Consider the following 130,110-nt stretch of genomic DNA (forward strand, 5'->3'; position numbering starts at 1 on the left):
ATTAATAGATATTAGATGAGTTATTAATGATTTATGTGCATATATTTTATGTTTTACTTATGTATAGATATGTTAGTGACACAGATTTACACCAGGGATAGTGGTGTAACACCCAATTAAAGGCTTATTCTTTATTTAATCTGAAACATGAACACAATAAGGGGACAATACCTTTTAATTTTCTCACTGAAACTAGAATTACACCCAATATAGTCTAAAAATTATTTTGTACAATGCCCCCCATCATTATGTTTGCTAGCTGAAAAGTCTTAAGGAATAATTAACTAAGTGACTAACTAATGCAACTTGACGCCTACAGAATGATGGCACAGATTAGCAGAATGCTCCTTGCACTGATGTTGAGTTTGTTTGTTGGAGCTTCAACTTTCATCTTATCTCCTGCAGGTAAGAGAACTGTATGATTATTGTAGGAAGCTTATATTGATCTAAGATGTTATTGGAAATATTGTGAAAAAGGCGGAGGATTCTCTCATTCTTATATTAAAAATGCTGATAACATATATTTATATGTGTGCAAGGCTTTTATAAAGGAAATGTATAATAATAGAAAACAAACAAACAAAAATATAGAATTAATGGTTGTGTTCCAGTTGTGTTGTTCCAGTTTTGTACATAAAAACAAATTTAAAAGCTACATGACATCCTGTATTACCACAAACATCACAAACACCAAAATCTGTAACAAGTTTTAGGCTTTTATTTTTGGAACCAAATAAAAACTTATTCCACCATCAGCGGCCTTCCAGCTGCCGCCCTGTCAGCTCATCAACCAGACAGTGTCTCTGGAGAAGGAGGGCTGTCCCAGCTGTCATCCAGTGGAGACAACCATCTGCAGTGGACACTGCATCACCAAGGTAATGTGGTTCATGAGTGTAAAGGAGAGAAATATAAACCAAAAAGAATTCCAAAGCTGCAAAAATCAGGAGATAAAAACAAATCATTTGGAGGCCCAAAACCAAAAAATAATACAATCAGGGCTTATTTGATTCTTTACAAAAACATATGAGGTAACACTTTATACCCCGACCTGCAAATAAGGCACAAGTGTTCTGTACTTATGTGCATCTTGAAGGCAACAAGTCAGGTTTTTGCAAGAAACAATGAAACATGTACACTGTAAGTACCCCGCACTTGCCTACAAATTGCAAGTGTAGGGTACTTGCACCGTAGTCACTCCATAACATAACGTGCACCCCAGAAAGTACAGGGTACTTACAAGTGTTACCACATATTAATATCAGACTCTTTTCTTTTTTCTACATTTTCAGCTGCTGGTTACAGACACCACCTATACTGACTGGTGTTACAGTCCACATGCTATGCACTGATACACATTATGCAAAACTTCCACTTCATGCGTATACAAATTGGGAAAATATTCTGAGCAAGTCAGTCATGGTGCCTCTAAAGCTTATCAGTCAGCAAAAACTAATACCTGTATAACTGCATAATCTGTGGTTTAAAAAAATACGTGCTATTAAGAATGTGTTAGCTGCCGCTTCAAGCTATTTTCAATTTCAATTGATGTGTCTGTGGATTTTATTGTGGTGAAATCAGGAAGGTTAAGTTTAAGTACTCCTGAAGTCACAAACATGCTGCCAGCTTCTGTTTGCAGTAAAGTCAAGCTGTGTGTCTAGTATATTTGCCATGTGACTCCAGACCTTTATTATAAATATGTAAGTGACTAAACTGGGAAGAAAGTCAGTGCATTTCACCTGTATCTGTGTCACAGATACTAAAAACTTTCTGGTTTCTCAGCAAAAGTAAAGGAATATATTAAATTTCAATTCTATTTAATTTATATAGCAACAAATCACAAGAAACAGTCACCCCAAGGTGCTTTATATAATAAGGCAAAAACCCCAATAATAATACAGACAAAATTCCACCAATTAGATGACCCCCCCTTAGAGCAAGCACTTAGTGACAGTGGGGAGAAAGAACTCCCTTTTAACAGGAATAAAACTCCAGGAGTTCCAGGCTCAGGGAGGGACAGCGATCTGCTGTGACTGGTTTGGGGTGAGGGGAGGAAGACAGGAAAAAAGACACACTGTGGAAAAGAGCCAAAGATTAATAATAAATAATGATTAAAAGCAGAGTGGAGCATAAGAAAATAAATCCAATAAAACCACATCATGGGAAGCCTCTCTGGCAGGCTAGACCTATTGTAGTGTAACTAAGGAAGGATTCAGTCACCTGATCCAGCCCAACTATATGCTTTATGAAAAGAAAAAACCCAAAAGGTTTAAGCCTTAAAAGTAGAGAGTGTGTCTGACTCTGGTTGCACAGAAGAGGGCCCCGAAAGCTGAAGGCTCTGCCTCCCTTTCTACTTTTAAAAATCCCTCAGAACCAAAAGTAAATTTTACGACTTTATGGTGTACATTTGTGAGTTATACCAGGGAGTCCATTGGTTCTAAATTTGAGGAGCACATGCAGACTTGAACGCACCGAAGATGTAACACTATTAACAAGATAATCAACCTCTGTGGGAGTAGCGTTTAGGTAGCTCCCCTGCACTGTGTTGGCACATGGTTCATTGAAAGCATCAACTTTCCCTCACTGTGATGCACAACAGTTTAACAGTAAGACTTTATGCCTAAAACCAGGACTTTGAAACTTCATTTAACATTTTAGGTGAATTTCTTGTTTAAAAACAGTTGTCTGTGAAGGTTCTCAGTCATCCAGGTCATCGTAGTCAAAGGAGCTTGCAAAAGAAAAGCTTTAACTTTAACTTCTTTAACTTAAAGAAGTCCAGACGCTTTTCTTTTGCAAGCTCCTTTAAAAACAGTTGCTTCTGTAGTGTTATAACAACATTTTTGTAAGGACACTGTTTTCATTTCCCCTCCCTTTAGGACCCTGTCATCAAGATACCATTCAGCAATGTGTACCAGCATGTGTGCACATACCGGGACCTGTACTATAAAACATTTGAGCTTCCTGACTGCCCACCTGGTGTAGACCCGATCGTCACCTACCCTGTGGCTTTGAATTGCCACTGCGGTCGCTGTGCCATGGACACATCTGACTGCACCTTTGAGAGCCTGCAACCTGACTTCTGCATGAATGACATCCCTTTCTACTATTAAAAGAAGCTCAATCATATTTAAACACATTATACAGAGTATACGGAAGCTGCCCTGTTGTTTAGAATCAACCAGTAAAATATGTTTCTGCTATCGAAATAAACACATGATGAATATTTCTCTCAAACAGTGTCTTAAAAAAAGATAAAAGGTAACTGACGCCTGACATCTGAAAATTGACTCCACAGCTGGAGTAACTTTAACGTTCCTCATATCTTAAGGCCAGCAGACATTCAAAATGACATCTGTGTAAAATTTACATGGAAAAAAGTTCTTTCTGTAAAGTGATATATAACCCAATTCAACAGTTTATGAAGAATTTATGTCCCATTGCTAGTTTCAAGTCTTACTGATGTGACATGATGCATTCACTTCATAAACTGTGGATCCGATTACAGTCAGCCTTAGTAACTCTAATTTGTGACTCTAATTGAATTTTATCTACTTTAATTGGACATTAAAGTAGGCGAGAAAACTACATTGAAGACGGTTGAGCTGGCTCACAGTAAATGATGTGATGTGCACATTTAAACACAAGATCCAGAAGTCCATTCCAAAAGGTTTGTCTGTGTCAATTAATCAGGATTTGGTGTTCTTAATGGATGGATGATTAAGTGGATGGGTGGTGCACCATGTACATCTACTTGTATGGTCTTTGCCTGTAAGAGCTCCGTTGCCTGCTTATATTGCTTTGAGTAATCACACTTTCATATCTGAAGATAAGGGTATCAACTTGACAAAAATGTTCAATGTGTATTTTTCTTCCTGCGGGTTGTTTTGTGATTACAGTGAATAGAAGTGGCTCAGGTGACTCACCAAGAGACGTTATAATGCCCATCCCAGTGTTGTCCTTACTGTGGCAGTAAGGACAACGCTGTGCTCTCTTAGTTCCATGCTGAAGCTTTTCTCTAGGTCTGAGAAGGACCTAGAGTCAGATCCAATGCAGATGTGTGGTTTTACTTTGGAGAAGCACTTTAGTTAGGGGACTGTGCAAATGGGGGTAGCATTACTTAAATTTATCCAGATAACTCTGTGCAGCAACATTAATTAAGTCAGAGGTGAATGTACTGTCAATTGAAACCCCAGAGTCTTTTTTTTAACTTAGTTCTTTGTCCTCTCTCTGCTGGTAAAGATGTCGAAAGGCCACAGAATGCTAGATAAAGCTAGATAAAATGCATCATCCTTCATCAAAGATGAATTGGTCCAAATGCTCATTTTGTGGTTTCAGAAATGGGATTTCACAAACCAGTGGACAACATCATGCTGACTATGTCCATGTTTTATAAACAGCCTATGACCATGTCATGGAAAAAGGTGAGTAGTGTTAAAGAACAGAAGCAATAATAAGACAAAAGAATTAACAAACACTTTTTTGTACCAAAGCTATAATATGTTGTTAAACTTCTAGTTTTATTACAAGCATTTATCTCAAGCTAAACAGTGGTGTCTAAAGAGAAAATGTATATTCCTTGACTGGTTGGTGAGTGGTTGCTAGCTGTTGATAAAAATGGTCGCTAAGAGGATTTTGGACAAAAAACCTTGTTATTGCTTGGCTTGCCAGCAGATTGCCACTGATTGTCTCTTGTAATTTAGATAAAAGTATCCAACTTTTCTGCAAACACTCTCCAACAAGTCACAAAGTGGCAGTGAAAGTTGAAAAAGTTTATGTAAACTGGAAATGAAGACCGTTCACTGGTACTGCAGTGATTTCCAGGTTACATTACATTTTTCATATTTTTATCAGTTTTTTTGGTAATTGGCAAGTATTTGCAAAGAAGTTACTTTTTTCCATGCTTCCACTTTTTCCCCTATGGGCAACAATCTGCCTGCAATTACAGCAATCACAAGGAGGCTTTAAATGAAGCATATCCTTTTGTGCCCTACAGTATTTCACGTAGCAACCTCCAGGAACCACTCACCAACTGATTTGGGAATACACATTTTTCTTCATGAGCTGGGGCTGCCAGAGGATCGCTGACTGATGTCTGGGCATGTGATCAAGGCCTTAGTGAGATGTTGAGCCCTCTCATGCTGCCATAACGACTTCAAACAAAATAAAGGGCATTTCATTTACAGGTTCCTATTGTAAATTCCTGTGTTTCAAAATAATTTCAAACGCTATAAATTTAAATGCCAGAATATATTCTACAGACTGGGTTTCAGAAAACACATCAGCTTTATTTTAATAAGGAGAGATCAATCAAAGGAACTGAACATGATTTATTAATGTGCAGAATTCAATTTGAGGTATTTGCCAGTTAGACTCTGATAGTCCATCCTGGCAGAATGGAATCGGAGCAGTGATAGGGATTAGGGCAGGACCCCCCGGAGTCTAGACGCTGGTGGTAGAGATGAAGATGGCGGCTTGAATGGATCACCTATTAGTGAAGAAACGATTTGACTTTTACCAATGGGATCTTAATATCATAGCTGTTAACCTCCCTTGTGGCCATAAAACGTGGAAGCTGCAATGCCCATCATGTTGAAAAGAAAGTTCAAGTTCTCTGTTCAGCTAAAAGAGACTTTTTCACTGGGATGTCAGACCTCAGGATCTTAAGCAGAAAAACAGCCAGTTTTTTATTGATGAAAAATGTATTTCTTTATTTCTTTATGTGAAATAATTATGAAAGATAAGCAGTCAGATCAGGGTGTCGCTTCAGAACGCAACAACTGACAGCACCTTGGGTCATCCCTTTGTCGCTGACAATGTACCACCTGTTGGTCTTTTCATCATAGCACTCCACATTGCAGAATGAGCCGCCATTGTGGAAACCTCCAACCACATACAGCTGGTCCTCCAGCACTGCAATGCCGAAGTTTTTGCGAGGGTGTAACATGGGAGCAACGTTGCGCCAGTGTCTTGTTCTTGGGTCATATGCGATGACACTACGCAACTGAGTGATACCGTTAAAGCCACCAACCTGTGCAGACAAAGGACTTGTTACAGTCTGTAACGTAAAAATGTTCTGTTGTAAAAAAAAGTAAATAGGTCTCCAGATTCCAAAATATCTGATTCTAGGGTAATTATAGAAATCACATTCCAATAATCCAGTACATGGTACTTGGAAAATAATACAGACTCCCAAATACAGGTACAGTAAACATTCCATGTTTGAATTTCTGTCCGTAGTAAGAGTATGTTTTAAGCTCTTCTTACTACATAGATTTCGTCATTGTAGGCGACCACGGCTCCCCCAGTCCTCCCGGTTTCCATGGGTGTGATCAGTGTCCACTGGTTGGTGTCAGGGTTGTAGGACTCAGCACATGACAGAGGTTCATCTCCAGTAAGACCACCACAAATGTACACCTAGAAATTAAAATCATGTTTAAGTCAAAATTAATAGAATTAAATGTTTCAGCTTCCAGAAAATACTTAAAAACACTAAAAATGTCTGAAGGTTCTCAGTCATCCATGTCATCGTATTCTAAGGAGCTTGGAAAGAAAAGCATCTGGATTTCTTTAAGTTGCTTGAAGACGTTTCACCTCTCATCCGAGAAGCTTCTTCAGTTCTAAGAGTCAAATGGTGGAGAGTCCCAGATTTAAGCCCTGTGGGAGTGTCCCCCCAAAAGAGACAAAGGACCCCCTGATGATCCTCTACCTAATTACATGAGCCAAGGTGTGAAAGAGGGTGTGGGTCACAATCAGCCAGGGTTTCAGGTGAGCTCATTGTGAAACCTGGCCCCACCCTATCATGTGATTTCCTGAGGTCAGATGGCCCAGGGTGTGAGTGGGCATTAAGGCGTCTGGGAAGCGAACTCAAAACTGGATTATAGATGGCAGACAGTTGGTGTCGTAAACCACCGCCTCTGTTAAAAGATGGTCGCTCACAGTGGTCATAAATGGCTTCTTTCACTCCTCTTTCAAACCATCTGTCCTCTCTGTCCAAAATGTGAACATTGGCATCCTCGAAAGAGTGTCCTTTATCCTTAAGATGCAGATGGACTGCTGAGTCTTGTCCCGTGGAGGTGGCTCTTCTATGTTGTGCCATGCGCTTGTGAAAAACTAAAAATGTTTTCATCAGATTTCTGTGTAGCTACTTTGCATAATAGTAGTAAAAATCTAAAAATGATGGTGTTATCCTAAAACATTTAGTTTTAGCAGAGGTTTGCTGCATTTATTTTCTGTATTTTGCAGACTTGGAAAATATGGATGCAGAAATTGTAAAATTACTATTTTTCACGATCTGAGGGTGAAGTAACCTTAACCTTCTCCCTGAGCTGTTGGATTAATGGTAATAGACATATTTAGTTTTAAAAAATATTATAAAACTGATACAATTCATAAACTATTCATATTTTCCACAGAAAGGTCCAGTGATGATTAAGCCCTCAAGCCGAAAAGTACATTTGCAAATCAGTGCCATGTTAAGCAAAACAAATAAAACAGGAATAAAGAAATTGCCGAGCCATAATATTCTTTTTAAAAAACATATATTTACTGAGATTAAATTAACAAAAAGATCCCAACCAAACCAAGAAAACCAAAACAATCCTTTGCAGGATTGTTATAAGTTTGCAAGAAAAAAAGTACCAACCAAGGAAAGAATGTCTTTCTCAATACTCCTGACATTATTCTAAAAAAAAAAAAAAATCATTTTTTAAAAATTACTCCCATTGGCCAGATTTATAAGACTATTAAAAAATGTTTTTTTGCACAGAAGCTCACAGAAAAGCAATATTTTACTGTGCTCTCATGTTCCAGTGCATAAATTCGTTGGTTGGCTGGCTCCAAAAGATAATAAATCCCCATATGTTGTAAATCCAACTACATAGCCTTAAAAATCATTTTTACAGCCAGACACAAAAGACAAAAAAAAAACAAAACTAATCCATATGGATAGCGTCCTAGCTAAAATTTGGGTTTGTGACTGCTTTGGGAAGTGTACTGACAGATTAAGGCATTGGCATCTTTTGGTGCATTTCTAATGGAATTATTTGACTGTACATTTTATTGACGCAGCTTGTTAACCAAGGTTGTTAGCATTACCAGTTAACTTTGTCCATCACTTTCTCCACAAAACCAACATGGCAGAGATCTTCCACTACCTCAATTCCACTTACCTTACCGTGTAGTGTTGCAGCACCAGCTTCTGTCCTGGGCTTGTGCATCGATGCAATCATAGTCCACTGGTTGGTGTCAGGCTCATATCGTTCTGCAGTTTTCAGTTTCTTTTGTTTTTGGCACCCTCCCATAGCATATATGCAGCCATTCAGTGTGGCCACACTGAGAAAGCCCCGCTCTTCATGCATCGAGCCCACCTCTGTCCAGGTTTGGCTGGTGAGGCTGAACCTTCTCACATGACTTGAATAGCTTATGAAATCAAAACCTCCGATGCAATAAATACATCCATTGAGGTAAGCACAACCGTAGAATCCCAGAGAAGCATTGTGTCTCCAGCTCAGCGGCACCCAGTGGTCAGCTCGGACATTGTACAACTCAATCTTGTCACTTGGGAAATGACTCACCCATCCACCAACGGCCAATAAGACTTCAGACGGCAGGCGTGTTTGGGTCAGAGGTCTCTCCATATTGGACTCATTTAGCATCTGTATGGCAGTGGTTACCATATTCATGCATGCCGGACTACTACTCACCAGATCATTTCTGCTCACAGTGTCAACCAAGTACTCAGTGGGCATTAATAGTAAGCGGACCTGGATGAAAACAAGAATCATAAGGGAAAAAGGCAAGAAATACAACATTAGACTGTATATAAGAGTTGGACGTAGCCACCATGCCACCACACATTAGTGAAGTATAGCACTATCTCTATAATCAAAATGTCATGGAATCACCCAGATAGCTATGGTAGCTCCTGGCATCGCCTCCAATCAGCTGTGGCATTGCCCTTAAAGACCCTAACATTACCTGTAAAGAGCCACAGCATCACCTGCCAAACAGCAATGGCAGGTCATGGCATTAGCTCCAAACAAGCAGGGGTGCCACAGTCAAGTGTCAATGCCATTATCTAAGCACTGAGTAACCTCCTGCTGTGGAAACAGGTCCCACAATGAGGGTGTGTCCTGTTGTAAATGCCTAAGGACCAGTCAGTAAGTTCTGGCAGAACACTATGGGCATAGTCAACTTTTCTGTCAGAAAAGCTAAAGTGCAGTTCAGACAGATTATCAATAATGCACTTCTGAAACTACAAAACAACGGCCAGTTTTATCTGGACGCAAGTGTAAATAATACTTTGACAATTTATTAAGGACTAAATGATGAGCACCTTCTGATGCACACTCCCAAGTGAATTAGAAATAGCCCCCCCCCCCCCCCCCCCCCCCCCCAATGTGATTAAGAATGAAGAAGAATGATTTTCCTACATTAACTCTATTACCAAGCCTTAAGTTTGAGTAATTTTGCCATTGCAATTTTAGCTTTTTACACGTCAGCCGTAAAAGGCTGATGGGTGAGCAGGTGGGCGGCCTGGACACCCAACTCTGTAAACACAATAGTGTACAATCAAACTTCTTTTTTTGCATCAGGCATCAAGCTTATGCTTTATTTTTTATTCCTAATTCAAAGTGCTACAGCGGAAGTTACTTTCTATACTTTCAAACTTTACCATTCATTCAACAGCCCCTCACTGAGTAATAAACAAAATAAATGCACTTAGAGGAGGAATTAAATTGATATCCCATTTTCAGTTACCTGCTTGAGCAGTGCGGGCATGTCACACCCACGTTCCACAGGGGAATAGTTGATCCATCTGAGAATGGCCTCAAACACAGTGCTCTCCTGCTTCACATTGAGCTCATCCTTCTCGATAAGATCTGATAGTTGCTGCACAGAGAGCTGCAGGAACTCCAAGGAGAGTGCACCAACCTCTTCAAAGTGATGGAGGATATAGAGATAGGCCTTTCCCCTGAGGTCAGGACAGTTGTGTAAGTGTGCCAGATTGCAGATACTGACGCAGTTATTTACACAAAGCTTCCTCTCCAGGAAGTCGCAGCAGGCTTGAATGACGCCAGTCACGATAAAGTTGTCTGCTTCCACCAACAGCTCCAGTACATTGTCCTCCGTCACCACAACAGATTGGGTATAGGCATATTCCAAAATGAGGCTCATTACTTTTGGAGACACAGTGGGGAAGTTGTAGACCTTGTTTGATGGTAGTGGTTTGTAGCAGAAGAGATCCCTGTGCAGATTCAGATCAACATTTTCACATTGTCTCTCTGTCATGGAACTTAAAAAGTACCTGATGTCATGCAGCTCATAGTTAAATAGCATTTGTAGAATTTTTCAGCTGCATGCTTACTTGAGCAAGCTGTGATCAAAGAGATATGAAATTAAAGTAACAAAAATCTAAAATGACTTGATTTCAAATGGGCAGTCTCCTATTTAAGGTCATCTATTCAGACATGTCCAGAAAAACATTCAGCATTGCTGCTATGTTTAGACAGACAGAAGGATATAGAGTTGTCTAGGCATTGTAGCAAATATTCCTATACAGTAACAGGGTTAGGGCGACAGGGGACAGCAGGCATTAAATAGCTGCAAATATAATAACTGAATTTCACATTATCAAATTTACTGACTAGACAGAATTGGAAAGAGCGGAAATGTCCCACTGCAACAGAAATGGCATATCATTGGCCACCTCTCAGTCTGGCCCTAAATTGATTACCTGCCTATTTAGACATACAATTTCAGCTAAACTGGTGAAGGCACAGCTAATATCACCACTGATGTGGTCCTTTTGGTGCAGGCCAGTTTGTGCACAACTTTATTAGAACTGCTGCTGCTGTTGTCGTGCTGATGAAATATCATGAGAAAGCCAGTTTATAGTGTCTGTAATCTTTCAAACTACCTCTTACAGGCTCATTGTGGAGTCAAACACAAACCTATACTATATGTGTATCCCAACAAACCTCCCAAAATAAATAACTAAATAAAAATACAGGACTGATTTTTTCCCCCTAAAAATTGCTCCAGAACATTTCTAGTGATCAAAAAGTACAGTGTAACATTGAAACCTCCCAATACCTGCTGCACTGTGTTACATGAAAGCTTTGAAGTAGGATAAATGCAGAACCAAACCACAGCCAAACAACACAGGCCTGCTCACCTGAAGTATGCACTGCAGTTGCAGAGGATGATCCTGTGAATTTTAAACTCAACATCTCCAGCTCGGATCACAGAGTCACACAACTGTCCCTCCAGAAAAAGCTCACTAAAGACAGTACTACAGGTGCTGTTCATTATTCAGATGTTACTCAAGATGTTTAAACTTCTCAAAAATCTCCTGTTTAGTGTTTTCCTTTAGAGATCTGCCTACACTTTGTAAGGTACTTTGTCTAAATTACCGATTACGTTAACTTATGCTGCCTGGAAAGTAAATGGCCTGCATTTGTATAGCGCTTTTCTAGTCCATAGGACCCCAAAGCGCTTTACACTACATTCAGTCATTCACCCATTCACACACTGGCGATGGCAAGCTACATTGTAGCCACAGCTGCCCTGGGGCGCACTGACAGAGGCGAGGCTGCCGGACACAGGCGCCACCGGGCCCTCTGACCACCACCAGTAGGCAAACATGGGGTTAGTATCTTGCCCAAGGATATTTGACATGCAGCCAGGAGGCAGCCTGGGATCGAACCACCGACCTTCAGATTAGTGGCTGACCTGCTCTGCCACCTGAGCTACAGCCACTAGTCACTAGTCTGTTTATATTTGAAAATCATAGTGCTTCATTCTGTTCTTCCGTTAATTAATCGGGGAAAGGATTACAAATAAACCAAATTGTATTACAAAATCACAATTTCTACCTTAGTAAATTCAATTGTATGTATGACATTTTGCAAGCCTTGCATTTTTTAGGAACGTACATAAATATATTTTGCCAAATAAAATATTTATAAAAAAATATCAGCGACAAAAACAGATATTAAATAAATGTAGAAGAAAAAATTATATATTTTAACTGAAACGACCATAAAATTGAAAAAAATAAATATTTGCGTAAATTCAAAGCAAATTTCCTTTTTGTATTTTTGCGTTCATGTGGAATGGCTGCTCCGGGACTCCGTAGAGAAGCTGGTGGTTTGTTGACATTTTTCTCCATCAGCTGAGTGGCCAGAAGTTAGCCGTCGAGTTTCCGAGCAGCTCAGAACAAATCAACACCTCAGCTTTATTTTTACCCGCTGACGCTGTCATTCAGCTGTCACAAACCACAAACGCTTCATTCATGTTTTACATAACCAGCGGTGCTACACAGAAAACCAAGGGTTACTGCGACCGTTAGCTACATATAGCTAGTGTTCGGCTGCAGCTAGCCTGGCTACGGAAAAGGCTAGCGACGTTAGCCGATGTGAAACGAAGACATGGAGGGGATACTTTACAAATGGACGAACTACATGACAGGTGAGTCTTTCTAAAAACTGATTTGAACTAGCCGTGTTAGTATTGAATAATGTCAGCCAATTTTATATATGTTACAAGTTTCTAAATTAGCAGGTTAGCTAACAAGCTAATATTAAATTAAAACTGTACATGTTACTGTGCGGCTGCTGTTTTTGGTTGTAAATTAATGTAATGTTGGATTTATTTTGTCAGAATTATGTTGCTAATCAGCGTCATGCCAATGCCAAGGTACTGCTGCAAAAACTTAGTTAAAGCATTAAAAGTCATGATATACCTTGTCGACATGGTGAAATGTAAGACATCACTAGATTGTAAATGCTGAGCTATCAAAGTATTCCAAGTAATTAGACGTGGAGAAACAGTAAATACAAGTTTCGGCATTTATTATGTTCACCGTTTTACCTACACATGGGTCTTTAGCGCTTAATTAAATTAAAGCATTGAAGAATTTAAAAGTCAGTTTGTCATGATCTTTAGAGACAGTTGGAAGCAGAGTTATTCAATCTCCACTGCATGCCAGGTTTACTGGCAAAAGTCATAATAATTCAGCAATTTACAATAGCCACATTACACAAATTACAAGTATGTTTTGAATATCTTCATTAAACTAAAGTTGTTGTTGGTGGTAGTGGTGGTGTATGTTTGCAAATCAAACACAACAAGGTCATTTTGGTGAATGCTGCTGTCTTAAAATTATTCACCTTCTTCTTGGAAAGTGCATTTAGTTCTTTGCGGTGCACCAACGTGCTTTTAAGGCATCTCAGCCGTTCCTCAGATCCAAAGGCCTCAAGTTAGATTATATGAAACTCAGCTTTGGTAGATTTCATATTTGCTGGAGCCAGTAGTTTTCCCTGTTGTCATGGTTGCACAAACTGGGCTGTGCAGGCTTGACAGAAAGGTAGATGCATACAAATACCAATAAAAAGCATTATATTTGTCAAATCAAATGACAAAGTAGGTAGGTGAGCTAATTGCTGTGTATAGCTGTTATGGTCAGTGGTGTAAGTGAATCGATGACTAAAGTGCTTGTGTATGGAATCTTGTTTAGTGCAAGAAACCAAAATCCAAAGGATGTTTCTCAGGGAAGAGAACTACACATCAACTAAGCTCTAAGAGCTTTAATAGCGGACCTGCACAGAAGGCCGAGATGTTGCCGGTGTTGCTCAATGGAAATAAACACACACATAGACTGAAAAGAAGGTGGGGTCGAGTGGGTCTTCACAGAGTAAATAAAATTAAATACATTTGTGTGTCTAAACCTAAGAAGGAAATATTAGTGGATATATCACACCAAGGATGCCAGAAATGGAGCTCCCAGTTTAGAGCAAAGGAACTATAAATGTAGTAAATGTTTATCACTGTAAACTCTAAAATGTAATAGAGTAGAGTTTAAAGTAGCAAATGAGCTACTTAAATACAGGACTTGAGTGAATGTATTTATAGCCATCCATCCATCCATCCATCCATCCATCTTCATCCGCTTTATCCGGAGCCGGGTCGCGGGAGCAGCAGCCTAAGCAAAGAGGCCCAGACCTCCCTCTCCCCAGCCACCTCCTCCAGCTCATCCGGGGGAACACCAAGGCGTTCCCAGGCCAGCCGAGAGATATAATCTCTCCAGCGTGTCCTGGGTCTGCCCCGGGGCCTCCTCCCGGTGGGACATGCCTGGAACACCTCACCCAGGAGGCGCCCAGGGGGCATCCTTGTCAGATGCCCGAACCACCTCAGCTGGCTCCTTTCGATGTGGAGCAGCAGCTGCTCTACTCTGAGCCCCTCCCGGATGGCCGAACTTCTCACCCTATCTCTAAGGGAGAGGCCAGCCACCCTTCGGAGGAAGCTCATTTCCGCCGCTTGTATCCGCGATCTCGTTCTTTCGGTCACTACCCACAGCTCGTGGCCATAGGTGAGGGTAGGGACGTAGATCGACCGGTAAATTGAGAGCTTCGCTTTTACACTCAGCTCCCTCTTCACCACGACGGACCGGTGCAGCGTCCGCATTACTGCAGCCGCAGCCCCAATCCATCTGTCGATCTCCGGCTCCCTTCTCCCATCACTCGCGAACAAGACCCCGAGATACTTGAATTCCTCCACTTGGGGCAGGAACTCATCCCCGACCCGGAGTGGGCACTCCACCCTTTTCCGGCTGAGAACCATGGCCTCAGATTTGGAGGTGCTGATCCTCATTCCCGCTGCTTCACACTCGGCTGCGAACCGTTCCAGTGCGAGCTGGAGGCCCTCACCCGATGAAGCCAACAGAACCACATCATCTGCAAAAATCAGAGATGAGATTCTGAGGCCACCGAAGCGAAAGCCCTCCGCCACTTGGCTGCGCCTAGAAATCCTGTCCATAAAAATTATGAACAGAACCGGAGACAAAGGGCAGCCCTGGCGGAGCCCATCACCCACCAGGAACGAGTCCGACTTATTGCCGGCAATGCGAACCAAGCTCTTGCAACGGTTGTATAGGGATCGAATGGCCCGTAGCAATGGGCCAGACACCCCATACTCCCGCAACACCTCCCACAGGACACCCCGAGGGACACGGTCGAATGCCTTCTCCAAGTCCACAAAACACATGTCATACTGGTTGGGCAAACTCCCATGCACCCTCAAGTATCCTGGAGAGGATAAAGAGCTGGTCCAGTGTTCCGCGACCAGGACGAAAACCGCATTGTTCCTCCTGTATCCGAGGTTCGACTAGCGGACGAACTCTCCATTCCAGCACCCTGGCATAGACTTTCCCAGGGAGGCTGAGGAGTGTGATCCCCCTGTAGTTGGAACACACCCTCCGGTCCCCCTTCTTAAAGATGGGGACCACCACCCCGGTCTGCCAGTCCACAGGTACTGCCCCTGATCTCCACGCAACATTGCAGAGGCGTGTCAACCAGGACAGCCCTACAACGTCCAGAGCCTTCAGGAACTCGGGGCGGACCTCATCAACACCAGGGGCTCTGCCACCAAGGAGTTGTTTAACTGCCTCAGTGACCTCGCCCCCGGAAATTGGCGGGTCATTCCCCTCATCCCCAGACTGCTTCCTCCTCCTCGGAAGACGTGTCAGTAGGATTAAGGAGGTCCTCGAAGTATTCCTTCCACCGCCTGACAATTTTCTCAGTCGACGTCAGTAGCGCTCCGCCAGCACTATACACAGTGCAGGTAGAGCACCGCTTTCCCCTCCTGAGACGCCTGACGGTTTGCCAGAATCTCTTCGAGGCAGTCCGAAAGTCTTTTTCCATGGCCTCTCCGAACTCCTCCCACACCCGAGTTTTTGCTTCAGCCACTGCCCGAGCCGCATTCCGCTTGGCCTGTCGATACCTGTCCGCTGCCTCCGGAGTCCCACAGGCTAACCAAGCCCGATAGGACTCCTTCTTCAGCCTGGTGGCTCCCTTCACCTCTGGTGTCCACCATTTGGTTCGGGGATTACCACCGCGGCAGGCACCAACCACCTTGCGGCCGCAGCTCAATGCAGCAGCTTCGGCAATGGAGACGCTGAACATGGTCCATTCGGACTCAATGTCCCCGGTCTCCCTCGGAATGCTGTTGAAGCTCTGCCGGAGGTGTGCGTTGAAGATCTCGCGGACTGTGGCCTCTGCTAGACGTTCCCAGCACACCCTCACTACGCGTTTAGGTGCACCAGGTCTGTCCAGCGTCCTCCCCCGCCACCTGATCCAACTCACCACCAGGTGGTGATCAGTTGACAGCTCAGCCCCTCTCTTTACCCGAGTGTCCAGAACATATGGTCGCAGGTCTGCTGATACGATTACAAAATCGATCATCGACCTACGGCCTAGAGCGTCCTGGTGCCACGTGCACTTATGGACACTCTTATGTTCGAACAGGGTGTTCGTTATGGCCAAACTGTGATTAGCACAGAAGTCCAATAACAAAGCACCGCTCGGGTTCAGATCAGGGAGGCCGTTCCTCCCAATCACGCCCCTCCAGGTCTCGCTGTCGTTACCCACGTGAGCATTGAGGTCTCCCAGCAGGACAACAGAGTCTCCAGGTGGAGCACCCTCCAGCACCCCCCCCAGGGACTCTAAGAAGGCTGGGTACTCTGAACTGCCACTCGGCGCATAAGCGCAGATGACAGTCAGGACCCGTTCCCCGACCCTAAGGCGCAGGGAACAAACCCTCTCGTCCACCGGGAAAAACCCCAACGTACCGGCAGCAAGCCGAGGGGATATTAGAATACCCACCCCAGCCCGCCGCCTCTCACCAGGGGCAACTCCAGACTGAGACAGAGTCCAGCCCCTCTCCAGGAGACTGATTCCAGAGCCCAAGCCATGTGTGGAGGTGAGCCCGACTATATCTAGCCGGTACCTCTCAACCTCACGCACTAACTCAGGCTCCTTCCCCAGCAGAGAGGTGACATTCCATGTCCCTATTGCCAGTCTTGGCAGCCGGGGGTCAGTCCGCCAGGGCCTCCGCTCCTGGCCGCCACCCGGCACACAATGCACCCGACCCCTATGGCACCTCCTGCGGGTGGTGGGCCTGCGGGAGGATGGGCCCATGTCTCCTCTTCGGGCTGTGCCCGGCCGGGCCCCATGGACTAAGGCCCGGCCACCAGACGCTCGCCCTCGGGCACCCTCCCCGGGCCTGGCTCCAGGGCGGAGCCAGGTATTTATAGCATTAACTTAAATGTTGCTCAGAGGAGAACTGACAGCCACACACAACCACTGAGGGACGTATCTTCTGATGTAAACCAGCTGCATGGTAACAGGACCTGAAGTGGTGTTTGACCTTAATGATGCCAGCATAACATGTCTATTAATAATAGTGGCGGAGGACAAACTATACACTGCTTGTGACCTCAAACACTCCCACTGTCATCTGCTTTTTGTCAGTTGGAAACTGAATGTCATCAGAACAATCTCCTCTGAAGGGACATTTCTAAAGAGACTTAAATTTCCCTTTTCACTTCATTGTATGATCCCTTGCCAAAAACGGTTATAGTCAGAGTTAGAGTTCAGACACTTGAAGCAGGAAATGGTCAAGATTTTTGGCTTCAAAATGCACTGATTCAACCTCTAAGTATGGGCCCCTGTCTTTGTCATATTTAATGGTAAACTGAATATCTGTGGATGTTAAACAATCGGGTTAAGGCGATAAGATAGAGTATATTCAGCAACGTCCTCTGCCTTGTAGAGTTGGAAAATTCAGAAAGTGGCTTTCATGAGTTTGATCACTATCTTCTCTTGTTGTTGACCAGTCAAATCAAGAAAACCTACTGGGCAATAATAAATAGGGATGTACCACTTACTAAATTACAATGTTTAAAATAGGAATGTGGCTGATAGCATATGCAAATATCAAGGTCAGTCTTTTTATGTTCTTTTTTTTTTTTTTTTCATTTTTTGAGCCATCATAACTTCATGTTTACAACAGATGATTATTGGCCATTATATCCTTATCAGCACTGATAACAGCCAAAAAATGAAAGTTTAAAAAGGAAGGAAGGAAGTGACGGGAGAAATATTGATGTTGATGGTGCATAGTTTGCCCACTAGTGGGAAAATGTCTAAAAAGGGGAAAAATATCAGCATATATAGCAGATTTTTAGATCACCAGATATCAATATTGGCCTTGAAAATTCTGACTGTCCAGGCTGTACATGAAATTTCCAGGTTTGCGAAAGACACATTTTACTTGTTTAAAACTGCAACTAAATTAATTTTACTCTGTGTCACAATCTAGTGCCAGAATCTTTAAAAAAAATTTGTTTAGGTTTTTGTTTTGTTTTTTGTTATGCATGTTTTTGTTCCATAACCAACCTTTTTTTGCTACATCATGTTTTTTAATTAAAATAAAAAAAAACAAAAAACAAATGTTAAACTGTAAAATTGAAACTAAATATAATTTTAAAATAAACAAAACTCGGGTGCAATTTTGAGAATATATAAAACCTAAAAAATCATGGAATTATAAAGTCAGTGTTGTCATTGATTTTTTTTGTATTAAACATGTAAGTTTTTTTATCTTCAGGATGGCAGCCTCGCTGGTTCGTCTTAGAGAACGGAGTCATCTCTTATTACGACAGCGAGGACGATGTTGGCAAAGGAAGCAAAGGATCCATCAAGATGTCCGTATGTGACATTAAAGGTTAGCTCCTCTATATCTCACCCATTCTCTCTCATGGTGCCACAAAAGCAAACATATCCATCACACTAACGCTCCTCATATTTTATGTCTCAGTTCATCCGACAGATACGACCCGTCTAGAGTTGATAATCCCTGGTGAACAGCATTTCTACGTACGAGCTGTGAACGCTGCAGAGAGGCAGAGGTGGCTCGTGGCTTTGGGGTCATCCAAAGCTGGGACACTGGACAGTAACAAACACAAAGGTAAGTCTGCAATGTCTGCTCTTTTTTCTCAGGATTGATCCGTGGGAAAATTACCTAACAAAAACTGGAAACCATTTCAGTCAGCAACAATTTAGAATAAATTACAAAGTAAAAGAACAAGCAGCCCAGTCTGCTAGTTCAATGTTATTCTGTGCGTACTTCACCACATGTCAGCCACGGGACAGCTGATGTGGCATAGAGAGACTTAAGAGGAAATGGTTAGCAGTTCAGAGATATTTAACAGCTGCTACACCAGCAGTTTTATCTGCGTGTTTACAAAGACTGCAAGCTGAGGTCAGGTGAGCCGACACCATTGAAAGACTCAGACCACCGTAATTCTTTGGCTTATCTCTCGCGCTCGGTCATTGTGTTTGGTCAGAGAGACAATATATAAAGTGAGAGTTTTATTACACTTTTTGTTACATTTACAGTAACAGCACCTTATAAACAGCTTGATTAAATATTTCACTTCTGCTATCTATTGGCAGCTCTGTATATGATTTGTTTGCTAAATGAGGAGGTTTATAAAAAGGAGAAACAGCAACTGCAGATGACAGCAGTATGCAGCATGTTAATGAGATTGTTTTATATAACCTGGTCCTGGTGTTATTTTTTTATCTTACAAACTAGATTAGTAATGTTTGTATTGCATGTATTGTCTTGTTTTATATTTAGTTTTATTTTATTTTTTAAAGTTAGGAAAGCAATATTTAGGTCAAGCCTGATGTTGCCTTAAACCAGGATGGACAATTATTTTCCCCAAGAAACTGGTTTTGTTGTGAAGGGCTACACCAATGAGTTAAATTTAGTTGTGCTCAATATTAATTTTATCTCTTTATAAACTGCTGCTGGTAGCAGTAGCAGTGGCTTTTACAATTAGGCAATAAAAACATGATATAGACATAATAAAAACTCCAGCCTTTCATAACTGTTTAATCAACATTCCCAAAACAAACCGAACAAATTGTATTGTTTTTGAAAAAATTTAAAGACCTTTAACTTTATACAAAATGCTTTACTATTTTACTCAGTCAGGATCAAAGTATGAGGTGGAAAAATGAAGGACAGTTGCATCAACAGCAAATCAAAGAGCTGTCTTTTTGCATCTGAGAGCTCTGGAATGTCCTCACATTTCTTCTCATAAAATCTCATAAATTTCTGCCCTCAGGCCCCAGACGCTTTTTAACGCTTTGCCCAGGTTGAGCTATTTGACAGCTGTGTGGTAAAGGCCACATGAGGCCAGGGCCATACAATGCTCAGGTCTACCTTAAACACTGTAAGGAATGATTCCCAGGTTCCTTGGTGCATCCTCAGCTATGACTTATCATTTTAGCCATTTAGCTGTCCACCTGTGGTCATTAATTACAGACTTAACCATTCATTATTGTATGTGAACATGATTCTCCTGTTGATATTACTTTATTTCATTCTGGAATTGCAAAATAAGCTGCTCAGTGTCTTTCATCCTGTGAGAGACTACTGTTGTGTTTTTTGATTTTATTTTGACACAATATGCATTACGGAGTGTGGATAGTGATATTGACTATTGGTTAGGGCTGCCACGATTTGTCGACTAGTCACGATTACGTCGACTATCAAAATCGTCGACGACTGATTTAATAGTCGACGTGTCGTTTGAAGCTTTGTAAGATCGCAAAAGACGCAGGAATAATAGCAGGATTTAAGAGTGTAATAACGGACTGAAACAGAAGATGGCAGCACAGCATGTACAAGGATGCCAGCTGCCGTTAAACCCCGAAGAAGAAGAAGCAGCTGTGTCCCAGAATTCATAGCGCGGCCCAGCTTAGTTTCCAACAATGGCGGTAGCTAGTTAGTTTTAATATTACTCTTATTATTCTTTCTGGGTCACAAAATAAACGTTTAACATATTTTCAGGCGAGAATGTAGCTGTGTAAACCTCAAATATCGGCTCAGTTTATCAGGACACCACATATTTTCAAAAGCGCTCCGACGTTTTCGGAGACGTCTGTTACCCACTAGCTCGATAGCTAGCCGGGGGCTAGGTCACTAGCGCCGTGAGAACACCGGACTCCCGGCAAATTGTTTTCAAACCCACCGCCGTCTTTCGCGACTCAGGTTAAATATATATGAGTCACTTAGATAAATTAAAAATGTTGTTGTTTGGCTTTTTTTTTTTTTTTTTTTGTATTTTATTTGTTCCTGAGTAAATCGGTTTGGCTGAGATTAAAGTTATAGTTTTTACACAGCTGAATAAATGTCAAGCAGACAGCTGATTATCAGAAGTGTGAGATGCTGGAGAATATACTCCGGTGTCCTGTTATATTTTAGATAGCAAGGAGTTTATTAAACTTTACCGAAACAATCTGCAAATTTCATTAAAATTGAATAAACTATCATCTTGTCTTTATTTTTAGTTAGCACCTTAAAAGCTTAAAGCTGTAAGCTAATGATAGTTATATAAGAGCAGATGCTGCTGGTGCAATAAGCTGTAGTTTTACGTCCAGTGGATGATGATCTGATTAGTCGACTAATCGCATAAATAATCGGTGACTAGTCGACTATCAAAATAATCGTTTGTGGCAGCCCTACTATTGGTCATCTCAAAATCGAATAAGACATGGAGAAGGGTCGTCCAACTCTGCAACCCTTCCATGTACATTATCATGGAAATCTAGTTGTTTAAATATTTTAACATAAAACAGAAGTGAACAGTGGCATCATTTAGTTGATTCAGGTACACATTTATTAGTTTCCTGAACCCAACACTTCTGTCTGTCAGGTCCAGACTGTCTGAAGACAAAAATGTCTGAACTCCGCCTGTACTGTGACCTCCTCGTCCAGCAGGTCCAAACAATCCAATCACAGTACAGCGCTGACTCAGAGACCGCGCCGACTTCTGAGGTAAGAAACGGGGGTTCTTTTTACCTCAAACTTATCTTTACAATATTTCAAAGTTAGACTCAAATTATAAGAGTTTCTTTTTTCAGTACTTAAATGATATTATTTTGCTTTATTGTGTATATGTGAAAGAAATTATTTAAAAAGGAGGCATTTTACCATTTAAAAAAAAAAAAAAAAAAAAAGGAACCTTTAGTGCACACAAAAGACCCATCAGGCAGAAAGATGTCTAAAATTAAATCAAAATTATTTCTCAGTTTGAAGCTTGAAGGTATGTGAGTAAAAAAAAAAAAAAAAGATGATTGGTTATTCGTCTGTGTGTCTTCAGGCCTCGCTCCTCAGTGCCACATGTGCCACTTTCATCAGGACTCTGGAGGAGTGTATGACCTTGGCCAATCACAGTTTGACTCCTGACCTCCGACCTCCTGAAAGGGTAATTTCACCTTCTCTAGCTAATCAAAAGCCTGTAATTTAGGTTTAGATTAATAAAAAAAAAAGGTCAATAATATCTATTTTCTCTAACTCAAAAGTTGTTTAATTATTCAGTTACAGTAGATAAAAGATGTTTAATACAACATGAGTAATAATATTCAAGAAGAAACATCCTCCGTAAAATAAAATACAATTTTGTATCTTTGTTGACACGACCGATTTTTTTCATTTATATTCCTATGGTTTGTTCGAGTTTCACAATGTGCCCGTGATGTTCAGCAGTACAGAGTGCTCTGGTGCACAAAACCAGAGTCATTAGGCGTTCTGTAATTGGATAGAAATATTGTGTAGTTGTAGACTTGGCAAATAACAGTGTGGCATAATTGTTTTATTGTAGATTTTATTTTGTACTCATACACTCAGGGTAAAACATTGAAGCAGACGTGACAGGAGAGGTTAAGAAAACACTTGACCTCGAGCAAAATGTTATCTTCACTGATTAGTTTACTATATTTTTACAGTAAGAAAGAAATCGAACAGAATTCAATAAAAATGTTACTTTGATCTTTTACTTGTTTCATTTATAAACAGACCAATACTTTTTTTTATAAGGTGATGACTCTGTTTTGTATTTTGAAAGGTGCACCAGTCACTCAGGTTACCCTCACACAATGCACAAAAATGATCAAACTGTTCAGTCAATTTCCATTTTTAGTCTCAGACACTTTTCATTTCCTTTTACTTATTTTGTATTCTTTTCACTGTACTTTGAACATTGTAATACCAATACCTACAGGCATAATAAAAAAAAATCTTAATCTGCAACAGAATAATTCCAATAATGCTCAAGACGCAGGTCTTTATTTAGACGTGCCAGATGGAAATAAAAAGTTAACAAAATGGCTTAAAGTCTAAATGTTTTCTCATTTTACAGCTCATCGAGGGATCAGAGATATTTAGAACAAAAACAAAAGTGAAGGTCTTGAAATTGTTATCAGGTTTTAATTGAACTTAAAAAAAATCTAAATGACCAAATGTGTCACTTTCTGTACAGATGAAGCGGTCAATCAGTCACCCTGGAACATACAGCTTTGACAGGTGAGTGAAACACGTACACAAACCATCATGAATTTAAAGTTGTAACAAAAAAGAGGTGACTTAAATTCATTCAAAGTCACATTTAAAGTTTCTTGTAGACTATACTCAAGTTTGTTTATGAAGCATATTTATTACAAACATGTTGTTCAAAGATCTTTACGTGGGAAAAAAAACCCTTGGATGCACCAGGGGCGATTCTAGCTTCAAACTTTTATGCAGGCTCAGCCTCCAATCATAATGTCATGCACACAATGCCTTGCAGTTACAGCATTGTGTTACAACTTGCCTTTAAAAGCAATTCAATTCAATGTGTTTTCACAGATTTAAAAGTAATAAGCTGGTTTTAGGGTGGATCGTTTAGTCTGAGGCAAAGACTCGATCAGAGTTTTCAAACTAGAATTTTTAGGAGGAAGTTAAAGAACAATAAAGTAGATACAAACATGCACAGCATTGTTTCAGTATTACTACTTAAAGTAAAATTATTCAGTACAGACACTGAAAAATCATCCTGGACAGGAAGCAGACTTTTACGTGAAAGTTTTTGAATTTGTACAAGCTTTCAATCTGACCCTGTTCTCCAAATAAGAAAGGAATTACTGGAATGCTGATTTTGGCCTCCAGGAGGCAGAAATGTAGTATTTTAAATATGTCAATCTGAACTGGCACAACTCAGTGTAGACTTTACTACAGCAGGTACTGAAGAGTACTGGAGGATGGACACGTCACACACTAATTATTATTGTCACATATTGGCATTTTATAGTCCGTGTGCAGTGCTTTGCACACACGTCACCTTCTGACAGCAGAGTCACCATCTACCTGAGAGCTAATTCAACAAAGTGACTTGTTTTGTGTGTAGCATGATTGCCTTTTTAAAAAAAAAAAAAAATCATGTTTTGTTGATGGATTCTGTAAAAAGTCTCGTTCCAATGGTTGGACTGAGATGCATGGCAGGACACTTTTTAAAGTAATGGTGTTACATACATCTGTTACTGGGAGATGTTAAAATTATAAAGTAAGTGCTTTTTCAATTGCTGATGACTGCTGCATCACATAAGAATGAAATAGATGTTAGGATATTTATCGGACTCAACTTCATTTGTTCACTTTAGTGATTTAAAATCTGCTGACATTAATGCCTAGCATAGACAGCAGGTATTATTAAAGCAAATAAAACCTGTTAAACCCTCAAGTGACTGCTATTTTAGCCACTGAAATGACTGAGTGGGTTCATTTATGACTCCATTAGATTTTGTACAGGAAACCTTTTTCCTTTTTCCTTACAGCTTTATGTGTTAATGATGCCTATACTATTTACTTTTCCCATGACAATATTCAGTTATTGTTTATCAGTAATATGTTTTGGGCACAAAAGCGTCAACCTCACAAAATGTCAGTTTAGTTGTTTTCATCGTGAGTTTGGGTCTCAGGTGTCTGCTAGTTCTCGTGAGCACCACTTCACTGCGAAACATCACTTTGCACATAGAAAATTACACCAAAAATTTGTCCACAGTGTTAAAACAAAAAATAAATGACCCACCTAACTACCCATTAACCCTGTCACACCTGTGAAAAGTTGTAACACCTCACTTGGTTACTTCAAGGTTAAGTGTTCATACGTCACTCCGCTTTACAACAGTTTCTACTCCTTCTGTACTTGTGTCTTGGATCTTTTGGGGGGAAGCTGTTCACACACCATGCAAAAAATAAACTGAATATTTTAATTTTTGTTGTTGTTGACCTTTACAAATCAAATGTAACGGCTCTTCACCAGTTTCTCAGAAACCAAACTAGTTCTTTAGGTTTTCTCAAATCTGTTGAATGAAAATGACTGTGAGGATTTAAAGGTCCCTTCATTTTTGTTGCTGGTTCATTTAACTTTCAGAGGATGTCATTCTCTGTAAAGAGGACAAAAAGCAAAGCAAGCGATAAAATTTAAACTCATGATTGTGGAAAAAAAAAAGGTTTTATGTGAGATTTGATGTGCAATTGAACACATGAGACATCAGGATGAAACTAAATATTTACAGCACAACCTGTAAAGTCCAGTGTGATAGTGCTGAGTCACAAGACTGACAGATTAATATGAGTGCAGTTAGAGCTGGGCGATAGAACGATAACGATATGTATCGCGATATAACTTTTACTCGATAGAGAAATTAAGCTATCGCGATAGACCTCGCCGCTCTTGTCCTCTTTAAAAAAATAAAAATAAAAAAAAAAAAGGTCAGCCAATCCAAATTAAGTAACGCAGAGCCGAACCAATCACAGCCGCAGCGTCACGTCGCGTGGCTTGTTACGTACAGCACAAGTGCCAAGCCACACGTGTGTTTGTTTGGGAAGCAGCCAGCGGGTAATGGAGGAAATGAGTGTGCCGACTAGAAAAATCAACCGAGCGTGACCGAAGAGAAAACAGATGATGGTTGCAATGCCGGAGAGATTGTCGAACGGAAGAGCCATAGAAGTTCCGTAGTGTGAAGGTATTTCGGCTATTTCAAGTCTGACAAAAAACAGAGTAGCGTGCACTGTAAATTGTGCCGAAAGCAAGTCTGGAAATACAATAAACTGGTGCATGTGTCACACTGTGCGCCACGTTATTGTTTCGGTGAAATGAATTTCTACAATACTGTTACTTCTACTCTCTGCAGTGTTTAAATGCTTACATACACACACAGTTACTGTCCCTCCACACATACGACTCGGTTCTGCTTCTATGCCCCAGCTTTGTTTACTTTTTCCCACCGAGGCTTCTAGACTTCTGATTGGCCAACATTTCTGCACGGTTAGGAATCTAGCTCCACCTGCTGCTTTGGCATGTTCATAGCAGCGTTTTCCTTCATTTCTCCCTTTATGTGTGGACGGGATTATTTTTAAAACGAAAACGGAAAATCTCCGTTTTCAAAAATACCCGTGTACGTGTGGACGTAGCCTCAGTCTCTGACTGGAAGCGCTAATTCGTCATTCGGCTTTTGTCAGACTAAAGTAACTGTTAAAACTGTTTGAAAAGCTAAGCTATACAACAAGGAGAGATTGAGAATTTCCTTTTAGTGCTCAGTTTATTTGATATTGACAAAAGTTAGTCAGTTTTGTCTGTTCTTCTGTAAAACAAACTAAGATTTATTTTTAGAATTAATATTTTGTTTCTAAGTGGAATTGACAATTTAGTCTGTTTCGTTTGTTCTATTTTGAAACTTAAACACTTTAGCGGCTGCCTTTTGTGTAGTTTGCAATATTTGCCTTTATCTATCTGAAAAAGTCTCATGTTCCTTAAGTACATCTACCCTGTTGAACTTATTATGGGAAATAAATATTTAAATAAAAACAAGCTGCTGATTATTTCACATTTTACTTGTGAGCAACGGCACATTTAAATCTTACAAATATAGTTATTTGGCTTATATCGTGATAGATATCGTTATCGCCTGAAATGAAAAAAACATATCGTGATATGAAAAAATCTCATATCGCCCAGCTCTAAGTGCAGTAATAATGTTTACGACAGTGAGTGGCTATGAAGCAGCCCAGTGGTCTGAGTGGAAATTGTACAGTATTATGAAGATTATATATTGCATTTATTTAATGAGTAACGACAGCTTGTTTATGTTCTTGTGTTTTGGAGTCTGATTGTGTGATGAGCAAATGCTCCTGCATCGTCTCAGATGGAAGCGGGGCTTTGCTCCAGAAGCAGGTTTAATGGAAAACTGGAGGCAACTCTTGGTTTTCTGTTGTAGTTGGACTGCAGAAATCCCAGGTCACATAACTCACTCACTGGCTGCTTTTCTTCAACAAACCCTGAATATAGTAATGATATTATTTATTGATAATAATAATAATAAGAAGAAAAAACACAATAATAATTAATAATAACTGAACTAACTCTGATCAGCTGATAACTAACTCAGTTATCAGTTTAATAAACTTGCTTTCTGTAAAGGAGCAGTTGACAGTCTAGATAGTTCATTTATTTTTACAGATTTTGTTATTGTTTCAACAACTGATAATTAAGCTGGAATCAGTTGGAAGCTTCGTATAAATATGTAAGAGTTCTTCTCACATGTTCAGGACTTCTTTAGCATTAGAAATGTTTATTTATATAATTTAGCACGATTCTGATTGCAGTTTGATCTCTAACTGGACAGGACTGTCGAGTCCGATGTCACTTTTGCTTGTTATATCAAATGTGATTGGTAATTGCTGAAATAAGGCAGTCTTAGTATTATGGAAAAGCACCTAATAAGCTGCCTTTCCATAATTCTAATGACCATGGCACCTAGTGTCTGCCTTATTTCCAATCTAGACATAAACATTTGCCACACAAAGGCTCATTTGACTGCAGTGCAGATGCGTGACAGGCTGTGCTGCATCAGCAGTGTAGTTCTATAATTTCAAAACATAATGATTTGGGGAAAAAAGAAGTTTCTGTATAAATGTCCATTTCTTAGATTTGGAAATAAAGCAGACACTAGATGCCATGACTGAAATTAAACAATACTGAAGCAAATGCTGTATGCGGTGGCTAACCGCCTAACCATGTTTCTGTCAAGGTTGGCGGGGACCACAGTATTGGGAAGTCAGACAAACACACAATAGTTGAAAATATTTCAAGTTTGGAGAAGAATTTGTTTGACACTGTGTTGCTAAATCCTATCAGCTGAGATTCTCCGTTGTTGTTGTTTGAGGGCAGCTAAAGCTTGCATTGTTGCTTGTCAGGGTCAGGGTCCTGTGGGCAGCAGTCTGAGCAGAGATGTCCAAACATCTCTTCCTTTTACTTCTTGGTAGTTTTGTTCTCCTTCTGGCTAATAGGGGTAAATATTTGTGGATGACTTTTTTTTTTTTACTGTTCACAAAACCTCCCCATTAAATTACAGCTGTAAGACACACTTGTTAAATAACACTACTGCGGTGAGAAAGTTTTCAGTTTCTCTCAATCTTTTTCATTACTCCTCCTCCTCAGGTCAGGTGTACTGAAGGAGTACGTGAGTGGAGGTCAAAGGTCAACTCAGCGGAGAAACCGTACCAACTCTGACAGCTCGGTTTATGATACTGAACGTAAGACATAACATCTTTTTATAGTCTGCATAAGTGACACTTCAGAACTAAATAAAGAGAAAATAGTAGAGAGACTTAAACACATTAAGTTTTTAAGTGATATTATATGAGCTAATTAGTATAAGTAGGTATAGTTACATTCAATATGAATTCTTACAACTGAGCTGAAAACATGTTTTGTATTCAGTACTGAGAGTTAAAGCCTGTATGACCCTTGGTTGAGTTTACCAATGGCTGTTTCAGTGAGTGGTTTAACTACGTTCTTTGTAGCTTTCTGCACTTTCCGCTGTGTAACTCGATTTTGAGAATCCTGAATGAAAGCGACCCACCTGTTAATATATTTGTTTTGTTTTCCAGGTTTGCTGCCTGCTCTCAACGGTGACTCGTCCTCCATTCCCGAGGAGAGGGCAGGCAGTGTGAGCCCAAAGACCACGCCCACTGACACAGACACTGACCTTTCCATCTGAAGACCCCAAGATGCCCATCCAAACCCTGATAAACTCTAGAAGATGTCACAAACGCCACCAGATCATTATTTGCTGAGATACTGACACCATTACACCAAGGATGAACATTTTCGTTGTAGGAACGTCCTTCACAAGCTGTTTCTCAGCTAATTGCCAAACAAAAGCACTTTGGATTCATTAGCTTTCATTTCATGAAGTCTTTCAGTTGCACAGTATACACTAGACTGACGGAAATTCAGTCCCAAGCTGAAGTTCGAGAAATTGAGAGTATGAATTATATGAAGCTTTAACCTGATGAGGTGAGAGGACTCCACACTGTTAACCTTTCAGATTTAACCATGGATACTTTTGTAGTCATGTAGTTGTACTTGAAGTCCACATCCTGGATTCAAGGAAAATTGTAAGTATCCCCAGTCGATCCAGCGAATTTCCTCAGCTGGAACCAGATGATTGTATCAGGCAGCTCCATGACGCAGTGTGGACACGATGAACTATGAATTCCTGGTTTCTGGAACAATTAGATGCCAGGGCTGCTTTAATCAGAATGTACTGAAGGTTTGTTGTGTTCTGAGGTTTGTTTGTGCATCCAAAAACTGACCGCAGAGCCAAAAGTTTTGTTCAGTGGCACTTAGACAGGATGTTGAAATCCAGCAACTGTGACGCAAAAGCATCTATTTTTCTGGCTTTTCCTAAAGAGCCCCAAATTACTTCTTTCCTCCCGTCTTCTGTGTTCTTCTTCCAGGCCTCCAGCTGAGCTCATTGCCGAAAGCAAAGGCAAAAAAAAAAAAACGTTCTCCATCACTCTCCGTCCCTGCTTTAACGAGTCTGCTTGTGTCTTCAGATGTTTGCCAAAACATAATCACCTGCATTAAAGCTGCCACCTTTCTTTTTCCAGGCGGTCATGCTCAGCCTGGACCGTGTTACGCTCTTTGCAGCTTGTCCTCGTTTTGAGCCGAGTTTCACCTAAACTCTTAAGACAAGTGAACAGAAATACTAAATTTCAGATAATCTAGCTGGGAATGTGAGAAAATCTTTGAATTTCTTAATTATTTCCTTGAAGATGTGACCCTGACACCACTCATTTTAGGGTGAATATGAAAACTGAGCTTTTTAGCAATCGGTCACTGACATGACTGAAGCATTAATGCTAGCTCAGATCATATTATATTTGTGTGTGTGGTCACTGTGTCAGATTAGGAGATGTTTTAGAAGATGGATTCAGTTTTGGGATTTAATTGAGGCGGAAGTGCCTTCAAGCTGCATTCCTTTTGATTGCCAGCAGGGGGCGACTCTTTGTGCTGCCTAGTCTTTGTGGAACTGTGAAGGTCGTTTTGTAATTTACTAAAGTCAGAAAGGAGAATCATCCAGGTGCACTCGTAGACTTATGACTTTTCAGTTATTTGTCCTCTGTTTCTTGGTCACATTCATCACTTGTTCATCAAAATTCTCTTCAAAACAACCGAATGGTGGCGGATAAAAACTTTGCCTTTTGAGAATGAGAGTCACCACAGATGCCACATCCCAGTCAGTCACACTTGTTATCCAGCCTTTTCAAATGAGAGAACCAAAGTGTTGTGTATAAACTGACATATAGTCTGTTTTACAGTCCTGCGTTTCCAACACTGGCAACATCGTTTCTCTTTTGTTTTTGTCATTTTCAGCTTCACGGAAAACTGGAGAAGGTTCCGGAAACTGAAGCGTAAAAATCAAAAACCTTATCTGAACCTTACTGTGATCTGATCTCCTCTTTAAGGTCATTTTCAGCATGTCTTTTTCTTTCCTCCATTCTGACCACTCTCACTGTGTGACTTCACCATGGACCTCACATTAGTGCAAAGAACGAACATCAACTTTTACTTTAAACTGATCCAGAGTTTGTGGATGATCATCGTTGGTGATGAGAGCTGAATCTTTAGCTATGACCAAGCAGTTTCCAGTCAAAGACCAGAGTTTCCAAGTCCAAAGGCAGCACATCAGGTTGAGGAAACTTAGAAGAACGCTCTGCATTTTTTTCAACATTTATCTGGTTGTGGATCATGGATTCGTTCCCCAGCACAAGGCTGTGGATACAGAGTTCTGCTGTAACATCCTGAGGTGTCTGAGGGAGGAGATTCAGATGCAACGATCTGAACTGTGGGGATTTTCAGCCACAGACATTCAGGCTTCGCTCACCACCTGTCTAACTCCCCAGATTTGCCTCCCTGTGACTGTGTTCACTTCCTGAAAGTATAAAATCATGAGAAGTATAACTGTTCAGACACACGAGAGGCGATCAAGCGGCGTCGCAGAGGAGCGAGTGCAAGGAGACAGCAGCAGTCATCTAAAAACTGCAGCCACACTGGTGATCAAACGTTTACAGTGTTTGATTTTCACATGTTGATTCCCAAAACCTTATCAAACTTTAAAAATATGTAAAGCTTAACGTTTCAGACGATGATGTATTGTTTGCAAAGTGTTGTCTTTGTAAATTTCTTTCTGAGGAGCTGCAAGGAGGAAAAAACGTGTTTGTGCCATTTGAAAAACTGCCTTCAGATAGTATCCACAGCAGGATAAACAGTGTTCACCACCAGAAAATAAAAAAAAACACAAGATATATAATTTTCTGTGGCTCAGACACTCTAAAGGTCAAAGTGACACATTGAGTGGAAGAAGACATTTAGATTTGTGTGCGTGTGTGAGAGACGAGGAAGGCTGTCCCAAATCTTAACACATCACCTTTGAAGTCTGCACAGTGTCGTGTCACGCCACGCCACGCTTGCGTTGTTGTTCAAACACAGAAAAAGTAGTCATGTGAAAACAAAGCAAACACAGTGATGCTCACCAACGTTCCCGGCAGAATACTGAACTGAAAAAACCCCCCAAATATTTGATGCCGTAGTGCGTTTGTGTTTACCTTAACGTCACTCGTGCCAATTTAGATGGACCACGTCTGTTGTATCCTAAGCTTTGTGAATTTTGTGGGTGTTTTGAAACAGACAGTTTTCCTGGTAACTTTACAGTACTTTCCCTTAACATCCATTTTTCTTTCATGTGGTGACTTTTGCACTCCAGAGTCTTTTTTTAAAAAAATATTTGAGAACTAAATAAGTGGATTATAGTGACAATGGTACTGCGTGTTGGAAACAGTGATGGCTGTGAAACTTTGAAAGCTGCAGCCTTAAATATATGAAAACTTCTTGAAACTTTTCTTCTGTGTATTATTCTACTCGAATGTCTGTTCACTCTCTGTGATGAAGACCCAGAGGTGCATTTCCTGTGTATAATCAGAGCTGCACACAGTTTAAACTTTGGATGTTAGCTTCATGTCCTGTCACTGACCTGTGATGTTACTCTCATCTGCAGAGAGCTGGTAGATCTGTATTTGATCATTGTGTGGGCCCATATAAAATAAAGTCTACATTTTGCCAAATTTTCAGACTTGATAGCACGACAACAACGCTTAATGAGCTTTTGCTTCTCTGACTACTGACGTGGTCCACCGGCTGGTTCGGGACATATTTGGGCCTCATATATGATCCATTTTCTGTCCAATAACACAGATGATAGATTAAATCGATCAAAAACTGGACTTTTTTTTTATTTTTTTATTATTGAATCACTTATTAATACAGTGAATTTTTAAAAAAGTTTTAGATTTACCTTTACCTATGGTCGTGAGCTTCAGTTAATGACCGACAGAATACAGTTGACACCGCTTCTCTGAATTGAAAGAGCCAGCTGACATAGTTCGGACTTCCAGGGGCAGATCCAGCACACTCAGGAGAGATTGTGGCTCTCGGCTGGTTTGGGAATTTCTCAAAGAGCAGGAGGTGGGAGCATCCATGCCCCTGTGCCCAGAGAAGCCGTAGACCATGCATAAACAATGAGCTGATGAATGCAGGGGAGAGAACTCATCAGAATATATTTGCTGAGCTATGTAAGAAGAATATTACAAACTCTAGATATATGAATTTTAAAATAAATATAAAGATGTTTTTCTTGCTGTTCTTTTGCATCCAGATATTGAGATCCCGCCCATATCTTAATGAGTCATCTTTGCAAGTACGGGGAGGCTGACTGTGTTACGTGTAAGCCGCCCTTTCCACATTTCCATGCTAAGCAAACTGTTTAGCTGTAGATTCATGTGTTCAGGATTCTTTGGAACCCCCCCCCAAATAAATAAATAAATAAATATCCTGCCCTTAAACACCTCAGTCAACAAGCTCTGATGTGAGAGAGAGAGAAGCTTAAATATTACACTCCTGAGTTACTCCCAAATCTCTTTTTTTCTTCTTGCGGATTATTTTGTATTTGTTGTGGCCAAACCAGCAGAGATTTTCATGCCTTAACTGTCTCTGAGTGACGTAAGTGGTTGTATCAGATCAGATTTTCATTGTCTGAATAAAGAAATGTTTGAAACTGAAGGTGGTTTTTTTTTTTCCTTTCATATTTAAGGGTTTATATAGACCTTTAACACGCATGCATATACTACCTGCCCATAAATCAACAGCAGTTTAAGACTTTTAATAGGAGCTTTGTGTTTATTCAGCTGGTGGGAGGTTGTGGAGGGGCCTGGACGATGATCCTGTTGCGTGTTTACAAAAGGTGTGTGTATGCATATGTGCTTGTGTGTGTCGATCTGTGGTTGGAAGTCGGCTCTTTATTTTATTTATTTTCTGACAGCGATGAGCTCAGTGTGTCTCTTCCTCAAACAGCACATATCAAAACGCCCTCACCTGACACTCATTTGCACAAAGACACGCAGGTGTGTGAAGCAGAAGTATCCCGGACCTGAGGCAGAGAACGGGGAAGCATGGGTGAGTGCGCTTTGTGATAAATGAATAACTTGTTATCTTAAGAAGTAGCAAGTACAAACTTTACTATGCCACACATTACGCAGGGTTAACAGCTGAAATTGGTTAGGACTGTTTTTCTCACCAATTAATCTGCTCAGTCTGTACTGCTGCAAACTGAGTGAGGACATATTTTGTTCTTTGACAGAAAAAATCCTGAGCCTGAAATCATTCATTAGTTATCAAAACGACTTTAAATCAAAATGAACATGACCTCATATGTTCTCAAATAGCAAATGTGAATTCCTGTTAATCTCAAAGTACTTGAGCCCAGACTCAGTCACTTAAATGTGATTTGTAACATTTTGCTCAAACACTAGTAAATAAGTGTAATTTCTCTGGTTTGTTTTCCAACTGGGTTCAGTTTTAATACGGATTATTAATGGGTTGGTAGTATTTTTTTTTTTATTGTCAGCTAAGAAAATGTAACCATTCAACTTCTTGCTAGTGTGTTGAAGTAGGACAGGTGTTTTCAAATGTTGTGTAATGAGAGGCCACAGGTGATTGTGCGTTTGTATATTCATGTAGAATCTAGAATTCAACAAACTGTAGCTTCAAAAAAACCCTAACACAAATAACCACCTGTCTTTCTTTTTTGTTATGCGTGTAGTTGTGCATCTTATTTCCTTCACGTTTTCTTCTCCATCTGATTTCTAGACGAGTCTGGAGGACTTCACTCAGATTCTGAACAAAACACTGAGGACAATCAAGCACATCGTCAAAAACAATCAAAGGTATTAACCTATGTTTTTAAATGATGTGAGAAATTGCCGCTTGAAAGAGATCTGTTGGTTTTTAAATTCTTAGACTGTATCCGGGTAGAGTTTGTGTGACTCACAGCTCAAAATATTCTGCATCTGTCAGACAAAGGTTTGTTTCAGCCCTCAATTCCCTTAAGTCAGTGTCCTCTGATTGGCTGCTCCTGTAAACAACAGGTTTGAAAATGAAGGGGTGGGGCTTAACCATAATAGGAATTTTCCTTCTGTATCTATGAAGCCTGAGTTCATTTCATCAGCGACTTTTCCATGCTCTTACAAACCATATTATCGTATGCGAGCTCAAGTTCAGTAACACAGGTAAGCAGAGTTTATCAATCCAGAAAAGGTGGGCCTTGTATTTTCTGTTGGGATTGACTCACTTTTAGGGCCAAATTCGGCTTCATTTTTAAGTCCTGGATGTTTCCAACTAGTCAAAATATGGTCGCTTCTGGATCCTAACAAACATGGCAGCAGTCAAAATGTTAATACTGAGGCTATAAGTCCAGTTTAACAGGTTTAATGTTTTTTCTTTTCTACAATATTTGTGTAAATCTGGGGAATTGCCAGCATTGTTTCAGTGTTGTAGGAGGAGGACCTGCATGCATGTCCTTATCTCCTGCTGATTCTACTCCGAAGTGAGCTGATACAACCAAATTTCCCCTTGTGGGACAATTAAAGGATTATTCTATTCTATTCTAACTCCAGAGTCTATCTCGCTGCCCTGACTGCTACAACCACAAGGCACACTTCAGGTCTCGGTGGGGGGGCAGGAGTGAGTCCAGCTCATCTGACGAAGACTTTGGATCAGAGGTTAAGTCCGACTCAGAAGCAGAGTCCAGTTCCAGCAGCAGTTGCTTTACTGGGAACGTCGTAGAAGAGACACCAGTGAGGCCTGTGTGTGAAGACACTGCTGAACCTGATTCTGGAGGGCAGGATGGTGACAGGCGAGCGGAGACATCTGAGACTCCAGAGGATAAGGGAAGGATGAAGGGGATGCTCAAAAGACCTCGGCTAACCAAGTCTGTCAGTCTCCTGCCCCACCCTCGCCAAGTCACCTCCACCCTTCACCTCCAGGTGCTGCCCCAAAAACACAAGAATGACACCACCTACACCATCTGCCGACCAGAGAGAGGGGGAACCTTAGGAAGAGACAATATCCCTCCCTCTGTACCATTCCCATGCCCGCGGCAGCCACCACATCTTCAGCCTGACTATATTCCTCCTCTCGTACGTCAGGGTCAATATATACCTCCACCTCTGCACACGTTTCCTATGTTATATGCACCTCTTCAGGCTCCAAATGCATCCTGCACACATCTGCAAACACTTACTGCACAACCATGCCAGTGTTATTACTGTATGTACTTTCCTCACACACACTGGAGTCATTACAGCAGTACACAGCTGCCCTGGTAATACAGTGCCCTGCAGTGTTGTATACAGCCCTTAAGCATGTGAAAAAACCAATAAAGAAATGTGAATATAAGGCATTAAATTAATGTTTTGTCATTGTAAACAATAATGCAATAATCCTGTCTGGGAGAGTGGACCTCCCCTGCATACATCACATGCATGCAATCGTAAAGGACAGTTTTGTTTGAATCCTGCGTGGAAACCTCATCTAGTAGGAGGGGCTTATAAACAAGAGAGAGTCACATAAGGACTGCTCGATCATCAAATTTGTATTTTTTTTTTATATTACAGTTTTAGTTAAATGTCATTTTGGGAAGTCTGTCCTTGAGTAAAGTATCCGTCAAAACGGCGACGAAATGAGTTACTTTTTATCAGTTGTAGGTGGGAGGCCTTTTCAAACACCAGGGTTCAGAAAGTACCAGCTTGTAATAAATTGTTCTGTCTTGAGGTGAAAGTGTTCGTGATGAAGCTGTAAATCTGAATTCTGATGACCTGCATGAAGAATTCTGCTACTTTCAGCTGCATTCACAAGATTTCACCAAAGCCAGTGCCTCTGTATCTGGCAGATTTTAATGCTGGACTCTCGCTCTGAAGCAACCCCTGAAGAATTCGTGTCATCTCCTGGAATGCTGTATAGATTTTTATTAAAGACATTTACACCGAGCATTAATGATATGCCTGGATCCAGTAATATTTTCTCGCTGTGTCTCCTTCTGGTCTAAAGTTTCTAGATACACCACAACACATTCTTACGAAATTTCTTTCATCGGCATCAGTCAACATTTGTTTTATCCTTTATTCTGATTTTTATGTTGGGTTTATTATGGTAGTCTTGATAAATAACATCTCAGGTGGGAGTGATTATATCTCTCTCCCCCCAACCTGTGTTGTACCTTGTCCAGTCGTGAGAGCAGTCCCTTCTTACAAATGTCAGAAGAAGACTATTGCTAATAGTTTTTGTCATTAATGCGGCTGTTGGGTATGAAAGATGCCTATAGACAACATTTGCAACCCATTTCAAGAGCACCCTATTTTCATCTCTTGCCTACCAATGCCTTCTTGTTTCTGCCCCTTACTGGATATACTGGGACTCGAACTTAAGACTCTGGCTCTAAAGGCATGTAGTCCTACCGCTATTCTATATCTATCTATATATACATTATTTGGGTTGGTGTGGTTACCAAAGGTTTTGTAATGTGTATGGTGTTTTGTGGGTGAGAGTGAGACTGAGGGTTTTTAGCATATTTGATTATTTTATTCTACATCTATCTTGGATATTTATTATTATTATTTTTACAGTGGATAATATCATCTAAAATTTTGTTTTTTTTACTTTGGACCAAAACGAGTTGACTGATGGATACTGCATTGCTTAAATGGCTAAAAAGACCAAGATAAGATCGGCTCTTAGCGATCTGTCAGATGTTCTCATTTCTTTCCTTTTTCCTTAATGTATTCCATTATCCTCTCAAGTACTCACAGCAATTCTGGTAGAACATGTTACCCGTGATCTCACGTCATGCCCCGCACAGAGGAACTCGACTGTTACGAGGGTAAAATGCAGGTGCTTGTACGCTGCAGATAACACAACAGTCTTTTCTGTCTCACCTTCACAGAACAGCATTGGACGGTTTCCAAGTGCATGAAAAAACTAACAAGAGGCTCTTTGTATGATGCGTGTGTGGTTTGTTCCACCTACAGTAGCCACCAAGTTTCCAGATGTCTCCACTGCGACACACTGTTTCCACTATGGCTGCCAGCACACGCACAAACATGCACTGATGTCATTGATGGTAAAGGATGGCGTTTTTTCAGAGTTGGGGGTAGAACATGTAAATGCTGCAGATCTGCAGAGAACCAAAGGGGAGGATGACTTTTCTTCATTCCCGTTCTTCCTTTTTTTTTTTACTCTTAACTTCCCTCAGTACATACAAAATGATTTTATACGTGCTTCTATAATCAAACACCAAAACTATAACTTCACCACACATTAAATGTATTATTTAAACTCGTGCATTTTCCTCTTATATTTCACCATTTAAAAATTACACAAACTAATGAAATCTTTCATTGGTGGCAAAACTCTGTATGCAGCAAAACGTTAGCATCTCATTAAGATTTTCTTTTCTTGGTTTCTAAATGAAAAGATGCAGACAGGTGACAAAATAAACGGAATAACTATTGTAGCAGCTTTATAAAATAAACATGTAACACCAGAACAGCTTCAGTGCAGCTTGGCATCAATTCTGTGGAGGCATAAAGCACAGCTTGTCGTTTTGTGTTTCGGTGATGGTTTAAAATAAAATTGGTCCAAAATCTCCCACGGGTGTTCTGCTGGGCTGAGATCTGGTGATTGTGAAGGTCACGGCAGATGATTCACACCGTTTTCATCCTCATCCTCGTTTCCCATGGATGTCATCCTGAAAGAGACGACTCCCATCAGGGCAAAAATATTTCATTATGGAATAAATGTGATCCCTCAGAGCAGCTTTGCATCGATTTACAGCAAACCTTCACTCTAGAGCACCCAAACCAAATGTAGCATAACAGATTCACCAGATATCCTCCCTGCAGGGGTCAAGGGTTTCAGGCTTTCCCTTTAAGTTGTCATCTACCTGTATACAAGCATTCTAAACTAATAAGGTGGCCATGATATACCTGCAAAACCTCAGTGCTAGTATTTTCCTCCACCATGCCTAAGCAGAGCACGGCTGCAGATTCCTACTCATGTTGCTAAATTGAGAAAAAGTTACGATGGAGGCCTGTTGTTGCCATCTTTGGTCACATGGTCTTTTTCCATCATAAAATCAATGCCATACTCTTATAACTTTCAAGCGTAACAGACCTCAAATAGCATTGATCTGGGGCTAAATGTGGCTTCTAGTGGTGAAGTGAAAGCTGTAAATTGAAGCAGCTCAAGTGAACATGTGAGATCAGGCCAGGCACATCTGCACTCTATGAACAGAATAATATCATGAGATAGTAAATTTACTCAATTATTTCCAATTTCAGTAAATATCAGATGTTGTTTCGGAAAACACTGCACTGTCTTGGCTGCTCCCCCCTCATTTTCTCTCTAGCTCTTCACATCTGTCAATTAGTGATAATGGACCACATCGGCCAAGAGGAGACCACTCCCACACTCCCTCTCTATTCCCTCCCTCCTTGACACACAAACACACACACACACACACACACACATCCACTCTCTCTCTCTCTCCTCTGTCTTTCTTTCTATCTCTCAGTCAGTAATAATGGAGCCCAGCAGTCCAAAGAAGATCCAGTTCGCTGTGCCTCCGCTGCAGGGACAGCTTGACCCACAGGCTGCCGAACATGTGAGTGTATCCGAGCATGTGTGGGCCAAAGAGTTTGGCTCATGCATGTGAGAGCTGAATGGGGCTTTTATGTCCTGCGTGTGTTATCAGGAATTTTCGGTGTGTGGGTGCAGAGCATGTGCGCAAGTCGGCATTATGAAAACGGCCGTTTGTGTATCTGGCTGACAGCATGTGTATTTAATGGGTACGCTGTGTTTGAGCTGCAGTGCATGTGACACTTTTAAGTGCTTTGTTTTCACATCTGTTGGTCAGGCGTTTAAGTGCAGGAGATTTATGTGACTTTGAATAAATGATATGAAGAATTACAGAAAAAAATACACACTGAAATACCATTTAAATAATTTAACAGTGACTTATTTACTGTAACTTCCATAAACTTTTACATAGTGTATTTACTCCCATCTCTTCCAGGAATCAGAAATGCTTTTCCTTGTTTGTTTTACAAGTAGCTGATGACGGAAATCCCAAGAAATCTTGCTCACCTTTTCTTCTAGGTTACTTTGGTTCAAAGGCATTCATGGTAAAATGGGATAATTCTTACTAACTGACCGTTTCCTCAAACGTGGAGAAGCCTGGCAGAGGCACATTTTTTCTTTAGCTGATCCTGAGTGGCTCTAAGAGGAAGAAGCATAAGCTGCTTTTACAAACAAGCTTAACCGTCATATATCAGGGAGTTGCTGCTCTTTGCTTTTTCCTGACATCTTTATGGACTGTTTGAGGAAGTTGGTGATGAACAGTGACTGATTAGGGCCCCCTGCATCTAATGTTGGGGGAGTGACTGCCTCAGAAAGTGTCAGCATTCCCACAAATCACAGATAAATTTCACAGATGGTTTTAAGAGATACCATCGCACCAACCTCTCCCTGTCAAATAAACAATGAACGACAGTGTGCATTTTTTACTACTGGCTATCATTTTTTTTTCCTGAAAAGCCACCTTCCAGTAAGGGTCAAGTGATCTTTTTAGTCATATATGATTATAGACTGAATGCCCTTACTGTATAGTGTTTACTTCAATGTGCAGTTGTACACCCACAGGCTGGTTCTGAGCCAGGAAAACCCAGAAAACATGCACTGCAAGGGTTAGGGACTGTTGCCAAAGTGTCTGCGCATTAAATCTTTGGGAATATAGACTACGAGTTGCATTTAAAAATTAGAAATTTGGATTTGAAATGTCCTCAATATTACACTCTTCCAAAGAATGAGGTAGAAAAATAAATATTAAGTCAGGCAGTTGTTAGTTTACTTTAGTTAGTTACTTTATCACAGCGTGGTTTGTGGGAAAGATGTGCTTTTAAACCTTGAATCAAGTAATAAAAGTTTAAGTAGCAGACTGTAATTTTAATATGCACTGGGGATCATAAACCCATAAACCTCACCCTGCTAATAAGAGTACACTGTTACATTTACACAGATGCACAGCGTTGTGTTTCTTTACACTGTGATAGTCGGGACAGTTTGTTCCAGCTGGTATTTTTCATAAAGGTTTATTTGGACAATGGACTGAAGTTAGTGTTCCCAAAGCCAACGAATGATTTCAAGGGTTAATGATGAAAATGTGTGTGTGTTTACCTCAGATCCGCCGCAGAAGACCAACTCCTGCCACTCTGCAGATCTACAGACAACCTGGCACAGGTGAGACAGGGAAAGAGGAAATGAGAAAGGGTGAGAGGTAGAGTGGGAGACGGGCTGCTGAAAAGCAGCAGCTGTAATGGAACCTTTATTAGATTACTTTTGGTAAGTGATCTGAGTGTTTAGAGCGGGCTGATGGATGCCTGCAGAGTGTGTGTTTGTGCTCTAAGCTGTTATAAATCCCTCTACACGGGAACCGACTGATTGAATAATCACGCTGATTCCATTCTGTGAGCTCAGCTCTGAGGCTGGTCCCATTACAACTGCACTGAGCTCTGCAGGCGCCCGATTTGGTTTTAAGCTGCCATTTTGTCCATTTCTAAAGAAAGAAAAATCCCAAAAATGTTGCTTAAAAGGGAAAAAAAAAGCCAGAGAGCGAGACAGACAGAAACAACTTCAGTATCTTCAACACACAGAGAGAAATATTCTCAGCAGAGGGCAGCCACAAATCATCTCGATCTTTCTGTGCATGATTGGCTATGCTATGCACAAAAAGAATCTAAAGCTCATGATTTTCAAGTCTTAGTTAAAGAAAGGACTGTTTTCATTTTTAAACCTTGGTTATTTTTCACTCCTTCCTCTTTATCTAGCAAATGACACTCAAAACACAACAGTGAGAGTCTTGAGAGAGGCTGCACATAAATCTAAATGTTTTATCGTCTGTGGTATAAACATGAATATTCTTTTTAATCTCACCATTTCCATTAACCAATTATGACCTAAAACCACTTTAAATTTGTAGTTCTTCCTAATTTTCAGTCAGTTCACCCGACGGTCTGTAGGAGGAGAAGCAGCTGGCAGCTGTGAAAGCAAGAAGCAACCACATGCTTTCAAATAAGGTCACTGGGACAGGAACTGCAGACCCAATGTTCTAAATTTGCTAATTAGTTTCAATATTTTTCCACTCTTTGAAATGATGGCAGATATGTTTCACATTAAGTTAAAAAAAAAAAACCCCAAAACATTACTGTGGCTGCGGTCTGTAAGCCAAAGTGTTCTTACGCAAGGCACCCGACCCTGAGTTACTCCTGATGCATTCAGAGTGTTATTATTTTACAGTGAATTATTTAACCCACAAGTTTCAGAAGAGTCACTAATATTTTATAAAAATTTAGGAACTTTAGGAGTGGCGATTGCAGCTCTACTGTGTTTTCTCACAAACTTTTATACAGCCAGTCTTGTTTTTGCAAACAGAGAAATCGCCCCCTACTGGTCATTAATAGGGATGCAGGTTAAAAGCGCTGCAATCCAGAAGCTACTTTTGCACTTTCTGTGTTTATACCAAATCTGTCACAGTGGCCATCGTAACAGTCACGCCATAATTTAAGATCTGGATACTACATCCATCTTTTGTATACAGTCTGTGGTTTCAATGAGCACGAGGACGAGTAAGCAGTGGTGGCCACCCGGAGAAATAAAATGTTATTTTCTAAATTGCACAGACCTGCAGCCCTGACACAGACTGAGGACAGAGATGGAGTCAGCTGAGATGTAACACACATGTAGAAAGAGTCATTACTATTTTAGCCGAATAAACCTTTTCAGGCTTTACGAGTGCAGTGGAAACACAGGCAAACAGCAGAATAGGAACCCTTTAGCTTCTTGTAACAGGTTCCTGGCACTAAAAGCTTTTGGTGCTTTGAGTGGGATTAAGGCTGTTAAATCAAAGCAGACACAGAAATACAAAAAGCAGAAAAGTTGGAAGAATAACATGAAAAACTGCCAAGAGATGCAAATCAAGCAAAACAAGATGCACAACAGAAACAGATGTAAAGCAATAAAAAAAATACAGATCCCGTTATTGACAAATAAAAATTATGCTTAAAAATGTATTTATACTATATTGATATTTCAACTCATCAATAATATCATAACGGTAACTGTTCTTTTTGTTAATTTGTGATTTAGGTTTTATGTGTTTGCCAAAAATAAAGAATGAAATAAAATAACTAATTCATTTCTCTACAGACAAAATCTTCTATAGATAGCAATGACATGTTTTGACCACAGTAAAAATCTGACAGCCAAAAGTAGGTGCAGAAATAATAGAAAAAGATCCGAGCAGATGGTGAAGAAACAACCACAGAGACTCAAAACTGAATTGTTTTGCACCTCCTCCCGTGTGGGTGTATTGTTACTGCATGCATACTGGTGAGGGGCTTTTTACATGACCAGGGGCCTGTTCTCTCATAATCCCTCCATGCCTGTATGGGCGATCAATACTGATTAACACGACCAGCACCAGTACATGTTGCACTGGGAAGCGTACAAACTGCAGCTGTGCTGTTTTTGAAGTGGATCACAGCATGGCTTCAGGCCACAGAGGAAGCCAAATTACTAAAAACCCGCTACCCATTACCCATGTGGTGTGAACTAGCTGGCAGACCCCGCCCCCCATGAGAACTCTTAATGCCAGCATTCACACTACTGAGCTGGAAACCTGATAATAAGAAAGCAAAGAATCAAAAGAAAGAGGTGAGGTTATGGCAAATGGATTTAAGGATAAAGCTCAATTTCTGTTGTTTTATCTCTCCTGCAGATGTTGGAGATCAGAACAATGCCAGTGGAGACTCACAGGTTTGTATATATAGTTGTAAATGCACACAGATACAGGGAAAAGAGAAACTCAGCAACAGGTAAACATTTGTCAGATGAAAATAATAATCTTCTCTGTATAAGCAAATTAAAAAAAGAAAAAAAAAAGACCTCCACGATGTTAGCGACTGATAAAGTACTGCAAAACAACCTTTTAGTTACATTTCTTTTTCACATGACTGTAATCAGTCTCATCTATGACAGAAATGCAAAATATCTTTAAGGTTTTCAGTCATTTTATGAAAAAAGGAATTTAAAAATACTAACTATAAAAATTAGACAATCTTTAATAAATCTAGAAAAAAAATCAAATTTTGATTTTGTATTACTGTATCCAACTATCACTTTAACATCATAGTGTAGATGAACTGGAGGCAACCACCCATTATAATGAAGTGTTTTTTTCATCCTTTTAAAAACATATTCATGTTTCAAACCATTTGACTGTTAGCCATGGTTCACTGCAAAAAATAATGTATTGATTATTGAATGAAAAACAATTATTGGAAGATTTTTATGATTAAAGATTCACAACAGCAGATAAATAGATATGTTTGGACTCCACTCAGTCATTTGACGGTTAGAGGAGAATTTTCATTTTGAACTTTTGTCACAAAGATGATTTTCTTTTCTTTTGCTCTGCAGGCTTCAGAGTCCTCTCAGAGGAAGCAGAGCACCTATGCCCCACCCTCCATGAAAGGTAAATGCACAGCTGGTTCCAGCCTCGTCTCCATTTAATTAAAAACAACAACAACAACAAAAAAAAAAACCCCAAATGTGTACAATGTCTATAAAAAGCATAAAAGCTCAGTTTTCCCTCGAGGAGAGGATTATGAAGATTTATGTGGTGCATCACAAGCCCAAATGTTATCTATTGTTTTAAAAGCCACATTTTTCCTATAATTAAAACACCAACGAGATGCACCAGAAACAACAAAGACACCAAAATGTGCATTAAAACAATAATGAAAGACATGTAGCATCACTGATAGAAAAGCAAAGATTCTACATGTTTAAGGAGCTGCGACAGCGTTTGTCTTTGTAGTCTATGAAAAGGCACAGAAACAGAAATAAAAGCATCTACTGTTGATGTTTTTTTTTATAAATCAATTACACATCTTTGACTCAGACGAGCTTAAAGTTTTGGATAATTAGCAACAGACTCTTTATTGTATCTCTTTGGCATCATCAAAATCAGTCTGATTTGAGGGAGACCGAGCCGACAATCCGCATGTTGTTAGAAAATGTTATCCAACCAGCAATATTCAATAACTAACACATGATTTATAGTCAGAATAAAAGCTACAAACTTGTCCTTATGCGTGTATTTTCGTTCAGTCTATTGATTTTTTTTTCTACAAAATTTTGATACGATACCCTCTAATGTCTGCAGTGTCATTGCTTGCAGCTGTGTACACACTAGTCTCTTCCCTCCTCTCTTAAGTTTTGTGGTATCTGTATGTTCTGCCTTTAGGATGGAAGCTCTGCTTGTTTTGCTTCACATATTTGTTGTTCTTAAGATTTCCTTTCTTTAGTCTGAGTTTTAGCCTTGTTTGTTCTTTAGCCTCTGGCCCTGTTTTTCCCAGCCTGTGATCTGATTTCCAGCTGGCAGCGTGACAGAGAGAAGATAGTCAGGGTTACTTCTAATGGCTCGTCTTTTTTCCTTTATTATCGCTCACATATATATCCTACCACAGCGGTGGGTGTTTATATTAAAGGGAATCAGGCAAATGTTTTTTAAAAAAGAAGAATCCTCTGTAGGCTCATTTTCAGACAGCTTTTTCTAGTCTTGGTTCGGGATGAGAGCACATGTCCTCAGGAAGATGGACACGGCTCTGGGCGTTCAAACTTCTACTTATGAGGAGAAGCCAATGACAAAATCTAGAGGAAGGGTGGCTTTAAAAGCAAAGAAAGGCAAAAGAACCTGGTTCAGACAGAAGACGATGAAGTAAGGGCCCCAGCATAACATGAATAAAAATGATTCTGAACTGTTAATCATGGAATTCTAGAGTCCAAGATTACAAAATTATGAAGGTGGAACTGAGCAGAAGAGGTCCTCTTTAAAGTATGGCTGGATTAATAACCACTTATGTCAAATATAGTTCATAGAAATGCTGTACTCTAGGCCTAATAATAATCCCTCCATCAGCTCCTCACTCTGCTCTCTCCTCACTCATGAACAGGACTCAGAGATACGACCTAAACTCGTCTACTTAGGGCAGCAACTTGTCCCACTCTGGGCGATCGTGGCTCAAGAGTTGGGAGTTCGCCTTGTAATCGGAAGGTTGCCAGTTCAAGCCCCGGCTTGGACAGTCTCGGTCGTTGTCTCCTTGGGCAAGACACTTCACCCGTTGCCTACTGGTGATGGTCAGAGGGCCTGGTGGCGCCAGTGTCCGGCAGCCTCGGCTCTGTCAGTGCGCCCCAGGGTGGCTGTGGCTACAATGTAGCTGCCATCACCAGTGTGTGTGTGTGTGTGTGGATGACTGGATCTGTAAAGCGTTATACAAATACAGGCCATTTACCATTTCACTCCACCCTTTTCCAACTGAGAACCATGGCCTCAGATTGTGAGGTGCCCATTCATTCCTGCCGCTTCATAATCGGCAGTGAATAATGGTCTGATGAATACTTTGATCAGAAACACAGATTTGCAGGGACTTAATTGTTTGAACAGATTCATTTGTCAACTCAGGCAGCGTCTCAGCTGTCGCCAGCAAAACAATGCAAAAAGCACCCGTCTGATGTCTTTTAGCATGACTTTCCTGTAGCAGTTTTTGTCATTTTGTTATCGTCGCTGGAGCTGAATAATTGATGAAACTATTATAGAGATTCCACATGGAAAGCAGGAATCAGAGGAAGTGATGCAGAACAGGAGAGGCTGATTGAGAAAAAAGAGGGGGAAAAAAACACACTGGTGATTTTTTTATATCCGGGGAGCACGGACAACTCTGCTTTAGGAGTACGCAGAAAAAGGTGTGTGTTTTAGGGGGGAAATTATAAAGAGGAAAGAAAAAGAACGCAGCACATATAAGTCTGGGCAGAGAGTGCAGCACTGACTTGATTCCGGGAAGTGGAGACTGTAAAAGCTTTTCTTTTATTGATCCCATGCAGCTGAGTGAGTGTGTATGTAAGACTAAGTGAAAGAGGGAGTGTGTGTGTGTGTGTGTGTGTGTGTGTGTGTGTGTGTGTGTGTGTGTGTGTGTGTGTGTGTGTGTGTGTGTGTGTGTGTGTGTGTGTGTGTGGCTAATAGTCTCTTGAGTAACTGCCTATGCCCTAAATCCATAGCAAGCATTTACATTTTGTTGGATAAGGAAAATTTTTTTATTTATAAATCTACTGTCCCAGCGCGGTGTTTAATATGTTTTCTCTCACTGTCGTACTTTTTTTAAAAAAATATTATATTTCATTAAAGCCTCATCAGGCACACACTGTTGACAAAACAAAAACCTTTAATTCAAACAATAAACAATTATTATTAATACACTTTTAAGTTTTTAAGTTTAGTTCCAACTATATTAACCTTGATCTGTGTGTGATTCAGTATTATATTTGACAAACTTATAAAATACAAAAGTTCTTCCTTAACAGCCTAAACTTTTACAGTAAATCAGCAACTGCAAAAAATCTACAAGTGATAGTTTAAGGAGCTTGAAAAGAAAAAGCGTATGGATTTTTTTAGGTTTCTTGAAGACTTTTTACCTCTCACCCGAGAAGCTTCTTCAAATCTGAGAGCAATTGGTGGAGAGTCCCAGATTTGAAGACCTATGTGAATGTTCCCAGGAGGGTCATGGACCCCCTATTGATCCTCTACCTAATCACATGAGCCAAGGTGTGAAAATGGGTGTGGGTCACAATCAGTCCTTTAGAGATGTCTCTCTACCAATTGCTTTTAGAACTAAAGAAGCTTCTCGGATGATCTTCAAGAAACCTAAAAAGGTCCAGATGCTTTTGTTTCCAAGCTCCTTAGACTACATTCAACTGGATGACTGAGAACCTTCACAGACTTCTTCTACAAGTGATACATATTCCTCTGGTTTAACTCTGATGTTACTAGAAGCCCAATCTGTTTTGCTCTCCTTCAGTTTAACTTTTTGGTCTTCTAATTTGGTCCCTTTCATTTTCATTCTACAAATTCCTTTTTACGTTTGCTATCTTGAGCCGTTCCTGCGCTAAAGTGATGTGCCTGTAGTTGAAGTGTATCTCCACTAGAGGTGCTCTTCTCTCCTCAGAGCTTCAGCTGGGGGTGGAGCAACACCTTCTGGGGGCAGGGCTCTGTGAGACAGACAGCGAGCTCAGCCCAGTCACAGCAGAGCTCTATGTTACCGCTGCAATGTGGGGTAATCACAATGGGCCAGAGGAAGCCAATGGGAATGAGGCGAGTCTGCTGTTAGCCAATCAAGAGAGAGGAATGGCAGAGAGCAACAGTTCAGGGGGTAAAATATTTTTAGCTGGGCATACATAACACCAACTGGTCAGCAGTGTACTCCAAAAAACCCCAAACCAATCACTTTTGTCTAGTTGTTACACAATAATGACTTACTTTGACTTCAAGGTCAGCTAGTTTAGTGACTTCCATGCCAACTAAATGTTGGCAGAGGAAAATTGAAACCCAAAACACAGTTCTCATACCATAATCTGACTTTTTGGAGTAAACAGTTGGCCTTACACACACACACACACACACACACACACACACACACACACACACACACACACACACACACACACACACACACACACACACACACACACACACACGTTCATTTCAAGACTAAATTATGATATTGTGAAGTTGCCAGCAGCAAAAGCCAGATTAAGTTGCATGCAAGTACTGCAGATAAAGTGTCATAAAATAAAATAACAAGAAACAAAATTATATTTGCATTGATGCACGGTATTACCTTTTGGACTATATGGAAACAGCCAGTGCAGACATGCTTGTGCAGTCCTCTAAAAGACCTAACATTAAATAGCCCATCAGTGATGATGCTATTTAAATTGCTAACCTGAACACTTTCCACTGTTTTTAACGCTCACTTCACTACAAAGTAATTGTTTGTTATGACTTTTGTACCTTCAGGTGTAGGGATATTAAACAGCACAAACATTTGGCCAACACCGGTGAAGAAAGTTGTGTCACTTGAACCCGTGCAGATCTAGCTATGCTTGCATACGCAGAAACTATATCAGTGTCATTTATAGTACTGCATTGAATATAATAATAGGTATGGGCCTACAGGCCAGCAGATCCATGTTATTTTCCTTTCTAAATTAGGACCCATGTATTCAGGCCTGGTCAGACACTTGTGAGCAAGCTCCTCTCCAAGGTCAGGCTGAAGGGGGTAATTATCTTCTGAGCAAGCATGACCCATTATCCTCAGGAGATCCTCCAGGGGCCACAGACAGCATAGTTAGAAAAGGGGGGGATTCATGCTGAAAGCAGACTGTTGAAGTGCCTTTTTTTAATAAGACTGGCGCCTCCTGCCTTGGAGAGAAGACTCAGGTATATCTGGAGAGATTACGTGTCCCAACAGAAAGGCCACAGGATCCACTATGAGGAATATTACAGTGTTGGAGAAAGACATTTACAGTACTGTGCACTAAAGTACACTGAAACTGAACCTTGGATAGACGATAATGAGTGCATAGATGCAGTGCAAACAGTTTACTGATTAGCCCAAGGACAATATTTCCATGAAACAAACTGTAATGGGATGTAGTTGCATCGAGTTTGCTCATTAAAATAATAAACAAGCTCGCATTTTGCCAGTGCAAAAACATTTCAAAGTTGTGTTTGCACTCAGCTTTAAGTCTTCTCTCCTTCCTGTATAGCCATGAAATTAACTGTTGTTCAGGATTTATTAGCGGAGTTTTGCTTCTGACAGCAGAGTTATGCAGACACACCAGTGTATAAATTCAAACGACATCGATCACTACAGCAAAGATTCAATGCAGTACTATAAATTAAGCTCTAGTCTCTCAGCTGCCTGCTCTTATCAGCCACCGCAGCCTAGTCCTGAGAAAACCACCTCCCAGTAACGCACAGCAAACAGAAAGTCAGATACGAGCAGGTGAGGAAAGCTGAACATCGAGCAGCTAAAGAAGCAGATATTTTTCTTAGCTAGTCTATTAGAAAGGAAGAACTGCGACTGTAAACAGCTGCTGCTTTTACTCAAATCCTGAGTGTCCAAAATCTGCTATTTCTCTAAAATAATCACTGATGCACATCCTCTAACCTTCACTGTATGCTCACATTTCCATACTAACAGTCTGTGATTTGAAATTTGTTGAGAAGAGACTACTAACAGCACAACTCCTGTGTCTCCCTCTCTTATCTTCCTGTGGCTTTGCATGATATTCCACTCTTGTGCCTTCTTCCATCCTTCCTCTTCTCTTCCCATTTCTCAGATTTGTCATGTGACCACAAAAAGGAAGTGTCCAGTCCGGACTCTGTCTCCCGATAGCCGCCTTTCATCTCCTCGTCTCTCAGTAACAGACTTTCCCCTTCATCTTTCTCACTGGTGTTCATCACATCCTATTAACACTCTGCTTCACTCTTATGCTACACCTATATGCAGTATGATTTGATTTGGTAGCAGCTCTCACGCGCTTTCATGCGCACACACATGCACATAAAAGATTTTAGCTGGATGTACCAACTTTAAAAACTTTGGCTGTAAAAATAAAGATTATATTCAAGCACGTCTTTGTCCTACTTTCTCAAGACCGTTTAAAGAAACATACGTTTAGGCTGAAACATTTTTGCATTTGGGGTTTGGCTTCATGTTGAGTGTGGTTTTAAGCAACAGCACATTTTTTTCCTTCCTCAACAAAAAAACAAAAAACAAAATGTCTGACGATGTCTTATTGTCTCTCCTTTAAATATGAAGCCATGTGGGATAGAGCAGAGCAGACTGAGACAACCATTAAGAGATTAAAGCATTTATATCTGCAGCGACGTGACTATCTGGAGATCAGCATCTGCACATCACTGCATTAACATGTGGAGTTGTAAAGGAGTGCTTGGTTTATGCAGCACGAGTCCTGGTGTTTTTAAATCCCAAGGCCGTGAGAGGGGGGAAATAAAAACAATCCACAGACAGGATGTGCTGTGAGAAGAAGTGGCTTTACTATCACAAGTGGTTAAATGCATCGTTATCTGGTTTATCTTTGAATCCTGCTTAAAACTGCATCCTGTCAAAAGTGGCAAAAGTTCAGGTTAGGCAGCTTAAAACTGCCTTCATAATGCAAAACTGAGTTAGGAGTTTTAGTTCGAAAGTCAAAATTTCCAGAAAACCTGACATTTTGACTCATGGATGGAAAAAAGAACAAGAGAAATAAAGGACTTTTTATATATAAATACTTAGCATCTTATAATAATGTCACACTATTAAGAATTATGCAGTATTATAAGTACAGATATATCATTATGACAATGGTTATGATTATTATTAGTAGTGATGCCTTTACACGGTGTAACAGTAACAGATGGATAAACAAATCTGTATTTGGAATACTAAGGAGGACTATGATAACTGTACGGTATCAGCAAGCGCTACCAAATACTTTTGTGTGTTCATTATTTTTATTTTTTGTCCTCCAGTTAATGAGAATTAGGAGGTCTTCATCAATTACTGTGATCTCACCAGGTTAACTCTTTCCTTGCACTTCTTATTCATGGACATAATGGCAAAATTCATATTTTCCACTTTTAAAAATCTAAGAATTCCCATTTGGTGTTTGGAAAGGTTGATGGTGGAACAAATCACTTCACTCTCACAAAAGCAGCCCAATGTGGCACACACATCTCAGATTTTCACACATTTGTGTTATTAATACACAGTCCATCGTTAGGTGGTTGCTAGGCGGATTGTGAAGTAGTCAAATAGTTAACGTCACGATATACTGTGTATATAAAAGGCTTGTTGATATAAGTGCATGTTACAGTCATGCAATTAAAATCATAATATGCTTTTACAAGGTGTTATAGGAGCACGAGCTACAAATGTGTAATTTTGGGAAGCATGATGATGTCATCATATGGGGTGGAAGATGTACCTGTGCGCCAGATCATGTAGGAGGAGTTTACAAGCAGATTTTTGTATCATTGTAAGACCTTTTTTTTTTTTTTTTTTAATGTACTGACTTTTTTGGAGGCACTGACCACAGTGTCTGTCACGTTTTTAAAACCTGGTTTCTTGGTTACTGTTGCAAAGCTTTATCTAGAAAAAGTATGTGTCACAGATGTTTCTGATTACTACTGAAACCCAACACATTATCTACAAATTTGTGTTGACAATTCATGTCCATGAACACAAATAACTATTTCAGATTCTGCGTGGACAGCAGGGTGTTTCATTATAAGCCATAATTGCAGTGTCATTACCTTTCCTGCTCTCACCTGTAGTTTGGGTTTGGTCATCTCGCCGTGCTTCTCTTTTCAGCTCCGTCTCCACACCCTCCAGCTGCAGCTGACAGCTGCCCCTCCTGATTCTGCCAGAGGTCTCTTCCTGTTCTGGGCAAACATTTCAACTCTGAATAACCATCAGCTTTTCTCAAAGTTTATCTTGGTTGATTTACAGTTCAAAATAAAAGTTGAGCTGATGTCAGACATGTGACCTTACAGCTGGCTCAGTGTCATTTAAACCACTGCCTTGATAAGACTCAAACAAGAATTAATTTATGTTATTATTCTATTGATTTGAGAAAAAAATATTTTAAAATGAGAGAAGAGTAAAAATGCTAAGAAATAAACATAAAAGTCTGACTGAGCTCTAACTCTGATTTCAGTTTCTAATCTCACAATTAAAGGCTCGCTTCACACGTCCATGATGCTGACACTGTTGACAATGAGTAAAGATTGTAAAGAAGCTACACGTATGAGCACACATCAAACAGAATTATCCTTATAGGGGGGAAGAAAACAACACTAAAAGTTCTTGCTGCATTTACCGTCTGATACGATAAGGCTGTAGTTGTGTTTGGATGTTTACCTCTCATTTTCCAGTGTAGTACAGTGTTCTCCTTTAATAACTTCTAACTGCTAGAAAACTAAAAGTTGGATGCTGCCCATCAAACCTAAACTCTTGTACTCGTGCAGCTCATGGAGGAGTCGGGTGGGAGCTTACAGGGCTGAGGAATAACTGCATAACAGGCATGAAAAAATAGTTTAAACAGAAAATACTTGGACATCTTTGCCTTTTTGATCCACTAAGGGAGATCGTGGCTCAAGAGTTGGGAGTTCGCCTTGTAATCGGAAGGTTGCCGGTTCGAGCCCCGGGTTGGACAGTCTCGGTCGTTGTCTCCTTGGGCAAGACACTTCACCCGTTGCCTACTGGTGGTGGTCAGAGTGCCTGGTGGCGCCAGTGTCCGGCAGCCTCGCCTCTGTCAGTGTGCCCCAGGGTGGCTGTGGCTACAATGTAGCTGTCATCACCAGTGTGTGTGAATGGGTGGATGACTGGATGTGTAAAGCGCTTTGGGGTCCTTAGGGACTAGTAAAGTGCTATACAAATATAGGCCATTTACCATTTCTAAATATGTTTCTGAGTCGTTTGTGCTACTGAACATGAATGTATTTCAGTAGTCAGAAGCCAAAGACATCGACTTTATAACAATAACATTGTAAAGCTGTCGTTCATTAAGTATTTAATATATAAAGCTTCTCTTGTTTTGTCAAAACACGAGCTTCTCTAGTGTTTTGACAACACGACAGAAAGCTTTTCAAAAGATTGAAGTGCTACACTCAAGTTAATTATATGACAATATTATGATCATGTAATGGTTTCTTTTCATTGCATAGGTAATCAAATGCATACACCTTCAAGGTGTATGAGAATCATTCGAATACAGTAGAAACTGAAATTCACTCAGCAGACTTTGGTACATTTGTCGCGTGTGTCTGTGCAGGTAAGCTGGAAAGCTCTGTGCCAGAGGAAGAGGAGGAAGGCAGCGCTCAGGACGACTAGTCCAGCAGAGAAACCTCAGCACTGAACAGGCGGCCAAATTTATTTGTGGATATTCTGGACAAACCCCAAGACGGATTCAAACATCCATCTCCATCCAAGTCAAGCACCTACTGTGCATGTCCGGGCTTGTTGGGAAAGCTGACCTGTGTGGAGGTTATAGAAAGCTCAGTTAAGGTTTTAATCACAGTAGGTAAAGAAACGTGTTCAACCAGCATCTCCTTCACTTTAAACAAAAGGGGAACAGCCCAGCTGACAGTCACCTGACCACAACTAACACCCAAGTACATAACAATTAAAATGAGCTCAGATTTAGTTCATAAATAAGGGCAGAAATATGTTTTTTCCTTAAACAGAAGTGATTAAAAAAAGAACCTTAAACTGCCCCAGATTTTTAAATGCTTCTGGTGGGAAACGAAACATTATCATCTCAAGCTTGTCTTAATATATGAAGGAAAATTGTTTATACAATTGTTTGTTTATACATTTTATATCATTTTAAAGTTTTTAAATATCAAGGAGGAAATTAATCTAGGTACATTTAATTCTACCTAGATTACATTAACTACAATGGATAGCAACTAGATATAACATGGGATCTGTGGAGCAGGGAAATTATTTTACTGCTATTGTTAAATAATAAATATAATCTGGAGTTTATATTGCATTCAGGGGTTGAACAGTGTGTGTCTTTCAGAAAGGCTAAAAGTAACAGGACAGGAAACAGGCTTGCAGAGAGTTTGCAGAAGCAGGAAGTTATTTTGAGCAGCAGGCTAAGACGAGGCTTTAACAATGTAACAGATAGCTTTAAGAAGGCCTTAAGATGTTATGCATACAGTTATTATGTTGACCTTGTATTTCAGGTGCAGTTATGACTATTTTATACACAATGCATATCTGTGCTTATTAAAGAGTTGGAGCTCGGTCAATTAATTGGGGGTCGGAAGCTTTGTTCGGCGCGATGTCCGGACAATCTATTGTGCAAGTGACTTGGAGCCATAGAAGGAATTGCAATACATGCTTACAAAACACTTATATATCAGGTCATTTCATATTAAGGTTTAAGTAGAGGTTCTTGGTTAAAACATTTATTTAGTAGAAAACATACATATAGTCTCAGTGAGCCTCTGGTCTGGTAAAAGGTCAGAAGTGCAACAGGTGAATTGAAAAAGAGCATGTGGGGTCAACACACACACACACGAGTTAGATTTATTTAGAGGAGAAATTAGTCATGTCTCGGCAAGAAAGAGGAACAATTCACTTTAAGACAAGAACGGAAAGTACCAGCCATGAAAATAGAAGATGATCTTCTGGGTTAAAAGTCATTGTGGTGTTGATCTGATCTATGTATAAAATGTATCTGTGACGCATGAAGGGGCGTCAGTAAATCAAACCCTGATGCTATAAAATATCTGTTTATGCTTTGATTAAGTCGGAGATCACTTGCTGTCGGCGTACAGAGTATCTTCCCACACGTGTGTTCATTAAAATCATTGTTTGACCAAGACCTTCTGGACCAAGGGTGGTTTGTACTCTCCTTCCTCAATTTTGAACCTTAACAGATCTAATACACAGTTGGCAAATTTCAAAAATATAGGATAAATGAAAATATAGCAAAAATGTTATCATCCAACTTCTCTTCTACGTGATTAGGATTTTCAAATATGTATTTATACATGTATTATTTTTAATTTGCATACATTTCCCACCAGAAGTTTTCAAAATGTCCACCGTGAGATTGCAGCTTGTAGGCAAAGCATATCTTAAACACACAAAATACTGCAATAAATATTGCAGTATTTTGATCGAAGGTTGCATTGATTGTCGGGTTGACCCTAAAGGTTTATAAGACATTCCTCAAACATTCTGCCATCTAACTGGAAAAGCACAAATATTACTGGCTACACTCAGGTGCAAAGGTCATTGTCCCTCCCCGTTCTTTTTGTGTCTTATTGAACTGCACACCATGTAAAAGTTCTGTGTTGCATTTAATTTTAAAAGTGTTCTTGAGATTTGATTCCTGCAGTTTGTTGCTGCAGGAATCAAATCACTTATTATAGCTTTTCATCATTTTACTCACTGAATGGTTTCAAAAATCTGCATCCAAGCACTGGAAACTGCCACTTTAATTTGCTGCAATTCTGCATCATGATACATTTGTCTACATCTACTTTTGTTTTTCTTCAAATAAACTGGATTTGATGAGGAATTACTAAATGTACCACGTATTATTATAATGGATTACTTTGAAGATGAGTTATGTTTTTTCATTACCATATGCTTTTCTTCTTCTGCGTACGTGATCGGCATCACCGGCACTTATAAATAACTGCAATAACTTGTCAAATTTGACGACATATATGCTACACCCTCAGCCACCAGGAATTTACTGTATACTTTTTGTCTTCATCTTGGATGCCTCCTGGTGGCTTTTCTATGACACAGCAAGGCTACCAAAGTAGTTTTGTTAGGAATGCCATAAAATCTTGAATAATTGAATAAAATAACATGAAGTAACAAAAAGCAACATCTTATTATTGATTTTTTTGAACAGTTGTTTACTTGTAGATCATTGCAGGAGTCCTGAGTAGATTGGTTACCTGCTGCGTAAAGTCTAACTTGTCACCTGACTGTGAATTACCCTTGTGTGTTCATACTTACTGGTTTTTACCTCATTCATCGCAGGTAGTGGCACACACTCAGAGTTCAGGTCTGACACAGCCCTAAAGTTTATTTTATTCATGTCATTTTAAGTTACAAGTTGGAATCAGAAACACAAAAAAAAAAGAGAAGAAAAAAAAAAAGAAGTTATAAAGTAAAACAGCAACCATTCCACATCAAATGGCAGAATGTGTCCACGGAGCTGTCCTTACAAGCTCATAATGCAAACTACTGACTCGCCACAGAAGAAACACCTTTTTTTTCTGTGTTCCTGCTACGTTCTGTAAATATGACTTCACTTTGCAGCCACCTGCAGAATAACTCCAGCAGTGGTTAAAAGTCATGAGTAGTATGCAGAATGAACCTTCAGACAGAGCCCTGGGGTTAGTATTACACTAGCAAAGGGCTAACTTAAGGAGAGTAAGGTTTGTGTCTCATTACGTAGCCCCTGCTGTGCTCTGATTGAGGAAGAAAATAAAAATCAGACTGCACTTTGTAAAAGTTGTCCATCTGTCCTTTAAGGTCCCACACAACCGTCGCAAATATGTAAGAGTCATTGGTGGATGCCCCTTCGACCAGAATTTGCAAATCCAGTGAAAGCGGCACTGAGGGTGAATAATAATTGTTTTTTATTCTTATTGCAGCTCCAGTTCATCTTGTTTTTTTATTAGTGTTAGGTGGTTAAAATGACCTTAGTATTAAAGTTAAACAGTTATATAACTGGACTATAGATGGTCAGCTATCATCAGCTGCTGCTAAGGTGCCTTTGAGTAAGGCGTGCTTCCCCCAGCTGCTTCAGTAGGGCTTCAAAAGAACAACGAAGCTCCTTTCCAGGAGCCACGAGTGGACTCGTTCTGATTAGGGGTTATTTTGTAGTTTTACTCTACCGCAGACAACATGTAGCACCTACTGCAGCGTCAGTCAGGGGAGCTGAGGGGAATACTTGCAAGTGTTTTCTTTTGCTTGATCCCACTGTAAGAGTTTAACAGAGCTGCCGCAGAGCTGGCGTCAAACACTGAAAACGCCCAAAAAAACGGCATTTCTCACCACTTGTCAACACTCCAATCCTTCCAAGCCCTGATACACACTTTTCTTTTTTTTAGTGTCAACACATTTGGCAAATCGTCATTGTCGTCGTCATAAAAATAACAAAACATAAACATTAAAAACAGACAGCTTCACATCAAAGTAGAATACAGATATTATATCTTTACCCACAAAATGTTCATGTTACGACTAGCTAGAAAAAAAAGAAAGAAAACATCACCATGTTATACAAGTGTGTGTCCGTCTGAATATGTGTGTGTGTGTGTGTGTGTGTGTTTGCTAGGAAATGGTCGAAGATTAGTGTTTGGAACCGTAGATCTGCTCAGGATTGTGTATCTGTACGCGTGTGTAAACTCAGATTAACGAGCAACATGTCTTTCAGTATCAACACAGGAATCCTCACCCCGCATCCATAAAAGAAATATAATAAGAATAATAATAAACCCCACAAAAACATCAGAATCATTTGCATTCTCAAAGTAAGCATCCAAAAATCCATCACCACATAGTAGTTATCAGCTGGCCACTAAAGTTCTCAAAACTTTCATTGCAAAATTAAAAAAACAAAAAAAAACAAAGGAGAAAAAAAATATTTTAGTGTCAACTATATATATATACTATATATTTATACTTTTGTTCTTTATACCAACCAAACATTATGTATTTTTTGTGTTGCTATGGTCGTGGTCCCTGGCAACATCATGGAAACGGTACGATTAAAATAAAGACACTGATCCCCCAACTTCATCCAGCTCGTGTTTCTGTTCATATGTTGTGTTTTTTCCCTCCTCTTTTTAATTTGAGCACTTGTGTTTCATACGCTCTTCTTATATTTTGAGTGGATTTGTTTTCAATGCTACGCGTTTAGTGTTAAATGCCGACAGTGTTGCTTTTTTGTCCGAACACGCTGAGGCTTTGTAGGCATAGATTAGTGTGTTTAGTTTGGATTTAGTGTACTCTGGTAGTGTGTATTTGTTTTGTCTGTACCCCCATTCAATAGCAGACTATAAGGTATGCCTTTGTGTGGTTAGTGTCTGTGTGTGTCTATGCATTAGCGCTGATGCTCTGTTTGTAGACGGCGTGGTAGGCGTTTCGCAACAGGACGTAAGGGAAACAGGACTCCAGCAGGTCCATGGTGAGGAAGGGAGACTCCTGCACAATCTGAAGCAGAAACGAAATGCAGAACAACTCTTAGACGATTGGAAATATACGGTAATACTCAGAAGTAAACTTGAATGTTAAAAATAGTTCTGCACTTCAACTTGAATCCATTTTTTTTTCACATCCTGATATAGCTTTGATAGTTGCTTTTTAGGATGTTTTACTTTTAAAAGAGGAACAAGTGTCGACAGATAAAGTCTCCTGTATGTAGTTTTCTTACCATGTCCAGCAGCAGGTAGACAGATTCTCTGTTACGTGTCGTCATCTTGTCCGTTTCCTGACCGATCTTCAGCAGGCTGGATGAGGCCAGCTACACAGAAACATGTTACAGACTGATGTTAAGAGTCTCTCAAGTCAAGCTTCGGTTTTGTTTTCGTATCAGTTTTAACTAAACTTTAGAATTTCTTGACAAAAATTGGGAAATTACACACCATTTCCAAATTTATCAAAGAAAATCTGACTTAACTGCATAATTACTGGAGCTTCAAAGACATGTAAGCACTTCATGACTGCTTGTCTACTCTGTACTTCTTATAACACAGACTGTTGGTAATAATGAGCCACAATACAAAGTCTTCTAGGGATAACAGTTTCCTTCCATAAGCCCTTCAGTTCTCCTTGAAATAGATTCTGTAAGCTGCTGTAACTCGAGGGATGAAACTCATTTGTCTGAAAGATACCTGGTATTTTGATAAGGGTGACGACCAAAAAGCTCACATAGATGTTCAGCTGGACTCAGATCTAAAGACTATGAAGGTCATTGCTTACATCACATGATTTTCATACACATCAAACCATTCAGCGAGTCCATGACCCAAGGTTTGGGACACTGTCATCCTCCACCATTCCCTTTAGGATAAAAAGGTTTCATCAAAGGACAGAGCTGATCAGGATAACTTCGAAAGGGGACCCGAATAACGGCTCCAAGCCATATAATAGTCACCGGATACCTCAGTTGTAGGTTTTTCCTTTAATTTGTTACATTGCGTGTTTGATGTTGACATTATGATGAGAGATTGTATATCCCCCTATAAGTTTAAATGAATCTAATTATTCTGCGTATCTTCTACGTCAGAATGCAGACATGATGCCCTAAAGAGCTGCCATCACAGCGCAGTGCTACACTAGAGAAACCCCAGTTATAATGTAAAGTTCTCGAAGAGTAACAGAAATGCAGTGTCTTACAGCCAGGAACTCTTTGAGGCGGTCCTCTATGCTTCCCTTGTGGATGGTGAAGAGAGCAGCAGCGATCTGGTTGATTGCTTTGGCCAGGCAGTGGATGTTGTTACAGTGGCCTGTAGGAGGCAGCAAACACACACGATTAGCTGAAGAAGGAGAGATTATTGACTCGGTTTAATTTCTCACATGTGACTTTCACAGCAGAGGAAATTTCAGGCTTATAAAACATGGATCTGTCAATCCTGGGCTTCATTTCTGTATCGCATGTGACATGGATGACAAGCACATGAATATAAAACGCGCGTGTAATCGTAAGGTTAGAGAACGGTTAGTGTGGCTGGACCGGTGCGACGTGTTAAGACCTGCTCCCGGCAAAACCAATCACTCGTCGGGACACAGTCTGCATACTAACAATGGTGGAGCCCATTACAACTCATTATCCTTTTCAAATGTCCCTTATTAACAATGGCGCCTTTCATTTCAAGGTTGTTAAGTGGCACTGTCTTGATAATTCGCGACCTTGAGTTATAACTCTCTTCGATACCTCATCAAAAGGCCTCATGTATCTGCAGCGATGCCCCTCCGTGGATCTAAATATCAAGTCTGTATAACTGAATGAATCTTTCAGGCAAATAAATAAAAACAAACACGGGTCACATGGGCTAAACAGACATTTAAAACTGATTAATTATTTAAAAAGTACACATAATGAAGATGATAATATGGCTCTAATGAACACACATAAATCAATCTTGGGGCACAAGGTCGACGTCATTTGCATGCAGAAACTGTCTCGCGCGTTGAACATGGTAAATTTTGTTTCTTACAAAGTGGAATTTCTTTCCCCCAGCAGTGAGTCACAAGACGGGCTTATTATCCCCTTTATTAATGAATATTAGAGCAGGAAATGGAGGGCAAAATGATGGAGAGGAATCAATTCGTATCACAAATATACTTAAGTGCATCATGTATTATAATTTCTGTTCCGTAATCATTTGAGTCACAACAATTACTCCAGAATCTTTCCTCCCATAGAGTCTCAGCCGGCCTCAAACCAAAGTCAAGTCATTAAGCCAAACACTTTTTTAAAAGAACACACCTGGAGTGCAGCAGAATGCATGCATGGCATCTGTAATTTCCAGAAGGTAACTGCTGCTTGTTAGGCTAACAGCAAAAGTGAACATAACAAAGATTTGTAATGTGGGTTAAACAAACAAAGAAACCTAAAGCGGAGATGTCAAACTAATTTTACATCGTGGATCACAAATGCCCCACTCTGACCTTAAGTGGGCTGAACCAGTGAAACTCCCCTTTCTGTTGGTGGAAACGCATTCAACTAAACATTTAATCCCTGACTTATCCTAATATAAGAAAACTGAGTGTTCAGCATTAGAAATGTGGAGATACTGGAAAAACAGAAACTTTTCTCTCACTTAATTATTAATCTATTACATAAGTATTTCATGTAGTGTGAATGGCAGTGGGGAAGATCAATATTTACCAACAGAAAAAGCTGGAAAACTTTTGAAAATACAGATCCAGTGGACCCAACTGGCTTCTGGCCTCCGGGACTCATTATTCCACACCCCTGACCTGAAGGCATCACCGTCATGTTACTGTTTTTAACCCAGTAATCAGATGTACATGTTTTTCCTCTCGACTCTAGTGTCTAGCATGCTTTTCTGTCTCGCCAACCACTACGTCCATGAATCTTCTCAGCGGTCTTTTCTTCTCCTTCCTGTCTGGCAGCTCCATATTCAACTCCACTATTCAAACCATCTCATCCTACCTCTCTAACTTTGTCCTCAAACAGCTCCACTTGTGCCGTCTCTCCGATACACTCATTTCTAGTCATGTCCCTTCTGGTCACTCCCAACCAAACAAATCTGAGCATCTTGAGGGAGGCTGCCAACTCCACCCTGCCCACACTCTTCACCTCTGGCCTGTAGTGTTTTAAAAATCAGTCTACTAGGTGGCACTTCCTTTGTGGTTCTCAAACAACAACAAGAAAAAAAAAAAAGGAAAAGGAAAACATTTTTAAACAATACCAGCCTTTTACACGTTTTCTTTCCACTGCCTACATCCTCCATATAAATGAAGCAAGCAGCGAGCTATCATTACCGCTCAGCTTGAGGGGGGGATGCCATTAATTTTACATCCTGTCTCGCTATCACTGGCGCACGACAGACTTCTTTCTGCACACAGATACGACTGGCAGATATAGTTTGCAAGGCAGAAAGTAGTCCCTGCATGAAAATGCTCGCTGCAAGGTTGGTGTGTTTATTCCGAGTAACTGGGTCACAATTTGTGGAAAGAGACATTAATGCTGAGTTTTTCCAAATGAACTTTTTGGCACCTTAAATACCAAAATGGGAGAAGCGTTTCTTTCTATTAGAATCAAGAGAAAGCAGACATCTCTGCTAATAATATCTACAGAGCTGGCTGACTCACACCAAAACAGTCTAGATGGAGACACAGCACTGCAGGCCACAGGAAAAATATAGAAATGTGATTTTAGGATGAACCGCCACTTTGAGTCTTTGAAGTTTCGTGCCTTCTCTTTATTGCACTTCATACTGCAAACATAAAATCTGTGTGAGAGAGAGTCACTTTAACTAGATCTTCTTAACAAATCTACAGAGCATGGTGTCCTACCTTCGATGGCTGGGCTGTACTGCGACATCACGTTGCTGGCAAGTGTTGGCAACGAAACTGCCACAAAGACCATCAGCAGACAGGCGATCTTATACTCCTCCTCTGGGCTGATGTTCTCTGCAGACAAACATCGTGATGGTCATACAGATGAATTGCGTGGCTCCTGGATGGTGGTTGTGTGTGACCGTGTTTGCGACTCACCGCTCTTTTGAGAGGACAGAGCCACCACCAGAGCTGGGTCGATCTCACAGGGTAAACCTGCTGCTGAGGACAGCTCGTAAACGTTCATGGCCACCTGGAAACAGACAAAACATCCACATGAACGCAAAGAGCGGGACATCCGGAAGCGCATCTACCTCGACAAGCCCGTCAGTGTGTTTTACCTTCATGTCCGTTTCTCGGGGAATGTGGTCCTTGAAATCCTCCACTGAGCTGACCAGGAAAGGAATGTGACAGGACAAAACCTGGAAAAAGCAAAACCGACACAGACCACTAAGACGGAGAAAGATGGAAGAGGAAATACTCTAAAATATTTATAAGTGTGCTTTTCAGCAGCCACTATCAGGAAATCTCAGACTGAATGAGCAAGGGCCAATAAACGTGTACCTCAACACTTACACTGAATGTCTTAATTTAATGTGTGATTTCAGAGTGCTGCCTGATATTTTTATCCTTTCACTTTTAATAAGCAGCGTTTCCGGAAACCAGCTAAATGTCAGTCTTAGAAGGCTTAGGTCAGTTAATCCAGTTCTGGAACTTGGTCCAACTCCAACTTCTAAATTGCTAAATCCAGAGGACCAAAGAACATGAAAGCTTGTAAGTATAAACCATGATATTTATCATTAAAAAGACAAGAGGGGAGTAGCTGGAATCAGAGCCACGTTTAATTCATATTTGATGTAACTCAGCTTATAACTCAGCTTTAACCTGACAGGGACATAATGCAAGCTATTGTGATTGTCGATGAGACAGTCTAGTAAGACTGATTTTGGCCATTTACAGTATAAAAGATGATGAGGTTCAATATTAAAATGCCTACAACATCTACTGTACCTTTCTAAATGAAAACATTTTTAAATGACTGTATTTTAATGCCATGAATATGCCCCAAAGCTGAACAAAGAAATGCACATTATTATAGTTTTGTATTTTCTAGTTTTAGTTTTGACTTTTTGTTTTAAATGAAGTTTAGCTTCAGTTAGTTTCCAGAGTGGATTTTCTTATTTCGGTTTAGTTCTTGTTAGTTTCCGTGTTCATCTTAGTCTTTTTAATTATTACTGCATGCTACTACTCTGAATGTCTCAGAGAAAATTAATACAATAAAAACTAATTTTTCAAAAGCAGCTGACCCACGGTGTGTCACAGTATCGTAAATAGTCAAACTTTCCTTTACATTTTCATTTTATTCTATTCAAGTTCACAAAATTGTTTGAGTTAATTTTTTTTCAGTATTTTTTTCCACATCCAGCTTTAGTTTTAGTTAATTATAATAACCTTGATTGACACAAGTTGCCAGTATCTATCACCTCAAAGTGGTATATGATTATGTGTGCCTTACGTCTCTCAGAGCCTCCTGAGCGAGCGAGCGGAAGGACAAAATGACCCCAATGATGGTCATTCTCTTCAAAACACTGTCCACAGCTACAAAAACAGAAAACACAGCGAGTGAGTGGAATTACAGCAGCTGTCACAGTGATCAGTGTTAATTCAGGAGTTCACCAGTCACAAAAATAAACTTGCAAGGAGGTGTATCAATTTGTACTTCAAGTGTACTAACTTGAAGTCATTTCTAACCAACCACTTTCAATACGATGGCAAGTTTAACACAGATGTAATCGAATCTCAAACAAGAGACTGACACTGAGACACTGACATGAAACAAGCCAAGGCTGCTGATTGTAAACAGCTAAATATCACACACACAAAAAGTGGCATAAGTACTCCCATCGTGTTTGGATAATCACTTATTGTTTGGCACCATGATGAAACTGCAGCTGCAAAGATCTGTGCCAAGTAAGTGTAAGCACAAGTATTAGCGTTAGTGTTAGTAATTACAGGTGAGTTTCTTGAAGAGCGCAGCCATGTGGTCTGGTTTGTCAAAGCTCGTCCTCATCTGGGTCAACACCTCCATGTTTTCTACCACCAGTTTCTACAGAGAAACGCAAATAAACAAAACATAAATATATGTAAGAACATTTTGTCAAAATTTTTAAAAAAGAAAAAAAAAAGCCTGGTTATGAATGAAACCATGGAAGGCGTCAGACTACACTAAACACTCAACATCAACCAATTTGTTTCCCTATTTTTGGCTCTCTCTGATGTAAGGAAGAAGGGATATCCCCAATTAGGCCAGGCACACTGCTCGGACTTCTCACAAAAGATTACAAATATATGAATCAGTTTTCTGAATATTATATTTTAAAAAAAGAAAGAATCAGAGACGCATCAGGTAAGGAAAAAGAAATCACTCATCTGAATAAAACTCACTGACTAATAATATCACCTGTACAACTTGGTATAACAGTTTATATTATTATTATTCAATATGTGAGTATATCTTTATGATTGTGGACATGTTTATACCTTCAGCTCAGCAACCTGAGATGAGATGTGCCACATCAGGCTCTCACTTAGAAACTTCATACCATACGGGCCCAAGAGCTCTGACAGGGAACGCATCTCTGTGGAAAAAGCAAAAAAATAAACACTTTCAATAAACTTTCAGCAGAAAAAAAAAAAGACGAGGAACAGAAAAAAAACAAGATGGCTAAACTCTAAACTTATATTAATACACAAAACCCCACATTAAAGTTTCTCTTCTATAGCTGATTTATTGTTTGTCGTCATAAATACCAAGTTACTAACATTTTCATGCACAAAGTGTGTTTGTATGAGTAAACAATCTTTTGAGTGATTGTACCCGAGATATCAGAGTATTCTTCAGCATTGAAAGTTAGTTCGTTCTCAGTGGGCAGGTTGACGAAAGCCTTCATGGCGGGGAAGTAGGCGATGTGTCCGTTACTGACCTGGCGGAGCAACGTTTCCAAGTACCTACAAACACACACAGGATGCTGTCTCAGTATAGGTTACATGCTTGGTCCTCAAAAGAAAAACAAGCTGGGCTCCATTAAGGTCTGTCGGGTATAATAAATAAGTAAAACTGTAGCCACTGAGCTTGCAAACTATTAAATTTTTTATTTGGTTTTCTGCTTGTTTTGGGTTCAGGATTTACCCCTCACTGGTGTGGATGTGCTTATTTGGTCCTCTAGTTAAATAGTGCATCTTCCTAAATGTTATAATAAATTAAATGTTAAACTAACTAAACTAACTTTTCAGAAGAAAGTTAAGGTAGGGTGCACTCAAAACTGTTCGTTTCAGACAGAAGGTAAACAGAGAGGCTGAATTAAGGCCCCGAAAAAAGCTACTGTAGTAGAGCCCAAGAATAAAGACATGGAGCTGGATGTGAGGAGAATAGAAATTGCTCTGATTAAAAAAAACAATCATCTAAAACTACTGAGAAAAGTCTAGTGAGTTATTTGCGTTGTTTGTTGTTTATTTCCTCCTCAAATTACACTTCTGCTTCCTTTGCTGTGTCATTTTTTGGTATTTTATTAACAATGTTTTTGGAGAATTGCAGAAGTGCTAAAAATCAACACACCAGTTTGTGTATAAACTGGTGATGGTGGGCTCTCCGTGGCTGTCCAGGTGCTGCGTCTGCTGCAGGAGGACGTTGTTGAAAACTCGTGTGATGTCGATGGTGACGTAGTTCTCTATGGACTGCAGCACGGTCATGTATGCTCGGACGCTCGTCAGCAGCTCGCTGGGCTTGGCTATCTCCTGAGTAGCCTGGTTGTACATGGTCATCCCCACTATGGACCTGGACACGATCAGAGGTCAATAAGACATGCCTAAGTTAAAGTACATTTAGTAAGAGCACTTTTAAACCTCAAAGTTGCACAACTTACTTTAATTACCTTAATTTTAACGATCATAAAGCTGCAATCCCTTAACTTTTCATTCTGAAACACCAAAGCGGTTTACACCTAAACTGCTCAATTAATCTGCTTTTAAATAACTGCTTAAAGCACAACCTCTGGACTGTGCACTGCTTAATAATTACTGTCATGTCATGATGAGGTAGTAATTTGTACTTTTTCCTATTCACTGAAAGCTGTACATGTAGTATTTAATTAACACAGAGGTGGTGAAGAGCAGCGTTAGCTGGGCTGCGAGGTCCACAGATGCAACTCTAAATTGGACAAATGTATCTGTAATTATACACCTTCACTATGAAAGCATGCGTGCGTGCTTATTTACTTGGTAAATCGGATCTCCAGGTGCGAGGTGAGGTACTCCCTCGGTGTGAAAGTGTGCTCCCACACAATCAGGTTGGGAACGTAGTTGATGGAGAAGCAGAGTTCAGATAAGGCGGTGTGGAGTTTATCCAGACTGGGGGGCGGGAGGAGACACATAAACAACAGATATGATTAAAACCTGATCTGTGCAGAGAAAACAAGCAACAATACCAATAAAACCAATAAAAGAGAGCAAAACTATGAGACTTAAAATGAAGGAAGTATAGATATATGTAGGTGAAAATATAAAAACTTAATTGGAAAGCGCTGACACGTCTGGGAAACGGTGATAACAACACGGTGGAGGGTTCAAAACAATACCAGCCAGATTTGATGTGTTAAAAAAATAATATTTCAACTATTTATAGGAGAAAGAAACAGCTAAATATTACCATTTTCATTTTTACTGCATGAGCAAAGATGAATACTTATTAATCTATAAACAATTACAGATCACTATAATTAAAACACACTCAACAGTAATGAGTTTTTAAAAGAAGCATAAAGAATAAGCTGAGCCTGAGAACAGACAGAGGCAGACTGTGGCTCTGCAGATCCTTCAAAAACATTCAGATCTTCACGTTCCCTCTTTTTGTACTAACTTGGTGACCAGCAGTCTGTTCTTCCTCATGCTCTCCACGCCTGGTTTCTCCCTCTCCGGCTCGCCTTTCTTCCCCGTCGCCTTCTTGCTCTTCTTGTTCACAGCTTGGCTGATGGTTTTTGCGCAGTGCTTGGGAAGCAGCTAAGGTAAAAATAAAAAGGTACAACATTTCACTACAATTATTAAGCCACTGATATTTTGTTTTAAAGTGCTCTTCAGATTTACATGAGACCTTTTTACTTGTTTAAAGAATCATTATTGTTTTATATTATGATTTTTACAATTTATTAAAAATTTTACTTATTAAGCTCCTTTTTTCCTCATTTAACTGAAATCTTTTCTGTTGATTATTTTTTTAACTTATTGATTGATTTTGTTTTGCCTTGCTCTCATTTTTTTTTAGCTATTGTATTTTATTTAAGTAAGGTTGTGGATTTTTTGAACGTTTGGGATAAATGAGGTATATTTCATCTCATGTTGAAGACAAAAGAAAAGCAGTAGTAATCTTTCTTAGGCAGTTAAACCAGGAGACTGACAGACATATTTAAGGAGCTTTTAACAACAACAAGCTTCAACAAATGACTAAATATTTATATGGACAAACATCATTTTATGCTCTGGGTATTGATGGCAAAGTGTTGGTCGATCTGAGAATCTATTTCAGTACTGGGTCAAACTTGCATAATAGCAAAATTATCAATACCATGTATTATTGTTTCTACATTAATAAGCCAGCAATTAATTTCTTAATGCCCAAAAAAGGGATAATTTACAACTGAATCGACATGTAGCAATTACATGTGGCAAAATATTTTACAAAGCCTGATTCTACCTTGAAATAAAGTATTTTTTTCATACTGGAAGAAGGAAATAAACTCCCGGATGTATTTCTCCTCTTGTGTGGAAGTCTGCACAACTGTAGCCCTGCTGTTTTGTTCCTAGTGGAAACCCTGACAGTAGTTTAAGTATAGATTAAACCAGATGAACTGGTCAGTTTATCTTTGGATTGATTTTATTCTCAATAAAGTCTGTCAGCGTCTAACCAGCGTTCAAACAGAGGGTGTTGGAGGGGTTGGCTGACGCAGATTGTTAACCTGTATCACTGTCAGTCTGATCAGTAATTTGTAGCATTTGTATTCAAGCTAGAAATGTCAAACTGTCCCTGTAAACAGTTGGCTTTGTGTTCCTACCTGGTCACTAAGTGTACACTGCTCGGTGCAGATGTCAGTGATCAGGTTTCTGGCCTGTTTGGCCATTTCGTCCAAAAACATGTTGCACAACGACAGGCTTCGATCCCCTATGTGGTGACGCTGAGGAGGAGAGTAGGAAGAGACAAAAAGAAATCATTATCAAAACAGCATAATCATCACACATATCACGCCTGATGCCCAGGCTCAGAGGGGAAAGCGGCTGTCAGTCAATGATAAAAATTGTATTGAATTTTGTAGAATCTGTTTCAAAAAGACCAAAACAGTTACTGCGGGGTGCCTGTTTAGATGCATTTTAGATGGGTATAAAAAAAGAAAGCCCAACTGTCTGCTGGTTCCAATAACAAGTGTGTTTATCAGTGTCCTTCAGTTTATGCCTATACTGAGTCAATTTTTGCTTTTCACTTCCAACCAGCATTGATTAAAGCCACACTCGACTGGCTGAACATCCCTGAACTGTAATGTGAGTTTTTTCACATGGAAAGTTTCTTCTTCTTCTTCCATTTTTTTCCTTTTTCCCCCTTTAATTTTTAAACATTTAAATCATCGGAGTGTGAAATTGGATTAAAACTGGGAAGTCAAAGACTCCACATTTTTATATTTGGAAAATTCACTAAAAGTTGACCAAATGGGCACATTTTTGTAACATTTGCTGCTGACATTTTGACCAACTGATACCATCAAACATACACAGAATTGGCCATTAGGAGATCCTATTTGAAGTGCAGCAACACGTGCTGATAACGTCCTCGATTACGTTTAAAAAGAAGAAAATGTGTCTCGGTTGATTTACTGACCTCTACGCATTTCCCTTCATTATATCCACCCCCCTTTCATTACATCTCCCCATCTATCCTCCTTCCTCTGTACCTTCCGTTCAACCCACAGATATCTATTCTTGGGAAACTTTCAAATGTCCTCATCTCCCCATCTACAGGCGCCATTATGTAAAATTAAAAAGAATATCACACAAACTGGGTTTTTGTATGCATGTGTGTATTTACCTCCTCGGGACAGAGCTCATGTGTACAGGACATGAAGTGTGTACAAAGCAGAGGGAAACAGACTGAGTGGCGGCTCTGGGAGGGAAGCTCCAAGCACTGCTGAAACATCTTCTCAAATGCACGGCTGTAGAAGCTACACACAAGAACAGAGAAAAAAGGAAAATATACATATTTAAACTTATGTCTGAATTATGCACAGGACTTACCAGAGTTTCACATGAGTGTCTCACCAGAAAATAGACAGGTCTGATGTCTCCACAAGCATCTCCACCAGAGAGTCCACCATCTTTGTGTGGAAGATGATGGTGTTCATCATTTTACCGAGCTCTTTGTGATCGGCTAAACCGAGACTGGCTTTAGAGACACTTGTGTAGGCCTAGAGAGAGGAATAACAGCACAAGCAGGGCATAAAAGACAAATCCAAGTTCTTTATTGTTACATATTGCACTACCCCGACTTACTGAACAGGATCGTTAATATCACATTAAATATTTTATTATGTTTTAGTTTTCAAGGATAACATAGTTTCCTTGAAAGACTTATTTCAAAAGAATTTAAGCATGAAAGTTGTGTATATACCTGCAGTCTGAACCAATCCAGTCTCATGCCTCTGAAGTCAAACACTTCTCCATCCTCCACTGAAACACACAAATCACACTCAGTATTTTAGTAACTTTAATTATTAATAACTGTACTACGATCAATACTGCCAGTGCAAATGCAAAAATAACGACTCGTCCTGGTATTTCTCTGATCTTCCATTTAACAGTCTTACCTTGTTTAACACTGAGAGAAGTCATGGTGTTGACAAATGAAGACATGATTATAGATTCATCCTCTGGACACACAGACAGGTTCTGTAAAATAAAACGGAAATGAGGCTGATTAGACAGGACTGTATTCACTGTAGATTCATCTTTTAAATATGACAAAAATGTTAATAAATAATACAGTACATTAAAAGTTTGAAGAGCATTATAGAAACAAAAAAGTTGAATTTTTATATTAATATTAAAAACAAAACATGCTTTTAAAATTGCGTTACAGTAAATGTAAGACCTGTAATCTGACACCTGACATAAGCAGCCTCACAGCCGTGCTGGATGGTGACACCAGCTCAATAACACCATGTTTTAGGAGGAAAGCAATATCAGATTAAATGTGACTGAATGCAGTAAGAGTGCTTAGTCTCAGGAGTTTGTATTTTTTTTTTTAAATGTTCCCACCTGAACCAGTTCATTCAGCACCACAGCATCAAACCCAGACAGGTACTGGACGTAGTATCGCTGCATCACAGGCCCATACTTCCTGACATGAGCTCTGAGCTCCTCCATGTAGAAGATCAGCTCAGCTATGTGTCTGCAAAACACACATACACACATCAGCAGGTGTGAAGACGCAAGTGTGTTTATACAGGCATGACGCGTGTACACAAACACACTTGTCCACGCTTACTTGTCTATGAAATCATCTGTGCTTTTCTTCTGGATGTTGTCTGCGTGTCGAAGCAGCCAGATGATCTCATCACGGGCGAATGACAGCGCCATGAACACAAACAGCGCCTAGCAGACCAGAAATTTGGAGGGAAGTGGTGAGAGAGAAGCTCGCAGCATCTGCGTTCTCAGAATCTCTAAATGCAATCTGAGACTTTATGAATGGCTTTGCAGCTATTGGTGCCGTATATCAAGTTCCACTAGAAGAATTGGGCTGGTAAAGACTCTAAATGATGCATAATTTAAAAGACATGTTATTGTGGTAGTTTACTGCATATTTTATATAATCTGTTGCACTCTTTTACCTATTCCGTTTATCCTGACTGAATTTCAGCTATAATGAAAACAAAAGGTTATTTCAATCCATGTTAGTTTTATATTTACTGGGACCTGTTCTGGGATCTGTGTGCTCTCCCACGCACATACATGAAAAGCTGAAGAAAGGTAAAGCAACAGGAAAACCACCCTGTACAGAACTATAAACATCAATGGCAGCAGGAATGATACCACTAAAGTCTAAGAGCATGGAAAGGATGATGGCAAAGCAACTTGTAGAATTGCATTGATCTCTGTAAACGCCAACCTGCTCTGTAGAGAACATTATGAATGAGGGTGGCTTTGTAGCTTGCCTGAGCTCCCTCTCAGGCTCTGTACACAAGATCTGGTTAAATTAATTAATTAAAATAAATGAATTTGAAATTAGTTTAGGTCTATCTAATGGGTTTTGGTCAATTTAAACAATAGCAAACATCCCGAGCAACAAAAAGCAACTAAACAGGTGATACTGTAGTATTTAAGGCAGCTTTTTATAATTCATCAGGTTGCAGCCGCTTTCATTTGACATGTTGTTTTCAAGTTATGTGAGCCACTGTGAAATGAACCATTGTTTTGCAAAGACCACTTTTTGAAGTTTTGAGCTGAATGTGTTCGGCAGCTTAGTGTTTTTGAAGCCTCACTGGAAACTGGGCAGATCTGATTGTGAAACTGAAGTTCAACACAAATCATAAGGCAGGCCTGGCCTTAATCATGTGCTGCCTTATAATCAGTCATGACAGTAATATGGACCATGATTTAAAATATAAAGATCATGTTGTATTCCACACAACTTGAAAATAGAGATTGAGACGATAAACACCAGCGATAAGGTCATAGATCAAATGAATTAGAGGATATTTCCCCCTGGACTTGCATAAAACCCAACTTGTTTTTGTAACAAAAACAAAGTTATGTCCTGCTGAAAGAAAGAAGGTTTAAACCTGAAACAGGAAGAAACAGAAAGTCTATGATTACAACTGAACAGAGTGTTATTTGCAGTGTTTTTTTATATTACCTTTGGACCAAGCAGTCCAGGTTGGTCAGCTAAAACAGTGGCCAGCTCTTTCAGAGCTGATCTGAGGAACTTGCGCCTCTCTCTGTGCATGGAGCCTCTGTAGGCAGCCAAAGAGACCGAGGAAGTCAGAGCAGTGCATCAAAACATACAAGGCAATGTGATTAAATGGTATTCTGACACTTTTAGGACAATCCCGCAGGAGGACAAAAAGTAAGTAGATGACAGTGACAGCAGAAGAATAAAGATGAAAGGGGAAGACGGAATAAGTAATGAGGATAAAAGCAGAGATGAGGCATGGGGGGAAGACGACGAATAGAGGATAAAACGGGAGGAAAACATGAAAAAGGATACAGAGAAAAGGGTGATGTTTCACAGTGAAGCTTCCCGAGAGAGGGTAGACGCATATGCTAAAATGACAGTTAAAATCTTTAAATAAAAGACCAGGAATATAAATTAATAATATAGAAAATGGGGGCATTAGAAAAAAATAAAAAATAAAATGTGAGTGTATTTTATGTTTGCATGAGATAGTATGAAACAAGGTTATACATACGCATGAGACAGGGCCTGTTCTTTGCACTCCCTGATGTCATTGATGCGTTTGTTGTACCTGCAAAACACACAAGAGGAAAGGATGCTTTAAAAAGAGCAAAATGGGAAAACTGGGACAGAAAATGACAATCAAATCTTCAAATTCCTCAATAAAAATTCAAACCACAAAGATATTCAACAATCATATCAAAGTAAAAAAAAGGAGACATGATCACAGTTTGTGTGATTGTGCACCAGTTAAAGAGCGCCTGCCTGTGTCCACATAGACACATTCTCATACCCTCTGATGTTCACAAAAAGGTCCTCAGCAGCCTTGTGGATGTGGAAAACTTCATCCCTGAACAGACAGAGACAGGTGGAGCTCTGCAGAGCCAACTTCCACAAAGACAGCGCTGCTGCGTCGCTATTCAGCGCCACATGACACAGGATGAAACCAACTGCAGAGAGAACGGAGAGAAATACAGAGCTAACTGCAGACTGAAGCCTTTTGATCATCTGGCACCCAATTCACATGATCAGAGCACTAGATTCGACTCTGCTTCTACACTACTTACAAACAATCCACTTTTCCATTGTGTCCAGTGACAGGTATTCACAGGGCATCTAAAGACAAAGACACAGTTGAATTCAGTTTTTCCAGTTGTATCACTTGGCACAAAGAAGCTCTGACATCAAAAGCCTGCACAGAACAGGTTAATAGATTATTGAGAAGCTTTAAATGATCATTCAGATCATACAGATTATTTTAAGACAGTCAATCGGGATACTAACAGTGTCAGACTGAGCAGGATTGAGCATTGTGGAGGGAGCAGAGATGAGAGAAAGCAGCTGGGCGTTCCTCCACTGGTCAGCTGACAGATTCCTCCTGGGATAGACCATCTGAAGGCTGACCAACGCATCTGACAGGGACTGTAGGAGGAGAGACAGGACTAAATTCTTCCGGTATAAAACTGACTTTTGAAACTAAATAAGCAGCAATTTCAGAGCCACTGTACGCAAACTTGGAAAAAACAAACAAACCCCAAAACCCTTTATAGTGTTGTTAAAGTCATGAAAGTTGTTAAACCATCCTCTTTGTTTTCAATTAAGTTTATTTGAAGTATCAAGCCTGATTTAGACTTCTGCAGGAAATAAATGTCCTCATTTTTTATCGTAACCGGAAACTCTCCCCAACCCTATGCTGTAACCTTCTACACCATTCGAGTCGCTGCGAGCTGTGTCGACCCAACATGAGGCGCATGTCAGGTTACGGAAAATGTTACAGAGTAGGGCAAAAACCGAGTTTCCAGTTATGACGGAAGTCACAACGTAGATTTCCCACGCAAGCATAAGTCATGCATGATTTGAAAAGTAGAAGTCTGTGTGTTTGTGGACAATATGCCACATAAGCTCAGTGAGGCATTTGAAATGCTATGACAACTGAACCTCATTCAAAAACAACACTAACCAATAAAAGCAGAAGTATCTGTAAACACTGTAGATCATGGTGCATATACCAGGGCTATTGATCAAGGAAAATCAAACCAGTGATTATTTTGATCAGTACTGACATCACATTTTTATTCAGTACAGCTACAGGTGTATACACAAGTGATCTACATGGATGAACAGAACAGACGGGTTCCTTTACAGAAACCTTTTTCCTAGTTTTAGTATAGATGTTGCAAACCAAAAGCTCTCTGCATCAACTATCTTGCATTTGTACAATGTTAAAAACCTACATTTCACAATGCACAAACAATTCTCCCACCTTTCCATGTGGAACAAACTCCTCCATCATCTTCTTCAAAGGGTTCTCATAATCCACAATCATTTGGCCCAACCTGGGGTACTCCCGGTCACTGCAGCAACACACAGAGGTAGTGACGTAGTGTCTAAGTAACTGTTTCTACTAACAGTTTATGCTGCTATGATGTCTGTAATAGTGTGCAAACTTCTCACATCAATCTAACTCTCAGTTACCTGGCTCCATGCGTCATCTCATGGGCATAGTTGTAAAGCCCTATGATGGCTTTCCTCTCCTCTATGCGAGAAAGTATTATCATCAGAGTAGTGTATGTTACCACCAGATCCAGGTAGTTCTTAGTCAGGTCAAAATTCACCGTCTGATGGGGGAACACAGGTGTGTCATTACATGAAGCAAACAACAAGAAAGGCAGTGATTACACAGAAACAAGAGACTATATACCTCCATCAAGGCTGAACACTTCCTCTAAAGGAGGGGCAGGCAATTAATGTTCCCAAGAGGCCATATGAGATACTGGGACTGTTGTGGAGAACACCACCAATAAGTTTTTAAAGAGATAAAATTGAGCAGAATTGAGTTCAGCTTACTGGAGTAGCCCCACAACAGCCCCAACAGGCCCTGGGGAATTTTAATTACCCACTCCTGCTCTGAAATATGTATAAATTGAGTTTATACATGCGGAGGTGATCTGGATCCAGTTTAGTCTGTAATATTTTCAAGGACATCAAGATGATACCTTCCAAATTCTATCACTTTGGCGTATCTTTTAAAGTATGACACAAAATGTGCAATTATGCTCTAATTCACAAAGGTAAAGAATCCTTTTCAAAGATCCTAAACTTCAGTGCAGGTTAACTCCCAGGATTTGTCCCAGACTAAACCCACCCTGTGGTAACATTTTCATGCAAACAGAAAAACTGAACCAACCATTTAACTTCCTTGCTGGAGGTAAAACATATTCATAAATACTTCTGTGGCTCTGGAATGCTCAGGGAATGAGGAAGAATGAAAAAAAAAATAGAGGAAAGAAAGGGGAGGAGAGAATCTCTTTAGGATTCTTCGGTTCTGAAACATGATGAGGTAAGCACAGGAGAAAGATCTCACTTAATGGTTCTAATAAAAGAAAGGATTAAGTCTAGAAGTCGTCAGGGGAAAAAAAAATCTTCAATAACTTTACAGCTTATTGTAGTTCAAGACTTCTGAGTGGGATCTAGACTCTTGCTCCTCCTTTGGGCCTCGTTTTCAGTCTCTAGGAAAAGGGAGTCTTTGACCCACAACAGAACTTTGCAGGTTCTGGTGGGTAATTCTTCCTTTTTAGGCTTCTTTCTATGTTTTCTGAAGCGTTAAAACATTGTCCTGTTACATGTGATACACATTCTTTAAAAAAGATAAATAAAATATATTTGCTTACAATGTCAAAGAAGACCTGGCAGGCATCGATGGTGTTCAGCAGCTCACACACATGATCCTATTAATAGAGCGAAGAGAAATGTTTTCATTAGAACCACCAAAGTAAAAGAAACACGTCCTCGTGTGCTTCACCTGAGTGCCACTGTGTGTTTTTCCCCACCTTGAATTCCATGACATCGACGAAGGTAAAATAATAGAGAGCCAGGTTCTTCAGAATCTCCGACTTCTCCTTCTGCAGCTGGGCCAGCTGTTGCTATAAAACCACATGGCAAAGAACACAAAGTTGTGAATTTTAGAAGTGCTGCGTGAACCTGAGGCTTAGGTTTTCCAGTAACTAAGTACTGCTTTCACTGTGTTCCCTTCAGAGTAGTCACAGAGAAACGTCATACAGCAACTCAGGACCGTTTACTCTTTTACAGCTGGTATGATTAAAAGATGGGACTGACTTTGGACATTTCTTAAATGAATCATCAAAATCATCTTTTAAATAAAAAAGAAACTCTGGTTAAGTTCTATTTAACTCTGGAAATATGTTTCTTTGACAATTTGATTTTTATTAACTCTGAAGAGAAATATCTGCATATTCCTATCCCACCCAGCTAAAAAGATGTAATTATCAAGTTTCCCTTCAGGGATCCGTAGAGATCATCAGGTCTTGAGTTTCTTCATTTTGAAGTTAATTAATTGAAACTTAATCAACAGCAAAGCGGCAGAAACCACACACAGCTGCTAAATAATTCAGTTATTGGAGCTAAACTATTCTTAAGACAATTTTAAAAAATGACTTTCTATTCCATGTAGATACATGAAAGTTATTTTACTTTGGTGAAGAACTTATTTCATTTAATGATTTTCTGGAACACTTTGCATACAGGAGAACTTATCAACTTTTCAATTTTCTTCTTTTGCACCTTGTTGTATGTTAAATAAAGTTTTGAATAACTCGTTTTCCGTGTGGCGGTTTTCCAGAAGCTGTAATGAAATGTTTCACCAAAGTAAAATCTGCCTATATAAGCAAAGCAGAAACCATTAACCCAACAGCACCTCAAAAAATAAAACACTGTCAATACGAGTCTTTAGCTGTGGATACAAAGTGTTTTCAAATCCCAGTTTACCTTTAAAAGATTACTGCATCAATCTTTTAAAGTCTAAAAATCAACATGAAGTATCTGACTTCAGCACCTGAGAAGCAGTGTATTAACATGCTAGAAATGACTGAAGCATACTGTATGTAAATTGAACCCAGCTCCAGAGCAATCTGAGGTCAGAACCGCACCCTAAACCAGAACTGGCCTAATAGGCAAAGGTGGAAAAAGGTCAAAACATGACAAGTCTAGGAAGCGTGAAACACTGCTGCTGCAACAAGGAGTTCAAACATCTGGTATTTGGCTCAAGTCAACTAAAAGTGGAACAATCACTGTTTATTTTTTAATTCCTAAAAAAACAAAACAAATAACAAAACAGTTTTTCTTGCACAATTTCGATTACCTGCTGAGTGACACTCCTTATTGCATGCAGTCAGCAAGTCATTCAAACACCAGCTGATCAGTCATCAAGCAAACCTAACCAACTAGCCAGGTGGGTAACTAGCCACGCAGTCATTCACAGGATGAAGAAGAGAAAATAAAAATGCTGCCAGAGAAAGCTGAGCAAAGCAAAACACACTCCAAAAGAGCTTTAAAAAAACCAAAAAGAAACAAAACCAAAATAAATAAATAAATCCCCCCCCTGCAAAAACAAACACAGGTACAAATAAAAATACATAATATTACAAAACTTAAGTGCTTAAATTAAACTCAAAAAGTTACAGAAACTTAGATACAAAAACTTACCAAAAAGCACAAGTCCGGATTAAGCCAAGTTTAGCATGCAGAACACAAACAAACACAGAAACAAAGCAGAAAAACAACATAAGAGACACATTTTTAAGCACAGTTATACTGAATAAAGCAGTTAGCTACACACACGGTATAAACACACATACGCGCACGCACACACACACACACACACACACACACACACACACACACGCAAACAGCTTTTTGCTAAATGGTGCTCTGACACAAACGCCATATGCTAACAAGTAAAGCTAAAAAGAAAAATCTGATGAGCAATGACTTTAGTTCACTTGACACACATGCGCACACACACACACACACACACACACACGCACACCTGACAAAGGTGTAAGAGATGCTGGATACCCAACGCCATCACACCAGTGTAGTCTTTACCTGGCCAGCCTATTTCCAGCCACCACTGGAAATGAACAGATCCTCATGCATATTCTGTCTCATTTTTATTTCAATTTTTTTTTAACTTGTCTGAAAGAACAAAGTCCTCGGTAATCAGCAGTTATTCCCCTTGCTCTTATTTTGAAAGTTTAGTCACTGCCCTACTCTACTCATTATTTTGATTCCCTGGCTGGGCCGCCGTCTTTAATTTAACTTGGCTGCCTCTGTAGAAAGGTTAGAGTCTCGCCATCGGACAAACTGAACTTGCTGTTTGAGCTGGAACCAATGATGGAAGTCTTTTCTATGCTCTGGAGAAAGCTGTGATAATTGTGAGGTAGCTGATTATATTTCTCAGTTTCTTTGTCACCAAATAAGTCTTTTAAGAAAATGTGCACACACAAGCACACACACAAAACTAAACCTGTGGGAAACCATCTTCTCAGCTATGTTGACCCATTTCTTTTTAGAATTAAACCCAACTCAAATTGCATTACATGGTCACATGACTATGGAAGAGGATTAGGGCCACCCGAGGAAAAGTGGGGATGTCTTTTGTAAAATTTTGTAATATTGTAAAATTATCAGGCACCCTCTAATAGAGAAAAACTTAAATAAATAAATAAATCCTCAGATCTTCAACAAAAGATCAAAGCTTCCAAAAGCAAGGAAACAAACAGGCAGCCAACCAAACAACCAGATCAACCAGCCACATGGAAACCCTACTCGATTCACGGGCAGTCAACAATACTCCAGCAGTTTTTTGGGGCTAGCTGAGCAATCCAATGCAAGATTAAAGTGCACGCGGGCTTAATTAATAAATGGAAAAGTAATTTGCCTGACACATGGTGTCAGGGAGGACAATGGTTTGTTACCTTACAGGAATCTCCCACACTGACTGCTAGGCACCTAAAAATGGTCTTAACATTTACTGAAGCACCAAATCAGAGTGATGTAGCTTCCTGAGTGGGAAGTAAGCTTAATGAAAAAACAAATAAACAAGTCCAATAAAAAAAAAGAAAAAAAGAAAAGTATAAATCACATTCAGAAACAACATCATTTGGCAATTGCCAGACAGAGTTTATATAAACAAGTTAGTAATGCAAGTGAATATCTCGCTAAACATTATATAGAATTAAATTAGCAAAAATACGTGTCATGTTTCAAAGTATTTCGTTTGTAAACTAATACTTCTAATACAAATTTTACTTTATTTTTTTTATATCTCAACTGATTAGCAGCTGCTTTTACATGTTGTTCAGTGTCTGGGTCTATTTCTGCCCTATATTTGTAGTGCAGGAGCTTTTTTATTTATTTATTTTCAATAAGATAGCAAATTATAAATGCAACAATCAGAAGATATGGAGAGCATAAAAATAGAGCTGCATCCTTGATTCAAAGTGTGTAGTAACGAAGACAAATCAAATCATCTATCCTGCTAAAAAGACACTTTTTCCTTCCACTTCTCTTTGCATAATAGACGTATACGTAGGAATACTCACGTTGTTATTCCGCGTCTCCACTGCAGGAAACTTCCTGACAATAAATTTAACCGCAGACTCCAAGTTCTTATCGACGAGATAGGAGGGCTTAGCCTTGGGATCGCCACATGCCTGTGGAGGAAAAGAGAAGAGGACGTGAGGAGAGAGGAAAAAAAATATGATAAGTACAGTGCTGCTACTGAAACATCTGGCTTTTTTACCCTTTTCTCACTTTCTCATAGTATGGCATGTTAAATTTGTTGTATTTACTGGGGTTGGATTTAGTGCTCATAGTGAAACCTGGTTTATCCCAGGACTGATATCAGAAGAGGCGTTTGAGTGAATGAAATATCAGCACTGCATATATTCAGTGGTGTTTCCAAACCAGAGGCATATTTAAGACATGAAAACGAACACACACACAAACTTGATGCAGTGGCATGTGCAGTCTTATTTTCCATTAAGATGCACATGCCAAAAAAAGGATTGACAGGGTAGATTTCCACCAGGCTGAACAAAGTTTGGAAGTCTGCGGTTTTCATGTTTGGATAAACCAGGTTCAACTGAGCAAGAGCCTGAACTTATCAGTGGTTCTCAGCTGCTGAGCTGTAGAGATTAGAGATTTTAAATAGAATAAATACTTAAAATTGCTCATTTCTACTGATTAGACAGTTGCTTTTTGTGAATAATAACCCTATAACCAATAACTGACAGAATTTTAATTGAAATTTAGTTCTTGGTTATTTTAGTTCTGGTATTAAAACTGATAATATGTACCAACTGGTAATATTTTAATATCTGTTTTAGTACATATGAAATTACATATAACTCGGCAGTCAGGGTGGTGGTAGCATAATTCACCAGGCTTTATGAACCTCATGTCATGTTTTTCCTCACTGATAACTAAATGACAACCAGACTTAAGTCTAGAAAAATAATTCTGTCTTGAGTTAAATATGACAACTTATGACTGAAGATATTAGGGTCCATTCTATGACATCATATGAAAGGTATGAAGTGGGAATTTTGACTTACAGATTACTTTTACACATTATGACCTAATTATTTACGCATTTTCATGAAAAAAATGTTTTTAAAAGGGTAAATTATAATAATAAATACCATGGTTGGTTACAGTTAAAATCTGCATTATTGTGTTATTATGATCAGTAACGAGATTATTATTATTCCACACGATTACTCAAGACGTTTACCTAAACAGACGTTTTAAACTTCCTCTGAGTGAACTTCCTTGAAATTTAATTCTAATTCCAATGAAAATAAATAAGAAGGAAAGAGCTGAACGCCTGGCAGGGAGTCAATTTGAGCTTGTTGGAGTGACAAAAGTAAATTTGGTGGGCTGAAACACAAAACAAAAGCATTGATGCAAAACAGAATGCGGCATAATAATCATCTATCTTGTTTTAATAGTTTTTGAAGCTAAAACTTTAACTGAAATGAATATTTGATGAATTAAACAGCCCTCTAAAGCCTCCTTCAAGACAAACCACAGTATTTTAATAAATGATTAACTATTTCAGAAAGCAATTGGTGGCGGTTCCTTAGGAAATTACAATTTGGTTAAATTACTAGTTTTTAAGACTTTTGTTAAATATTGTTTAGTGATGGTTTACAAACAATTAATCCTGAAAGTTTAGCTTTGTTGTCAACAACACAAATGAGGCTGAGAACCACTGAGAGTCCCAGGTTACAATGGTTTCAGTGTCAAACTGTGTCTCTGAGTGGTTAGTAACACCACTACATGACGGGAAGAGCAATGAGCAGGTAGAGGGAATGAAACAGAAGAGAGAAAGAAAAATAGGTAGAAAATGGGAAGGAGGGAGAAATTAAAGGCACATGGAGGCTTCAAGTGAGAAATGGCAAAGTAGGGCACAGAACGAGAGAGAGATAGAGATAAGTGTTCAGAGAGAAAGCCTTTTCTTAGTTGAGTGTTTTCTATCCTACATGAGCAGAATTAATTCACTGCACCTGCACATTTCTGCTTATTCATATTCTAATCTTTTACTCTGCAGGTGTTGAATTGTCTGCCCTGACTGCCTGGCAGGAAGCAACAGCTCTCATGCATTATGGGTAGTGTAGTAGCAAATGGTGAGGAAGATGTGGTCCATGCATGTGCCATAAACAGAGTGAATGTGTAAAGTTTATTGGCTGCCAACACCGAGGAACAATCCTAGAAGAGGTCAGACCCTTTGTTCTGAGGATTCACTTCCTCGTGGTTAATGTTCAAGTTTAGAAAGTGGAAGTACACATTTAGAAAGGCCAGAAAAAGTAACATGAAGTTACCATAATGAGAACTGCAACACTTAGCTGTACTATAAATGAACTGTTTTCTACACTGCAGGAACAAATCATAGCTAGTGGCCCATCAGGCCTGCAAACAGCAACACAAGCATAAAACCTGGATTTCAGTTTGCATGGCGCTGAAAGGTTTCCAGCATCAGCCAGTACAAAATGAACCCGCAACACAACAACACATGCTAATTCACACTGACAACCTCGGTATCAAAACATGATGAAATGCAGGCTGGAGATTCAGGTTTTGTTGACACTCCCACAAGACAGCGAGCAGTAGCTCCATTTAAAGCTGTGTTGTAATATACCGCATCACTGACAATGGGTTTGGCCTTAAGACTCTGAAGCCTTTAAACAATGGCAATTAGTGCCCTCTCTTTTAGGATTTAAAGTTTAATCACGCTTTAAATTAAAAAAAATGGCAATAGCTACTATAGAATCATGTCAAAGCTTGTGGCTGGTTTAACCCCGGTTAAAGAGGAAACAGTGATAAGCAGCTGCTACCATTATGTATCTGCTAAAATTCAACTTGGAATGCAGAATGGTGCAGACACAATTTTAATTCCCTAAAACTATGACATGAAAAAGAAAATCCAGTCTACCTAGCGAGCATAATCAACTACAGTATATGCATTTTGCTAGAGACAAAGCCAAAACCCAGTTCTGCTCTGCATGCTTAGCTCTTACAGTTCTATAGCTGAAACGCACTCACTACTGCTGGATCTGAAACACATAACACATGTGGACACTATGAAGGGATTGGACACAAACACACAACACCAACAAGGTTTCAAGACCCATCAATGACAGAATGGACCTAGAGTCTCAGCTTGTTTCCTTATGCCCACCTCTCTCACACCAGGTCAGACAGCAGCCAGACAATGTTCAAAGGCTTAGTGAAAATCTGCTCAAGTGTACGAGAGGCAGGCTGAATTTTAACTAGGTTAAGAACAAGGAACCAAGATGTGACTGTTAAATCCATGCAACTGCAAAAAGCACAAGCCTGGCTTTGCTAACACAGCACTCATCTGGTGACAGCACCACTAGGTTCACCCAACAACAGACTAGTCACTATGTCTGCAACTGTAATGTAGTTACCCTCTGACTCACACCGGGGAACTGCAGAAAAGACATTGTTCAGTTACTACATCACATTGATATGCTAAACGCAGTGTTTTATCATGTTTTAGCCCAAATTCAAAGCATAAGACAATTCATTTATAGTTGTTGTAAATTACATTAACAACTCTACATAGTCAGCAACTTCAACAGTTTTAAACTGAGTGTAACAGTTATTAGAAGAATTATGTGTGTAATTATGTATTATTTATGCATTTAGTGATAGCCTGTGTATTTTTAAAGTCACAATTTTGAATGTTTAGCACACAAAAGTAATTTGACACAACAGACAAACATCAGTCCCCAGTGTGTTTAAATGCCACTTTATCAATCAACAGGACCAATGCTGCCTGATATGGATATTCAGCCAGTCTGTTAGCGACATACTGCTAAGTTTTTAAACACACAATAAAAAAAATATACTTAATTTAATTATGTGCTTCCGGTTTGACTTTTCACCTTCAGAGCTCATACATGTGATTCTATATAGCATTTCTACTGATTCTCTAAAGTTAAATATTAATCAAAAAAACAAAAAACATTTCCACAACCCTTCGAAAGCTCTAAAATAGGGAGGAAACACACACTGAAAAATTTCATACAAACTCCTATTACTTGAATGATAGTTTGCCACTAATATCAAGTCGAGTGAGTTGCAATTAATGGGCTAAAACATGCAAAACCCCAATTCTGATTATTTTTCAAATTGTATAATAGTATATTAAAGAGATTTCTTTAATTTTCTTGAATTTTTTCTTATTTGGGTTCAGTTAGGATAACTCTTTGGGTATTATTGACCATTTTATTTTCAGAAGAACAGACCATAATTGGATAACTAACATCTTAGCATCACAGATCAAAGACATGAATACTAGTTAAAATTTGACAGAGTTCATATGGCATGGGACTGTCTGTTAGTGCTGGTGGTGGCTAGTGCAATAAGCTGGTTGGCTGGGTTTGGGTGGGGTGGGGTGGGGGCTGATGGCGATATGGATGGAAGGAGGGGCGCAGTGAATGAAGGGACAGGGCATGGGAATAAGCTGAGAATCAGTAGTGGTCAGGAAGGAGTAAGGGAGCTGTTGCCTGGATACCAGAACAGACCTCAGTCTCGCCTCCACCATCGTTTCTCCACTCCGGGCAGCAATTAAACAGCTGAGCTTCTCAAAGGGTCCCCACACTGACCGACATATGGCAGGGGACCATGGGATACTTAGCAGCGGGCCAAGGAAGCACACATCTGAGGACTAATTACAGTTGCTAATTACTGGATGCAATATTTGAACGCTGCTTGGCACCTACTGAGTGACCCTTCAGAATCTGTGAAAACTACCTCCTCCCTGAGATGATTTCATTTTTGTCTGTCATTGCTCTCAGTGTGAGCGCCTTCATTTTCACAAGGAGGGATTAACTGCTGGGAAAAAAAAAGAAACAGAAAGTTCCCCAAAGAATGGATGGATGGTCTCATGTGATATGAAACCACTAAAGCACTACTCCAACCTGCTATGACTGGTGTATTTCTTGACTGGTTGGCAAGTGAAATCAATCGTGAAGATGGTGCTGCATAAAAATCCTCCTTATGATTGCTCTGGTTACTGGCAGACTGTCGCGGTTGTATATAAGATGCAGACTTGTCTGAGAAAACTTGGAGAACATTCACCTTCAAAGTAACTGCTTTAACCAACATGTTTCAAATGAAGCAACTTTTACTTTGAAGGTAAATGGTGGCCCATTCCAGTTTGTATTGCACTTTTTCCAATTTTCACTACCGCTTAACCAGTAGTTAGTGAATGTTTTAGTGCAGCATCTTTACAACCGCCAGCAACCATTTGCCAACAGGTTGGGGAATAATTTTTCCTTAGCGACCAGTGGTTGCCATGATATCCTTCTATCAAACTGATATAACGATGCTGTACTAAGTGCACTGCACAAACGGGGCTCCAGAGGGCACTTCTGCTGGTAAGCAGTCTTTATGAACTGTGGAAGATGGCAATAGCTAATTGTTTACCATTCAAAGATTTAAAAATTATTATATTTATATTTTATTGTTTTTTATTTTATATATACATCTTATTTTTATTTTATATTATATATTATCTAAATAGTCATTTAGTTAGAAAGAAAGAAAAACAATAATAGAAGAGGGTTTTTTGGTCCTAAACAGTATATTTCACCTAACCCTTTTTAGGTGGTACTTTCAAGATATTGCCATCTACAATTATACCAAATAAACAGAAGAAGGCACGCCTACCTACTGGCATGAATCTCAATTTGTTGCTATTAATAAACAGAAAAAAAAACATATAGCTACTATTACTGACACATTATATACACAACTATTATTGCATATGAAACACATCCATAACCCATCATAATGTATATTTTTAAACCTTTTTAAAGAAATGTTTTCACTGTGTGTATTATTAAATTTAATACAGGACTATGTTGTTATTTTATCATGTATACTGGACTTTTACACACCATAGGTGAAGATTTAAACACCTGTTAACTATTTTTCCAGCGACAAAAATCTAGTTTGGGGACTGCTTCAAAGACTGTCTATGTGAACTAAAATTAAAAGGCTTTATTTTATGGGGAAAAAATGTAGTTGATGTCTGAATGCTTTATCATAAGCAAATGAATAACACAATGAATTAACATTGTGGGTTGGTAAAATTGACAGGGAATGGAGCCCAGCCTTACTTTCAGCACTACAGATGAAGAGGAGTGAGGCACAAAGGAGAGGACCAACAGATCAGTACAGGTAGCCAGGAGGAGGACGGGGAACAGGGGAGAGGAGGGAGAGGAAGGAGTTGAGGAAGGGTGACAAGGGGAGGGGTTTCATCAGTGGAAGGTGATAAATTTTGCAAACCTTCCAAACTTGTCCTTGCTGCATAGGAGAGGGGGGAAGCATTGGAACGGAGAGAAGAAGAGAAGAAATCAAAACAAAGAGCCCACCCAGGCAAACTGCTGGATCACTCATCCATACACTCACTCACGCTCTCTCCATGTCAGACACACACACACACACACACACACACACACGTTTTAAAAACAACAGCTGAGGTGTTTCCTGCGTGCTGGAGAGTTTGTTAAGGATAGCCCTTCTGGCATTTCGTTTCAATACAGCACATAAAAACACAAAAATCATGCTGCGCCAACATGTTATCACATTAACACTTATTTTAACGCACGCTGTCTTGAAAGTAACACAATGTGTAGTAATTCTACCTACGCTCTTCAGCACATTGAAAATAACATCCATTTTAAGAGCATGGAAAGCCTTTTTGTCTTGCACAGAAAAGTGTGAAGTTGAAGTTGGGCCTTGCAGTTTTATAATGTTGCTCCACATTCGTGTTCTGGCTGTTGCTTAGTAACTGACGATGCAGTGTTTCCTGACTGCATCCGTGGTGCTCTGATACGTGTGAGACAATCCACTTATTTCTGGACACCAATGGCTCTGGTGCTGTTTTAGCTACAAAAAATTGAAACACCTGAAACTGTGAGTTTGTTCAAACTGGTTTAGATATATTAATATAAGGAAAACATATTTGTTAGTTGTAACAAACAAGTTCCAACAACTACTAAGCAGTTCTGGGGCTGGATTTGACAAATACACATTAAATGCAGTGTATCCTTTTTTTTTTTTTTTCCCTCTCCACCAGCATTTCCAAGCAATCTGTGACAACTGATGTGCTAACTTAACATTCAAAGGCACAAATATCTGTTACAGTATTTCCACATGAAACACATTTAAATAATACAAATTACAGCTAAAGGAATTGATTCTGTTAAATAAGATAACAACACAAAGGCCAAATCTGAGCCAGGAAAAGCTGTGTAATGCCTGTTTTGTCCTTGTCTGAAAGATACTGGTGCACAATAAATTAAGACGTGAAATCTGTATCATGTCAGTTCATCCTTTGATCATGTTATCTGGGTAATAGGGAAAGTATGGGTGTAACTTAGCCTATATGCAATCTTTGGTTCTGTACGAAGTTTCCAAATTTGAGTACACGCTCTGTAAATATTTCCATGATAGCACCAGCTCCAAACCTTCTTCCAACACTTTTTAAACACATTACATTATATACATGTCATTTGTTTAATACATGCACTATGTTAACTAATGCTACTCACTAACTTTGACTTTTTATTGGCTTTCCTGCAGCTATAATCTATGGCATCTCTACCAACCACCATACAAAGCCCATGCCAAGATCCCGGGTCTCATTTTTCAATTACAATTTTAATAAAGCGTTTATAAACAAGTTTGTTGTTTTCTTAGTGTTAACAAGAAAACAACAAGACAAGACACTCGGAATTAATCTTTGCACATGTTTAAAGCTTAGAGTAAATACACTGCTCAATTAGTATTTAATTCTATTCATGATGAATATGTTGCCAAATATGGCATTTCTTTTAAATCTATATATATTATGAGTCTTTTCTTACACACACACCATGCAGTATATTCAACTGCATGGTGTCAATCAATTGATCAGTTAGCCAGTCAATTAAAAATGTTAAGGATTTATGATTTGTTTGTTTTTGTCTTTATGTATCAAAGCTTGGCTACAAAGCCATGGCCCTATAAGCAAACTTAAAATGAATACTGGGCTCTGTTTTCACAAGTTCAGATTTTATTTCCGGTAGCATCTATTACATAAAGGAAATGGGGAATCCCTCAGGAAACATTTTAGTGACACCAGGCATTTGAGGTCTGTGGTGACAGACGTGAAGGTGATGCCATGAAGGGATGAAAGTCAGCAGGTTTTCATCCAAATCAAACAGCTAATTTCACTTATTGAGCACATGTCAGCAAAAAGAAGCACCTGAAAAACTGCCGGCTCTTCCCTTAATGGCGAACTCACCCTAGTCGATTTTATATCTTCAAATCAAACAGAATTAATTTAAAAAAATATTAAAGCCAGCACTCTGATGAAATTCACTTTGCACTGCATTTTCTTTGGGGCAACATGCCACTGAAACCATGTAAAATTTATGGAGGTCTTGGGCCTTATCCATCTCATAAAGTAGCCTTGAAATTAAAAATGAGGAGTAAAAATGCCCCTGGTAATCAGGTGTGCCCTTTAATAAATGTCAACCTGCAAATTTTCACCCCAGCAGTTATTCATTAATGTGTTAATGTCCCCTCTGCGCCACCATACAATAGGTAAGCTAATGGCCAGGCGATACTTTTCAGTATTTTCTCCGCAACAAAAGGAAAGCAACCACATTTTGTGGATCAGAATGCAGAGTGATGCCGAAAAAAGGTTTTGAAGCTCAGGGGAAGAAAAAAAGGCTGGTGGTAAAAGACAGAAGAAGGGGCATTAAGTTTCTGGAAGGTAAAAGTGATAACACTTTCAATAAATTTACAAATATTTGATATTTTACCAATATACAATTTAAAAAAAAAAAAAAAAGAAAAGAAAATTTTATATATATATATATCCATATCCCCAAATGAACCTGAATCATAAAGGAACAATTATTTCAGATTATCTTCCCAAAAACTGCTTCATTTCATCAAACTTTGGTATATCTTCTGTTTTGACTATGTTATTGTACAGAACTTTGGTCAACAATTGTTGTTTTTAAAAGTGCTATATAAATGAATAAACTTGAAACTTGAACTTGAAAGCAAAAGTACTGCAAGAATCACCAAATTAGTAACGTTTCAGAGATGCTGTTTAATTGTGATGGTGTCACAGATGTGTAGGTATAACTTAAGAGACCTTTGAAGAACTTTAAACTAGGGATGCACCAATCCAGCTTTTTCCACTTCCAACATGATGAGGAATCCTTGGCTTTAAAGGTTTTCCAATACAGAGTACCAATCTGATATCAGAGTTAATGTCTCACTGTGAGAAAATGACTGAAAACCATCATTTTATGAGCAAAGTTTAATGAAACAACTTTCATTCTAACTTGACTAAAAATAACAAATACATCAAAGGACAAATTCACTATACTACATGCCAAAGATGAATACAACAGAATTAAAAAAATAAATAAATACATTAGCATTATCTGTTTAATTTATTTGTACTAGTCTGATTTCAGCCCACAGTGAAACCAACATCCCTCCAGCTCCTAGCTTACCTGATGTCTCTGACAGAACATAATCAAAGGAAAGTAAATAAGAGTACCTGAATAAAAGTAAATATGAGAGAGAAGCCAACGCATCGATCCTGTCCAAGCGCTTAGATGTTAGCTTCTTCCGTGCACAAAGAACTGCACAGGATCCAGATATCTGATTGGTGCATCCTGAATTTAAACATGACATCTGAAAAGCAGTTTAAAGACTTTTCTATACATTTCAGCAACACAACTGCATTCTTACATATTGGCCAGTTTTGATTTTAGTCACAATAAACTAAAGGCCTTTGACTCAAGTTCCTCAGACATGGATTAAGTTGTAGTCTTGGACTAAATGTGTTTTTTCAATGCTTCAGTGAATGTTTCTCTTATTTTAGGACTAAGCTTAATTCATTTGTGGGAAACTGACTGAATATTCTTAACACTAGCTTTGGGGTGAGGGGCACGAGGGGTTAGCTGAGTGTGAGTGGGGTTAAGAAGAACAGATACCCCGAAGAAGTAAAATGATGTTAGAAGGTCTACTGGCTGAAAGATAAGCACAGCAAAGAAAAACTTTAATGCCAGCTCAGCCAAGATTAATTAAGGAAGAGATTTTAGGGTTTCTGCAGATAGTCGATGGTGTGATGAGTGAATATGCTTAAAATGGATAGGAACATTGCTGTGATCTTAGATGAATTACTATCTCCCAAAGGTAGAAACCAAACAACAAAGCAAACACAATTATCTCCACTGATTAAATATTATAGGAAACTTTGATAGGGTTTGCAAGATTAAAGAACCAAATCAAAAGATTGAGCCCATGGATTTTGGTACAAATTTCTGCCCCAGTTCTTTCATTCCTAGCTTTGGGATGCAGCTAATACTTGATGCTAGGACGTTTTCTAATATTACAAGGTAAAATGAAGCATTAAAATAACATATGAACAGGTCAGAGTGGATATGTTCAGAGGATTTATGGTGGGGCAGGTTTGAATATAGATAGATATGAAGATGATGGGACAGACAGAAAGAAAAAAGGAAGGAAGGAAGAAGGGAGGGAGGAAAGGAAGGGCGTATTAAGAAGAGTAATCAGCAGCAAAATCTTAGTGTCTGACTGCTCATACTGTGTTATAACTTTAACAGACATGCTCAAAGCAAATTTATTACTACAGTGGCATTTTAGCTGAGTGTTTTACACAATGAGGGTGCCTTCAGACCAAAACAAAATAATGCTTTGAAAATTAAATGCTGTAGAAAGACACCTCCAAACTACACATGGGAAACAGTATGGGCTTTCAGACAGTTTAACACTCTACTCTTCACTTGTTAAAACTGGCTAAGATATGACTGGCCTCTTTCACTCACTCCCTCTTTTTCTATTCATCATACATACTCAAGCAACAAAGGCTCATCCCACACAAACAGACCCACTACTCTTTTTTTCCCTCCCACACACACAAAGCATTAGTGTAAAACTTGAGCAAGAGTCAGTTAACATTAGTAAATGTGTCTTATATAACTGAGCCTATTGCAATAAGAAGCAGATGTAGTATCAATGTGGGCACTGAATTTATTTTCCCACCACGTCACTTTAGCTTCCGCATGAGTTTACTAGTTTTATTGTATCTATTTTTATTTTACTGAATTATTATGTGTGCTGATGTTTATTCATCAGCACACTAATGGCTCATAATTCGACAGACATCCCAGTCTAAAGCATCCTCATAATTTCTGCCTTGGAAAATTTAAAACAATCAAAGAATGATTTCTAGTTTTTTATATTAGTTAACTAAAATGCAGTTTGTTTGTTTTTTACTTCTGATCTAGTCTTGGTTTTTAAGTGTGTTTGTAGTCAACTGTAATAGCCTTAGGGCACTTACCACAAACATGCAAGTAGGGTGTGTTTTTGATGCTTTTGGGTGTGTTCTGCTATGAAACTTTAAGGCTATGGTCAAAAAATGTCAGTTTTGCTTAGTTTAATTTGTAACTGCACAAAGTGAGCAGGAGGCACCTGCATGACAGCCATAAAAAGAGCTGGTGAGATTCTGATCCTCTAAATATGAAGGAAAGGAGATCAGCATGTCCCTTGTCACCTCCTTTTAGCAGAGGATAAAGCATCCTGTATCAAAGGAAAAGAGATAATACCATGCCATAACTCATAGAAATGCACTATCCAGCAATCAATCATTATGATTGTGAAACAAAGCTGATGGGGTAAACATTAATTAAGTTTGTTTTTCTTTTAATTTGATAACCGCCTGATATGTTATCAGTCGTGTTATACCAACAAGGAAAATGATCAAAAGCAGGCTGTTGTGATAAAATCTGCTTCAAGGAGCTCTATGCATTTTTAGCATGTTCAAATCTTTACAGTTAACTGAAGGGTTGCCATAATTCATTTTTGCATCATTTCTGTCCAATACTGCATTTTCAGCCTTAAGGTTCTTAAGGTTCAGGCTCAGAAAGCTTTAATAAAGGCAGGAGTTACACTGGGCCATCTCTCCAGCAGTGTCAACTCAATGAGACACTTCATTTCACTCTATAAGCCATTTATTCCTATGTATTGAACACTGAAAAGCAAAGGGGTAGGGATGGGTATCGAAAACCGGTTCTTGTTGAGAACCGGTTCCCACTGTTTCAATTCCTTGGAATTGTTTGCCATTTTTGCAAACGATTCCCTTATCGATTCCAGTCGCCCGAATGACGTCACCACGTTGCGGAGCGTCATTTACCTGGCAGGAAACACGGCGCGTAAGCGGCTCAAACGCTCAAAAGTTTACGAGAACGGATGACAACAGGGCAACTTGCAATACTTGCAAAGTAGATACTTCATTTAAGGGAGGAAACACTACGAATATGCAAAAGCATTTGCTCACAAAACACGTGATAACCTTAAATGAATGTCATGTTTTTAATTCCGCTCCGGACTCGTGAATCTCAACCCAGCAGCAGCGGTAACGTTTGCACGTCCTCTCCCGTTAATGCGGCAGGTAAATAATCAACTAACAGTGCATATTATGTTAGCGCGATCTGCCTTATTACAAAACCTGCTATTACTGTGCATTTAGGTGACCATGATGAGAGAGACAGAGTCTGGCTCAGATGCTGGCAGTTCTCGCTGCAGTCTACCGGTAGCGTCTCCTTTCAGGCCAGGATAGACGAACGTCACCGAGCAGTGACTAAGTTTGTGGTAAAAGGCTTGAACCAGTGTTGCCAACTCCTCAGTAAGGAAAATCGCTATTGGCTGTCCTAAAAGTCGCTAGAAGTCGCTAAATGATGTCATCGCCTGATTTGCATAATTGGTCATGCTAATCTAATTGTAACCCATGTTGTTGGAGAGAGAAATAACATCGTGGAAGAGACATTAAGTGAGTAAAAAACTTCCTAAATGCATTTAGAGTTTATTTAGAACTACAAATTAAATTTATTTTAGCAATTATTGTTTTTTTTAATGTCACAATTCCAACCCTGCTCCTTTACCCGGGCTTGGACCGGCAAAAGTGACCTGAAATAGGCACTCTGGTGGAGTTACTTTGTGTGTGTGTTTATAAGTAGTTTTAAACCTTGTGATCCACAAAACAGCATACGAGTAAAAGAAGAACTGACTGCGTTACAGCACCCACTGCTTGTTGAGAGTAAAATCGATACGCGCTTTCACGTCCTTTTTTTAGCGACCTTTTTTCTAAAAAAAAGTCGCTAAGGGGTCTGAAAACTCGCTAAATATAGCGACAAAGTCGCTAAGTTGGAAACACTGGCTTGAACCCATTTGCCACAGCAGATGCCCCCAATTTTAGGTAAGTGAATGTGTTTAATTGTAGGCAGGGACATTACTGGATATTCTTGTGTAATTGCTACTGAATAATTTATGTTATGCTTTGTTATTGCTACAGAAGAATATTTATTTTATTATTTTACATTTACAATTTTTTTTCCTGGGGACCCTGTGACACCCATTGAAGAGCCGTAGGCTGGATCTCTTAAGATCTCACTGTTGGGTTTGTAAGGCCATGTTACTCCTAAATTTCTATCTTGTTCAAAGAGAAGATATAAAACAAAGTTCTAAGCTAATCGAACTTAGTGTTCTCCTTTTTTAAAAAGAATCGATAAGAGAATCGATAAAGAATCGAATCGTTAAACAGAATCGAAAATGGAATCGGAATCGTGAAAATCTTATCAATACCCATCCCTACAAAGGGGGGCAAAGTATCTCAGATAAGGTTCTTGTAATTCATCTTTGGGATATTATACTGTAACCACACCAGCCCACATCAAGTTATTAAGGACATTTTATAAGCGCAGCCAGATTCTCTTCTCTTTCCCTAACTCCTTATAAATTATCTTTCAGGAGAGGGCTAAAGCCCTTTTCTCAAGGTGATCAGGAAAATGCAGCCCTGAAATTTCTCTATACAGACCCCAATTTCCTCAAGAGGCTTTACTTTTTCCAAGCTGCCATTTAACCAGATGAATAAGAAAAAAATTTAATAACTTGCCTGGTTAAATAAATGCCAGGTAAAAACTGATATTATGTGAAAGTAAGGCTTTACCCTAGCTTAGTTTCAGCTGATACCTCTCTATCACAACACACAGCCGTTTTTGACATGAAGTCATGCTGATGGTTTCTAAATGATCTCTTGATAGCTTTATTTACCTTTGTGTTTTTTAGCTCATTTTAAATACATAATTTTGCATTACGTGCCTTTAAAGATTAACATTAACCCATGAAAAGCTTATTGGACAGATGTCAAACTGCATAGCATTTATGCAGTCAAGCAAAACGCCTGCTGGATACAGCTAGGGTGCAAATGAAACCATTCGTTTATCATTGGCCAGCATATATATAAAAAATTAGATTCTGGTTGTATCGTAAATATTTGTTCGGTAATCAGTTGAAAATAACAATCGAACGTCCAATTAACCGACTTTACTCGTTACTTTCGCTTCATTTTTTTCCACAATTAGTGTACCCAGCTAAACTAGGTACCTGCCAGCTAGGTCTGAAAAAAGCATCGAGTTCGGTTATGTATATGTCAGTGACTGGGGTGAACTAACAGGCTGCCTGCAGCTGGAGTTTGGCGTTTTAGCTCTTGGTGGAGGGGAGACGACGCCCGACTCCTAGCTTCATTAGCAGTTAGCTTAACTAGCAGCCGCCGCCATTATAGCGGCCAACGACGGCAGCTAGCTTCCACCACTAACGCAGGCCCAGGGATTTAAGGGGCTTGTTTGGCTGTTTCGGTTCTTTTTGTTTATCGCGCTACCCATTACAATCAACTCCCATTTTGATTAATCTAACCGAAAATCAGTTCACGTCGTAAATCCAATGGCCAGCTTTACCGCAAGCTAACGTGACAGCTAGTGGCTAGCTGTGCCCACAACCTGCTTCCAGGGATACCAAAGGGATAACGTAAGTGTCGTTTGACGCACATAAACACGCAGTTAGTAAAATAATAATAATGCCTAATGTCTAAAATGAGACCTAAAAGTCTTCTAACTGCTCATGCCGTGAGAGTAGCAATCAGTGCTAGCTAATCCCATATATCTCCCTGATGTTAATTTGGGATGTCCGTAAAAAAAAAAAAAAATCTGTTCAAAGACTTGTATGCGATCAATGGGGGGCACAGCCTTGCGTGTGTGTGCGAACCTTTTTAATATTGTAAACACGGGTCAGCATCCCGATGCCTCTGTCGTTGAGGATGGTGAGTTTTTCTGCCAGTTTCTGCTGGCTGGGCTGGATCACTCCCCGAGACATCTTCTCCTCGCTGTTCGCCTAAATCTCCAAAGCAATCCAGTAAAAATTCCACAAATCTCCGCAGTCTTGTTCCGTAAAAATAGGGAAGAAATGGAAACTATGATTTATGTCGTTATTAGATTAAATTTCGCCCATGTTCAACCAGCTTCCTGTACTCCACCCCACCGTCTCCCTGCCTGTTTTTCTTTTTTTTTTTTCGTTCCCTGGATGAGGAGTTGTCCTGGTTTTCACAACGAGGCTGGCTAATGCTGCGTTCACGGACCCTCGTTAATTTTTTTATTTTAAAGACTTGGCGTATACTTCCAGATGATGCTAAGATTTGTTTTTATAACAGAAGTTGGCAAATTCATTTGGTACACCACCTAAACATTAACAGCTCATAACAAAGTAGTTTAAATAAGTAGAATAGGGGTCTGTCACATCAACCGTCTGTATGTTCCCTTCCCTGGGCTCTTCCTTTTCTTCTTATCTTATCTTCAACATCCTTTTTCCATTATATCCACTCCTCCTCCTCTGTACATATCAAAACCATCTCATCCTTGCCTTTCTAACTTTGTCTCCAAACCCTTCAACCAGAGCTGTCCCTGAGATGTACTCGTTTAAAAAAAAAAAAAAATCCTGATCATCTTGGTCACACCCAATGAAAATCTTAGCATCTTCAACTCTGCCACCTCCAGCTCAACCTCCTGTCCTTTCTGTTTGTGCCATCATCTCCTAATCATATGTCATAGCAGGTTTCACTATCACTACCTCTGCTCATTGCAGCTATTAAAAAATAAGTAGAAGAGTATATGACTCAATAAAACCAAATAGAATATGACAGGGCAAAAAAAAAAGAAGATGAAAAATAGTTCAAAATCAAAATAAATGCAATAAACAGAGATAAAAAAAAAATATTAAGTAGAAGTATAATTTTCTAGCAGTCAAACCGGGCCTTTAAAAATCTAACAAATTTACTATTTTATTTTGAGCATTTGAACGTATCACATTGTGACGTAGCTTCCGATTCAGCTGTCAGTCGCAGGAGCTTACACTTTCTCACAGATTGTTTCGTTTTTTAATTTTTTTTTTTTATCTTGTATTAAAAAAAATAAAGCTGTGATAATGTGAGATTCTACTGCAGCGATGGCATAAAGCCCTTTTAAGGCAACAGCGGTCTAATCTTTTGCGGAAATTTGATTGAATCCAGTCCATTTAAACCAGGTTAGTACAAAAGTAGAGAAACTAACGTGTGATGTGTTTACATTCAGACATCAGCTTCACTTGTTACAGACATCAGTGCCTTCCCTTTTCAGTTTAACATTTCTTGTGGCATACACAGTTTTAGCCCAGTTTGTGTAACTATACATTACCAATACTTAACAAATCAATTACAAACTTAATGCTTCAGCTAAATATACGTTTGCATGTTTCAGGCCAGTCTTGTAAACTTTGTTGAGATGCATTCACTGGCTCAGGAGATCCACGGCTTCGCGAAAGACCGACTGAAGAAACAGTGCACGCGTGTTACCACAGTGACAGGCAAAAAGCTGCTGGAGAGGAGGAGTGATGGAGGAGAGGGAGATGTGGAGCTGGTTGAAGAGCTGGAGGATGGAAATGGGTGTGGATTTGTAGAAGATAACAGCCTGGACCTCCAAGTTGGTGTCATCAGACCGTTCCTCCTGCTGGGTAATCTCTGTAGCACCATTCTTACAAATGCTTTTTTTTTTCAGTGCTAATCCCACCACATGATTGCACTATTCTAGAACCAGATCGATATATCTGTTGGGCATTATTAGCAGTTGACCTATTGGCCTATCACACGTATATATCTGCATATAGATTGTCTGATATGCACCAATATTTTCACAAAACATAACACAGAAATCTCTCATCGCTGTCTGCTGATTACACATAGAGTGTCAGCAGTTTTGCATTTTGAATATTAAAGCATGCAAATCTATTTTAGGAACCCTCAACAGAAAACAGTGAATCTGGGAATATGCATAGGTTCAACAGAAATTGACACAGTATCTGGGTCTAACAAGTAAAGTAGCTGCAGAAGTGTTGTAAACCTGTATTCTTTCTCATGGCTGGCAGGGGGCAAAAATAATTCAAGTTGTCTAGAAGTCTATGGAAAAACAGCCCTACTTCTCACTTTTTCTGTAAGCTCAGTAAACCCTTTCCTGATGGGTTTGTGGTCTCAGTCGCTAGGTTCAAGACTCATTTAACAGAGCATGATGGTCATTTTCTAAATTGTCATCCAGTTTAGCGTAAAATTAGTGATAAAACAGGGTATGTGGCTATCTTGTGATTTGTAAGTCAATATCCTGTCAAGCATAATTGCTCAGTTTTCTCAGTCGATTTCACCTATTGGCTTCTGAGTCTTAAAAGAGTCTAGTGTGGTGCGCCGGTTGAGATCGCTGGAACGAGCAGGCGACCATATGCCACAAGGCTGAGAGCGGATGACCCGGGTTCGAGTCCAACCTGCGGCCCTTTGCCGCATGTCTTCCCCTCTCTCTTCCCTCCACTTTCCTGTCAGTCTTCACTGGCCTTATCAAAGCTAAAGCCTTAAAAAAAATCAAGACAGAATGGCCCTGGTCAGATGGTGGATTCAAACCAGGACCTCCTTGCTGTGAGGCTAACCTGTGTAAAACAACATAGTTAAAGTAAAACCATCACAGGCGCATAGTAAGGGCCTTCAGCTGTGCAAACATTTATATATATATAAAGCGTTCTTTAGGGCAGCGGGGTTGAATAACTCTGAGTCACATGGCTCTGTTGTAACTGACAAGTTATTGTATGAGCATGCAGCGTCCCTCAGTTTTCACACGTGAACAAACAATTTGAGGAGAATAAGCAGCAGATATTTTCCACGCTTCTCCTTTGTCACGTCTAACACTTGGGAGAAAATAGTCCACTTCAGAAGCATATGCACTTCCGGAAGTACTCTGTGTACTTTACATGAAGAAGCTGCCTGGACAGAGCATGCAGGATGCATGTCACCCACTCTCTAATGGTACATTTACTGGAATATTAGCCATGCTTTTCACACAGTGATACAACTGGACAGCACACAGGCTTTTCATAGCAGGATTCAATATACAGTAAATGGTATAACATGGACAGAAATAAGAAGTTGATGTGATTTTGCCCCAAAACAAGATTTTAAAAAGCTTTTTTTCCCACATGGACATTTTAGCTCTACCACCATCTTTACTGTTGCTGAACCTTCCCACAGATTTAAATTCAGGACTCTTATAATGTCTCTGTGCAGATCCAGTTACTGTGGCAATGACTTAACATTATTAATTCCTAATAATGGATAAATCATTGTTGTTCATTTTCAATTTGTCCAAAGATAAATGTTGACTTGCCCGTTTAGCTGGAGGATGCAGCTTTCCACATGTCAGCATGCATCCATCCTGAAGCGTCCTTGAGCTTGACATTGAATTCCCACCCTGCTCTGAGGTGCTGTTCACATCTGTAACTAACGCTGCGCTTTGACCTCACTGCGAGAAACAATCGACGAGAGAGTTTCTCAGCAGGGATCAATAAAATATTACATCTGTCTGGCTCAACAGAGGTGACTCTCTTCCATACAGTGATCCATGCGCTTCAAACATTAAAACCTGTTTTCATTCCCCAAAGTACCTCAGTGGTCACATCAACCTGTTATCAGACTGTACAGGATGATAGGGCATGTGTTAATAGTTCTCTGATATTTTTGTAACTGCCTGTGAGAGTATCTCTGTTTTTTTCAGTGCTCTTGTGACAGATTTTCATTGTATATTCTATAAATAGAGTACAGTACAGCTCTGTCAGGCTGGAGGCGAGTTCCTCTCTGAAGGCTTTGTGCAGACTCCCTCAGTTGTCTTTGGCGTGATGCTGTGATATTGCTAATATTTATAATGTGTTGCTGTCCTCTGGCTACAATCCACTGACAGTTATTATATTTTGACATACACATAGATATCATCCAATTTAAACCAGCTCCTATATCTCCACAATATCAGTTAAAAAAGTAAACAAAAAAAACGTTTTACGATTTTATATTTCTTGCAGAGTGTCAGGTCATGGAAATGACATTCGTTCCCCCTTTTAGATGCATTTAATATGAAGCTATAGCCAAAGAAGAGTCATAGTATAATAGTATGCCTGGCAACATTCTAAAATTAAAATAAACTACCTACTAAAAGTCTTTCAAAGCGTTCCAACCTACAGGTTTGCGTGTTTTTCATTTAACCCAAATGTCTCTAGTGCTGTAGAAAATTTGTTGAGCTTCTATTTTTAACGTGTAGAAAGGCTGACGGCATCCCCCTGTTTCCAGTCTAGCTATGTGCTGGTGCTTAATATTTTTGATCTTTCAAGCAAATGCAATGTTGAACTGATTTGTGTTTGACTGAAGGTAATAAAACATAGGAAGTATCTCATATGAGCAACTTTGGAATCTTGAAACAGAACATTTTACTTTAAATAATTCAATAAATGCAATTTATTATTCTCATTTTTATTAGTAGTAGTAGTATTACAGCCACTGGCTTAAACTAACATTATTTTCCTTTGACCGTGGCCTTGAACATCTTTTGAAAAGAAACGCCCAAAAAAGTCTTCAAGAAAAATCCCTCACACACATACTGTAGGAGAAATTCCCTTCCTTTATCTGGAGACCTAAAAATGACCGTGTGTAGTGCATCTGATCTATGGAGGCAAAGATTGTTCCTCTTCTAGTTTTTAAGAGACAGGATGGAGATAAAAATATAAAAAATAGCAATCGATTAAGACACATTTTTTCCAAATCTCATTATTTTTAGAATAAGAATGGACTCTTTTTTCCCATTATTGATTCAAATGCATCTACAACAACATCTGCAGGCAAGAGCAGAGAAGTTATTCTCTGTGTGTGTGCGGGGTATTCATTGGGATGATCTGCAGTTTTTTTCATGGTACATGTCGCTTTAAGGGAGGATTCTCCCTCACCAATTAATAACACAGATACAATTTTCACTGATAAGCAGAAATATGTAATAATGATATACAAAAATAACTAAATGGAAATGCAGTGAAAATCAATAGAAGAAGTATCGACTTAATTTAAAGGTTTTGGGGCAAAGTCTGCCAACTAAAAAATGAAAGTGGCAAAACCTCAGTCACACAGGCCTGGAGACCAGTTGGTGACGCTCTGGCACCCTCAGTTGCTACGGGGGAAATGTACAGTGATGAAAGAAAGTATTTCTCTCCTTCCTGACTTCCTTGTTTTTTGTCATATTTGTCACACTAGAATGTTTCAGGCCATTAAACAAATTTTAATATTAGACACTGATAACCAGAGTAAATACAAAATACATTTTTTCAATGATGATTTCATTTATTGCAGGTCTGGGCTCTTTTGTGACCTCCTGGATGAGTTGTGGGTGCGTTCTTGTTGTAATCTTCATAGGCCGACTTCTCCTGGGAAGGTTCACCATCAGTTTTCTCCTTGATGGCTTTGTCACCCGTTCCAGACTGATAGATCACTTTGGTTCTCATCTGTTCTCGAGTTTCTTTAGCCAGTGGCATGTTGTGTTGCTTTGGGTTCACAGACAACTCTCTAGGTCTGCATAAATGAGGCTTTAGCGATTGATTTTGCAGTAGTGGCCAAAAACCAGCTGGCAGATAATCGTGCATTACACATTTTAACCTCGCAACTGGCGGTTTTCAACTTACCTCTAAGGCTATATGACTGGGGCCTAACTTTAATGTGTCTTCATCCCCTGTGCAGTAATTGTTACAACAGAAACAGTAACAACTAAACGCTGTTTTTGAACCCTCTCATGTTGGGGAGCTCTCTCCATTAATTTGATACTCACTTTTATTTTACTTTTGGTTTCTGTGACTCTACCACTTCACCTTATGCCTTCCCTTTTAACAACAGAGCTCGTTTTCTTTTGGCGGATTGTATCCACCGTTACTTTGTTTCCACTTTCCACCATGTCAGCTACGTGGGGAAAACTACAGGAAATAAAAGTGCTTTCCTCTTCTCGGTGAGAGCCAGTCTAATTGTTGACCACATTAATATTCAGTTGGCTATTATACTGTGCAATAATAATAATTTATTATAAGTTAAAAACATGTCAACCTCTGCTTTAATAACACCAGCACATTGAGTCTATTGATTTTTTAATAACATCTGCCACACACCACTAAAAATATGATGGACATCTGTCTACTCTTCTTTAACAGACTCGCTGAACAAGGTCCCCTGTCAGACTCTTATTTAAAAAGTGCTCTAAAAATCCTGGCATCCTTTCACAGATGTGTCAGTGTAAATCGTCTCCTTCTATACTGATGAGACATATGGGCCGGAGCAGGCTTATTTCCAAACACACGCTCAATCCTTTGGCTTTAGATGTGCATCTCAGCACCATGAGTTTGGCATTACGTAAAAGTGGATTGGCTAATGCAAAGAGTGCAAATGTTGCTACTTTGAAGACAGTAAGCTGAGAATCCACCCTGGAAAGTCTGGAGCAAGTGCTTCCATCATATTCTGCTTCCTGCCCATATGTCTCCCTCACATAATTACCCAGCTCCTGCTACTCAAGACTTCCACTGCTGTCTTCATGAGGAGTTATTTGACAAATGGAAAGAGATCATTGCTCCATTTTAACTGTCTCCCTGCGTGATTTCCTTTCTCAGTTGAAACTGGAGTGCTGTTGCCTTTTTGTTTTTTACTTTATTGCCTGCAAAACAATAAGCATGGTCAAGGATATTGCAGAGACACAAAACAAATACAAAACAAACAAGACTGAATCATTATATCTATACCTGCTTGTGTCCCACAATGTCTGACCAGGGGGTTGCATCAGAAGAGGTGGGAAGGTGGTGGAAAAAATGCCAAAGTAATCATTCTTACCACCTCCATCACGGCTACAAGTAATGATAATAAATCAGTCGGGGTAAGTAGTGTGTTGGTCCCTGCCACTGGCAGAGAGGCAGGGACAGGGCACCGCCTGGAGCTCTAGAATGCCAAGGGCGGCGGAATATCTTTTTTTAATTAAAGATTATCTTTATTAAAATCACCCCTGTGTGATTAACACCATATTTTCCACTTGCTGTCATTTGTGTGGAGATATTTTAATTTATTCTCTCTGATTTTGGTCCTTTTTGAATCAACTTCAGAGCTCCATAGGAAGAGGCTGGCCCAGGGGGTTTGCTCCCTTTCAAAACCAGACCCTGAGGAATGAGCCAGTTTAGTAGGGACAGAATTCTTTCACTGCCTTCACTTCAGCAGGTTTTGTAAGTGTTCCTCATAAAGGCTTCCCTCATATGCTGATTGTCTGATTTGGTTTGCTTTAGAAAGCTAGTTGTGATTTCTTTCTTGCTTTGGTCTTAGTTCACCCTGGAGTAATTTGCTTTCAGTTATTCTCACATCCTTCCTATGCACGTCAGTGGAATGTTCACTGGTTAAAAGAATGACTTGTCCTGGAAAGGGTAAAGCCACTGCCTTGATCACTACCCTTTCCTCCAGCTCTGTGAACATCCTACCTGCCCCTTCTCCTACAGTTCCTCTGACCATGATGAAAAATGTATGCATGACAATTTACAAAACTCAGAAATGGCACTACAAAAATATTCTTTAAATGAATGTGTGTATTTCCTGTGGCATACGCAAAGGAACAAAGAAGCAACACCACCACAAACACAAAGTAGCCCACATGTCACATACATGCATGTGCTATCACCACTGGTAAAGATAGGGCCACTAGTGACGTGTAAACTGACTACATTTACTCAAGTACTTTACAGTACTTGTATTTCCAGGTCATTCTACACAGCAAATTCAAAAGTGTTAAATTTTTTGGTGTTAATAGTCTCCTTGCAAAAGTAGAGTTAATTTTACTCTAAGCAGAGTCACATTCTTTTAATGTAACTCTGAGGTGTAAAATGATAGTAGTTAAAATCGAGTGTTAAAAATGAGTGTTTCTCTGTCAAATCTGGAGGTGTTAAAATGGAAACATTAACTCTTGACCTCTTAACTCTGAACTCCTAGAGGGGCTATGACACCAACAGAGTAAATTCACAGACTCCGCCCCCAGCACGGCTCCAATCGAAGCTGAAGTGAAGCCGTTTCAGAACATTTTGCTCTACATATTTGAGTTGTTTGCCATGCTTGGTAAGTCATTTTTTTCAAAGATTGTTTCAATTGTTATTAGCTTTTACTTCTGTGGCTCTTTGAAGTTGAGACAAAGCTGTGTGAAAGGCATTAGCCATGTTGCTCGCTGATAGCATAATATTCTGTTTTAGCTAGCTGAAAGGTATTGTTTGCGGGCAAATACCACAGCCTTGAAAAAAAGCTTGCATGTGAATTTTCAGTCAAACTTTTGGTCAAATACACCTAAAACAATGTCTAGAATGTGAAATGTTGGTGTAATGGTGCTACTTGAAGCCTGAAAACGATCGCCCATTAAAAAAAACGAGCAAACAGCAGTAGCTGACGTCCTGACTGGGTTCTACGTTAGCATTTAGATCCCTCCAGAGTTTTGTGCACACGGTTTAGGTAAAAATGAAAAAGGTTGAGGTTTTACATTTAGTTCAGTATTACCTGTTGCCTGTGTCCTTGTCTTTTGGGAAAATACTTTACACAAGTAATGGCTCAAAGAGGATTCCTTTTTTTTTTTTTTTTTACTGTGCTGCAATTGTTTACTGGATTATTTGTGCCATTAATTAGTGTCAACTAATTTTTATTCAATCTCCACACAGGATATGCTTGTGAAGATGGAATATGGGGGAGAGCAGAAGTGCGTTGAAGTTCCACAAAGGGATGAATGAAGGACATGCATATTGTATTGAAGAAATAAGTGATGAGAATGCTGTTATTTGCATTTACCAGCTCACCTATGTCAGACCTTTTGATAAACAAAATTCTAATGAAAGTGAGAACATGTATACTGTTACATCTTTCAGAAAATGTTTTGAAATTGTGGTGCACAGTTCAGAATAAATGTTTTTCAAAAACCATTGCATCTTTTTAGTGAATGTTTATTTCCAAAAGAAATTTCTAGAAGTTCAGAACAGTAAAATTCCTGCTTTTTAGAATGAATTAGAAGATAACTCTTACGTAGTTAAACTAAAATACTCTTTGAGAGTTAATATATAAACTCTTAACACCAAGTGTTAAATTATCAACTCCAGACAGATTTGGTGTTTAACACTAAATCAGAGTTAACGTACCAACTCTCCAAAAAGAGTTAAATTAACACTCTCTGGTGTGGACCCATATAGACACTTTAATAGTGTTGAAATCAAATCCGACAGTGTTAATTTGGACATGCTGGATTTGCTGTGTACTTAACAGTTTTTGGATGCAAATACTGTTTTTGTTCTTCATACCATTATTTTCAAGCTTTAAATAATTACTATTTTGCTCATTTTAAACTATAAATCTGCTGCTATACAATTCTCTGTTATTATAGTTGAAAGTTTCAGGCAATATACAGTAATTAATATACATACATAGTAATTAAAATCTTCTCCTACTGCAACATTAAAGTAATATACACATTAATGAATCCATTACCATGATATACAAATAAAGTAATGAAAACAGTCACAGTACATACATTGTATGTGATTGCCAAAACTTTTGTAGTATTCCATTTACTTATGTAAAGTATCTAAATATTTGGTTTCCCAATTAGCAAAATGGGTTTCAATGCTTTTCAATTATCAGCCTTGCTCACTGTGTTATTTTGCATGTAACTCCATATGGATGACTCCACAGCGCTGCTTATAAGCTTAAATATACGCAGCCAGTGATTTCTTGACCGGTGTTCTGTTTCTCACTAAATATTCAAATGTCCCGTGATCCACCCTGACTTGTTCTCAGTCCCTCTCTGTGTTCAGTTGATGAGCATGATCAGTTCCATTTATTTTAGATACAGTAAGGTGATTTAGGTGGGGACAAGTGAGCAGCAGCTATAATAAAGTAACAATTAAAAGGGTTTGTGAGTGGGAGAGTGATAGGGAATATATATATCTGCTAATTTATGTATATGTATATAATAATAATAATGATAATGATAGTAATGATAATAATGCAGTTTTCCACCTACACTCTATGCTGCATTATTTCTTTTCAAATTTTGCTGATGAAGGTTTATTGTCATGAAATTGTCTCTTCTCGCAAAAAGAATCATGAACTTCCTTCTCTGCAGTGACAGATAACTCTGAATAGCTACTGTATTTCAGCAGTTTTTAAGCCTAGTCGAGTGTGACTACATACACAAATCATCTGATTCCTATCCCAGATTTTTTCTGTAGCTTTAAGCCGTTTTGCTCTTGGTTTTTGCTGACTGATATCTTCCCCGCTTGGTACTGCGGCTGTTCAAAAAGGGTTTTGTGTCTGCATGTTTTCTTACGAAGTGATATTGTTGCTGATATCCTTCAGCTTTTGCTTTCCCTGCAAAACTTGGCACCGCTTTAAAACATCCTCATATCGATAGGGTCAAAGGTGTCCTTTTCATGAGATAGTTGCTGTTTCCTGGTCTGTTTGATCATCTGTAATCTATTAAATGCCAGGAAATACCTTGCCTTGTTTCCCCACAACCCAAAGTCACTTCTTTAGATCATTCAGTCACAGTGTCTGGCATTGCTTTTAGTTGTGAAAATTCAAGTTTTACTCAAAAAAGCAGCACCCCAGTAAAGAAATATGACCAAATGGTACATTTTACTTCTCAGAGGTGTAAATAAACACAGTGTGCTGAAAATATTTCTATTATTAAATTGGTTTAAGCAGTTTTACGGCTGAGGAATTATCATCATGCTACAGGAAGCTTTATTTAAACACACTTGGTAGGCAGATGCATGCCCCATCTGTCTGCCTTCTTATCGAGTTGTTTCTGTCTTTTCAGGCTCTCAGGATGCAGCCCACGACATTGACACCCTGCAGAGATATAAGGTCAGTGCAGAGGGATCAATAGGGCGGGCATGCCCTTGCTTTGTTGTGATAGCATGTGTAGTGACATGAGATTAGAGGCAGCTATGTAGCTGAGCTTTCCTGCGGGTCAGCAGCAGCCAGCGAATAGCCAGAGGAGCTTCATGACTCATGCAGTGACAGTTTAGCACAGTAGAGGGAGTAAATGATTACAGTAAGTCTCAGCGCTGCTCCTCCACATCAGTGAAATGTGACTAGTCCTTCTCTGCAGTGGCTGCTCCCAGGCATGGGCATATTGCTGCCTGTGCACTCTCAGGATGATGAATTGGAGAGATTACGAATACCTTCACTTCCTGTTTCTAGGATGAAACCTTGGCTGTCTAAATTCAGGTTTTCTTAGATAGCTATTAAACTCAGGAGATTTGACAGCCTGCCCAAAGGCACTTTTTAAAAACCTGCTTTTACCAGTAGAACAATGCCTTTAAACACTGCAGTGGAGTATTTTGTTGGTAAATCTCACATTGAGACTGGCAGAATGTCAGATCTACTCACTGTAAAACGGACATATTATAGATATGATGCTACAGAGAGTAGAACGTCCATTTCCCAACCCAGCAAGAATATACTGGATAGCAGATTTGGTTAAAAAGTGAAAGGTGAAGAGTAGTCTTATTTTTAGAACTCCTATGGACAATCATGAAACAACCTACAGATTCCTACTTTTAGCCAGGAGGCAGCTTTGCAAACCATCCATTACCCAGTTAGAACCCCAAGTCACACGTTGATGTATATAAATGACAGAAGCGTGTTTTGTCAAACTATTGCCATCCTTCAATAGTTTGTCTGTCTGTACTAGATGCTGGGTTGATCAAATATCAATAAAACTAAAGACACACTCTAAAAATGTCATATGTGTTTTTAAAGGCCTAGTTGCTCCAGGCAGGTTTAGCCAAAGAAAACAGCACCCAGTAGACATCTGGTGCTTGGTTGGTTTCCTGTAGTCATGGTTTTGATAGTGATCAACTCTCTGGTTGTCTGGCTTATTGCAGGCACATTTTCTACTGCTTGAAGTCTAACTGCGTTTGCCTTCCTATTCACTTTTCCATCTACAAAAAACTCCCACGTGGATGTCAAAAGCCAGACATTTAGCATGCAGACATAATTCTATTATTTATCATCATTGTGCCGTATGTCATTTTCTTTATTTTGAAAATCCACTGTAGGCAGCAACTACATTAACTGTGGTTTGTCAAAAGTGCATTTTATCCACCAAGGAATATCTGTAATAATGAAAAAATTATTGTTATCTAATCGGAACATACAGGGATATTTTAAAAGCTCAATCAATTAACAAGGTAAAAATGTTTCTTTTTACCTTGTGTGGCAAGACTCAAAACTTCTCTAAAACGAGGCTCACTTTCACTTTTAGCCAACATTACTTAAATAGGAGGAATAAGTACATCTGTTGGGACTATTTACAGCTACAGATTTATATATATTAAGTGTGAAAGTATTTACTGTAGCAGCAGGACAGAAAATAAACCACACTGTGTGTGTTTGATATGTTTTTAATACTTTTTAGGCAATAATATAGCTCTCTGGCATACTGGAATGAGATTTATCAGACTTTGATACACACACAATACTTCCGAGAAGGATCATTTCACTGTTGATTTTGGCCTTTAATGGGATTTGTTGTCAATAATAAAAAATATAGTGTAACGCCTAACTTGTCTCTTAACGCGGAAGAGGATGTTAGATGATACAAGTAGTCTAAAAGCAGAGCACATTAGTGTAACGGAGGAGAGAATTTAGCCCTCTGAGGTAAGCTAAATTTAAGTGAGAGTAGACAGATACTGCAAAATGAATTGGAGCCATCTGTCTTCTTCCCTGCCTACACTCGCTCCCTCTTGCTTTCCTCACCCTTTCCTCTCCATCTCTCTCCCCTTTCCTTCTTTCTCCCTGTGCCTCTGCCCTCTCTCAGTCACATTCAGCTTGTGTCATGTCATCAATATGGCTGACAGAATATCTCTCTTACTCTTCCGTCAAGGCAAAAAGAGCTTTTAAAGCAAGTCAATGCTCAGGGGTCATTTGCTCAAGGAGTTTCATGTCTCTGCACCCACTCCCTCTTCCCCATGTCCCCTCTGTCAGGTATCTCATGTGCTAAATGTTGCATATGGAGTCGATAACCTGTTCCCAGATAAGATGGTCTATAAGACGCTCCAGATCCTGGACCTCCCAGAAACCGAGATCACTTCCTACTTCGAGGAGTGCAGGTCCTTCATAGATCAGACTCGGGAACAGGTACGTACACACAGTTAGAATAAAGTCATCCACTTCTATACGTGGATGGCAGTTATGGCGGCAGAGTTCTGCAGAGATGATGTTCTTTGCAGGCCAACCCTGGCATTGCTTTGGCTCAACTGACTATCCATAAACTTATGATTATTACAGAAATAAGCCCTATGGGATGTAAAGTTTTTGACACTTACACTTTGTGTTCAGCAAGATGAACTCCACAAATTTCTCCAATATCTTTTTGAAGCATAAAATGCAGTCGCAAGACATGAAAGACTGATGTTAGGCTAAAAGGCGTGACATTAATGCATTTAATGTCACGCTTTTAATAACTTTAAATGTCTGCAGCCTTTATTATCCACAAACTTTATATCAGACATCTAACCAAAAATCCCTTTTAAGAAAACTTAAGAAAGCTGTTGTTTTTTATCAATACGTATGTGCATTTTCTTTCATGTGAATTTATAACTTTAATCTAGATCTAAAATCTGAGTTATTCTGGGAATATTACCCCTACTCCCCTTGCCCCTTAATTCTTTATTTTCTTTACCATAAGTGGGCCAAGGCGGGAGGGCTGGTGAATGTCAACAGGATCACAGATACCTGTGTATCCGCAGAGTGGTCACAGTGCCCACCCCTGCTTCTCGTTGTCCATCACCAACGATGCCTGCAGTGAACACAAGAGCATCAGAACTGGGCCATGGAATAAATGACGTTGGGCTAATTTTCTTCCCAGAGACTAAAAAAAGCAAGCAATATTTAAACCAGCTTTTCCCAAACATGCTACTTTTATTTTGACAGCTTACATTATTTTACTTCCTCACACAAACAAAATGGTTTCTAATGATGATGTTAATAGTCAATTGTGTATCCTTTTTTGCTTCAACGAGTGTTGCACATCCTCAGCTTTCCCTACCCATTTTTCTTTGGCCAATATCTCAAGCTTCTTCAGATTTGATGGTCTTCTGGCATGGACATTGGTTTTCAGTTTACCTCAACTATTTTCAGTGGGATACAAGTCAGGACTTTGTCAGTAGGATTCACCTTGGAGTTCACCAGGTGCATGTTTTGGGTAGATAATGTTGATTTCTGATTAAATTATTCCTAAATTGTGAAAAAACAACTTGGAAGATGAAGGCTGATGAACCAGACCCAATTTTTCTGCAGACTGCTTGAAGCTTCCTTTACAAATCTCCACATCTTCTTCTTTCTTTATGTTTTCTTCCATCTTGATGAGATTCCCAGTTCCGGATGCACTGAAGCATCCCCACAGCATAATACTTCCACCACCATATTTCACTGTGGGGACAGTGTTACTAGGGTCTTAAGCCTCTTCCTTCTTTCTCCAAACATAAGAGCTCTAGTTTCGTCTCATCGGACTAAAGGGCGCGCTTCCAGTGAGCATAATCTTTCTCCGGGTTATCGTTAACATATTTCAGTCTGGCTTGAAGTGCAGAAGTGGAGTTTTGTTGGTCTGCTGCCTTGCAGTCTATTCCTGTGAAGGGTTCTAGTGATTGTCTTCTCTGTGACTACAATCCCTGATTTGCCTAAGTCATTCACTAGTCTTGGCAGTTGTTCTGGGGTCTTTAGACACATCTTTCACCAGTTTTCATTCTAGAGTCTTTGAAATATTTTGCTTCCTACCTCTGTCAGGCTTGTTCTGTACTTTGTGGCTGTCTTTGAATTTCGTGATGATACTTCTCACTCCTGTTTTTGGCACTTGGAAATGCTGTGATAACTTTGTATATCCATCTCCTCCTTTGTGAGCATCAATAATTCTTTTTCTCAAGTCTAAGCTGATTTCTTTTGTTTTTGGCAAGGTGCTTTCTCAAGTGACAACTCAAACCCTTGCTGAAGTTTTTATACTGTGAGTACAATGAAAGTTTTAACTTGATTTTAAAAGCTTTGAGCATTACAAAGTTCACATCATTGCACAGCAGTGGTTTGTTCTATGGCTCAATAAAAAGGTCAGTTTATCAGGGGGGTAATAATATTCACCCTGGTATTTTTTGTTGTTGTAATTGTGTGAAAATAAAACTGATGTTTTCCAAGAACAATTAAAAAAAAAAATTAGTATGCTTAGAAATGCTGAATTGAAAATGCTCTGTTAAATTTTTTTGACAAGAACTTTAAATTTCATGTTACAGGACATCTTACCCACAATCAATTCCTGCTCATTAAAATAGCACAGTTCATTCGCACGTGCCTCAATGATGCAGCAGTTGGTCGTCTATAGTTAGTACAAAACACTGCAGCAAAGCTCTTCACAAACCCATCGAACACATTACTCCAGTCCTCGCAGAATTACCCTGGCTTCCCATTCTTACAGAATCCAATTTAGGATTTTATTGATTGCTTTTAAACCACTACATGGTATGGCTCCACTTAATATCTCAGAACTCTTAACCCCCTGTTTCTGCGCCCGAACCCTTCAGATCAGAGAATCAATGGCTGCCACAGATTCCACGGTCCAGGCTTAAAATGAAGGGGATCCACATTGTTGCTGTTTTAGTTGCACCGCTGTTGAACGAGCTTCCTCTTATTATTAGATCAGGTAATAAATAAGATTTATTATTTTAGCTTCTGTATTATCAAGTAGACGATCAGTCCGTGTGTGTTACCGCCTGCCTGGACACTGGTGTCTATGTACACCCCTTTTGCGACTCTTGTGGCCTCTCTGAGCTTGATAATGCAACTGTTCTGCAAAACTAAATTACAAATGATTTCAGGAACATGACAAAGCACCCATGGTGTCGACTTGGCTTTGCTATTTCCCAGGCCTCAAACCCCACCTTGCAACCTAGAGGAATTAAAGGATCTGCTGCTAATGTCTCAGTGCCTGACAGCTTCAGACGTCTGTGGAGTTCATGCCTTAACAGGTCAGAGCTGATTTGGCAGGCAGAGGGAACGATGCACAGTATTAAGCAGGTGGTTTTAATGTTGTGGCTGATTGGTACATATAAACGACAAACTTGTCAGCTCTTATGGTTTTGCCAGATTAAATGAAAATGAAAAACAACACCAACATAAAAAAAAGAAAATCTGATCTATTTAAAAACTCCTGCATCTACCTTCCCTGAGGAGATTCATGCAGCCTGAAAATGCCTTCTTTCATATCTGCTGGCTAATTTAACATGTCAGTGTGCGCACACAGCTATTCTGCTGCCTCACTGTGATGCATTTACACACATCTACAGGAGGCAGTTATCTGCAACTCAGCACAAAGGGGAGGTAGCAGGCCTGATTACCTTTTAAAAGCTTATGCTGGGGTCATCTAATGTAGTCTGCAAAGTAACATTTTGTGTGCTTTAACTCAATTTTCTCCTCAGTGATTTTACATGTTGTATGAAATACTTTTGAAGGGATTATTTGGCACGGACTTGCATCTCTTTCTGCTTGTGTGTGTGTGTGTGTGTGTGTGTGTGTGTGTGTGTGTGTGTGTGTGTGTGTGTGTGTGTGTGTGTATTGACCGTAAGCAGAACATAATGTGATGTGAGCGCTGATATGAAAACACTCAACTGGAGCGCAATGAAATAACAGCAAAACAAGAAACACTGACAAAACCAAATTAAGTCTCTGTGTTTGCTGTGATGGATTATGTAGCTCAGGCAATTTTCAGTCTGCAGAAGTTTTCTGTAGTTTTCTTTTGTAAAGAAGGAAAACAAGACCTAATATGTAACAATGCTGACTGAAGACACCAGCACAGATATTATAAGGGCAGATCAACCATTCTGAAAGATGGAAACTTATAAAAGAGAGGTCTTATACAGCACAATACAGATATTGTTCTGTGTGCACTTCAATAAATTGTATTTTTCCCAGTGGAACTGCTGGATATTGTTATATTAAAAAAAAAAAAAAAAGAAAGCACTCTGATAGCATGCCACTTGCAGCAAGATCATTTAAATATCCTCTCCTTCCTGGGTACTGATGGACAGTAAAAATCAAAACTGCACTCACACGTTCAGTTCCACTTAATTTCAGCCTGGAAAGAGACTTCATTGTGCGACGGGAGATTTCGCTGTGAATAAAAGAGACAAAAAAGTGTCAATACACTGAGCTTCAGAAGTGAGCCGTGGGCCTGCACGCAAGATGTGGCTAGACTTTTAAAAAATATTTCCAGCAAGGCACTTTAGGCAGTAAAATAATTACATCAACATTAATATGTATCACAGTGCAAATTTTTGACACATTCTCACACAGTCCCAGATGCAGATTTGCTCTCTCTCAACTTGCTCTACATCATCCGTCTAATGCTCCTTCAGGAATATTAAGAAATCAGAAAATAACAAAATACAAAATACAGTGAAATTTATCTTTAAGCTTTAATAAATAGCATAAAAACATATTTATTCACCTTTACTCACGACCGGTATGTAGCCACATAAAAAGCTCACTTTGTGCGCTAACATTAAGAGAAATCGTCGTATGAAAATCTTTTGTGGATCAAAGTTTTATTTATACCATTCAAATTCTTTTTAAAATTTTGTTTTAGTTGACAGATATCTTCTTTAGAGACAAAGTGATCTTTGTGAACTTAGAGTCACCCTTGTACTTCAGTGTAATGCTTTTACTTAACTCTGTTTTACTGAAGTGGGGAGTAGAAACCTCAGCCATACGGTCATGTGAAAAAGAAAGCATGTCTAAGAAAGCATATCTTTCATTTCTAAGGTTTCACATGTCAGGACATAATAAAAAATAATTAGATCCTTTGCAGAAGAATGATCTTGTTCATTGTGGAATAATGGACGTAAAATTCTTTGGAAATGGCCTTAAAGCCCTTCCCAGATTGATGGGCAGCAACAGTTGCTTCTTTAACATCATTGCCGATGTCTGTCCTCCTTTGCATCATGTTAACACACACACGAGAATGCTGCAGATGAAACGTGCATTTATAGAGGTGGTCACACTTTCTGATCATCAGTTCATCAGGTGCATCTGATTACCAGCAGCTGACGGCTATTCACCCTTTTAATTCCCAGGGAAGCTTAAAACCAAAGTGTACACCTCAACCCAATTGAAATGCTGTGACGGGACAAAGAACAAAATTGTTCCACAAAAAGTCCTAGAGAAAACAAATGGTGCTAAAGATGGTCTTAGTTTTTCACACACTCCTGCATTTTGGCATCTGCATTGATTTTTGTTAAATGAATACAGTTTAAAATACTAAGTCTTGTTGTTCATATGAGATTGTTTGCCGCTGTCAGCAGGAGCTGACTGTGTCTTGAGTGAATAGTGGGACCCAATTGCAGACACGGAAGGAGAGGGAACTGCGTTTCAAATAAAAGACGAGCCGTTTATTCAGGCTGATTAAACATGAGTACAAAAATAAAGCAAAAAGCGAACAGGGGCGAAAACTAAAGTAAAACCTAAACTGGGGAAATTAAACTGTGGTAACTATAATTCAACTATAATAACTATGACAACAGATATGAACATGATTCTGACCAGGAACGTGCGAGAAACTGTGATGAGGAAAAAAAACAAAACAAAACACAAGGACACAACCTGAGCAGAATCATGAAGTACATGGAACTTGATGTGACGTGATGGGAGCAAACACAGACAACCTGACAAACACTGAATGAAAACACACACACTAAATACACACAGGAGGTGTTAAGGGGAAGTGGAAACACATGAGGAAACAGCTGACACAAATTAACATAACAACGTCACAGGGATAGAGTAAAACTAAACACATTGAACAAAGAAACACAAGACTTTCAAAATAAAACAGGAAACATGGAGAGACTTAGATATGACAACACAGGCTTGACAACATGAGACATGCGGACAAGAAACACATGACATATTGACACAGAAGACAAGAGTAGACTGGAAACCTAAACTAGAATAAGACTAAGAAGAATAAGAAATCAAAAATACAAAATAAACTGAAAATGCTCGGTCACAGACCCAGCACCTGACGTTGTTTCTACTTTTAAGACTTGCTAAGGAACAGATAATTGTTTTGAATAACTGTGTACTAGTTTTCATGGTTTTTAAATGCCTTAAAGCCTCAAACTGATCTTGTAAATGGCTAAATGGTTGTTTGAAACTGACCAATTTTATGTTTAGAGTGTTATATATTTTCTTTAGTAATTTTAATTTACCATGAGGACAGGTTGTGATTGAAGTCGAGATGTGAAATCCTGACTTTTCTTAATGTTTACTGTGTCTGTTTTTGGTCTTACAGTCACATTCTCTTTCCACAGGGCGGTGTGGTGCTGGTCCACTGTAATGCTGGCGTGTCCCGCTCTTCCTCCATCGTGATTGGGTATCTGATGCTGAGGGAGGAGCTTTCATTTGATGATGCATACAGCCAGGTTAAGCTGGCGAGGCCATCGATTCGCCCAAACCCCGGCTTTTATCAGCAGTTACAGAAATACAAATCCTAAGGGTCTAAAAGTCTGTTTTTTGCTTTTAAAACTGTGTGACAAAATCAAAATTATAACTGGAGCACTAATGGGAAGTCTTTGCCCTGTGATAACATCACAAACATTTTTATGTGGGAACTATTTTCTTTCTACTCAATTACACTCGCCAACCATTTCACTTTCCAGGAGATAGTTTTCAGCTACTTCTAATGACGCTCATGCTTGTGACAGGGTGACGGGTGTCCTACTGTGTTGAGCAGCACTGTTAGCTAGCTGCATGCTTGTTTAGGTTGGCAGATGTAGAAAGCAAAAACAAGATAGTTCCTTTATAAAATGACATGGCCTGCCTAACCAGGCCAATATTTCCGGAACGAGACATCGCCTCTGAGTGTTTTAAGTCTTCATTAAAACACCATATGGCAACTGCCATTTAATTCCATTATAGTAAGAAACAGCAGACATTTCTGTAGTCAGTATCTCCCAAACTGTTTGACTCACACTAAAACAGTCTAAAAAGACAAATATGTCTACAGGGCAGAGGAAGAACATGAGCATTTGATTTTACATGCGGCTCCCCTTGAAACATTGCAGTTTTGATTTTTATGTAAATGAATCTGCCGATAAGTAATAAACATTTGCATGCCTAGTGCTAGTAAGTGTGTTATTTTTAAACTTCAGCATTGTCTCTTTGTAATACAGTTGAAAAAATATGGTTAAAGCTCTACTGGGAAATTGACTTACTATTTGATTTGTTAATGTTAGACACAGCTATTTGCTTTGCAGTATAGATTGTCTTCTAATTAAAGACGCACCGGTTTTCCTGAGGTACTACTTGATACCTTTCTCAACTACACAAACAAGTACACCATCAATTATAATGATTGCCCTCACTGCAGCGTTGTCTCTATCAATTTCACAACTTTGCAAAGTTGATGTGCTAACCCCGCTCTCCTGAAATAATTAGCTTGTAATTAGCTTGTTAGATAATGAGGGAGAATCCAGTTGGCTCGCATGCTAATCGACAAATACCGCTGGGGTGAGCTCCTAACACTGCAAACACACAGCACACAAAAGTATTATATCCTAATGTTCACCGTTTGAATGGATATAAAGGCTACAGGCCAGATGTGTGTTTGTTGTTCAGCTGGCTGAGAACGTTTACAACGGATTATTGTTACATATTCATGTCCAGAGTGTTGAAATTACCTCAGTGTAGTTTAAATATAATGTAATATTTGTAAGACAACTTAATCAGCAATGTTAGGGAGTTCAAACTAACACAAAAGCAAGTGAATATGCCCCTATAACTGCTTTATTTCCTTCACTATCTCACAGATTTCTCTAGTTTTAAAAAGTAATTTTTAAGGCTAGACTATTAGCTCAGAGCACTGAGGCAGATTGAGTTCTAAGGATGGTAATCTCAATGTCTCGGTCCACCGCTGCGGTCCAGAATGAAGTATCTGAATGGGTATTGGATGGATGGGAGCGAGACTGCACCCAAAGGAGGAATCCTAATTACCTGAATGCTTGCTTGGCTTTTTCCTCTAGCGTTGCACTGAGGATTGCATTTATGGTTTAGCATAAAATGTTGACAACTGTTAAGAGTTACCATTATATTCTCTTAACTTTTAATTCAGCATCATCATCAGGTTACGGTGTGTAAGAGTAAGGTATCATTTGTTGATCCCTGCGGGGAAACTCATTTACTGCATTTAACCGTATTATATTAGCAGCAGTGGGCAGCCATTGTACAGTTTCTGAGGACATAATCCAGCTGTAAGTCAGTGTTTTAATCAAGTGCACAGTGACAGGACCTAATGTAGCATGTTTTTCATAGTGAAGCTCAGAGCTCACAGGGAAAACCTGCACAAGCACAGGGAGAAGATACCAACTCCAAACAAAAGTGCTCCAAATAGAGTTTGTACAGACTCATGATCCTGTAACACTTCCTCAGCAGACTGATTAATGTCTACTGGAGGGGTTAAAGGCTTCTTTTTAGTTATTGTTATTGTTAAGTTAGGGGTGGTTAGAGGTGCGCAGATGGATCCAAATATCGAACGTATCAATAACATTGCTGGTTTTGGTATCACATGAATATAAGCGCTATAGGATTGATGTGTTTGTGATGATGTTTAGAATCTTATTTGCTATTTTTAGTTCTTAATAAATAAAACAAAATGTTCAATTTGTGAACAATGTACACAGTTAGAATCAAAAAGGGAGATAAACCAGGGTATGCTAACAATGTGATTGACAAATCTGCTCCCAAACCATCAAGATGCTCATCAAGTCTTTTTTAGACTACAATGGGTAATCTAATGTGACCATAACCATCCTTTATATACAGTCTATCAGTGTGTTAACAATGATAGGTTGTGTAATGGCTCTATCATCATACAATTTTAATTTTAAACTTGGTTATGAAACTGTCTGTGTGCAGATGAGCATTTTAGCAGCACATTAAAGTCACCGTTTATTTACCTAAATTGAGCATGGGCTTGCTGGTATACAGAGGACGCAGGAGATTGCTTGCTTATTTGCAGATTCACAGGATATAGTGGATGAGTGAAGGACATGAAATGACTGTTAAGTCCTAATATGGACGTGAACCTTCGTGTCTGCGTCAGCATTTCCAGAAGTCTGTTCCTCCCTGTGCACACCTCAGCACTACAGAGTCTCTGAATACATTTACAATGAAACTTTTCCAAAATATAATTTTTACTGAGCTGAAATTGTGTTTGTGCTTTGAAAAAGGGGACAAATCATATATATGAAAAACTGGATAAAGCCTCACAGAGTCTCATGTCCCTGATGTACAATGAGTGCTCCAACTTTTCTGCATGAAATGAGCCATGTAAGTGTTTATCGGGGTTATATAGAAGGTTTTCCTCTTAAAATAAGTTTTCATGTCTGCGATTAGGAGATGGGTAGATTGGCACAAACACAAGCAGGCGGCTTAAGACAAATTATTTATTTTATTTAAACTCCCTCTTGTTAAGATTTATGGTTTAGTCTGGTCATAGTGACAGTTAGCTATCAACTGTATTCATGCTATATGATAATCATAGGCTGATAGGTATTATTTTAGTATACGTAAACAGAAACGTGTGTGCATGCACAAAATAAACAAACAAACAAAAATCAGAGTTTTGGCTGTGTAATTGATTCATAGTGTTTTCTATCAGTGCAATGATCCAGAGGAAATGGAAGAGCTGGAACAAATTAAAATAGATTGTGGTTGCTGGTGGAAGACCTCCAAAACGATCTGCAGGAGGGAAAAAGACGCAATAAAATATGTATTAAACATTAGAAGTTTTTGTTTGTTGTTATCAGCAGTGCCATTTCAAACTTTGTCATTTTGACTGGAGTTTGCTAGTGAAAATGTTCTTTTTTAAGATAAGATAAGATAAGATAAGATAACCTTTATTAGTCCCACACGTGGGAAATTTGTTTTGTCACAGCAGGAAGTGGACAGTGCAAAAGTTATGAGGCAAAAATTAGAATACAATAAGAATAAATACAGTACACAGCTGTACAGAATAGAATAAAATAAAATACTATATACAGTAGAATAAAATAAAATAAATATACAATAAGATAAAAATAGAATACAAATACAAATACTATATACAACTGAGTAAAGATAAAAAGGTAAAATACATAATTTCTTGTGCTGTAATTAGGATCTAGCTTATTCAGTACTTTTTAGAAACTCCGTGTAGCAAGCATAAAAAACACAACTAGGTTTGCCAGTATTTTTCATCCTGACATGATTACCTCTTCAAAGGAGACATTTGCATTGGATTTTTGCTCTCATTAGAAAGTTTATTTGACCCTTTTCCGAGAACACAGCTTTTGTCAGTTGCAGGCCGCCGTCACTCAGGGGAAGAGGAGGGGTCGAGGTTGGTTCTGTGCCAGAGACTTGGAGGAGGAGATAAGTTCTGCCAAATTGGTTGCAATTCCTACTGGTCCTATAAAGGTCATAGATTATTTAACACCCCTTTAAAGCCGTGGACTGATTGGAAAGAGCGAGCCCCTGTCACAGTTAATAACTAAATGTTTGGTTCTTATGGCTTTGTTGTTCCCAATAAATCCACACATCTGTCCAATAAATACACCAGTCTGCTTTTTATAATCTCAAGCTGAAAAGCAGGAGAATAAGATATTGAACCAATGCCTGACTAATGGCAACAGTGCCAATATACAGTCTGTGACAGTACTTGAGTGTAGGGCAGTTTGGCCTTTTCTTTGGTGTTGTTCAATGGTGTATCACTGAGGAGTATCAGCTATGAAGCCAACTGGGTTTCCCCTGACATTTTTGTGACATTTTACCGTCTGGATGTGGCGGCACACAGTATGGCACAAGCTGTCCCATCTGCGGGGTCTCATGGGGTCCAACCACCATCTCAGTCTGTGCAGGCCTAAATATGAGAATATTAACAGCCAGGCAGAGGTAGCTTTCACGCAGGATGTGGAATAATTTCCCCTGAAGCAGTACAATGTTATCAGGCCTGCAGGCTTTCATTAGATTTGATGAAGTGCAGAAGTGAACAATGGTGAATCCTGGTTTGCTTTTTCCTCTTTGGTTTCCACGTGCGTCCATCGCATGCACGAAAAACAAATTCAGTCATAAACAAGCCATAATCAGGGCAGGAAATTCTAATTACTATTTATTATTTATAAGAAAGTAATCATGCATATAAGCTCTGCTGCAAGTGTGCCATCTGCATTTATTTATCACATGTAAATCATATACAGTATGTAAATATTTAACCTACTTAACTAGATGCAGTGTTTATTATCGTTTAGGAAATCCCTTTCTTCTTTTCTATGCTAACCTCGAAAGCTCTGGATTGGATCTTTGTGTCTGTGTCCTATACTCCCATTCTATCCTGTGCCGTGCCCCAGGGTTCTGTCCTGGGGCCCATCTTCTTTGGTTTATATCTGCTTCCACCTAGACCAACCATAAAGACAATTTTATACCAGAGATGATATCCTGTTGTACATTTCATGCAAATGTAGCCCAATCTGTTTTTCAGGACTACATTAATGTTATAAAGAAGTGAATTATTGTCACTAAATACACAAAAAAACATTCTCATTTATCCCCCTGATGATTTGTCCCCATGGTGGTCGGAATTTTGAACTATCACTTCTTTCAGTCTCCCAGCAGTCAGGAGTCTGGGTGTTAGATGTGATCAGGCATTCAATTTTGATAAACCTGCTGATTCTTGTTAGATCTTGTTTTTATAATCTGTGGATCTCTGACTGACATAAATATATAGTGTTTCAACCTGAAATGGAAATTATGGTGCATGCTTTTATTCACAAGATCCTAAAATCTCTCAAGTGACACCCAGCTTGTTGTCTTTGCTCTGGATCCCCATAAAGTTCAGAGTTCAAGTCAAAAGTTTGGTGATTACTATAAATTGATTACTAATAGTCAGATCCTTCCCTATTTTATTTACCTTTTACTTACACTAACAGAACTACTGGTCTGCTGCTTGTTGGTGGTACCTCCATCGAGCCTAAGGACTGTAGGAGACATTGTGTCTACATTATGGAACTCACTTTCACTGGACTTAAGATCTGTGGATATTGTTGATACTTTTACTTTTAAAAGCTTAAGACCCATCTGTGTAAGCTTGGTTTGCCCAAGTACTTGTACTCCTTTGCCACATTAATGGGTCATGTAGCCATCGTTTTCCTTCTGAAGTCAATCACCATCTTTCTGGCCTTAATTACATAAGGAGATGATTTCTGCCTCCCAGACCACTCCATAAAATCATCCACTGGTGCTCTGTACGCCTCCTCTTGCACATCACTCATTCGGTAACTGCAGAATCAGGTGCTCGTCAGAGTGACTCACAGATCAGGATGTGATAGACAGAGCTCACCAGGATGGAAGGATGAAGGTGTTGAAGGTAGTGGATGTGTGGAGGCCAGGGTGTGAGGTAGAGGAGGCAGCAGAGGAAGTGAACTAAACCTGCTGAAGAAACCGTTAAGCTCATTTGCTCTCTCGAAGTTGACTACTGGTAGACTGTCACCTTAAACTCAGTGATTTTCCTCCACTGCACACATCCTTCATGTTGTGCTTGAGCTCAGCCTTCAGCTCCTTTCTGTAGGAGGTCCTTGCATTTCCTTAGTTTCAACCCTAGGTCATGCTGCACCCTCCTCAGTTCTTCCCCTCACCTGAACGCTTTTTTCTTTTTATTAAGTTTGTTGTTCCCAAGCCAACAAACAATCCTGCACAGTAAGGTGGTGTATTAGTCTAATGTAGTAATACAGGGAGCATGGTGTTGCAGTGGTTAGCACCATTGCCTCACAGCAATAAAGTCTTAGGTTCAAATCCACCACCATAACTGGGGCTTTTCTGGGTGAGTTTGCATGTTCTCCCTGTGTCTGCACTCCGGCTTATTCCCACAGACCAAAGACATACAGTCAGAACAGTTAGTGTAACTCATGACTCCACATTGTCATTCTAAGTCTAAACGGTTGTCTGTCTCTGTGTGGTAGCTCTTCAACACATTGACAATCTGTCCAGGAAGTATCCTGCCTCGCACCCCGTGGCCACTGGGATAGGCACTAGCCAAACTGTATTACATATTCTGCTATCATTGCACACCAGTCAAAAAAGCATTTTGGAAAATTAGCTTCTTTTTGCAAATGGTGACATCGCAAAAAGCTACAAAATTAACTTTTATTCTCAAAATCTAGAAAAAGTAGAACAGCTCCACTTGAGAAAGAGTCTAATATGTCTACGGCTCAACAATGAGGAAAGTTACTTAAATATGATGGACATTTCTTTTGCAGTATGTACCAGTGCATCTCTCATACATTTATTGGACTTTATATTGGTTCTCAATGTAACTTTTCCTTCATCTGAATGCATTGGACACCTACTAAAATATTACTAATATGATTCTAAAATCATCCACTTTTAAATATTGCATATACTGTTCTCCACCAAGTAATATTTTTTTTCCTTCCTCCCTCCAAAATATGCACATAGCAAAAATGAATTGCCCTACATTTGTGTTTATTTCCTCCTATGGGTCTAAAAGTGATATATTGCGAAATAAACCAGGCATGCATTTAATACACAATATTATTCCAGTGCATATACATACATATATGCCATGATATATATATATATACATATATGCCATGATATATATATATATATATATATATATATATATAGACATAAAGCACAATGTGATGCAAGGGGAAAATATAAATCTACACATTTATACAAATAAAAGCAAAAGCATGTGTATATACAAGATAAATCATTGCCCAAATCACAATGAAAATTGGACAGGGAGTTAAAAACTCTGTTTTATTTTTGTATTTGTGTAAAATTAATCTAGTGAAGCCGATGGGAGGATTTTAAGCTTATTTCAGCAATGGATCATGGGACCCAAAGAAGAAGGAAATTTATCAGATAAGCTGCTTACTGTGTACTTTATTTTCTCAAAGCTCAACGACAATATTCGGTTACTAAACAGGAGAGGGACTCTGGGGGACTTGACAATTTCCTGTTGAGGAAAATCCTTCTGTGAGCCACAGACAACACACAACACCAGTGCAAAAGTAGTAATTCACTCATCCAATAAGAAACAAGACAAAGGATTTGTTTTGTTTCTCACTGAATGCAAAATAACTGAGAGACATAAACTGGGAAATCAGCAATGAGTTTCAGTTCAACATGCAGGACTAGTTTAAGATGAGAGCCTCAGAACGCTTTTTGTCCGTGGGCCGTGTTCTACTTAGAAAACTAAAGTAATATTTACGTTTCTGTCTATAGTGATATTTTGCCATGATAAATCTACAGTATATAATTGCACACTTCAACAGAAAGTTGCAAATTTGTTTCCTGAGGATGTGCAGTGAAGCACTGCAGGTCGGCGTACTTGCCAAAGGTCGTTAGGTGCACTTTTACTTAATTAGGTCCAGCTGGGATGTGCAATCACCAGGAGGCACATCACATCAATTTTTATTTTATTTATTTATTTTAATTTTTTTGGCAGGTGCAGGCTGCAGATTATTTTACCACTTACACATATGCACACACGCACACCTCTTTTAAGCCGAAAATATACGTGTGTGATCATACCTATATCTACAGCATTAAAAGCATATTCAAATACACTATAATAATCTAATGTAGGATTGGTTAACACGTAAATTGTTGTTCATTTTGTTATCTTATAACACTCAAAAATCTCCATCTTCTTTTTTGGAGTCTATTTTTGGACTTTATTCTTGGACCATTTTGTGAAAGTACAAATTTCTAATCTAATGCAGCAACTGACAAGGAGAACACTGTGTAGTATGATTAAATGTTGAATAATAAATGTGAAGTAAAAAGATGGCAAATATGTAATGACAAACAAGCCTTGCTTTGGATTGTGCGCACATGCAGAATGTTCCATCTCAGAAACGGAAATTTACTTTGTGATGAAATTGCATTTTCAAATTTAAAACCGCTTTTTCAGGCTCTGGGAAAATGTTGCAAATGTAAAACCTACATGGAAAAATAATGTTTTATTCAAAATGAAACAAAGTAGTAGTTGATAGAAAGGTTCTTTGTACACTGTTCAGCAACATGCAGCTGAGTCAGGAGCTTTTAAGATTAATTTGGCAAACTTCAAAGAGGGAAACACTGGAACACACTGATTGATTTGCAGCCTTCAACATCTGAAACAGTCTAATGCTGTGAGCAAGCAGCAAGAGCTTAAAAAGAAGCATTTTACAGTGGAGGATTTAGTGACGGGTGTTAACTAGTGGTGTGACAAAATGAGGCAGACTAGGAGGCTCTCGTTTACAAATTTTAACATATCTAGGTATCTAAATATTTCCACTTGCTAACTCAAACTTCAAAGAAAAACATTGGAAATTCAAAAATAACTTGAAATTTTGAGTTATTAAGTCAGGATTTTGAGATAATAGTGACAATCAGGAAATGTGCCAGCTTCCATATGACTTTTACATCTAGTTTATACTCACTCTTCTGTCTGCTGCTCCTGCATCAACCAGATTGAATACACACGTGTATTAGTGTGTACAGGAGATTTTCAGATTATGCAGATTATAATATGCAGCTTAAAAAGATGAGATAAAAGATACAGTATTATGTGCTTCCTATTTCATTTTCTTCTACTCCTGTGGTGACCTCAGAGTTGGCGTGCAATATATCTAATGCAGTGACCATAAATTAGACTTGAGCCATCACTTGTTAGTGTTGCGGGTACTACATTATCCACAATATGTTCATTAGCTCATTTTAATCAGTGTTCAAATATAGGTTTGTTTTCCAGTTAGCTGTGTAAACAGACCACTGAATATAGAACAAAGAAATATGTGTTAACACTTTATATGCAATCCATTAAAAAAAATGCTTTCTTAAACCTGAAGGGTGATGTCATTGCTTTCTACTTGCATCATTATATAATAGAGTCCATAGTTTCTGCAATGCTGTGCATGCTTCTTAATAGGCTGTGTGTGTAGTTACTGAATTTAGACGAAGTAATCTTGTCACAATGGGTTCATCCGAAACCTTGGCTGATCGTGACCTGCACCCATTTTCAAACATTGGCTCGTGTGATTAGGTAGAGGATCAATAGGGGGTCCATGACCCTCTTGGGGACACTGCCATAGGGCTTAAAATCTGGGACTCTCCACTAGAATAGAATAGAATAGAATAGAATACTTTTATTTGTCAATTTCTTCAAATGTACTTGCCATACAAAGGAATTGAAATTACGTTTCACACTGTCCCATGCTTAGACAATAAGGTGCAGATGCACAACAAAAACAGCCCTAACAATAAAGTAATAAATAGTAATATAATAATATAAATAGTGCTAAAAGAAATACTAAAAATATATAAAAAAATTGACACTAATTGACACCAATGTAAGATTCTCAGGTGAGAGGTGAAACGTCTTCAAGAAACTTAAAAACATTAAAAGTGATGAAAGGAAAGGGAGGACTTGAACCAATGATAAGAATTTCTCTTTTGTTTGAGTGTACTTTAAAAAAAACTTTCCTCTTTTTCTTAATATCCAATAGACAATCGAGAAGGTTGGAGAAGGTTGGAGAGGTTAGTCGAATCACTGGCTTTCGGCTTACTGGGAGAAAGAGCTCTGTGTCATTGGCATAGCAGTGAAATGTTGGATCTCTATATAATGTGGACACGAAGTAGCATTTATAAGAAAAAAAAAGGACAGCTCCCAGTATAGTCCCTGAGGGACTCTATGATTTAGGGCAGAGTAGACAAAGCTCAGCAATGGAAGTAAAACTATTTTGATTGGTCAAATTCTAACCACTGTGGAGTCGTCCCAGAAATACCAGCCTGGTGCTGCAGTCTCTCAATCAAAATGTTATGCTCTACTGTAGCAAAAGCCGCACTTAAGTCAAAGAATAGAAAATTCAGCAGATCTTAAAATATCTGTTGATCTATTAAATGTAAACTCAGTACTGTGATGCTGTCTAAGACTTCTCCTCCAAAGGTTTTGCTATGTATTACTATACTACTAAAGGTAGCATGGCGGAAACGTCCCAATATGGAATAGAATAGTTGAAACAATAGTTGTGGGTGCAAATTTTCCCAGGACACAATTACCAATAACCACTTTGCAATGTGCAATACACATTCACACAACATACATAGAAGTATATAGAAAGGATGCATTTTCTACCATGAACTAAAGCTGACTCAGCTTTTCATTCATGACAGCAGATTCAACTGCACTGAGAGTATAAATCCAATATTCCACTAGGAGGGTGACTTTTTTTTTTATTCCTCAGCCCTTTAATAAAGTTGCACAGCCATAGTGCACCTGTGCATAACTTTGTGCCTTAGCTTATTTCATATTTTGAGTCTGCAGCAGAGTCAAATTTTGCCCTAAACTGAGGCCTTTTTGTTTATCCAATATACACCAAACCACAAGAGCATCTCTGCATAAAGAGCGCTTGTGTTCTGCTGCAGTTTATGAAAGATTTGACAGCTTTGAATTTGACAAGTGGCCACTGGGGCAAACTGGCAGTGAGAGTGTGTGGCAGCACCAACTCCGGCTCTCTTTATGTTTCTGAATTACAGTCTAAGATCCTTTTTACACACACTTTGTAGCTCTATAATAATGTCACTTGACTTTCTCCTTTGCTGCCATCACAACAGCTACAAGAGAGCTTTATCATTTGAACATAAAAAAGGTCATTTGACCTCCTTTTCCTTACTTAAACCTAACCACTCTTACTGTGGTACACCAGAACAAATACTCAAATGAATCATTTCAGAAGGCAAATAGCCTTTTCGTTGTTAAAATGCAGGGGCCTGCTTCGTTTATCATTGTCAACATTTTTATTTATTTTTGCTCTTTTTTCATCAGTAAGTCTAAATTTTGAAAAGTTTTTATTAAAGTAGCACATGAAGTGTTTTATTTGATTCTATAGAAAGCACAAATCCATAATTCATCTGCATTGCTTTTTATGAAATTTTTCCCCCTGGGGGAAGCTTAAAGTGAGAATAGTAAGGAATTTAGAAATAGATAAAGGTCCTCAGTGCTTGGAAACACTCTATTAAGATTCAGCGTAAGTCTTTTCAATTTGAGACCAGTCAGTGATGCTATAAATGAAAGTTTAATCGAGTTATGCTGGAATATAATACAGTGATTGTTTTGTTTAACAACATGGGCTCAGAATCAACATTTTCAGATGAAAAAATGTTAAATAAAGTATGAGGGGAAATGTTGAATTAAAGGTAGGATTGATAAGACAAATAAACCTATTTGATACTGAAAGAGGTAAAAGGGATGAAATTAAGGACTATGTGGAGCTTTATTTTAGTTTTAGTGTATAATATACTGAATATTTACAGCCTAAAGATCTAATGATCCAACTTTGTTCTCTAGACTTCTTATGTGAAATTCGTTTCTTAGTCCCCCCCCCCTTTTCCTTCCATAAATTAATGAAAAACCAGAGTTTACATATAGATTAAAAATAATTCCCTGGAGGGCCGGGAAATAATAAACAAAGTCAGACAAAGTCTGTCTTGTAGATCAGAGATTACTGTAGTCTCTCTAACTAACAATAAAATAAAACTTCATCATTTATTATGAATAAGACACTGACCCATTTTAGCTTCTGAGCTAAACAGCAGGATATCTGGACGGCTTGAGAATAAAATACTTCAGGGATATGAAGACTGTTTTACATGCCTTTATTTCTTATCATCTTGATTTTTTGTGAGGCACTGTGTGACTCAGCTCTGTCTCGCCTGTCTGCCCAGCTTTTTTTTTGTTGGCACGAAGAAGAGGCACCAAATCTTCCACTGGCCTCTAAAACACAACTGACTGAAAGTTTCAATTCCTTTTTATTTTTTAAAGTCTCACCTTAAATCTCGGTTCCACCTGTTCATATTTTACATTAGCTGTACAGCAACTAAATTCCTTTTATCTGGTCCAAGCCCTTGACATCTGATACAATGAGAATGTGATCAAAGACCATCAGAAAATGTAATGTCTCCCCAGTATGGAGTACATCCATTATGGCAACATATCAACCAGCTTAATATTAATCACACAGTCCTAGAGACTGCTCAGCTAACCCCTGGCAACCTATGGGCGCCAGGGAAAATTGGACATCCCCCAACCTGTGGGGGAGTAGTTGCTCGAGGTTGCTGGCTGTTGCTAGTTGAAATTAGTCTTGAAGAGGATGCAGCACCAAAAGTCCCCTCGAGAAGATTGCTGCCATTACCCATAGTTTGCATGGAAAATGCTGACTTGTCTGCACACACTCAGATAATACTTACAAATTGAAAACCAAAACCATAAAATTGAGAATTTCTACCCAAAGGAAAAGTTGTGTTTTACTGCTAAAACCAACTATATCTGCTTTTTGTCTATGCTTTAGACTGTAAATGAAAAAAAATGGATGTAGTTTCCAGGTATAAAAGGTTAAACCGCTGTGGTAGGGACTTGTTGCATTTGTTATAATGACCAACAGGGGAAGATATCGAAGATATAGAATGGTTGGAAAACCAGTACTGGTAGATCGGAAGTCCTTTGCTCTATGACCTCAGAAGAAGCCATTTGCTGTTAGGTATGGGCTCAACTAGTTTTAAGAATAAAATGTTGAGTTAATTTTGTAAACTATATAACTCGTCAGGAAGATAAAAGTCCAGTGCAGTGTCCTTGGTTTTACAGTGAGAAACACCACATATTCATGATGTGTGAAAAACACAGCTTAAGGCTTCACTACACGTCTTCAGTAACCAACTCTGACCATGTTTGATGTACTGTATGGTGGATGGTCTTTGCAAGAGGCTTGACGCTATAAACTTAAGACTACCTTAGCTTCCATTAGCCAAAGAAACCCTCCAAGTCAAATCTCCAACTAAACTGTTGGCAGCTGCATATTGGGTTTTGACACCTTAGATCATTTTAAACTACCCTTTTATATTTTACAGAACTGACTGCCAGCTTTATAAACAGAAGTATTACAATTTTAAATACTGCTATAAAATCAAAGTGTGGGGAAAGAAATGGCTTCAAGCTATGCTGTTGGTGACTGACTGAATGAGGTTTTCCCTTTGGGGCTTAACTTAGCAGAGCCACTTCAGTACAAACCCATACAATCTTGTGTGCTTTACTGAACCTAAACAATGATTAATGTTTTATCGATTATTAGTCGATAATGTCACAGACACTAGAGGTTCCGCCTGTGGGTGGAACCTCTAGTGTCTTATATACAGTCTATGGCTAGTAGCTATAACACATGTTACTCTGTTAGATTTAAGACTGATCTATAGCCAGCATCTGTCATATTTAATAGGAGGCTAATTCCGGCTAATGGAAAACAGATTCAGAAGTACTAGAAATTACCTCCACCTTTACTTCAGTTCACATATAAAACAACTCACTTTGTAACTGACTAGTTAATAGTGGAGATTCTAGGCTCTGACTGCATAGTTAGCTAACTAATATAATAATAATAAGGCAAGGCAAGGCAAGTTTATTTGTATAGCACAATTCAACAACAAGGTGATTCAAAGTGCTTTACAGAGACATTAGAAACAAGAACAAATAAAAAGCATGATTTAAAATTGATTAAAACAAGCAAATAAACTAACTAATTAACAAACAAACAAACAAACAAACAAAACAGTATATAAAATCAAAACAGATAAAATCAGAACAGTAGATAAAATCAGTAGTTAAATGTAAGTTTTGAAATTTAAGCTTAAAGTGTGGATTTGGTGCTTTATTCAAATGCAGCTGAGAACAGGTGAGTCTTCAACCTGGATTTAAATAAACTGAGTGTTTCAGCTGATCTGAGGCTTTCTGGGAGTTTGTTCCAGATATAAGGAGCATAAAAGCTGAATGCAGCTTCTCCGTGTCTGGTTCTGACTCTGGGAACTGATAAAAGACCGGATCCAGATGACCTGAGGGATCTGGAAGGTTCATACTGGGTCAGGAGGTCATTGATGTATTTTGGTCCTAAACCATTCAGAGCTTTATAGGCCAGCATCAGAACTTTAAAGTCTATCCTCTGACGGACAGGCAGCCAGTGTAAGGACCTCAGAGCTGGACTGATGTGGTCCACTTTTTTGGTCTTAGTGAGGACTCGAGCAGCAGAGTTTGAGTAATATGTTGTGGTCAACTGTATCAAATGCTGCACTGAGATCCAGTAAAACTAGGACTGACATTTTTCCACTGTCTGTATTCAGACATATGTCATTAAACACTTTGGTCAGAGCAGTTTCAGTGCTGTGGTTCTGTCTAAAACCTGACTGGAAGGCATCGTAGCAATTATTCTGTTTTAAGAAGTAACTGAGCTGTTGAGAAACTGCTTTTTCAATGATCTTACTTAAAAACGGGAGATTTGAGATCGGCCTGTAGTTGTTCATTTGTGTCTTGTCAAGATTGTCCTTTTTCAGTATAGGTTTGATTACAGCAGTTTTTAGTGATTCTGGAAACACACCTGATAATAAAGAAAAGTTGACGATCTGTAACAGGTCTGACTCTAAAGTCTTTGAGACCTTTTTGAAAAAACTTGTTGGCAGGACATCTAAACAGCAGGAGGAGGAGTTCAGTTGACCTAAGATGTCCTCCAGGTCTTTGCTGTTAATAGGTTGAAACTGTTTCATGGTGTTTAAACAGTTTTTTGGTGGACACAGTACATATCCCGGATCTGCTGTTGATGTACCAATTGCTTGTCTAATTTTTTGGATTTTTTCAGTGAAGAATTTGGCAAAGTCATTGCAGGCCATGGTCGAATGAAGTTCAGCTGCCACTGACACAGGAGGGTTTGTTAGCCTGTCAACTGTAGAAAATAAGACCCGAGCATTATGGCTGTTTTTAGTGATGATGTCAGAGAAGTAGGACCTCCTTGCATTCCTCAGTTGTAAATTATAATTGTGAAGTTTCTCTTTATAAATGTCATAATGAACCTGGAGGTTTGTTTTTCTCCATCTGCGCTCAGCTTTCCTACACTCTCTTTTTTCATTTTTCACCAGTGTGGAGTTTCTCCATGGAGACTTTTTCCTTCCAGAGATAACCTTCACCTTAATGGGAGCAATAGTGTCCATTACATTTAACATGTTAGCATTGAAGCTATTGACGAGCTCATTGACTGACCCTCTGGGCAGGTCAGGTGTTAATGGGAAGACCTGGTTAAAAATTGCACTACTGTGTTCAGTTATACACCGTTTTGTGATCACTGTTGTTGATATATTTGTGTGGGCTGAGATTTTACTTTCAAAGAAAACACAGTAATGATCAGACAGGCCCACATCAGACACAGTAACCTTTGAAATGCTCAGGCCTTTGGAGATCAGTAGGTCAAGAGTGTGTCCTCTATTATGTGTGGCCTCTGTTACATGCTGAGTCAGCCCAAAGTTGCCCAGA

The 130,110-nt window shown here is 39.2% G+C and overlaps 7 protein-coding genes across 20 annotated transcripts; 5 read left to right on the forward strand and 2 right to left on the reverse strand.

Moving 5' to 3' along the window:
- The first annotated feature begins 299 nt into the window (after window positions 1-299).
- Window positions 300-3,250, forward strand: lhb (luteinizing hormone subunit beta). The gene is made up of 3 exons (XM_086258798.1): window positions 300-405; window positions 757-875; window positions 2,874-3,250. Exons 1-3 carry the CDS (start codon window positions 300-302, stop codon window positions 3,105-3,107), a joined length of 459 nt encoding a protein of 152 aa, XP_086114924.1. The 3' UTR covers window positions 3,108-3,250.
- A 2,470-nt stretch (window positions 3,251-5,720) lies between these two features.
- On the reverse strand, window positions 5,721-13,387 carry LOC147315841 (kelch-like protein 10). Of its 2 annotated transcripts, none has more exons than XM_086258801.1 (5): window positions 13,170-13,387; window positions 9,757-10,243; window positions 8,166-8,759; window positions 6,262-6,411; window positions 5,721-6,025 (listed from the first exon to the last, which is right to left on the reverse strand). In XM_086258801.1, the coding sequence occupies exons 1-5, from the start codon at window positions 13,187-13,189 to the stop codon at window positions 5,726-5,728; spliced, it is 1,551 nt and encodes a 516-aa protein (XP_086114927.1). In that variant the 5' UTR covers window positions 13,190-13,387; the 3' UTR covers window positions 5,721-5,725. The 2 variants fall into 2 exon arrangements, with proteins under 2 accessions (XP_086114927.1, XP_086114926.1); XM_086258800.1 differs by lacking the exon at window positions 13,170-13,387 and adding an exon at window positions 11,174-11,436.
- On the forward strand, window positions 12,109-33,236 carry plekha3 (pleckstrin homology domain containing, family A (phosphoinositide binding specific) member 3). 2 transcript variants are annotated; one of them, XR_015124400.1, is made up of 9 exons: window positions 12,414-12,468; window positions 18,445-18,561; window positions 18,655-18,804; window positions 21,566-21,687; window positions 22,013-22,117; window positions 23,171-23,214; window positions 28,169-28,263; window positions 28,621-29,029; window positions 30,392-33,236. XR_015124400.1 is itself a non-coding variant. In XM_086258802.1 (8 exons), the coding sequence occupies exons 1-8, from the start codon at window positions 12,429-12,431 to the stop codon at window positions 28,728-28,730; spliced, it is 783 nt and encodes a 260-aa protein (XP_086114928.1). In that variant the 5' UTR covers window positions 12,109-12,428; the 3' UTR covers window positions 28,731-33,236. The 2 variants fall into 2 exon arrangements, 1 of the variants encoding a protein (XP_086114928.1); XM_086258802.1 differs by having other exon boundaries at window positions 12,109-12,468; window positions 28,621-33,236.
- A 151-nt stretch (window positions 33,237-33,387) lies between these two features.
- Window positions 33,388-35,815, forward strand: LOC147315843 (uncharacterized). 2 transcript variants are annotated; one of them, XM_086258803.1, is made up of 3 exons: window positions 33,388-33,526; window positions 34,220-34,296; window positions 35,026-35,815. In XM_086258803.1, the coding sequence occupies exons 1-3, from the start codon at window positions 33,523-33,525 to the stop codon at window positions 35,734-35,736; spliced, it is 792 nt and encodes a 263-aa protein (XP_086114929.1). In that variant the 5' UTR covers window positions 33,388-33,522; the 3' UTR covers window positions 35,737-35,815. The 2 variants fall into 2 exon arrangements, with proteins under 2 accessions (XP_086114929.1, XP_086114930.1); XM_086258804.1 differs by lacking the exon at window positions 33,388-33,526 and adding an exon at window positions 33,777-33,948.
- Window positions 35,816-38,775: 2,960 nt separating this feature from the next.
- On the forward strand, window positions 38,776-57,554 carry LOC147315844 (protein phosphatase 1 regulatory subunit 1C-like). Of its 2 annotated transcripts, XM_086258817.1 has the most exons (6): window positions 38,776-39,068; window positions 40,645-40,702; window positions 43,239-43,276; window positions 43,940-43,994; window positions 47,524-47,727; window positions 49,703-51,729. In XM_086258817.1, the coding sequence occupies exons 1-6, from the start codon at window positions 38,988-38,990 to the stop codon at window positions 49,756-49,758; spliced, it is 492 nt and encodes a 163-aa protein (XP_086114943.1). In that variant the 5' UTR covers window positions 38,776-38,987; the 3' UTR covers window positions 49,759-51,729. The 2 variants fall into 2 exon arrangements, with proteins under 2 accessions (XP_086114943.1, XP_086114944.1); XM_086258818.1 differs by lacking the exons at window positions 47,524-47,727; window positions 49,703-51,729 and adding an exon at window positions 53,201-57,554 and having other exon boundaries at window positions 38,892-39,068.
- On the reverse strand, window positions 55,962-94,870 carry nckap1 (NCK-associated protein 1). 7 transcript variants are annotated; one of them, XM_086258806.1, is made up of 33 exons: window positions 94,520-94,870; window positions 85,673-85,690; window positions 82,783-82,803; window positions 79,393-79,503; window positions 75,820-75,906; window positions 75,661-75,717; window positions 74,465-74,607; window positions 74,253-74,343; window positions 73,274-73,411; window positions 73,057-73,105; window positions 72,783-72,939; window positions 72,504-72,560; window positions 71,951-72,047; window positions 70,583-70,689; window positions 70,354-70,486; window positions 69,903-69,984; window positions 69,707-69,765; window positions 69,358-69,503; window positions 69,128-69,260; window positions 68,106-68,225; window positions 66,917-67,056; window positions 66,277-66,408; window positions 65,618-65,836; window positions 64,880-65,010; window positions 64,543-64,640; window positions 64,015-64,108; window positions 63,518-63,600; window positions 62,343-62,423; window positions 62,161-62,254; window positions 61,960-62,076; window positions 59,311-59,420; window positions 58,346-58,435; window positions 55,962-58,125 (listed from the first exon to the last, which is right to left on the reverse strand). In XM_086258806.1, exons 1-33 carry the CDS (start codon window positions 94,625-94,627, stop codon window positions 58,009-58,011), a joined length of 3,420 nt encoding a protein of 1,139 aa, XP_086114932.1. In that variant the 5' UTR covers window positions 94,628-94,870; the 3' UTR covers window positions 55,962-58,008. The 7 variants fall into 7 exon arrangements, with proteins under 7 accessions (XP_086114932.1, XP_086114931.1, XP_086114933.1 ...); XM_086258805.1 differs by having other exon boundaries at window positions 75,820-75,912; XM_086258807.1 differs by lacking the exon at window positions 82,783-82,803 and having other exon boundaries at window positions 75,820-75,912.
- On the forward strand, window positions 93,745-114,842 carry LOC147315846 (dual specificity protein phosphatase 19-like). 4 transcript variants are annotated; one of them, XM_086258816.1, is made up of 6 exons: window positions 93,745-94,282; window positions 96,043-96,295; window positions 105,496-105,542; window positions 107,670-107,822; window positions 110,595-110,695; window positions 114,035-114,842. In XM_086258816.1, exons 2-6 carry the CDS (start codon window positions 96,067-96,069, stop codon window positions 114,090-114,092), a joined length of 588 nt encoding a protein of 195 aa, XP_086114942.1. In that variant the 5' UTR covers window positions 93,745-94,282; window positions 96,043-96,066; the 3' UTR covers window positions 114,093-114,842. The 4 variants fall into 4 exon arrangements, with proteins under 4 accessions (XP_086114942.1, XP_086114941.1, XP_086114939.1 ...); XM_086258815.1 differs by lacking the exon at window positions 110,595-110,695 and adding an exon at window positions 95,817-95,830 and having other exon boundaries at window positions 93,749-94,282; XM_086258813.1 differs by lacking the exon at window positions 110,595-110,695 and having other exon boundaries at window positions 93,751-94,282.
- The last annotated feature ends 15,268 nt before the right edge of the window (window positions 114,843-130,110 follow it).

This window comes from Aulonocara sp. 'chitande type north' Nkhata Bay, linkage group LG13 (genome assembly GCF_057382095.1).
Source record: "Aulonocara sp. 'chitande type north' Nkhata Bay isolate Kocher_YH1m ecotype deep benthic linkage group LG13, A_spYH_male_GT1.1, whole genome shotgun sequence".
NCBI lineage: Eukaryota > Metazoa > Chordata > Actinopteri > Cichliformes > Cichlidae > Aulonocara > Aulonocara sp. 'chitande type north' Nkhata Bay.

Coding starts and splice junctions, on each gene's coding strand:
- LOC147315843 (XM_086258803.1), top strand. Junction 34,297..35,025: donor ATCGTCAAAAACAATCAAAG/GTATTAACCTAT, acceptor TTCTAACTCCAG/AGTCTATCTCGCTGCCCTGA.
- nckap1 (XM_086258805.1), bottom strand. CDS start 94,627: ATGTCTCGGGGAGTGATCCAGCCCAGCCAGCAGAAACTGGCAGAAAAA. Junction 69,985..70,353: donor TGCTGAATGAACTGGTTCAG/GTGGGAACATTT, acceptor TTTATTTTACAG/AACCTGTCTGTGTGTCCAGA. Junction 69,504..69,706: donor TGGATTGGTTCAGACTGCAG/GTATATACACAA, acceptor TCCTCTCTCTAG/GCCTACACAAGTGTCTCTAA.
- LOC147315844 (XM_086258817.1), top strand. CDS start 38,988: ATGGAGCCCAGCAGTCCAAAGAAGATCCAGTTCGCTGTGCCTCCGCTG. Junction 39,069..40,644: donor ACCCACAGGCTGCCGAACAT/GTGAGTGTATCC, acceptor TGTTTACCTCAG/ATCCGCCGCAGAAGACCAAC. Junction 43,277..43,939: donor ATGCCAGTGGAGACTCACAG/GTTTGTATATAT, acceptor TTTGCTCTGCAG/GCTTCAGAGTCCTCTCAGAG.
- lhb (XM_086258798.1), top strand. CDS start 300: ATGCAACTTGACGCCTACAGAATGATGGCACAGATTAGCAGAATGCTC. Junction 406..756: donor TTTCATCTTATCTCCTGCAG/GTAAGAGAACTG, acceptor TTCCACCATCAG/CGGCCTTCCAGCTGCCGCCC. Junction 876..2,873: donor GTGGACACTGCATCACCAAG/GTAATGTGGTTC, acceptor CCCTCCCTTTAG/GACCCTGTCATCAAGATACC.
- LOC147315841 (XM_086258800.1), bottom strand. CDS start 11,307: ATGAACAGCACCTGTAGTACTGTCTTTAGTGAGCTTTTTCTGGAGGGA. Junction 10,244..11,173: donor AACTGCAGTGCATACTTCAG/GTGAGCAGGCCT, acceptor GAATCTGCACAG/GGATCTCTTCTGCTACAAAC. Junction 6,412..8,165: donor CTGCAACACTACACGGTAAG/GTAAGTGGAATT, acceptor TTTAATTTCTAG/GTGTACATTTGTGGTGGTCT.
- plekha3 (XM_086258802.1), top strand. CDS start 12,429: ATGGAGGGGATACTTTACAAATGGACGAACTACATGACAG. Junction 12,469..18,444: donor ATGGACGAACTACATGACAG/GTGAGTCTTTCT, acceptor TTTTATCTTCAG/GATGGCAGCCTCGCTGGTTC. Junction 21,688..22,012: donor AGACCGCGCCGACTTCTGAG/GTAAGAAACGGG, acceptor GTGTGTCTTCAG/GCCTCGCTCCTCAGTGCCAC.
- LOC147315846 (XM_086258815.1), top strand. CDS start 96,067: ATGCATTCACTGGCTCAGGAGATCCACGGCTTCGCGAAAGACCGACTG. Junction 105,543..107,669: donor ACACCCTGCAGAGATATAAG/GTCAGTGCAGAG, acceptor CCCCTCTGTCAG/GTATCTCATGTGCTAAATGT. Junction 107,823..114,034: donor TAGATCAGACTCGGGAACAG/GTACGTACACAC, acceptor CTCTTTCCACAG/GGCGGTGTGGTGCTGGTCCA.